Source organism: Ruditapes philippinarum, unplaced genomic scaffold, assembly GCF_026571515.1.
Source record: "Ruditapes philippinarum isolate M1 unplaced genomic scaffold, ASM2657151v2 ctg2994_1_1_1_1, whole genome shotgun sequence".
NCBI classification, from domain to species: domain Eukaryota; kingdom Metazoa; phylum Mollusca; class Bivalvia; order Venerida; family Veneridae; genus Ruditapes; species Ruditapes philippinarum.
This window is the reverse complement of record NW_026853819.1, coordinates 62,270-206,448: the sequence shown is the minus strand read 5'-3', so window position 1 is coordinate 206,448 and position 144,179 is coordinate 62,270. Positions and strand designations below refer to the sequence as shown.

The window sequence follows — 144,179 nt, the reverse complement described above, 5'->3', positions numbered from 1 at the left end:
CACCTTTTATTAAAGTGCTATAGTTACATTGCATAGTGTTTGTGTCATTCTCAAGTTTGAGAATTCTCATGATTTCATGTAATCTCTCGACAAAATGAGAAAATTTAATGTTTATATGTCCATTTCTCTTAAACTAAAGTAATCTCAGACAACATTTAAGCTTGTATCTTTTCTTAATTATTCTTACATGGGTGCAAGTTTTCAGGCATATGCCTGAAGCTCAGGTTTTTTGTGACAAATTTCATCATGTTTCATCATGAAAATGATTATGAATAAAGGTTTTCAGGTTTTTCCAATTTTTCAACTTGCACCCATGCTGTTATATTTGTACCTTATAATTGTCCAGAGTTCATAAATATATCAAATGCCTATCAATACAATCATGTTCTTGCCGTAATTTATTACAGGTGTATTTAGCAAAGGAAATCAGTTCTGGAACAGAGTTTGCAAGTAAGTTTTCCTGTCAGTGAATGACATATTATACATATATAAATGTTTGTTAGTTTTTGCTAGCATTCTAGTGTTCATATGTTAATCAGTAAATTCTGTCTGTATGCAGGAACTAAGATATTTTATTAAATAATTGTAAATGAAATATTGAGAAATTTTGATGAAATAAAATGTGCATTTTCATTTTCCATATTTGCACTGTTAAAATTTATTTTTCAGTGCAGTGAAACATAATTTATGTATTTTCACTGGTGTCTTCCTGGACTTTTTTCTTCTTAATTTAGCCAAAACACAAAATTTTAAGGGAAGTCTTTCAAATTGTAATGATAGAAAACTGTATATAATAAACAGAGGATTCAAGTTTTTTTTCTTTAAATACAGGATTTATTTTTTATCTTATGATATGAAAATTATCATATTTCACTCATGGCTGCGCTGCCACTCATGAAATATTTATTTTCACACCATTCAATGAAAATAAATCGTGTATTTATAGAAAAAACTTGAATATCCTCTATATGCTTAATCCTTTATCTACTGAATTTCTTACTTTGGACAGTCTATTATCAATTTTGTGGATGTCAAGATGAGGATGTCCAGATTTAGACTTCTGACACAGATTTATGTAATTTACTAGCATTGCCATATATTGAGGTTTCAAACTGCATTGCTTCTAAACAATTTCCTATATTACATCACCTCATTTGATAGAACAGTTTATTAAAGGCAAATTTGCACAAGATTTAGCTCGAGAGTAACTTAGTTTTACTTCATGGTAATTAATTTTCATGACCTTTCAAGGTTTTTTGTAATTATTTATTCAATACAATTTTAAATTTTGCATCATTACATTCAATACATACAAGATGTTACATTTATAGTCCTTTCATATAGATTTATATTAAGATAAGTTTTTATGGACATAAACATTAAATGATTTCTGTATTACTCAGGGATAAGTTTGATTTTTATTATGAGTTGTTGTGAAATGACAACAAACAGGATTTGTTTTATCAAATTATATTTGATAGTTGAACAAGGTCGAAGATGGTAAAACTATTATGTCACACACCATTTTTAAATTAACCTTATATTATAGTTGATGACATCATCATAATGTTTTATACATGTATTAGCCCTTTCCCTTCTGGAACCAAATACTACCCTTTGACAACAGTTTAAAAGTCATGCCAGTCTCCATTTACCAATTATCCATGCAGTTTGACCAGGCTCCATATGGTTTGCTTACTAACTTTACCAGGTAGTTTTCATTTGAATATGACCAAAACTGATAAATGACAGTTCTAAAAATAGCAACTGGACACGTCCATTTCAACAGGTTAAGGGTGTCTGGTAAAAATGCATAAAACAAAAATTGTGTTATGGTTAAATATCATTGAAAACAAATGATGTCATGTGATACAATATTTTAACTGAAAGTATACATTAGTATTTGTCTATTATGTTACAGTAAAAGTGTTGGAGAAGAAGCACATTATGAGAGAAAGAAAGACACAATATGTAATGAGAGAAAAGGAAGTTCTCATGAAGATAAGCCATCCATTCTTTATCAGACTCTACTATACATTTCAAGATGCAGACAGACTATGTATCCTTTGGTGTAATACACAAGATGTTCAGACATAAACATGACAAAATGTGTATTTTTAATATCAATCAACCCACATCTGCATTCTGTACAAAGTCCAAAAGCTTGGATCAGAGATGAGCCCTAATCATCTGACCATTTTTATGCTCCCCGAATAATTTTGGGGGAGCATATAGTTGTCGGGTTGTCCGTCCGTCCGTACTTCGCGAATTCGTGTCCGGCCTATAACTTTGTTATTTAAAGTCGGATTTTAAAACTATTTCACAGAAATGATCACCATATTGAGACGACGTGTCGCGAGCAACATTTGGGTCGCTACCTTTGAAGGTCAAGGTCACAGCATGACCTTTCTGTCAGTATGTACGTCCCAATTCGTGTCCGGCCCATAATTTTGTTATTTGAAGTTGGATTTTAAAACTATTTCACAGAAATGATCACCATATTGAGACGATGTGTCGCGCATAACATTTGGGTCGCTACCTTGAAGGTCAAGGTCACAGCATGACCTTGCAGCAAAATCGTGTCTGGTCCATAACCCTATTATTTGAAGTCGTATTTTAAAACTATTTCACAGAAATGATCTCCATATTGAGACGACGTGTCGCGTTTAAAATTTGGGTCGCTACCTTGAAGGTCAAGGTCAAAGCATGACCTTGCAGCAAAATCATTTCCGGCCCATAACTTTGTTATTTGAAGTCAGATTTTAAAACTATTTCACAGAAATTAATCACCATGTGTCTAGTGCAACATTTGGGTTTACCTTGAAGGTCAAGGTCACAGCATGACCTTGCAGCAAAATCGTGTCCAGCCTATTACTTCGTTACTTGAAGTCGGATTTAACAACTATTTCACAGAGATGATCACCATATTGAATCGACTTGTCGCATACAACATTTGGGTCGCTACTTTGAAGGTCAAAGCATGACCTTGCAGCAAATTCGTGTCCGGACCATAACTTTGTTATTTGAAGTTGGATTTTACAACTATTTCACAGAAATGATCACTATATTGAGACAATGTGTGGTGCACAACATTTGGGTTGTTTTTACACTATGAACTTTGTCTGTGACATAATTCTGACACTACAAGAAGTATACCTTCCTGTGTCCAAAACCTGGGGAGCATCACCCGGTTCAACCGACTCTTGTTTTAAAAAATGTTTTAGCATGAGTAAAAATCCAATCCCACATGAGATTCCACCTCACAGTTACTATCTTTCAAATAAATGCAAAGATCTAGCCAAGGCATCAATTCCTTTGTGCAATTTTCAGTGGTTGTATTTATAGTAACTTAATAAATTGTACACTCAGCCATACATTAAAGATTTTAATTGTTATACTGTTGGATTTCAAAATTTATCAGAAATCTTTGAGAGAAACCCTGTAAGTCTCTTAGATTCAAAAGGCAACTTGATGTAAATTCAATTTTTTGGGAAAAAAGCATGATTTTAATGAATTTTTCTTTGGGGAAGCAGCCCTATAACGGCCCCTGCTATAGAAGGAAAAAAGCCCTGCTTAGTATGTGTTATTCCTTAAGCATTTGCATCAGATTTTGTGTTAGGATATGCAAGGAGAGGAGAATTGTTAGACTACCTCCATAAACTGTCATCTTTTGATGAAGATTGTTCCAGGCACTATACAGCAGAAATTGTGAAAGCACTAGAATACTTGCATGGGGTTGGAATTATCCATAGGTAAGTGATATGAAGCATCTTAATGCATTATTAATGCTTGCGTTTCTTTTAATTTGGTCCACTTTGTTCCTTTTGAAATTATTTGAACAAAGCTCTGAAGCTTTTTATTTTATGTTTTATCTATCAACATTGAAAGCTGCATGATTATTGTCTGAAAGATTAAAGTGAATTAATTTTCAATTGTTAATCTTATCTGTACATTTTGATAAACATTAGTATCATTATCATATTGAATGTATATTTTTATAAAAGTAATTATGCCCCCATTTTGAAAAAAAGGGGGTATATTGCTTTGCACTTGTCGGTCCGTCGGTCCGTCGGTCTGTCGGTCCGTCGGTCCGTCGGTCCGTAGACCAAATGGTTTCCGAGTGATAACTAAAGAACCCTTAGGCCTAGGAACTTCAAACTTGGTATGGTGATTGGTCATGACCAGTAGATGACCCCTATTGATTTTGGGGTCAAGGGGTCAAAGGTCAAGGTCACATTGACCTTGTAAGCAAAAACGGTTTCCGATCAATAACTAAAGAACCTTAAGGCCTAGGAACTTCAAACTTGGTATGGTGATTGGTCATGATCAGTAGATGACCCCTATTGATTTTGGGGTCAAGGGGTCAAAGGTCAAGGTCACATTGACCTTGTAAGCAAAATCGGTTTCCGATCAATAACTAAAGAACTTAAAAGCCTAGGAACTTCAAACTTGGTATGGTGATTGGTCATGATCAGTAGATGACCCCTATTGATTTTGGGGTCAAGGGGTCAAAGGTCAAGGTCACATTGACCTTGTAAGCAAAAACGGTTTCCGATCAATAACTAAAGAACCTTAAGGCCTAGGAACTTCAAACTTGGTATGGTGATTGGTCATGATCAGTAGATGACCCCTATTGATTTTGGGGTCAAGGGGTCAAAGGTCAAGGTCACATTGACCTTGTAAGCAAAATCAGTTTCCGATCAATAACTAAAGAACTTAAAAGCCTAGGAACTTCAAACTTGGTATGGTGATTGGTCATGATCAGTAGATGACCCCTATTGATTTTGGGGTCAAGGGGTCAAAGGTCAAGGTCACATTGACCTTGTAAGCAAAAACGGTTTCCGATCAATAACTAAAGAACCTTAAGGCCTAGGAACTTCAAACTTGGTATGGTGATTGGTCATGATCAGTAGATGACCCCTATTGATTTTGGGGTCAAGGGGTCAAAGGTCATGTCACATTGACCTTGTAAGCAAAAACGGTTTCCGATCAATAACTAAAGAACTTAAAGGCCTAGGAACTTCAAACTTGGTATGGTGATTGGTCATGATCAGTAGATGACCCCTATTGATTTTTGGGTCAAGGGGTCAAAGGTCAAGGTCACATTGACCTCTTGGGTAAAAACGGTTTCGGATCAATAACAAAAGAACCCTTAGGTCTAGGAACTTCAAACTTGGTATGGTGATTGGTTATGACCAGGAGATGACCCCTATTGATTTTGGGGTTAAGGGGTCAAAGGTCAAGGTCACATTGACCTTGTAGGAAAAAACGGTTTCTGATCAATAACTAAAGAACCCTTAGGCCTAGGAACTTCAAACTTGGTATGGTGATTGGTCATGACCAGCAGAGGACCTATTGATTTTGGGGTCAAGGGGTCAAAGGTCAAGGTCACATTGACCTTGTATGTAAAAACGATTTCCGATCAATAACAAAAGAACCCTAAGGCCTAGGAACTTCAAACTTGGTATGTTGATTGGTTACATCCAGCAGATGACCTATTGATTTTGGGGTTAAGGGGTCAAAGGTCAAGGTCACATTGACCTTGTAGGTAAAAACGGTTTCTGATCAATAACGAAAGAACCCTTAGGCCTAGGGACTTCAAACTTGATATGGTGATTGGTCATGATCAGTAGATGACCCCTATTGATTTTGGGGTCAAGGGGTCAAAGGTCAAGGTCACATTGACCTCTTAGGTAAAAACGGTTTCCCATCAATAACTAAAGAACCCTTAGGCCTAGGAACTTCAAACTTGGTATGGTGATTGGTCATGACCAGCAGATGACCCCTATTTATATTGGGGTTAAGGGGTCAAAGGGCAAGGTCACATTGACCTTGTAGGTAAAAATGCTTTCCAATCAATAACTTAAGAACCCTTTGGCCTAGGAACTTCAAACTTGGCATGGTAATTGGTCATGACCAGCAGATGACCTATTGATTTTGGGGTCAAGGGGTCAAAGGTCAAGGTCACATTGACCTTGTAGGTAAAAACGGTTTCCGATCAATAAACTAAAAACGCTTAGGCCTAGGAACTTCAAACTTTGTATGATGATTAGTCGTGACCAGCAGATGACCCCTGTTGAGTTTTGGGTCAAGGGGTCAAAGGTCAAGGTCACACTGACCTTGTAAGTAAAAACGGTTTCTGATCAATAACTAAAGAACTTTAAGGCCTAGGAATTTCAAACTTGGTATGGTGATTTGTCATGACCAGCAGATTACCCCTATTGATTTTGGGATCAAGGGGTCAAAGGTCAAGGTCACATTGACATTGTAAGTAAAAACGGTTTCTGATCAATAACTTAAGAACACTTCGGCCTAGGAACTTCAAACTTGGCATGGTGATTGGTCATGACCGGCAGATGACCCTCTATTGATTTTGGGGTCAAAGGTCAAGGTCACATTGACCTTGTATGTTAAAACGGTTTCCGATCAATAACTTAAGAACCCTTAGGCCTAGGAACTTCAAACTTGGTATGGTGATTGGTCATGACCAGCAGATGACCTATTGATTTTGGGGTCAAAGGTCAAGGTCACATTGACCTTGTAGGTAAAAACGGTTTCTGATCAATTAACTTAAAACGCTTAGGCCTAGGAACTTCAAACTTTGTATGATGATTGGTCGTGACCAGCAGATGACCCCTATTGAGTTTTGGGTCAAGGGGTCAAAGGTTAAGGTCATGACCAGTAGATACTTGATAACCCTTATTAATTGTTTGATCACTGGGTCAGAAGTCATGCATAATAACGTTATCACATGACTAATTGGCTGCTGATAGGGGGCATACATGTTTTACAAACATATCTTGTTATTCTAAAGTATTATAAAAGGAATTCCTGCCAAGTCATTTTAGTCCGCTCTTCTTTTTCCCTAAAACACTGCCCTGTTGCACTGCCATGCACCCAGGTGCCCTGTAGTTAATATGTGTACACCATAACCCCATAATGTGTCAGGCAAATATCAGTTAGCATATGTAATAAGGTCTGCATGCTAAAGTACAGGTACATAATGATTGTTATTATCACCTCTGGCACTTAAGTACTGTATTTAAAATAATAAATTTTAGAGATTTGAAACCAGAGAATATTTTGTTGAATGATGAAATGCATATCCAGATCACAGACTTTGGTTCTTCAAAAATATTCAAAAATGAGGAAGGGGATGGATCTGGTGGTGAGATATTTTTAATATCTGTTTATGCAGATGATGCTAGTTATAAATGTTAATGTCAATCATAGAAATACATGTAAGACTGGTTTATTGGTTGTTTGTATAATGCTGTCTGAAATATTTTGATGAAGCTTGCAGTTGCCGATATAAGCTTCCATCGCATTTTATTATTTTTACATGTAGCACATTTCAGATGCAATTGACCAGCAATGTGTGCCAGTAGACCCAAACAAAAAAGCATATACATGTAACACCTTAATTTATTGTCTGATGTCTGGGTAATTTTGTACACATACCTTCTTTGAAACTAATTATTTGGAAGGTTCATAGCAGCATTGTTCTACAAACTAAATTTTAAAATTCATTGACTTGTAACAGTGTTTCAAAATTTCAACATGATTTCTAGATTCTTGATGGTTTTAAATTCAATTACTTCACCAGAATTATCAGGTAGATGAAATTGTTATGGGCTTGTTACTGCATTCTTCTTTTAAATCCATTCATCTGGATAAAGTTATTCTCTTTATTGCTAGTAGATTGAAGCATCTTAAAAAATCGTAACTACATTTCGAGATCATTATTTCAGAGAATAATGAAGGTTCGAGAAGAAATTCATTTGTTGGAACAGCCCAGTATGTATCTCCGGAAGTTCTAACCAGCAAATCTGCAAGTAAAAGGTTTGTTTCTGTTAGTCTTTTCTATTTCTTATATTTTTATGGCAAAAATGCTTCATATCTTTGGCAAATATTACATTCTGTTAGCCTTCTTAAAGGGCCGGTCACTTTAGCCTAAAAGAGAAAACTTAAAGTCTTCGAAGTTCCATTAATGGGATGGGTATCAATACTAGACATGGTGAATGTTTGCCTGGTTGTTAAAGTTTGACCCTTACTGGGGTTATGATCAGGTTATGGCTATGGTTATTGGGCAAGGTATGGCACTGTACAGTAAAATGAGTACCAGAACTGGTTAGTTTTTGAATCATTGCTCACTTGATTAATTAAAAGATAAAATGGCTCAAGAGCCAAGTCATTTTAAGACATACAATTATTACAAGAAGAATTTTGTACGAAAAATTAAATTTTACATCAGATATAAATGTATTTTATTACATGATAAAATTATGTCCAATCTTGTATATTTCAGTTCTGACTTATGGGCCCTAGGATGTATTTTATTTCAATTTTTATCTGGTGAATGCCCCTTTAGAGGCGGGTGAGTAAAAATATTACCTCATTTGTAGTGATTTATAATGTGGTGCAGTGTATAAGGAAAGTTTGAACAATGAATCTACCTTTACATTGACTTATTTCATTTCATGCCAAATTTGAATAGTTCCATAGTGATTTTACAGCATCATTTGTAAATGACAAGTTTAAAATTATTTATGTTGTGAAAACATTTATATACATGTATTGTGAGCTTTAAGAACCAGTATGAATTTATTTTAAAGTTGCTTGAGGATAAATTAATTGGCTATCTTCAATAAAGCTAGTTTTCTGAAACAGAAACTTAAGGAATCAATGCTAGTGAGATTTATGTTTGGAGTGGAAAAGCAATAAAGTGCCGTCTGCTTTGATCACATCTGACAGAGAAATAAATTGCAGTTTTATTTTTGTTTTCTCAGGCATGAATACCAAATATTCCAGAAAATCACAAAACTTGAATATGAATTTCCTGATGGTTTTTGTCCTTTGGCTAGAGATTTGGTTGAAAAATTATTGGTAAGTAAGATTTGTGAAACTTGATAAGTAATAGAGGTTTTGAAGTCTTAATTCATCAAGTTAAAGCATGCTTTGAAATCTGGCCACATGATCACTAATAAAAGCTCTGTATCAAGTGATCCTGATATTATTTTCATTGCTTTATGAAACTAAAATTGATCTTATTTTGCTAGAATTAAAAGGTAATAAAAAAAATTGTAGAACAAAATTGCCGATTTTCAAAGAAACAACCCTATTTTGGGATAGAATTGATGTATAACAAAACAAATACAAAAATAATCAGATCAAAAGAAGAATCGATTTTATGATAAAGATCAATATTTGAATCAACTGTTAAAAGCCCATATCTTGTAAAATAACAACAAATTTATTCTACAATTTCATAAACATGTTATTTCAAGTGAAATTTTATCAAGTTGATATTAAATATTTAATATATGAGGATAAATAATGGAGAATATTCGAGTTTTTAAATTTGATCTAAATCTTGATCCTGATCCTTGAATCTTAGTGAACACAGGGCTTGCTGTTAAGGAATTGAATCATAAGTTTAAAAATATCAAAGCGTCTTAAGCATCTGGAGGACTAACTAATAAAATGAGGTTATTTTTATGCTTATTGCAATCTGTTTGTAAAACATAGACTGTAGGTTTGTCCTCTTTCTATCACAGTTTACACTGACATCTCTAAATTTAGAAAGAATAACAAGTAAATTGGGTTAGGTCTTAGAAGCTCAGGAAAGATTTGCTACTTTCCACTATACTGAGCTTTGTCAGTGACATTTTAAAACATTTATCAATGTTACTAAAATGCTTGTTTCTTTGAATTGAGAGCATTACCATTTAAGAACTCCACTGAGGTTCAAATGCCTAAAAACATAAGATTTCAAATTCTTACATATATCAACAGGGGAATATAGAGCAGGAAGTGTATACAATATAATAAAGAAATAGACAAATGTACTAAAAATTTGTCTGATTTTTAGCCCGGTTTGAGTTTAAAGTGTTTAAACCAATTTCATTTGTGTCAAACACACTTGCGGTGAGCTCGACTTAGTCATCATTTTTGGCTTAAAATTTAGTGTATGTGCGTCCAACCGGATTTTTCCAGTCTATATCATTCTTTTGAAGGATTACTAAATAATTTGGTACAAATGCTCACCATGACAGGGTGTTGTGTAGCACACAAAACCTAGGTCCCCCACTCAAAGGTCAAGGTCACACTTGGGGTTCAGCGCATAACCTGTGTCCAGAAGAGGGATTTTGATATATCTCTTGACATATATTCTCCATTGTGAGGCAGAGTGTCATGCGAAAAATTCAGGTGTCTGGCAAAGGTCAAGGTCACACTTAGAGGTCAAATAACAAAATAAAACATTCATTTGCAAGTATAACTTCTATATACATGGATGGATTTTAATATAACTTAGCACATATATTCTTTGTGGTGAGTTGATTTGTCTCGCACAAAATAAAGGTTAAGGTCACAAGAGGTCAAAGATCAAATAAAAATATCAAAATTTGTTTGTCAGCACTGAATCTTGTATTATGCTTAATGGTCAGAGGATTTTGGGCGAGCTAGCTTAAACTGAGCTCAACATAGTTGTAAAAATAGCTGTTTAGTGTTTGTGTGTGCATGCATGCATCCAAACTTGCCCATGCCATAACTCCCTTATGCATGGAGGAATTTTGAAATAGCATGAATTGAGTTTTTGTGCCCCCACGTTAGTGGCGGGCATTTAGATTTACCCTTGTCCGTCCGTCCGTCCGTCCTTCCGTCCGTCCGTCCGTCCGTTCACTTTTGTGTCGCACGTAACTCAAAAAGTATTTGACCTAGAGTCATGAAACTTTACAGGAATGTTGATCAGCATGTGTAGTTGTGCACCTGGGTATTTTCGTCTGGATATTTTTAGTATTTTCAGAGTTATTGCCCTTGACTTAGTTAAATTTTGCAATTTTCAACTTGTGTCGCATGTAACTCAAAAAGTATTTGACCTAGAGTCATGAAACTTTACAGGAATGTTGATCAGCATGTGTAGTTGTGCACCTGGGTATTTTCGTCTGGATATTTTTAGTATTTTCAGAGTTATTGCCCTTGACTTAGTAAAATTTTGCAATTTTCAACTTGTGTCGCATGTAACTCAATAAATTTTTGACCTAGAGTCATGAAACTTAATAGGAATGTTGATCAGCATGTGTAGTTGTGCACCTGGGTATTTTCGTTTGGATATTTTAAGTATTTTCAGAGTTATTGCCCTTGACTTAGTAAAATTTTGCAATTTTCAACTTGTGTCGCATGTAACTCAAAAAGTATTTGACCTAGAGTCATTAAACTTTACAGGAATGTTGATTAGCATGTGTAGTTGTGCACCTGGGTATTTTTGTTTGGAAATTTTCATTATTTTCAGAGTTATTGCCCTTGACTTAGTAAAATTTTGCAATTTTCAACATGTGTCGCAGGTAACTCAAAAAGTATTTGACCTAGAGTCATGTTACTTTACAGGAATATTGATTAGCATGTGCAGTTGTGCACCAGGTATTTTCGTCTGGATTTATTTAGTATTTTTAGAGTTATTGCCCTTCACTTAGAAAATTTTTGCAATTTTCAACTTGTGTCGCAAGTTTCTCAAAAAGGATTTGACATAGTCATTTAACCTATAGGCAGGTTGCTCAGCATATTTTAGATTTGCACCTGGGGTTTTGCTTGTGGATTTATCCAGTATTTGTAGAGTAATTTCCCTTGACTTAGTAAAAAGATTGACAGAACAGTGGCGCGGTGGGGGCACCCGTGTCCTATGGACACATTTCTAGTTTTAGGCACAAATGTTCATCATGCACATAAACCAGGTCACTGGGTCGAAGTCAAGGTCACCTCAGATGATGCAATGACAAGATTTTGCATTTGGTATAAAGAGGATGTGTTGCGCACATCTCACTTATGTAAACATCTATCTCCTTGATCTGAAGCTTATAGGTTCATGTTTGAATTAAGACAAGCAGGCTCGACATTCTGCCCATGGGCATGTCTTGTTGTGTTTTTATGCCCCCACAGAGTGGGAGCATATAGCGTTGCACTTGTCCATCCAAGTGTCCGTCCGTATGTCTGTCCGTACGTCCCGAAATCTTGTGAACGCAACTCCTCTTAAACCGGATGGCAGATTTTGCTTAAACTTCCAGAGATGAACAACCTTAATGTGTAGATGGTAGTTAAGGAAGGAATTTTTGCTGCGACCAAATTTAACAGAATTATGGCCCTTTGTTGATTTTTTCACTATACTATGTAGAAATTTTGTGAACGCAACTCCTCTTAAACCGGATGGCAGATTTTGCTTAAACTTCCAGGGATGAACAACCTTAATGTGTAGATGGTAATAAAGGAAGGAATTTTTGCTGGGACCAAATTTAACAGAATTATGGCCCTTTGTTGATTTTTTCACTATATACTATGTAGAAATTTTGTGAACGCAACTCGTCTTAAAGGGGATGGCAGATTTTGCTTAAACTTCCAGGGATGAACAACCTTAACGTGTAGATGGTAGTAAAGGAAGGAATTTTTGCTGTGACCAAATTTAACAGAATTATGGCCCTTTGTTGATTTTTAGTTTTCAACTTGTAGTCCAAAAAATATTTGACCTAGAGTCATAAGATTGACAGAACAGTGGCGTGTGGGGGCATCCGTGTCCTATGGACACATTTCTAGTTTTTTCACAATTTAAATGTTATTTATGTACGTGTTGTGGTAGATCTACATACAGTCAAGTATTTGCTGATTACAAATTCCAAAAACAAGTTTTTGTTGTTGTTTTTTGTTTTGTAATACCTTATTTAAAAGTGTTCTGGGAGATTCAGAGATCATCATTGGTTTGACTTTCATTATTTAAACATTTTAAAGCTGCTTGCCTCCAGATGAGCCAAAATAGTTTTAAGAAAGTCAAACTTAAAAAAATTGTATTAAGATTTGATGAAAAGATTCAAGTAATAATTTACATTTTATATGCGATTAATGACTGATTATGCAGTATTTATCACAACATTTTCTACTGCGTGACAGTAAGAGCTATATTTGCATACTTTGACTTCTTTTTGGTGATTTGCGTGAATTGTAAATGCTATTTGCATTGTGTTAATTACTATCTTTGTTCACACACAATATATTTTCAAAATTTTCATGATAATAAGCATGAATTTCGAGGCACGCTGCTGTCATTTATGTTTTATATATTACAGGTTTTAGAGCCAGATAAAAGATTGGGTAGTGATGAAATGGGTGGCTTTGAGAAATTGAAGGGGCATGAGTTTTTCACGGGTATAGATTGGGACCACATAGAAGAAGTACAACCACCAGCATTAGTTCCCTATTTACCTGCCACTACCAGTAATCCAGAACATTGTTGGAGTACGATGAAGGTAACTCTTGTACAGACTGTTCCTGTGTTAAACTCCATTGTAGTGTTTCGTCAGCTGTAGCTTGCTAGCCTAAACAGATTCTACTTTTGTGACTGGTGCCGACCTAGATCAGCCAGCACATCAGTGCTGTCTGCATGCTCTGCATTGTTTCCTGTTCAATCATTAAATATTTTTAAATTTTCATTAACATGACGTATGGTCTTGTCCAGATTGAAAGATAAGCAAGTTCATTTAGGATATTTAGCTTGGTATGAGTTAAATATTTGAGCCGCATCACGACAAAACCAACATAATGGGTTTGCGACCAGCATTGATCCAGACCAGCCTGCGCATTTGCGCAGTCTGATCAAGATCCATGCTGTTCGCTTACCAACCCTTTTACAAGTAGAGAAACTGATAGCGAACAGCATGGATCCTGATCAGACTGCGCGGATGCGCAGGCTGGTCTGGATCCATGCTGGTCACAAACACATTATGTTGGATTTGTCGTGACGAGGCTCATTTAAGTTTGGAAACAAGTATTTATTGTTGTCATGGAAAATAGCTGGAAAACCTTTTAAAAGGAAAGTGACCAATATTTGTCATTTTTTCCTTCAGTGACATCTACTGCATAACTATATAAGCTTGTTTAAATCTCTTACTAGTCATTTGATAAGATTGTAAAATATATATAAGTTTGAAATTGGTTTCTTTACAGCCTGGCCTGACAGACAAAAGGATAGGTGAAATCTTAACATCACATTTGTAAGTTAAAGATAATGTTTTGAAATTATATTAGTATCAATAGTGTGATAACCAAGAATGTTAGAACCAAAAAGAAAAAAGGAGAGAAAAAGTATCAGCTTTAGGTTGATAAGTCTAACACAATTTTCTGATAGATCAGCCTTTTATATTTATACATAAGTAATGACAAAAAGAAACATATTGCATGGTTTCAGCTTGGTCATTGCAGAGAAATCCATTGCTTTAGGTTATAGTAGTGAAAATGTTAATTTACCACCTTGGCTAATTAGCAGTTAGCAGTGTTGAGAGATGGGGAAGTAAGTTAACCTGCTGAGCTCTGTAGGGAAAGCATCATAGTAGTAATCGAGGAGTGGCTGTGTCAATCCTTGGGTGAGGCGTAATGTCTCTGTGACAATTGATCTTGGACATTGGGTCTTGTGGTCATTTGTCACTCCTCCCTGATTCAAAAATCATGTTAGATTAGTAGTTGGTCAATTGCAGCGAAATCAGTATTTACTGGAAAGTTATCTAGGAAAGTCTGTTTGGTGGATCAATTTGCAAGGTATGACCAACAATATGTGTTAAAATTGGTATTTGAATAAAAACAGGAAAAAAGATCAAACCTTAACTTAGTAAATACTGATGTAGTAGTACATACATGTACTTATGCTGTTATATTAAACATTGTAGAATAACAGAACAAGAGAGAAAGGAAAGATTAGAGGAGCAAGCTAAGACAAATGAGTATCATAGGTTCACTGAAGGAAATCTCATTCTAAAACAAGGATTCATAGACAAAAGAAAGGTAGATGTAATAACATTGTAGTAATTATCAATTATGCATTAAATCAAGTTCCTCAAACTTTGTTAAATTTTTGTAATTGGTTATTACTGGTAATAATTGATTGGTTGGATTGGCTGTTGAGTAGACCAAAAATGTGTCTAAATCAACATAATATTAGAAAAACAAACTGCCTTATGAATGTGGATATTGTTTGGTATCATGTTGTAAATCCTACAATAAAAAAAATTAATTTGCACATGTTTTAAACTGTATTTTATTGTTGTTACCCTTTTACAAACTGGGTTTGAGAACTATTGTCTTGACAAGTATAAAAGAAATACACTTAGCCAGTTCCTAAAACGTGTCTTGTATATTTAATTACAGGGATTGTTTGCTAGAAGACGGATGTTCTTATTGACGGAAGGACCTCATCTGTATTATGTTGATCCAGTCAGTAAAGTATATAAAGGGCAAATTCCATGGTAAACTTTCTATAGTATCTTGTCTTCAAATTTTGATTAAATGATTCTATAGGTATATTCAATCAGTTATTGAAGTATTGGCTGGTACGGACAAGTATTTTTATGTTGTTGTTTTTGTGTTGTTGTTGTTTTTTTAATCCAAAGTTCAAAACTAAATCACCAGCTTTTACTAAATCACTGATGAAATATGGGTCAACATGTACTTTAGGTAGCTTTTCATTATTTGAACAATAACAATATGTTATTATGTTGGTCACAAAAGCAAAATGAAGGTGTATTAGTATCAAATTTCAATTTATATAATAATGCTGGCGCCATATTGACGTCAATGTGTGTCAACAAAATGTCATGACTTTTGAGTATCTTCACACGTTCAGAATTAAATGTGTGAATGTACTCCACGGAAATAATAGCAGCCATATTTTATCAAAGGAAGAGTTTAGGTTTGTTTACCATATACTTATGTAAAGGATATCAAACTACCACATTGTTTGAACTTTTATCCATAATATTCATACTGACCTGTGCATTACTATTACAAATGGTGTAAGGTATACTCTTCATTAGTGATATTAAGTGTAATTTTTCCGAAAGTGTAACTAAGGATTATATAAAAGGCGCAAGAATTTTTTATGTCCATTTTTCTCTTCATTTGGTAAAAACATCTTTAGAACAGCATCTGAAATAATGTATGGAGTGGTACCTGAAGTCTTCCTCAACTTATGAAGCTGGAAAGTCGCTGTCTTAGAGAACTGGAGTGACTTTAAAACTGAAATCCCTCATTACCCCCCACCCCCCAACACAAAAAAACAACAACAGCAAAAAAAATAACAATAAACAAACAAACAAAACAGAAAAATCTTCATAACTCCAAAAATATAAGTTGCTTTTAACTTAAGCCGTACATATGCATATTTTATATCAAGTGTGTTGATTTTGAAATTTTCAGGTCAAAAGAACTAAGAACAGAACAAAAGAATTTCAAGATATTTTTTGTCCATACAGTAAGTAATAATGATATTTTCAGTATAATTTACAGATATCATTAGATCATGATAGATTTGATCCTGTTCTTGATATGACATCAATTTAGTTTATGCCCTGTGGTTTGCTGAGACTTCAGTCATAGGAAAACACAATGAATTTTTTTTTTCTTGCACAACAACGTAAACATTATTTATATATTATCAAAAATTATGTCTGCATTGAGGTTTTAAGAAGTAGAGATATATGGTGTACAAGACTAACACAGTAAATAATGCTCAGGTTATTGAATCATTGTCATGCAAGGGCAATTGTTCTAAGACATCTATTTAAAAGTTATGCCCAGTTGAATGAAAAAGCAAAAAAACGAAAAGTATAACCTTCCTTTCACTTTGATACAGTGGGATTGCCAAAATTAAAAGGCCCAAAAAACATTTTTAAACTCACAATATTTAAATTTTTTAATTTCAACCCAACAGAAAAATACTATTTGAAGAACCCAAAGAAAAAAGGGAGAAAATTGGGGGGAAAGAATTGGGAAAAATTTGGAGATTTTATTTTGGATAGATAGACTGTAAAAAGACACAAATCATTTATTAAAAATTTTTTCATGACAAATTCTTGTTTAAATCAAGTAAAAAGTTAATTATTTTGTCTTAAAAGGAATCCATGGGGTCCAAAAGCCTAAAAGCATAAAATTTAAAGACAAATTTTGGAGTCTCTTTTTAATTAGTAAGTTACAAGTATTTGAAAAATTGTGAACAAGGCCCAACTTTAGAAATAAAGTAGATTAAATAAAATCTGTCTATAAGTTTTATTTTCTATTTTAACACTTGTTTAAAATCAAAAGGCAATAAACTGTATAAGGAAAGGAGAGAATTGTATGGCAAGTAAAATGAACTAATTTATTGTATAATTTACAAAATTAAATGCCAACTTTTTGAAATTATTTTTATACTTTATTCAATTTTTTCTTGACATACCAATTAGCAAAAACATAACATTTAAAGGAGTATGAAATGGGTCAAACGCACAGTAAGCCTCATGTCACAAATGTTCATTTTTATTTCTAAGTTATACATTTTTTGTAATTTAAAGCGCCCATTATTGCCCAGAAATGATTTTATTTTTATTTCTTAAAAGCTTCTTATTTTTGGTGTCCTGTTACGGTCACAAAGAAAGTTATGTCTTAACCATTTACCTGAATCTTTTGCTTCTGTTGTTTAAAGTAGCTAAGTATTTTGAATGGAAGTTAAAATACTACTTTTTTCCTTTTTGCTACTTCAATCATTAATAATTTTACATTAAGTAATACTTTTTTCAGGTGATAAGCATTTAACATGCCATAAACCCATTATTAAACCATTATAAAACTCATATTCGACCTATTTTAAGACAGATTTTTTTTTTCATTTCTGAGGCATAATGTGCCTTTAAGGAATAAATATAACTGGATGTACATACTAACAATGCAATATACTTTAAACACATCATAAATTACTTCTTACATAAAATGCTTACATAGTATAATACATGTATACAGATGAGCATGTTGATAAACGTAAAAATTGTTTGTAAAGTTCTATATTTTCTTCAGAAATAGTCAATGTAATATTTTCATAGAGACAGTATTTTATCATGTAGACATTATTGTTTTTGCTATTTAATCTGTTATGACAAAGACAATTGTTAAGCATTTTTAAAATTGTGATAGATTGTTTATGAAAATCTGTTAGAAGAGATAATTTTAGATATATTTATGAAGCACAAATTTGTGAACCAAATTCTTTGCAGTACACATTTATCAGTTTTTTGAGTTGGCTTCCTGTAACTATTGCAGTTCTGGTGTTGGCAGCAGCCAGCTTGTCCATTTTGATTTACCTTGGTTCTTTTTCTACAATTACATTTTGCCCATCCGATGTTATAAATGAATGAACAAAAGAAATGTAAAAAAGAAGTTTACGTTTTGCTATAATTCTTTTTCAATTTTATAATTAAATTCACAAGAATACTAAATAACAACACACACGGCCCAAAGAAATGTTCTATAAATATCCATTGAAATTTTACCTGTAGATGTTCAATCCATAAAAAGAGTAGGGCAATACATTTAATTAATAAAAAGAGTAGGGCAAGTCTCTTTATATTTTTTAGGCAGATTTATAACTTTATCCTTAACATTTTCCAATGTCAACTGTTGGTCAATCACCATAATAATAGTCAATCTTTTGAAATATACAGTCAATTCAGCTCAACTTTACAATGATAAAAAAGAGCATAATGTCACTTAAAGAAAGGCATTATTTTGCAATGACAAGTTTTACACATCAAGCTATGTTATGACATACATAGGGGGAATACTGTAATTAATTTATTATTATTACTGGTAAATATTTTTATGCTGTATAATTGTTTCTGTAACTGAAAACTTCGTTTTGAATTTAATTCTTTAGATTATTTAAAACAGAACTGATTATATTGTTAAATATATAAATAAATTAAGATCTTCATTCATCAGAGTTCCCTTGAAAAAACAAAAAATCCTGTTACAATGAAGAACATTTTTCTTTGTGGCTGAAAATTTTATTTTGAAATAGTATCAGAAATTGGTAAATTCGGTAAAACGTTGCTGCTTTTTAATTGACTCATACATCTGGTGATTTAATGAATGAGCCCGGTCACAATAAAACCAACATAAAAGCGTTGCGACCAGCAATCCGGATCTCCAGACCAGCCTGGTGCATCCTCGGCAGTCTGAATCACAGGATTCCTGCTGTTGGCTATTCAGTTTTTTTAATCTTAATAGATTGGTATTAGCGAACAGTGCTGGATCCTGTTTCAGACTCCGCGGATGGGCAGGCTGGCCTGGATCCATTGCTGGTCGGCAAATGCACTATGGTTGGTTTTTGTCATGACACGGCCAAATAACAACCTTTGTCATATTCATATTTTGGGTTGGCAATGTAAAGGCACTGAATACTGACCTGTAATGGAAATTGGTCCTCATAAATAAATTGCTATACTGTAATAAGTGGATATTTCTGCATGTCGAAAAATTAGCAAATTTAAAATGTTAGACATTTTGTGTAAGAAAATTATTACACCAATTGTGTAAGTGTAGAATTTAATCGAACGGGTTTGCATTGATATTTATGCCTGTAGGAAATTTAAAAACGATTTTGCGAAATTTGCCAAATCCTTTTCCACATTCACTACGTAACCATTTATACAGTAATTGTACAAAATTCTAGTACAGTCGGCCATGGAAAATTAAAGATGGTTATTGCCTGGTTCAAGTTGTTTGTAAGAGGTTTGGTATACAGTTTGATAAAGAATGAAAGACATGTAGGTTTGTTCCAAGAAAAATTATTTGTTACAAAATGAACAAAATGCTTGTAAAATGTGGTATATATTGTGGCAAATGTGAATCATCCCAAGTTTATGATTTATAGTTCTATTCAAATAACCGCTGAAAATAGTGGATAGAGGAGCACCTGAGGTCTATTTTTCTCTACAGTGTTGGTGCAAACATTAAACCAGCAACAAAAAAATTTAAAAATAGCTATCCAGCTACAGAATCAGTGGTTCTACTTGAAGTATCTGTGCTGAATTAATGTGCAGAAGTGGAACAGAGGTCCTCCTCAACCTGTAAAGCTTAAAAGTTGCCCATGTGACCTATACGGGTTGATGTAAACAAACAAAGCAAAAAACATGTAAGGGCCTATGTGTTAAGTGGACATATAAAGGATAACACTATTTTTTAAAATTCTATTTTTGGCACGCCGGTACTATTTTTGTAAATTCAAATGTTTGTGCCATAAATTGTACAAAAGTTATTTTCTGCGTCTATTTTACTAGGGATTATTTAAATCTTGAGAAAGCAAATGCCATGTTAGAACTTGTAGAATTGTTAGATAAAGGTGTGTTTTGTGAATTTGTTAAAGAAAATGTAGATTTTATTTCTTCTTAGAAAAGTGAGGGAGTTTTGATAAATATGTTGCTGTTTTGGGTTTGGACACATCAAGATCAGTTGTTTGTAAGCTTCTGGTAGAGATTTTGGAGTAACAAGAATATTGGGTTGCATTATTTGTTTTATACCTTGGTTTTATATGTGTGTTTTAAGTTTGTACTTTGTAGGTAGATTATAAAGGTTATCATTTAGCAGGCAATTATTATTGTTTAACTGTTTGTCTGATGGCAACAACTAAATCATGCGAGCAGCAAGTGGGAATCTCCCCCCCCCCCAATGCACCAACCTTAGTTCCCTCCAGAACCCCCAAGAAATATCAAAGCAAGCACACCCATGCCATCTAATCATGGTTCTGCACTGTTGCTAAATGCAGTGAATATTTACTTCCTCAAAATTTCCCAACTAATGAATTTGGTTTTGTTCCAAGATTGATGTGCTGTGTTATTCATTGAATCCCCCGGTTTTGCTTATTTGCAGGTCCAGGCAAATTTAAATTTTTGAAATTTCCCTGAAAATGATGAATGGTTTGTCCAGATTGAAAGATTGATATTTAAGCAATGAGAAAATTGAGTCACAGAAATAAATTGCCTGTGTGGTGGCGCACAGATGTTCAAGTTGGGCCAAATCTTTAGTTAGTGGCACAGTTTATTTATCAACTAAACTAGCAGTCCAAGAATGTGGATAAAAAGAGCTTGGTTTATTTAACCCTGACTCGCTAAATATTTTAAACAGACTTGTCCATCTTTCCGTATTTAGACACAACCATTCATCATTTTTTGGGAACGATTTCCTGAATAAATGCTGACTAAATAGCAAACAGTGGAAGATCATGATAAGACATCATGGACGTAATGGCTGATCTTTTGGTCAGCACTAGTTGCATGGGGGGAACCAATTTCTGCAGATTTTTTTAGGGGGGCAATTAATGGGAGACAACTGTTGAAAAATTGGAAAATTTTTGTTTGCCCGTAAGAAGAACCTTTAAAAAATTTTTATTGAAAAAATCTTAAATTTTCCGTCGTTTACAGCAGTTTTCCTCAGTCCCCAAAAAAACCCTACTATTTTTAAGCCCAAAACCTTTTAATTTTATTTTTCCCCCTTTTAAATTTAAAATTTTAAATTTACGAATTGGATAAAATTAAAAGAAAAAAAAGGAAATGACGTTTTATAGGAACATGTACAAACTGCTGGGTTTCGACCTTTTTGAAAATTTTATTTTGTAAAATTTTTTCTAAAATTTAAAATGACTTAAAAAATGAAAAACTAGTTATTTCATTCTAGAAAAGTGGGTCTGTTATAAAGTATCTTTATCAGTTATTTGTTAAATTAAAACTATATATTTTTCTAAACCCCCAGTTTTTAAAAATTTATTTTTTTGTGTTTTCTTTTTTCCCCCCGGGTTTGTTTTTAGGGAAAAAAGATTACTCCCCAATTTAAAGGGTGTTCTTAAAATGGGCAAAGGTGATTGTGAAATTGAAAGTCTGTAACCTGTAATAAAATCATATGTGGTGAAAACAAAATAAAAAATATAGAAAAAAAAGAAATTTGATTTTCAAAATGCTGAATTTGTAAAAATAGAAATTTCCCTTTAAAAATTTTTGGGAATATTTAAAAAAATATTTGTGGAAAGAATCTTGTCTTACAAAAATTTAAAGGTAGATTTAAACGTTTTGGGAAAGTAGATAAAGGGGCCTTTAGGGAAATTTTTTTGAGTGATGTTAAAATGTTTAGTTTTAAAATTTTGCTCTTTTTTAAAGGGTTGTTATATTGATTTTTCCCTGATATAATTTTTTTTTTAGTCAAAAAAGAAAAATTTGTTAAAAAAGATAGCAGCCTCCTTTATAACTCCATTTGAAATATCCCACAATCTCTTTTCAAAATTTGGGTCTTTTGAGTAAAAAGTCAATGTTATAGATTGACTTTTATTGACCAGGATCAGGATGTTTCCCATGTCAGTTGATGTTTTAAATATTATTAGATACTGACTACAGTTAAACAGATATTTGATAAAGTCAGAAAAACCCTCCGCGGTTATATCTTCTATCTTTTGTTTTTTCTTGCTTGTATAAATTGTTAAAATTATTACCTGTTTTTAACAATTTGATGCTTTTTTTTAAGGGAAATTTACAAATATTAAAGTTAACTGGAGCTTTAATGTTGATAACTATTGTTGCTTGCCTATTTATAGATTTGTATTTAGTTGATTTAGTTTAAATTTCTTTACAGGTAGATAAAATGCTATATCGGACAAGATGGATATTATCATGTTGTTTTTTTTTCTAAAATGTGTTAATTTCTGGTATGATTTAACATGCCACATTGTATTATTTGTCTTCTATCATATGCATCCTTGAAAATATAGTTTCTCAAAAAGTCAGTCGAAATTGTTGTTTATTATGGTATGTTTGGTCAGTTGCACCGGGGGGGGGGGATAAGTTTATCACACCACACCAAAGCAGTCTGACAGCTTTATCCTGTATAAACATGAATGTTTAGTTTTTAACCTTTTATTATCCCCTGCCGAAAAGGTGGCGGGGGATATAGTAATAGTCTCCTTCCGTCCTTCCATCCGTCCTTCTGTCCGACATTTTTGTCCGGAGCATATCTCTAAATGTATTTGAGGTATCAACTTGAAACTTCATAGCTGGATGGATCTCATTGAGGAGGAGTGCAGTGCACAAGAATGATAACTCTACCCTGCATAATTTTTATACGCCGTTTGAAAAACGGGACATATTATGGGAACGCCCCTGGCGGGTGGGCAGCGTCCAATTTTGTCCGGAGCATATCTCCTACATGTATGGAGGGATTTTAATGAAACTTCATAGAAATGTTCACCTCTATGAGGAGCAGTGTCGCGCACAGATGAACCAGGTCTCTAGGTCAAAGGTCAAGGTCACACTTAGAGCTCATTGAAAAATGCTTGTCCGGAGCAAAACTTCCACATGTATAGAGGGATTTCAATATTACTTGGCACAAATGTTCACCATTGTGAGGCGGAGTGTCACGGGCAAGATTCAGGTCTTTGCGGCCAAGGTCAAGGTCACACATAGAGGTCAAAGTTCAGATAAAAATATGAAGATGTGTATATGGACCATTTAGTCATCATTTATTGGGGGATTGTAACACAAATGGTCATTATCAAGACTATGGCTGTGATACATATAATTTAGGTCAATATATACAAGGTCAAGGTCACTAAAGATGATGAAATATCCAGATTTTGTCTCGGAGCATATCTCCTACACGCATGGAGGGATTTTAATGAAATTTCATAGAAATGTTCACCATTATGAGAAGCCATGTCACGCACATGAACTAGGTCTCTAGGTCAAAGGTCAAGGTCACACTTAGAGCTCATTGAAAAACGCTTGTCCGGAGCAAAACTTCCACATGCATAGAGGGATTTCAATATAACTTGGCACAAATGTTCACCATTGTGAGGCGGAGTGTTGCGCACAAAATTCAGGTCCCTGCAGCCAAGGTCAAGGTCACACATAGAGGTCAAAGTTTAGATAAAAATATGAAGATGTGTATAGGGACGATTTAATCATCATTTATTGAGGGATTGTAACACAAATGGTCATTATCATGACTACGGATGTGACACATGTACTTTAGGTCAATATATGCAAGGTCAAGGTCACTAAAGATGGTGAAATATCCAGATTTTGTCTGGAGCATATCTCCTACATGTATAGAAGAATTTTTAGAATACTTAATGGAAATGTTCACCACCATGATATGTATTGCTCCATGCATGATCCAGGTCAAAGGTCAAGGTCACACTTAGAGCTCATTGAAAAAACGCTTGTCCGGATGCAAAACTTCTACATTCATAGGGGGATTTCAATATAACTTGGCACAAATGTTCACCATTGTGAGGCTGAGTGTCGCACGCAAAATTCAGATCCCTGCGACCAAAGTCAAGGTTACACAGAGGTCAAAGTTCAGATAAAAATTTGAAGATGTTTATAGGGACCATTTAGTCATCATTTATTGATGGATTGTAGCACAAATGGTAACTATCATGACTACAGGTGTGACACATTTAATTTAGGTTAATATTTGCAAGGTCAAGGTCACTGGAGATGATTAAATATCCAGAAGTTGTCCGGAGCATATTTTCTACATGCATGGAGGAATTTTAATGTTACTTTATAGAATTGTTCACCACCATGAGACGTAGTGCCCTGCACATGAACCAAGTCTCTAGGTCAAAAGTGAAGGTCACAGTTAGAGCTCATAGAAAAACGCTTGTCTGGAGCAAAACTTCTACATGCATAGAGGGATTTCAATATAATTTGGCACAAATGTTCATCATTGTGAGGCTGAGTGCCGTGCATAAAATTCAGGTCCCTGCGACCAAGGTCAAGGTCACACATCCTGTGCATATCTTCCCTACTGATTTGTTTTAAGGTTCATTTAACAACACAGTGCCAAGAATAATAACTTGCTTGCTAGATAACACTTATCCATAATGCCCCCATCTCCATCTAAAGCTTTTGTAAACGGGCGTATTTTGTGACTATGGCACCCTTGTTTAGTTATTGCCCTTTGTTATTTTTCAAAATTAATTTTTGTCCAGAGCATAACTCAAAAAGCCTTTGAGATATCAACATGAAACTTCATAGGTGCATAGATCTCACTCAGGAGGTGTGCAGTGCTCAAGAATGATAACTCTACCTTTCATAATTTTTGAGTTATTGCCCTGTTATTTTTCATACCTAATTTTTCACCCGAGTGGAGCGTAACTCAAAAGTGTTTGAGATGTCAACATGAAATGTCATAGGTGGATAGATATTATAGAGGTGGAATGCTGTGCACAAGAATGATAACTCTTCCCTATACAATTTTTGAGTTATTCCTCTTTGTTCTTTTTCATAATGTTTTGTCCGGAGCTTATCTCAAAAAGTATTTGAGGTATCAACTTGAAACTTCATAGCTGGATGGATCTCATTGAGGAGGAGTGCAGTGCACAAGAACGATAACTCTACCCTGCATAATTTTTAGTTATTGCCCTTTGTTATTTTTTCAAAATTATTTTTTGTCCAGAGCATAACTCAAAAGGCCTTTGAGATATCATTATGAAATTCATAGGTGCATAGATCTAACTCAGGAGGTTTGCAGTGCACAAGAATGATAACTCTACCTTTTATAATTTTTGAGTTATTGCCCTTTGTTATTTTTCATACTTAATTTTCAATTTAATTTTTTTTTCTAAAAGTATTTGAGGTATCAACTTGAAACTTCATAGGTGGATAGACTTTACTGAGGAGGGATGCAGCACACAAGAATGATAACCTACCCTGCATTATTTTTCAGTAATTGCCCTTGTTATTTTCAGCCATCAGTATTCACATAGGTTTCAAATCTGTAATCACTATAGCCATCAGTTTTCATTACCAAAGACCTTAAAATGGAGTTATTCTGCTCTACTACATATACATTCTTCCAATGAGCAAACACATTCGGCGGGGGGGGTGGCATTGTTTGACATGGCTCTTGTTGACCATGACATTGGTGATTAATATGGCGGTTTCACTATGCAAATCTTCAGGCCATTGTATTATAGTGTTAGTTATTTTGTCCAAGTTACTTTAAAATCTTCCTAAATTTAAAAGAAGTATGAACCAGAACATTTGACCTCTGTTTGACATTGACCTCCGTTTGACATTGACCTTGGGAAGTAACATGGATATTGCACTTCACACTGTGCACATTGTGTCATACTACAAGGTGATCATTTGTGCCAAGTAATTTTAAAACTTTCCAAATAGTCAATCAGTTTATGTAGCAGACATCTAACCATTTGTGTTGGTTTCTACATCAAAGAAATCTAACCAGATGAATTGGTTTCTATATCAAAGTAATGGTTTTGCTCATGCTTAATACTAGTATGTCTTTGACAAGGATTTAGGTTTTTATTTTGGCTTCCATTTACATTATGTCAGAACATTGATGTAACTGCCGTATCTGTGAAAATATATCTGATAAAAATTCAATTCTAACCACTGTCTCATATTTCTGGCAATTTTCACCTCTGCAGTTTTGATCTATTCTTTCAATGAAGTTCATAGGAACTTATTCACACTCCTATCGTAAAAAGTGGTGTAACCTTATCAAGAAAATTGACTGATATTCTGATTATTTGATACATGCTTGATCAGAAAGGAAATGGTGTGAAACGTGTTAGAAATTGATAAGTGTTTCTTTTTTTTCTCAGAAATGACGCATTTCCCTGTTAAATCTCATTGGGTCTATTATTTAAACCGAACGTGATCTCAATAGCAACATTTTCTCTTTCATTTCTGCTATGAAAACAAGTCGATATGTCTGCTTCGGTTATTTTCTTTTTTATTTTAGCGGGTGTTACATTTGACTGTGTAACAGGTCGGGTAAGATCTGCGCGTAGAAATATTCAAGGAATTTCGATGAGGGAACTTTCAATTAGTTCTTCTGCTTCCTTCAGATATGCCCATGTACTCGTGCGGAGCCTCGTTGAAAATACCGACACATCGGACCACGAGCTTATGTTTCGAGTGAGAATTCCTTACGAAGCATTCATCACGAATTTTTCGATAATCACTAACGATAACACGTATAACGCTATCATCAAAGACAAGAATGCAGCTTACGAAGAATACCAGAAAGCGAAGGAAGATGGAATCAGTGCAGGTACCATTACTCAACAGACGAGTGTTGCAGACGACAGAGATAGGGATATCTTCAGGGTCAAGGTAAACGTTGCTGCGCAGACGACACTTGAATTTCGGCTTCATTATGAGGAAATGCTCTTGAAGAATGCTGGAAAATATTCTCAGAAGATTTACATTGATGTAAATTCTTTTATAGTACCACAGCTAGAAGTTATATGTGAATTAAAAGAAAAACAAAGTTTAAGGAAGTCACATATCAAACCCCTTTGAGTGTCGAAAGTATATATTCGGATGATGAAAAAGTTACCGAAGATGGATATTATATCAGGAAATTTGAATGGAAAGTTAGTGAGGCAGATCAAATAGCGGCCAACGATGGTTTTATGAAACCTTTCGAAATAGAATACGAACTAGAGCCTTCGGAAAATGGGGGAATGGTATACATTAATGACAATGGTGAATTTGTCCATATGTTTTCAACGCCGTGCGAAGAAGCCAATGTGATGATGAAACAAATTGTTTTCGTTATTGACATCAGCGGTTCAATGGCTGGCAATCCAATAAAGCAGGTTAGGGCAAACAATGTATGAAATATTCAAGCTTCTCCGTTCAAATGATTTTTTAACATTATCATATTCAATAAAGATGCACTCCTCTGGAATCAGCAATTTCAAAAAGCCACTGTTTTGAATATTGAAAGTGCTACATTATTCGTTGAGAAAAAGTGGTGGCGGAAGGGTCTACTAATATTAACGATGCCCTTTTAAAAGCTGTCGCATTGTTTGGTCAAGAACAAGATGGAGATGACCGAGTCGGACAAATAGTTGTTTTCTTAACTGACGGAGAACCAACAGTCGGAGTACAGAACCCCAGATCGAATCAGGAGAAATGTTCGCGACAAAAACTAATTATGGAGGAAAAAGAGTGTTGTAAGTCGAGTATTTTCACTATCGCCTTTGGTTTCGGGTGCTGCAACAGACTTTTTAGATGCTCTTCCAACGAAAATGAAGGTTTCTTGAAAGTAATAAGGGACAAAAATGACGGTGAAGACATTCTTGAACTATATAACGGTGTAGAAAACCCTTACTTAAAAGACATCATTTTTAGTTTCAAAGCGGGGGACGAAGATGTACCGGAAGAAAACACAACTCGTACAGAATACCGACAATACGACTGTGGAAATGAGATAGTTGTTGCGGGTTCGACCTTTCCTGGTGCGGATCTTCGTCCAGTAATTCAGGCATCCAATAACAATGGCACAGTAAGTTATGAGGGTATGCAGATAATACGAACTGCCGCTGTGGATGAAAATCGCCTGTCGCGTCTTCTTGCCTATCAAAGAGTCAAACAACTTCTCAAACAGGCCGAAATAATTTTAGATGGTAACAAGCTTAGCTCAGAATTAATGAAGGAAAATGCTCTAAATATATCGTTGCATTATGGATTTGTAACACCACTGACATCTCTAATAGTAACGGAATATTCGCCTAAAAAGATGGCATCACCACCAGCAAACCGTATGGGAGCACTTGCTAAATCACAGTCCGGTTCGTCGAAATCCGTGCAGTATGATTTATCAAACTTTTTTTACGATGATACGGACTTTGATCAGCAGGATATAAGAAATAAAACAAATTCCGCTAACAACTTTGCTGTCAACAACAGCATGTGCTTTGTCCTCTTTATGGTCATATTGAGTCTTTATTAAAGTCCATTCTAGCTATTGCTCATTTTTATTTTTACACAATTAGAATAACTGATCAAACAAAAAAGGAAATATTAAAAATTAGAGAAGAAACAAATAAAAGAGGACAATGATATAAATTTTCATGCAAAGGACAAGTAACAACACTTAAACACTTAGTCATAGAGTTGTGGATTCTTGGGACACGTAAAATTCTGAGGTCGTGGAAGCTACAACACTGAAGTCAAGCCAAAATTGAATGAATAGTAGAACCCCCCCCCCCCCCCCCCCCCCCCCCCCCCCCCCCCCCCCCCCCCCCCCCCCCCCCCCCCAAAAAAAAAGTGCTTTCAAACCAAGTGAAGTTAAATGAATCAAATTAGCAACATACAAACTTGATTGAGTTTAACTAGTTTGTTACAAGTTATTGTAGGCGTAAATACAAACTATAATGATGTAAATAAACTTGAAACACTCAAAATAATGAAAAATACAAATGAACTATTAACAACAAACAAATGGTTACCCTCATGAAGGAGTATGGAAGAATAATAACGATCACAAAAACGACCAAAGAAGTTTAGCTTAGCATCATTGATGTTGTTTTGTTCCGACCTGAAATACTACATGAACTACATATATGACATAAGATCCGATTAACATAAAAGTGGATAGGCCTGCAATGGGCCCATTTTTCATATGTATTTCAAATATTGATAGATTTAACACTAGAAATGTATTGGTTTTGGATATTCCTATGAAGTAATTTTTTACTTGAAAAAATAATTTTGATAAAGTCCAAAGTGATTTAGTATGAACGTTTATATGATGAAGAATAATATTTTGTTCTAGAACATTTTATTGTCTGATGCATATGTTGTATCGAATCACGTATGGTATCTCACACTTGCAAACAACATCCATATATATATATGAACATATATAATTCTTCGTGGTTTGTTGTCATGTCTAATACTAAAACCTATTATTGCATTTTACTGTATAAAATACTTTACCTTAGAGACCAACTCATTTTAAAGTAAAAACACACCCGAAAATGAATTATTAAACATGGTTACATCTTCATCACATATGTAAGACAATGGACATGGTCATGTACGTAATAAATAAAAATAATTATGTGTGTTTCTTTGATTAATACTTGTACATGTGCGATATTGTAAATACTTGTCAAATAAATAGTGAAGTAGTAGAAGTTCTGTTGCTTTTGTTGTTGTTGTTTTTTTAGTTTGACTTTTTTTCTGACTTTTGCTGTTTTACGTATGTTTTTTATTTGTATGTTGTTTTTAGTTGTTGTTTGCTTGTTTTTTTTTTGTTGTTGTTTTTTTGTTCTTTTTATGTTATGTCGTTTTTTAAACAAACGTCCCTGTGCCTCGCGCAGTATCGATTTATATCTCTCCGTCTGATTACATTTTTCGCAAGGATGTACAGGTGCAAACCCGGGTTTTAGTATGGTGAATGGCGGGCGGTTGTGCGGGGAAAATTTTTGGTAACAGTTTTCTCAGCAACTACTTATCACAGCCACTTGATATTTGGCACACAGCATTAAAGATCCTGTATGTTTTGTGATTGATATTGTTACTGTGTGTATACCACACTTGCAAAAAAAATATATATGTATATGATTATGCAAATAAAACAATTTTCAAACATCGAAGAATATGTAAAATGTGTACTGCAAATATTTGTGCACATTATATGTAATCAATAAACTACATGCATTCATTTTTTATTGGAAAATTTGACTTGGAATTTATAGAAAATAAATCTCTAATTACCTCCCTTTATTTACATGAAATGTTGATTTATAAATAATGCTTATTGGAACTTACAATATTGACAAATCTTAATTTGAGCATCATATTTATGAAATAAAACCATGAAAAAATTGTGTTACAGGATCTTTAACATGCGGTCCCATACAGTGGGATTCAATAAAAGGTCTGTCGCCCATCCACATCCTGTCTGCCGACTTAGTTAAATTTTCGACATTAATGGCCAATGGTAGGAAATTTTTGCAACAGTTTTCTCAGCAACTACTTATCACAGCCACTTGATATTGGTACACAGCATTGACACATGGTCCTATACCGTGGGATTTGATTTCAGGTCTGTCGCTCATCCACTTCCTGTGTACTGACTTAGTTAAATTTTCGACATTAATGGTCAATGGACAGTTTTCACAACCTCTTGAAATTAAATATACAGCATTAACACGTGGTCCCATACCGTGGGATTCGATTTCAGGTCTGTTGCACATCCACTTCCTGTTTGGCGACTTAGTTAAATTTTCGACATTAATTGTCAATTGTAGGAAATTTTCGTAACCATTTTCTCAGCAACTACTTATCACATGGTATACAGCATTAACACGTCGTCCCATACCATGGGATTCACAGGTCTGTTGCTCATCCACTTCCTGTTTACAGACTTAGTTAAATGTTTAACATTAATGGTCAATAGTAGAAAATTTTAGTAACACCAAAGCCTCATGATAATTTGGTATCCAAATGCAATCCGGCTTTTCTGTCTTTGACCCATTTTTCTTAATTTTCGGTCCTCAGAAAGATCTATCTTACTTTCTGTTTTAATGTCATTTTTCAATATAAACACCAAAGCAAAAGTCTTTTCTACTTGCTTTGCGTATTTGACTCTTCATGTAATTAAATCACTTTTTTAAGGAAAATAAAAGATGCTTATGAAGGCCCATTATGCTTTAGAAATGCTTTTTTTATTTCTCAAAAACTTTTTATTTTTCGTGTCCTGTATAGTTTGCAAAAGTTACTCAATTATCTGAACCATCTTTTGCTTCTGTTGCCTATTTGGTAATTGGTTTAAGTATTTTGCACGGAAGTCAAAATACTACTTTGTTTACATTTTGCTACCTTTATGACACATACTTTCACATTGAGAACTTTTTTCTGCAGGTGATGAGCATCTAACATTGTCTAAAACCATTATTACAACATTATAAAACTAATGTTTGCCCATTGCAAAAAAAATATTTTTTTTAAATTCTGAGGCATAATATATGTGGCTTGAACGCACAGATTATTTAACATGAACTATTTATTTATATACGACAATGTATATTTGATCACAAATTAGTTCGAATTCGTACAGTTGTCTGTCCAAGTATAAATGTCCCTTACATCTTCAACAGAGTTCTTGATGTTACAAAACCATACACAAACATGTATTGGGTTAAACATTTATTGGGTTATATCCCTTGAAAAGTCAATGTACACTGCTGCTTTGACGATATTTTTGTTATACAATTATTGACTAGTGAGCCATTGAATATGTTCGAATTACCAACCACCTTCTGGTAGGCAGTTGGGCATTTACACGAATAACCAACTGAGTCCCCTTGTTGACGTAGGGAGACGGAGTGATACCATCTGGTAGAATTCATCTAATAATTATCTTGTCAAATATCTGTTACTTTTTTTTGTGAAAATTATTTTTTGGTTTTAGAGAAATACATGTTATATTTGAATAACCAACTATACCTTCTGATTGGTACTAATAACCAAATGAATCTCCTGGACGTCGATTTTTCGCGAAGGCAGTGTTACCATATTATAAAAAAAACACATCTCTAGTTATATGACCGTAACATTTGTTTCATGAAAAACACTTCCTGTTTTCAGAGGAATATAATTATGTAATATACGAATTACCTTCTAGTATATAGTTTTGTATTCAGGCGAAAAACCAACTAAGTCCCCTAGAGGACTTAGGGAGTCAGGGTGTATCAATGTTAAAGAAGACATCTATCATGTGAATACCCTATATATTTATTCCGGAAAAATACTTTATGTTTTGATAGGAAAACATGCAAAGTTCGAATTACCGACTACCTTCTGTTGTTACTTGGGGATTAGCGTGAATTACCAACAGCGCGCTGGGTGATACCATTTGGTAGAATTCATCTAGCTTGTCATATACTTGTATGTATTACTTTTAGTCGGAAAAAACCAACTTTGGATAAAATTTACTAAGATTGTAATAGAAATAACACCATTTCAAGTGACTAACGAAGCTAGGGCTTTTTTTTTTGCATATTTTGAAATTTATTTGGTAATTTACGTGTTGTTTACTTTCTCTGTTCACTTAAAATATTTTACCTTTAATTTACATTACTGTACATCTGTAAAAAGTTTCAAGAACATTATCATGAGTCTGGAGGTTTGCTTCTTTTGAAGTATCATCTTATTTCCGCCAACAGAAATATTTTTAACCAGTGTAACTAGATTGAATTAACTTTCAGCTTACTCATTGCCAATATCAGAACTGCGATTCTATTTAACGGAACAGCCTGTCAACAATATTACTTATTTTCCTTTTACTACTCGTACGTTTGTGTAACGTCCTTTATCATAACCCCTCGAGCAAGGACACGAATGTCAGCCATTGTAAACCACTTTAGACCTTTCTATTTAGGTGTGAAAATTAATTTGCATATTAACTCAATTTCATGTTTACTAATGTGATAATGTATAAAGGAACTTCCAAAATAGTTATAAATCAGAGCGGGCGCTGTAGTGCAGTGGTAACACTGTCTGACTACAAATCTAGGGGTTGCGAGTTCGATCCCCCGCTACTCCACTACAATACTAACAATCTTTCGTATTTAAAAAGTTAAAATTAATTAATAAAAACTAATTACAAACATGACACTACTCATACACTGACGAAGTGGACACTACTGACACACAGAACACTACTGACACACTGGACACACATAACACTACTCAAACACTGGCACATAGGAAACTACTTACAAACTGACATGACATACCGCACACTACTCACACACTGACACACATGACACTACTCACACACTGACCTGACAGTCTGCACACTACTCACACACCGTACACTACTCACACACTGACATACCGCACACTACTCACACACTGACACACATGACACTACTCACACACTGACACACATGACACTACTCACACACTGACCTGACAGTCTGCACACTACTCACACACTGACACACCGCACACTACTCACACACTGACACACCGCACACTACTCACACACTGACACACCGCACACTACTCACACACTGACACTACTCACACACTACTCACACACCGCACACTGACCTCACACACTGACACACCGCACACTACTCACACCTGACACACCGGACACTACTCACACACTGACCTGACACACCGTACACTACTCACACACTGACACACCGCACACTACTCACACACTGACACACCGCACACTACTCACACCTGACACACCGGACACTACTCACACACTGACCTGACACACCGGACACTACTCACACACTGACCTGACACACCGGACACTACTCACACATCTCACACACCGCACACTACTCACACACTGACCTGACACACCGCACACTTCTCGCATATTGACGAACCGAACACTACTACTCTTATACTGACACACTGGATACTACACAAAATCTGACACACAGGATACAACACTGACCTGACACTACAAACACACGAACTCGTGTGAACTACACGGTTACTGGCTAGTCACTATTCACACACTGACTCGCAGCGAACATGACAACTGACCTGGAACATATGCCACTATTCGCATACATGACACTACTCACAAACTGACACAGGACACTAGTAGCTACTTATACACTGGCCTGATACGGACACCAGGGCTGGGAATCAAAACTGCGTCGTATCCTACAAAATGTAAACAAACGCCGCCATCTTGGAACGAAAAACGTATGTTTTTGTTTATAACCCTTTTTGTTGGAAATAACTGAAAACAAGATATATGTATTAACACGCTACACTATTTTCCGCTTCGTTCGGTATATGTTGCTTGCACAACTATTTTGTAAAACAAAAGTTATAACGAACTTGCAACTCGAAGCGGGGCAGAATTTTTATGAAAATGTGTGGATACGACGCAGTTCATATTGCTTTATCTATCGTTTTTTCCTTCAAATCAATTATATATTTGTTTCAGAGTTCACCATAAACTTCGAAATATAATTTTCCATCATTTACTAAAATTTTATTAAAAAGAGATGTTTATTTTCTAAGAAAATAATGATTTTTACGAAATGATACGACGCAGTTGAAAATAAAATATGATACGACGCAGTTGTATTTTTGGCAGTCTTTTCAACGGGGATAATTTTGGCAATATTTTTCTATTTTATGGAATAATCACTTGCGCTAGATAAAAACCCAGATCATTTGCGGTGTAAAGCAATGTTCTGTTGATTATTTAGAATACAATGTGTCATGTCCAATATAACATTTAATTTGAAAGTTTACATTGCGGAAGCTACTTTTTAGTTAAACATGAACACCTTATTGATCATAATATCTGAAATAATTTCTTATATTTTCCTGTATGTTCAATATTATCCCTAATTTTTTTCGCAAAAAAAATGTAGAAATCTATTAACTTAAATTCATTTTGGCTAGCTACGCTCTAAGTTAACTGTGGTTCTGCTTGTTCTGGGTAATGACTGTTTTTTTTGTGGTTTCTTTTCAAAATTTGCTTTACTAGGGGCGAGGACCTCAGGTACGCCTTTGTGCATTATTTCAGGCAAAATAGAACAGTCGACATTTTGAAACTAGCTTGATAGGTTTTCCACACAAAAGAATAAAAAGTCCCTGGTGGTTTTCGAATTCATAGCAGTTCAGTTCAAGTGATTTGAATTCAGTAAACATAAACAGCTCGGCCTCGGTCGGACACACCTGTCTGATTTGTTTTTTTTTTTCAACAAAATTTGTTAACGTCAGCTGTACAAATAAGCAGCTTTTTTTACTAACTTCTGGCGTGAAGTTTTAAGATTATAAATATTTGAAATAATTATAAAGAGAATAAAATTTAAATTTCTTATTTTCAATGTAAACAGGGGGTAATCCTCTGTGAAGTCATTTTCTGAAAACTTTTGTTTAAGTTTTCATGCAGGCAATTCATTATCAAATAAAAATCACACTTTAGTATGAAGGTATGTTAAGATGTCATGTCTCTAGTCTGTTGAAAATTCGATACGATAATATGACATTTTCTGTTCAATATTGTGAAAACTTAATAATTCTTCAATATTGTTGAAAGATCATGTCTGCCTATATCTGTATCAAATTTATCGGTGCATAGCGTAAAATACCTTTGCAAAACGGACACCTTTTTTACAAAATAATTTGTAGTTGTATCATATGTAACTCGATTTTGAAAAGTTTTTTGATGGAGAAGAATGATACTTAAGTGCAAATATAGAAAAAATACATTCCGTAGACCTTTCCTCATCGGCGATAAAGAAACGCAGGGGTAAAGTTCCGCGGCGCTGAACATAAAATGACTAAACGGAACGCATAACCTACTTGCAAAAATATATTGTAGCTTAACCATTTATAATATAATTTAAAAAAATTTAATGTTCAGTTTCAAATAATAAAGCTCATCCGTCCTCGTCGATTATTAAGAAAATGAATACAATAAAATTGGCACGTAAAAGACATAAGTAATAACGGAATTGACGGAAATTATTGCTCATTACAAGTAACAACGGTAGGCATGCAATTTGCGCATTCCCGATAGCGAGAGACCTTTTCAAAATTTGTAATTTTTTCTCTTTTTTTTAAGAAAAAAGTCATTCCTGATTAATACAGGGTCCAGTGGAGGTTACACTGGAATATTGAATTTTGTATCAAAAATAGTAATCACTCCCATTTCGAACTCATGGGAACAAGTTTATAAGCATGCTAAGGCAACAGTAGAACACGTTGCCATATGGATGTGCGATCACGTGTTTCAATGTATATTGCATTTGATACAGCTTTTCGGAATTTGTAGATGCTTATGATTAGTACTAAAATGCGACCGAAAAATGCAGCCTTAATAGAATTGTATTACATTCCCATGTTTATGAAACCAATGAGTGACCTCTGCTTTTGACTTAAGTTGTAAACAAGAAATGTTGTAGGACGTTATTGGCATACCTAGAACATAATTTAAATAGTTTAACCCATATTCAGCCTGCAATGAAAATACAACTGCGTCGTATCATATTTTATTTTCAACTGCGTCGTATCATTTCGTAAAAATCATTATTTTCTTGGAAAATAAACATCTCTTTTAAATGAAAGTTAAGTAAATGATGCAAAATTATGTTTTGACGTTTATGGTGAACTCTGAAAACGCGTATATAATCGATTTGAAGGCAAAACGATAGATAAAGCAATATGAACTGCGTCGTATCCACACATTTTCATAAAAATTCTGCCCCGCTTCGAGTTGCAAGTTCGCTATAACTTTTGTTTTACAAAATAGTTGTGCAAGCAACATATACCGAACGAAGCGGAAAATAGTGTAGCGTGTTAATACATATATCTTGTTTTCAGTCATTTCCAACAAAAAGGGTTATAAACAAAAACATACATTTTTCGCTCCAAGATGGCGGCGTTTGTTTACATTTTGTAGGATACGACGCAGTTTTGATTCCCAGCCCTGGACACAGAGTGCACAAAGTCATGTCACTACGCACACAACGAACATGAAACGCATGAAACTAAAATAAAGTGAAAAACAGAATCCCTAAAGAAAGCCCAACACGGCAAAACTGTAAAATGTTGCAGGCTCGGTTTGATTGAGCCTGTTCGTGGACGGTAATGGAAATTGCAAGTTACCGTCCACGCCCCCTGGCACCGGCTTAAGCAGAATTCAGCATTTAAACACTAAAATGTGAAATTTAGTCCCCAAGTAAAAGAAAGCAAGTGCCCTAAACGAGAAAACAATGGACGGAACGAAATAAAATGGAATTTTGAAAGGGGATCTGAGGTTATGAAGCCTGCATATCACAGGTAAGACGTCAAAAGACAAATTTAACAAGCAAATTCGTTGAATTTATATCCCCCGCCGAGTACTGGTTATTACTAACACAACAACTGAAGATATAAGGCTTTATTTATATATTTATCATGGCATAAACAGTAATATTCTTAGTACATAATATATATTCAGGGAAATAACATAGCCTTAATTAACTCGGTGTTAAATAGTAATATCTGGACATGACAATGAGATGTAAATTGCCTTTTTGTATTTATGGTTCCCATAAAGTTCTGTTGAAATCAATACAGCAGTTGCAAAGAAATAGCAATATATTGCTCTATATGTATACTACATAACTAATCAAGGGCCATAACTCTGTAATGAAGGGTCTGGTCTGAACAATTAAGGCAACAAAGTATGCACATCTCATCTTGGTATTAATGGTTCCTATAAAGTTTTATTGAATTCCAGCAAGTAGTTGCAAAGTTTAATTGAATTCCAGCAAGTAGTTGCAGAGAAGTAGCTCTATATGCATGGTGCTTAACTAATCAAGGGCCATAACTCCGAGTTAGTGTCTGACCAGAACAAGGTGATGATATGCGCATTTTCTCTTGGTTTTGAAGGTTCCATAAAGTTTGTCCTATATGCATACTGCATAACTAATCAAGGGCCAAAACTCTGAGTTAAACTGTCTGACCGGAACAAGGCGACGATATGCACATCCCCTCTTGGTATTGAAAGTTCCAATAAAGTTTCGTTGATTTCCAGCCAGTAGTTGCAGAGAAGTAGCATGGGAACAATTATTGCTTTATATGCATAATGCATAACTTATCAAGGACCATAACTCTGAGTTAAAGTGTCTGACCGGATCAAGGCAATAATATGCACATCTCCTCTTGGTATTGAAGGTTCCCATAAAATTTCGTTGAATTCCAGCCAGTAGTTGCAGAGAAGTTAGCGCGGAAATGATTATTGTTCTATATGCATACTGTATAACTAATCAAGGACCATAAATCTTAGTTAAAGTGTCTGACCGGAACAAGGCAACAATATGCACATCTCCTCTTGGTATTGAAGGTTCCCATAAAGTTACGGTGAATTCCAGCCAGTAGTTGCAGAGAAGTAGCGCGGAAACAATTTTTGCTCTATATGCATACTACATAACTAATCAAGGGCCATAACTCTGAGTTAAAGTGTCTGACCAAAACAAGCTGACAATATGCGCATCTACTTTTGGTATTGAAGGTTCCCATAACGTTTCGTTGAATTTCAGCCAGTAATTGCAGAGAAGTAGCGCGGAAACAATTTTTGCTCTATATGCATAAGTACTGCGCATAACTAATCAAGAGCAATAACTCTGAGTTAAAGTGTCTGACCGGAACAAGGCGATCCTCTTAGTATTAAATTAAGGTTCCCATAAAGTTTCATTGAATTCCAGCCAGTAGTTGCAGAGAAGTAGCGCGGTCCATATGCATAATACAAAACTAATCAAGGGCTATAACTCTGAGTTAAAAGGTCTGACTGGAACAAGGCAACGATATGCGCATATCCTCTTTATATTGATGATTCCCATAAAGTTTCATTAAATTCCAGCCGGTAGTGGCAGAGAACTAGCGCGGAAACGAAATTCGTACGGACGGATGCACGGACGGACGGAAGGACGGACAACGCCAAAACAGTATCCCCCGATCTATGTCTCTGTTCACATCTATGGATGTATGAATGAAATCGTTTAGTATTTGCCAAATAAATCTACGGCCCAGCTAATTCACTTCTTTGGTCGATTTTAAAAGCACCTTCTTGTTTTCTTTTCTTCTACATCTATTTCACAGTGCCAAGTTTTTGCGACGGACGCGCCCTCAGGCGCGTTCAGAGCTAATTAAGTCATCTACACATGGGATTTCGTCGGCTACAATCGCGCAAAGTGTCCTCAGCCGATTAACAGCCCAAGAAATAGTACATGCATTTGATCCTTCAAAACTCCGATACTTTGTCGGGATATCTTAAAATCTTCCATATTTAGCCTTTTCAATTTCAAATTAAGTTTTCCAAGTTAAAATATGAACGTATATGATTGATAAAAACGTTGTAGTCCCGTAGTATTATTGCGCAATATGCAAATTACTGCCAAAACGATTTACCGCTGTCGAAAAAGTAGGACAGCAAATTATACTATAATAAAGGTGTAAGCTCTGAGTTCCAAGAAAATATTAGTAGGAAATAAATATTTCTACATTATACAAAACAGTATTATTAACAAATCAAAAGTTTTTCGTGACTCTAGGATAACTCGCGCATTAATAAAAGAAGAACAATTTTCGTGACTCATACCGCGGGTTTAGCTGAATATTAAGCAGTTATTAATAAATTAGATACAGTACAATGGTTAGTATAAATATCTATTTTTGAAAATGCATGTAAGAAAAGAGTTTTTCAACACTTTACCACCATGTAGTCTTTCATGGTAAGGAAGTTATAATATCAGTTCTACTTCCGATTCTTGTGGTTTGTTTACATATTTTTCTAGGTCACGATATGAGTTAACCTTCGCTATTCTGCTTCACCTGTGCTGATTTTTGGACAGGGCGATTAGGGAGTACACATTATACATGTAATAAACCAGCGGATTACATGTAATACTTTTAGAAATTCTATACAATTGTAAGAAGCAAACAAGTTGAAAATGGAATTTAGTGTAAAATTGAAAAGGACAACTAAACACTGTAGTGCTTAAGTGACATTTAAATTAAAATAAAAACGATGTGCTCTGGCCTCTACATCTTTACCTTGTAAATAAACAAGAAAAATATTACATACATTCGTATGTAATATAGGTACGATTGCATACTACTTTTTGTGAAGACTTTATGTTTGCTGAATTAAAGGTGTAATGTAAAATGAACAAACATGTCATGAGATATTTTATATCTTTAAACATTTTCATGGAATGTAATTAATGTATCACCATATTAAAGTTGCATGCCTTCAGATGAGAAAAATGATTTCAAGGAAATCAAAATATGAAAAGAAAATTCACGGTCAATTGACTGCTTTGAAGCATAATCACAAAATAAAATTACAGGAAATTAAAAACCTTTTTAAGGTAGAATTTCATTGTAAATCATAGTCAAAGATTTGAGATATGATTATTTATTCATATTAACCTCATTATTGGTTATATGTTGATAAAAAAAACCCCGAAAGACACAGTTTGTAAATATTTATTACAATAAAATATGAAAAAGGTATACGCGCCGAGGTTAGCTATAATTAAAATTCCCGCGCTAAGTCGCGGTGGTGCTTGGGATAATCACTTGATACTGTAAATGGCAGCCATTTTACGATACGAATCCTCGAAAAGTTTATCCTGCCGAAAAGATATGAAAAAATACTTGCAATTCAAAGTTTGCTGGCTACATAAAGATTATCGATTTACTCTTTGCACACTTTTTCTCTGCCTGAGTATAATAATATTGACGTGTTTTCATTGGCTTAAACCATCACGTTACCAATACACATGTAGGTGTGAACTAATTTCGTGTTCATTAAAATTATTCCGTTAATAGACATATAACAATCTTATTTACAAATGAATTGATAAAACAACAATCCCAGAAGCATTTAAGATAATAACAATCATTGGAAAAAAATAAATGCATATAAATTGTAAATTTGTGTATGACAACTCAACCCCGTAAACAAAACATAATAGACTCAACCAAAACAAGCGCCTGCTTCTTCACCTAACTATGTAGTTGCATGACCATGATTAGCAATTTAGCAAACCAAATCTAAGAGATAAACCTATTGTAAAAATAATACTATGACCACAGCAGATTTCGTACAGAAAAATCTAAAAAATACACTATTAATTGCTGATGATTTTAACCAAAATTTTTTTTAATGAGACATATCCAAGAGAAATAAAAATACAAATGACTTATATTTTATTGTCTATATGCCCACTATGATATAACACGAAGCAATTCTAAATAGCATTCTCACGTGTATAATGTATTATGCTCACGGATTTATATTAATATAAATCCGTGTATGCTTGAAGTTTATTTGCATGGTTTTATTTAAGAAATATTTCGTTGACAGTATTTTTTTTCTATTTACATATCATTTCTTGGAATAAATCGATAAGGACACTGATTTACAAGTTTGACCAGAGTTTTTAGGCAGAAATTTCATTCTGTATTTAAGTGCTTGAAAGTAGAAAATCTTAATTATATCAGTTTGGGACACAAAATATATTGCTCTACAAATCTCGAACTTGTATGGAACAAATTTTCTCTGTTATATATTTTTGTGTTTTTTGTTTGCTTTTTTTTTCTAAAAAAAGCCTTAATGTCTCTCCGGTTGCATGTCCGTCGCATTCAGTGCTGCAGCACTTTGATTTCTGATGGGACGGGACAAAAATTTTAATCGATTAATTAAATTAAGAAAAAAAATTCTAATCAAACGTACGGAATAAGTTCATAGAGTAGTGTCCCTTTTTATTATGATTTTGCTGAAGTTGTGATAAAATGAAAACTAGGTAAAAATGTTTTTGTCTTTTATTTTATACGTTTTATTTTGTAGAGATAATGGGGACTTTTGCAAGCAAACGTAAGCAGCTTGACCAGCAGCTTGTTCTTGTAAAGGTGTGACTATCGTCGCTCGTAATTACAAGTAGAATATGCAGGACGAGTGCACATAATTTGCCATTGGATTTAGAATCAAATCAAATCAAAATTTACTTATTGTCTGTATATATATATATATATAACATTTCACAAAACATAAGCTATGTATAGCTTTTGACCTGCAGGACGAGTGACTGGAAATAGTAGTAGCATCCGTGGTTTGTCTTTACATTTTATCCCTATTTGTCTATTAAAAAGTCGAACAGAAAGAAACTTTTTACGACAGAAGTGTGACAGAAAAACTCGAGAGTTTCTACAAGCTATGACATTTTATGCAATTTCTATATTAAATCTCGCCGATTTAAAAGTTACCCGCAACATTTAATAAAATGATGGTAACATTTGTGGCGGCTTTAAAATGGATGCTATCAGCCACCATAGTAAATTAATTTCACATCTCTTTGTGTGTATGTGTGTGTATTTGCGTTTATTTATACTCACCGCCGTTTGCCCATGTGGGTGAGTCCTCCAGAAGAGTATTAGTCATTTTATTTTTTGGAGGATAGTGCAATTACAGATACAGAAATATGCCCCAATTCCAGAAGCTTCTCCTGGTTCTTTAGCGTGCCAAGTGTTTAAGCACCCATACACGGGACATTGATTTAAAGTCTCATCCAAAAGACTGATTAATAATTTTAGTTTGCCAACCCACCGGGGAATCGAACCCACAATGTTGAGATTACAAGTCTCGCACTCTAACCGATTGAGCTATGCGGGCTGGCTTGCACATCTACTTTCCAAACCCTAGGAATATATAGAGTACTTTTCCTGGGACATAATATATAGACAAGTAACTGGATACTAGACTAGTGTTGTGTACTGATCAGGGACCACTAAAACATCAAACCTGGATGGCCCCAAAAATGCCTGATTTAGTTCTTTGTGCAGTGGTTTTTTAACAACAATAAATGTATAATTTTTCTATGATTAAGTTTCTTAAACCTTAATATGTTTATGTCTATTGCAGTAAAGGGTGCAATACCTGACCTCTTACATTAGTTTTAATAATTTGCTAAGTAAACAATAGAAACTAAAGTTCACCATATGCTGCTGGAATATTGTATATAATTTAAAAAAAAAATTGAACATTCAAGCCATCATTTTTATTAAATTAAAGTCATACATATCTGTCCGGACACATGAGGACAATTTTAAAACAATTTCTATATTCCAGGGCTTCCGTTAATGGAAGTTTGGGAGTCATTTACTCCTTGATTTTGGCTTGTTACTTCCAAAATCTAATATTTTTTCTTCTTAACCTATAAAATGTGACTTCCAAAATCAGAGATTTCATTAATATTAATTATATTATCAAGAAGGCTGGTAAACCTGAGTCATTAATACAAAGCCTTTGAACGATATCATAAACTATGCATTATTGTACCTCAGTGCAAGAAAAATTGGTATCTTTATGTAACATGCTAACAGAAATATTATTGACACAATATGTTGAATTTGATTTTACAAAGAAGTAATTTTCTTGATATTATAATTATTTGGTGTATTAACATCAAATCTATGTAATTATCACTAATATGGTGTATAATTGCTCTCTTCCTTATAATGTGCATAACTACAAATGAGCTGTGTCACAACAAAACCAACATAATGGGTTTGCGACCAGCATGCATCCAGACCAGCCTGCGCATCTGCGCAGTCTGATCAGGATCCATGCTGTTCGCTATCAGTTTCTCTACTTGTTATAAAATTGGTAAGCGAACAGCATGGATCCTGATCAGACTGCGCGTATGCGCAGGCTGGTCTGGATCCATGCTGGTCGCAAACGCACTATGTTGGTTTTGTCGTGACACGGCTCAAATGTATTGTGTAGAAATGTTCTTGATTGCTTTAAAAGTCTGTTTAATAAGGAAATAGTGTGAAGCGTGTGTTTGTATTATCATTTGAGATGTTTTTATCAGTCAAATTTTGTTGTATATATAAATTGACTTTTAAAAGTAAAATGCAGGTTATAGCAGAATTTTTTACAGCCTTTTGAGTCAGTGGTGATATATAGGGCTTCCCTTTTTCATCTTTTTGGGGAAAAAAATCCATGCCCTTGTGGGCTCTAATAGGAAACTATATAGAACATTTGAAATTTTAATGATATCACCAATTAAATAATAAATGTCAATGTGTTTTCTAGGAAAAGAGGCAGAAGTCCTGACCCAGAGTGTGACGATTGTTTACCTATATCAAAAAGAATTACACGATTAAACATACAGTAAGTGAATAATTTCTCCATCAAAATTTGTTCGTATTTTTTTTTTTGGTTTTTTAGCAAGAAAAAAAAAGAACAAGTGCATGTTATTAGTAACTCCATCTAGTCATTTTCTTTGTAACTTACATTTACTCTATGTTAAACTTAGTTTTTTTATACAATTGTCACAGTAACCAATCTGTTTCTAGTATAAGCATCTCTGTCACTATATGATTCCGGAAAACTTGTTTTTAACTTATTGAAACATTTGTAAATATTATTCCATGGTATGGCATTTCCATCCATCTTGTTGTTTGTCCTCGCTTCGTCTGTCGGTATACAATTGGTTTCTACATATTTACATGTTACCTTGGATAGTGATTGTGTTTAGCATGTAAAGAAAAATCATAATTTGCCATTTAGGTCCATAAATTTGCTATCAACCTCTGTTTTCTTTATTTAATTCATATTTTTGCCTGTGATACCTTCTTTAAGTTTGCTATCTGGTGTATATCACCCTGTCTGAGAAATCAAAATCTGTTGTTATTTTTTGCATTTACTTGTTTTTATTTCAGAGCAAGCAGAAATTCAATTGAAAGCAAAGAATCATTAGCAGGAGCACCTGTAAGTGTACTTTTAAAATGCTAATTTAACAATTAACCTGCTGGAAGTTTGGAACCAAAAGTGGTTAGCTTCTGCGACAAGTATATAGCCACACCAGTGTGCACATCTGTGCAGGTGCCCGCTTATGTCTGAAATAATGCAAGGAGGAGAACCTGAGGTCTTCCTCCACCAGTAAAGCTGAAAAGTCACCACATAACCTCTACTGTGTCTGTGCTGTGTAGTAAGGTTGGCAGCTTAATTTTGTATGTTGAAGAATGAACTGTTCCATATTTAAAGCTGGACACCATTTACAAAATTTCAGCAGGTGAAGCAAATATATCACAGACACCAATTCCATGTAACTTACTTATGAATGTATGTTATGTAAGTTATTCAATGAGTCCTTGGCCAAGTCGTTGACTTCAAACCGTTTGACCACCACCCATTGCCGTGGGTTCGAATCCTGACAGGGAAATTGAATTCTTTCATGTGAAGAAGCTATACAGCTTGCTTATTGAATGTCTACTAATGTCTGAAACAATGCACTGGTGGGCAAATGAAGTCTACCTCCGCCAGTAAAGCTTGAAAGTCGCCATATGACCTATAATGTGTTGGTGCAATGTAAAACCTAACCAAAAAGATAATATATAATAATATAAGTTATTCATGAAACTTAATTGGCATAAATAAGCTGCATCATATGTGATACCCATAAAGTGTTGAACGTTAAACCCAACCAACATGTATGTTTCCAATGACAAAGTGTCTTATAAGAGTTCTCACACACTTGTAATTAACTACCGGTATATTATGTTCTGTCCACACTTAACAATAAATGCAAGATTTAAATTTGTAAAGTACAATGTAAATTTAAAATTTCCTTTGAAGAATGTTAATGTTAATGACTCTTTCTTCATTATACATGTACATTGTATTCCAATTGAACAAACTTATTTAACATATACATGTATCAAATTAATGTTCTTGCAGCAACCAGGTTGTTCTCATGGCAACGCTTCAGGAAGTGGTGAAGACATGTTGTCATGGCAACATCAGCAGTGTAGTGGAAGAGGTTATCAGCAAGGAAACAACAATAACTTGAATTATCTCCCTTGTGGATCTAGTCAATGTGACAATATACAAGGCATAAACACAACAAAAAACGGCTTGCAAGCATATGCCGTACATCATGGCATCCCCTCTGATGATTTCAACGGCTACAAACCAGAGTTAACGAAGACTGAAAATCCTCACTATTACCAGATCAACAGTGTTTTATATCGGGCACATTTAGAGAAAGCCAGTAGAGTAGGCATGGATCTAAAGCAGTGATGTATTAAAAAGAAATAAATGAACCTCAGCATTTTGTCTTTCAATTGTCATAGTAATATATAGTGTTACATTATGGCATTTTTTGTTTTGTTTATGTGCTTTTAACGATCATGTCCTGTTTTAGTTAAATGTTCAGTGCTTATCGGTAGTGACAGGCTTAAATATTGAAGTTTATTACATAAACCAAGGCGCAGGAGTGTAATAAAGCCAATTAATAAAAACTATATCACACTAGTGTAATAACACTTTGACGTGACGTCATCTGCACTATATATAAACATAGCGTTTAAGTGTGCAAATGTTAGACGCGTCAATGAAAAATTACTTGTTTTAACTGTAATTCATTCTCTTTTTGAATATATGATTAATAGATTATTATATCCTTGTAGATTCAATACAAAATTTATTTAACTTGTGGAATAAAACAATATGATCCTCGCCAGAGGCTCGCATATGATTTTATTCAACCTGTTCAATAAATTTAGAATTAACACCTGTCAATATCTCATGAACCCATTTTCAAAAGGTTTTGTGCCAAGCTAACCTGGTAAAAGCATGACATCGCATGTAGATATTCTGTTACAAGTCATAGAAATGCTTGTCACCTTGATACGCTGTAGAGGTCAACTTGGACTTGATCTTGATCAAGGTTTGTAGGAATATTTGTTTTAATATTTCTTTAACTGTAACCTCTAAATTTTTACTGGGATAAACCTGCTCCAGTCCTATCTAGGTCATGATCAAATTTATCTGGCATTAAAGCAGCATGCTTGCAAATTCATGCTTTTTTTTTGAAAATTTTTTAGTATGTATTTAAAAAGTAAAATATTTTCAAGTGAACAAAGAAAGTAATTTTTAAGTTTTTAACATTTTGCAATCTACGAAAAATACCGAACATAGGTCAGAATATGCAAAAATAGTCCTTACTGCGTTAGAAAAGCAGTAGAAATCTGGTGATAATATAATGCAAAATCTGACGTAATCTGGTGATAATATAATGCAAAATCTGACGTTCATGGCATAAAACATGTTAATTATTTATTTTTTGTGTGAATATTTTTACTTTTCTTAAAATCACATTTTCCCCCTAGGTATAATACATGTATATGAGGGATTAATTTTTTCATTCTTTCAAATGTTTTGTAATCTTATTAAGCACATATAAATAGTGTACAATTGTACTTTTTAGTGGCCAATTTCTTTGTTTTTTTTTCTTTTTTAGTTTTATTGTAAATCTATGGTAAATTATAGCTAATTAAGTAGTTCATATCACATTATTACTTCAATAGAACTAACTGTCAAAATTATTGACCGCAAAACTGTAGTAACTCATATAAAATACAGTAGGACTTACAACTGTATTGCGTTCAACCATCCAAATAACAGGTATTTATGCAAAGTCAACATTTTGCATAAAGAAACATTTCTGACTTATTGTTGAAGTTAAATATTTGTGATTTCTACTTTCATTTCTTTTAAATGCTAATGTAGATACTTGTGGAACATCTTTTCTAAAATTTGCAAAAATTTTCAATTATCTTAATTCAGTCCCTAGCAAAAGTTTTTTTTATTTTACAGTAGATAAACAGTTCAACTTCGGTTTTATGTATTATAATTCTATGTAGCACTCTTCTCTAAATAAAAATTCTTACTAAAGATAATATTTCAAGAAGAAATTCTATCATGTTTAATTATTTACTTGATAAGGTAAATCTGTTATGTTGTTAGTATTAATTTTGATTGTGTGTGAGATGGTAAGAATATTATTATAAAAAAACTTGTTACTGTTCTCCTATTGTAGACACTGTCAACACTGTGTCATATTTTTTTGTTTCATTTATTCACACCCGCTACAATGTAATTAATTATATCTCTCGCAGAATAAAGATGATATTTCATATTATTAATGACCCACAAGTTCATTTTAGGAAATGAGTAAACAAATATGGGTCAAGAACTGTGAACAAGCAAAAACCCTGATGTGTGATATTTGACAGGTCAATGGTCCAAGCTGTTGTAAATGGTTGAAAGCTTATGTATAATTCAAACTGGAGCTGTTTGATGCAGGTTATATAGCAATCAGCAGTTTTTCATGGCCATATAATCTGTCTAAAGTCGGTCATGAAATTCATCATACTACCCAATGGTTGTGTTTGATTAAAACAAAAATTTATTGATAAATTTGCTGCAGCATTATAGAGGATTAATGTACATGTATCTTTCTGTGCATTACCACCTGCAAAACCAAGAGGACGCATTTAAAGCACAAGCCCGCTAGAGATTCAATAAATCTGAGAGCAGCTGCAGATGTATATGCACAATAAAGGTGCATTATTGCTATTCTTGCATACAAGTATACATCCAAGTTGGTTATTCCATGTTTGTCTGCATTTCCTGTAAAGAAACCACTTCTGGTTCGATGCTTTCCATGTGCTATAAAAATATTGAAGGCCTTCATTGCATTAAGCCCAGCTGTTAAGCTCTCATTACAAATATTTAAAATGTGCAACAGCAGGACTTGGTTACAAAAATCTATTTGTTCATGCAGCAGCATGTTTTGTCTTCTGTTAATGTATACCTGATTGCGCAATTATTATGCAAGAATAGATAATACAATTATTGTAATTGTAAAATGAAAACTGATGTTAGAAATATGCAATATTATGAACACATATGGACTATTGTTTAATCTAAGTAGAAAAGGCTTTTGATTTAACACTGCTTACATACAGAGAATTTTGTTTTTTGGAATGAACGATTTATGACACACAATATTATGACTAACTAATTAAATAAATTTACCGTTTTTTTGTGACATCATCATGTTGCTTTTACATTTGTACCTGGTGTAATTTACTCCCTAGTAAAATCAAACAGTTATTTCTGTATGCATAATCAGTCATATGTAATGTGGATAAATATCATCATCAGATTGTTACCAGTAACACTCGTTTATACAGCTGATACATTTTACTCCCTCGTTTTGTCATTAGACTATAATTATAACATGTTGTTGTAGCAGATATTAAATATTAACCTACGCACTGGCAAATTAAGTTATATTTTCATCTTGACTATCATCTATTTATGCAAGCTTATTATTAGAAACATAGTTGGTATGCCATTGTTATCTCAATCACCTGTCATCACAATTAAATAGTGATTTTGACTACATTTGTACTTATAGTATGCTTTTTGGTTTATGTTTTTTTATCCAGCCTGTCCTTTTGTTGAGAGGATTTGGACTATCTTTGCTATTTATATTAAAAGGGGTTTTGACTACATTGTTTATTTTAAATTTTTAAATTTAAAAGTTTTTTTAATATCTGCTAATTTTATTGCAGTTTTTATTTTTTCCCTGTAAATTTTAAAAAAATAGTAAATACAGAAATTTAAAGGGATGATTTGCTTAGATTTGTTATAACATTTTTGGCCAGGGTTTCCCTTACAGTATAAATCTTTTCCTTTTTATTCAATTTTTTAAGAAAAGGGGGATGTTTAATTTCACTTTAAAATGAAACCCATTTTGATGAGAACTTTCCTTTTAAATAGTAGTTAAAACCCATTTAAAGGGAAAACTGAAAACCTGTGATTTATTTGTTAAAAAAAAAATTTTTTTGATATATCATGATTATTTTTACCTTATATTTTTTAATTTTAAAATATTGAGACAGAAATACAAAATTTAATACGAAAAAAATTAATAGGGGAAAGTCTTCATAATTGCTTTCTGTAATAATTTTTTGTTCAGTGTTGTGCAGGTATAGTGCCAACGGTATAGAGTTTGGACAGACAGCTCGTCCTTGGTCTGTCAATTTCTGCAAATCAATTTCCAAACTCTCGTGTTAAGTGTTGAAATACTTATGAAGGTATTGGTAAGAGCTGTCCGATTAGCTCAATAGGTAGAGCATTGGACTGTGAATTGGGCCAGCCAGGTTTGATTCCCGGACGCTTCAGGTTACTTTTATTGTGATTGATCATAAAATCCTTTCTATGGTCATTCCCATTGTACCTCTGCTCTGGCATGTACTGATGTTACCAGTTCCTTGCGAAAGTGAAAGCAACTAGTCATAGTAAACTGCTAGACAGCCTAGTGGCTGAACTGTGCTCAATAGTAAATTCAATGTGGCTTACTGCCGTGATCTTAGTGAAAACTACCAACACCATCACCAAAGAAAAGTACTGGAAATGAGGAATCTATAATTATTATGTCTCAAATTTTTAAAACATCATGAATATTTGTCAAGGAGACATGGCACAAAAAGCGGGAAGAAAGCTAAAAACCAAAATTTCCCTACAATAAAAGCATCAAAAAATGTAAGTTTGCAAGTAAAAACAAATTAAAAAATTTTGAAAATTTGACACTTTTGGTATAAAAAAATTTTTTGGGGGTTTTTCAAAAGAAAAAAGGCACGCACGGACATTATACCCCCAAAAAGTGTTTTTTTTAGTAAGGATGAAGCATTTGTAAGATTTAGGAATTAAATACAGTTTAACCTCCTTCAAAAAGCAATCCTCCTTTATAGCTGAAGAACCATATATATATACAGTTGCTGTTTTCAAAGCACCACCATCAAGTTGTTACCTTGTAAGTAAAAATGCTACGATGGATGGACGGAAAGACGTCGGGGGTATAACATAATATAAGCAAATTTTTTATGGCATATAATTAATGTATTCAATATAAGTGATCATCCTATGAAGTTTGACAGTTGTAAAACTGTTAACAATATTAAGGTCATTTGATATTGACCTTTGATCTTGTGACCCAAATAAAGATATGGATCTTTTATTTTATATAGGCAATCATCCTATGAAGTTTGAACACTGTAAGCCTAATGGAACTTTAGCTGTAGGTTGATTAATACTTTAGATATTGAGCGGAAACTGTTTTCAATTTTTAAGGTAATAGTGACCTTGACCTTGTGACCCCAAAATCAATTGGGGTCTTCTACTTAATATGGACAATCATCCTATGAAGTTTGAATACTGTGGGCCAAATGGAACTTTAGTTATGCTCCAGATACCATTTTCAGTTTTAGGGTAATAGTGACCTTGACCTTTGACCTTGTGACCCCAAAATCAATAGGGGTCTTCTACCTTATATGGACAATCATCCTATGAAGTTTGAATACTGTGGGCCAAATGGAACTCAAGTTATGCTCCGGAAACCAAATTGCTAATGGACGGACGGACAGATGGACGGACGGACAGATGGACGGACGCCAGGGGGTATAACATAATATGCCCGAAAGAATTTCGGGCATATAAAAAGGGTATTGGAAATTTATACTTATATAGTATATATTATGCTCTTTCAAAGAGAGTGACTTTTGTTCTTGACTTGATAATCATTAAAGAGACTTTTTAATGGTTACACAGGCATACCCAGTCTTCTCTATTAAACTTTCAAATGTACAATTACAAAATGTACATGCCATGGCAGCTTATTCTAATTATAGAATGAATCTGTTGTTTACAGTAAAATAGTTGCTTGGACAGACGACCAGTGGTATAACATACTTCCCTTCAGGGATATCAAAAGGCCTTAACCTTTAATTAATACAGACACTATCCAGGAAAACAAGGCCCAGGGACATTACGTAATTTGCATGAAAACATATCTTAAAGGCTGAAACAAAATGCTGATTTTTTACATTGTTTTATATGGAAGCAAGCATTTGACATTTAATGGCATAATACTTTAGCTTAAAATTCAGTATTATATTTTAGGGCTGGGTATTCCAAAGAAAAAATCATATTGCAAAATATAGCAATATTTACAGACATAGTTCAAAATGTATCGCATTATTTTGCTACATCTAAAAGGCTTAAGTTATTTTTTTTACACATTTTATCGTTACACAACACTCAATAACACATTTCTATAAGTTTTTACACATTATTCCTTGATTAATGCCTAGGGATACATGATATAACTAAACATATATATGATTACAAAACACTGTGGTGTGTTTATGACATACTGGTACTAAATATTGTGACAAAAAGTAGATACGCCCATATTGGCAGAAATTTTATTTATAGAATAAATTGAGATAATCAGCATCATAAACTTCAAAATTTCACCTTAAACTTTTTATGAATTGATTCACCTAAACCTATAAAATTAAGATTCTTAAAAATTATGCCAGACAAGCTGTACTCACTTACATTAGTTTATTTTGCCAGGTGTATCTTCAGTTTACATCATGGAAAATAATATCTTAACCACTGAAATGATATTCTCGGTCAATAACTCAGCACAATCATTGTAATGCCACTTAAATGATATCTCGGTCAATAACTCAGCACAATCATTGTAATGCCATTTAAATGATATCTCAGTCAATAACTCAGCACAATCATTGTAATGCCACTTAAATGATATCTCGGTCAATAACTCAGCACAATCATTGTAATGCCACTTAAATGATATCTCGGTCAATAACTCAGCACAATCATTGTAATGCCACTTAAATGATATCTCGGTCAATAACTCAGCACAATCATTGTAATGCCACTTAAATGATATTCTCGGTCAATAACTCAGCACAATCATTGTAATGCCACTTAAATGATATCTCGGTCAATAACTCAGCACAATCATTGTAATGCCACTTAAATGATATCTCAGTCAATAACTATGCACAATCATTGTAATGCCACTTAAATGATATCTCGGTCAATAACTCAGCACAATCATTGTAATGCCACTTAAATGATATCTCGGTCAATAACTCAGCACAATCATTGTAATGCCACTTAAATGATATCTCGGTCAATAACTCAGCACAATCAGTGTAATGCTACTAAAATGATATAGAGTAGAACCACCGACGTTCCGTAAGCTAGCTGGATAGCTTCCTCACATGAAAGAATCTAAAGTCTCTGTCGGGATTCAAACCAACAGCCATGAGGGGCAAGTGGTTTGAGGTCAACGACCTTAAATGTATTATAGCAAATACTGTAGGGGAATACTATCATAATGCCATTTAAACCATTTTAGTTAATATTGGGAAACAATCATTATTTAACATTAAACAAATTAATGACATTTTACTAACAGTGTATAGAGAAAAAAGACATACGAGTCTTGTCACAAGTAATATGGTTGATGATAAGGAACAAATATTAAAAGTTTATCCCTTATGAAATGAAGAAGTTGGAGTAAGAAAGAAAAATCATTTTTAAGTAAAATTCAAAGTTCAAGTGGAAGATAATTCCGAAAATTTATAAACCTTGTCACACATGATTTGGTTGATGAAAAGGAACATATATCTGAAATTGAATATGATACCTTAAGAAATAAAATGTTATAGTGAAAAATATTTTACTGCACAAAAACTTTAATTAGGGATCTAGACAGGGTGACCGTGAGTAGGACAGCTTTCTATATTACTGCAAATAGTTGAGCTAAAAACCATCATTATTACAATGCAGATGTTACAATATCTTAGTTAATAAGAGGAAACATAACTTTAATGCCATTGATAATATCTTAGCAAATAAGAGTGAAGAATTCATAACTTCAATGCCATTTCGAATATCTTAGCAAATAAGAGTGAAGAATCATAACTTCAATGCCATTGATAATATCTTAGCAAATTAGAGTGAAGAATCATAACTTCAATGCCATTGATAATATCTTAGCAAATAAGAGTGAAAATCATAACTTCAATGCCATTGATAATTATTTTGCAAACAAGAGTGAAGAATCATAACTTTAATGCCATTAAGAATATTTTAGCAAAAAATTACGTTTTCAGTGTCATTAATAATCTCTTGGAACAAGATGGGAAACAATCATTACCACAATGTAACTTTAAAGGAATAGGAATGGATGGATTGATGTCTGTCTAATATAAATATTCATCATTTAAAAAGAGGAACCATTACAGTTTTCCTATTGACATCAACCCTATAAGAGAGAAATTCGTGTTTTAAGACACTATTTTTTACTTGAGAAATAAGTTCATGGGCGCCGCCATTTTGGCGTTCTGTCATTCTCGCGAGACAGACGAGACCGAGATTGTGACGTGTAATACCCACTTCCGGTATAGGTGTACACGCTGGTACAACTGAAATATATCTTGATGAAGAACTTATTCATTTTATTGCGTACATTATATATTATTTATGAAAACATCATATAGAACTGAATTGCTTTAATTAATTAATTGAAGACGCCGCGACATTAATTATCATTTGTCCGATATTCAAGCTTGCTGATGATCCCACCACATGATTTAAGCAATGACTGCTTAATTTTCAAAGATAAACCATAAATTTAATTTGGGTACTATGAGAAACTTCTTCAAATTGACGATATATCCTTTTATTTTGTACTTAATTTTCGCTAGACAAGCTGTCCAAATAGGGTACATCGCCGGTCATGTATCTTTTTTTTTCAGGTAAAATATCAACTAAATCCAATATGCTGAGGACGCGATTTTCAGCTTGACGCTAAAATGAGAAAGGCGCAGGAAAATCGGCAGCCACACTAATATCGTATGAAAACAAAACTTTCCGTTAGGTTATTTAGGCACCCAGTCAAAACTGGTACCAACAGCAACAGGTTGCCCATTCCCCTATAATTACGCATATTCTCGGGTTTATCCAGTTCCCTAAAGCTTTTTAACACGTTATCTACTTACCAAATTCCTTTCCCCGACAGATACGCATTTCTACTACCGTAAATTTAATCAAATAAAACAAAAAATCATAAATCTACTTAATATTTAAAATGATTATTGGTAACTGAAAAAAATGTGTTGCTATTTTATGACGTGCTGTATTTAACTACAATATAATTTGACAGGTGTGGAACCTAATTCCCCCTAAGGTCATTCAGTTCATTGATGAAGCGTAAAAGAATAGATGTCTATTTCGTCATTAGAATATTTGACAAGGGTGATTAACCAATCAGGGAAACATTGTGCATGATCAAAAGGTCTGTCGGCACAGAGGCATACAAGGAGCAATAAAAATCGTCAGTACACAGTGTGACAGGAGCATTTGGTGCAAATTAGGAACAATTAAAATGGACAATGCGCAGTATTAGACATAAGTAAAGAACCAGCAATTGTGTGAATAAATTATGCAAATTAGATTTTTGAGCAGCCAATAAAAATGATTTGCCTGCAGTTATTATAAGGCTACGATTACGATGCGCAGCATCATACGTTGACAGACATGTTAACAATTTACTTTTCAAAAGAGTTGCTTATATTTTTGAAATGTGTACATCAATTATAACATATGTTCACACCTTTAAATTTGAAAGTCTGAATCAAACTGCAAAAATTTAATTATATGTACTATTAAGAACACGTAGGGTTAGTAGGGTTTTTATAATGGAAGTGGCTAGCGTACGGGCCCGTACGGCTAGCCAAAAGTTTTAGCCGTACGTGAGTCACGTACGACTAGCAAGGACTCGCTGTATTGGCTAGCCGTGCGGCACTTTTAAAAAATTTATGGAAGTCGAAAATGCATAATTATGTTATTTTATGACTTTAAGCGAGGATTTTAACCAAGAAACAGCATTAATTGTCTTTGGATGTTAACTTTTTAGAGATTAATCGCCTTGATCGCTATATATATCAATTTTTGTCATCGCAAGATGTCGAGAAAAAATAGCCTTTGCTTGCATTTACACCAATTGAAATAGTTTACAAAATTTTGATAATAATCCTTTTTTGTTTCATTAAGTTTAATTTTCGACACCTTTTATATGAAAAAAAACAACAAACACTGAAAATGATTGCTGTTAGGCTCTTGATAATTGCGACAATTACCGACGGTACTATATAGAAGTTTGTCCATCAAGGAAAGTTTGCATGTTCCGTGAAAGGCATTCTAAAATTCTATTGTCAGTCCCTGGATAGGTTTTAATTAAGGCTAATTAATTGATTGCGATATTTATCTACTGTTTTGAAAATTATATAATTATTTTTGCATTTCACCGTTTTTTTTCATTCAATGTTCTTTTTATTTATTTATTCCACTCCAATCATTTTTTATTCGATCCAAGTGCTTAAAATTAACAAAAATGATTTAATAATTCATACAAGTAAAACAACAAATGATAAGCATGAAAATCAACAATTTTATAACGTTCGACTTCCATATAATTTTGAAATGTGCCGTACGGCTAGACAATACAGTGCGTCCTGGTTAGTCGTTCGTGACTCACGTACGGCTAGAACTTTTGGCTAGCCGTACGTTTCTTTATTTTTTATTAATTTTTTTTTGATATTGTTACGTATTTTGAACCATAAAAACATATCCTCTACACCTCCTGTGAAAATTAAATTGTCTGGTCAATACTTTATTATATTAATATTTCCTTACGATTCAACTAGATTTATCATGAATGATAGAATCTAAAGATGTGGGGAAATGACATCACGCGCACCTGTTTTTATACGGCCAATACACAAACATGGCCGCGCTTACTGATTTGTAGAAATCGGTGATTTAAGGATTTAAATTTTGTTATCATTCGTTTAATATTATTATTTGGCGGCAGAAAATTTGCAGACTTATTATTTATAGTATTCTTTTTCTGAAATCAAGTTTTTATTCTATCCTTGTCTTTCCCTTTAATATAGTGACAAAATAATTAGGATAATTATCTGTGATATTGCACTGGGAAAAATGTGTTCAGTTTATAAACTGTGACTATTTTATGTAACATATGTGTAATGTACACTGAAAAGTTCACAAGAAAGGGTGACAAATGGTAAGACCGAACCTAGTATTTAAGTGTCAAATTTTGTTTGAAAGTTGGTTACTATCACAACTTCTCCATATCACGGTTACATGATGTATATACTATCATCATAATTGCATGTATATACTATCAAATAAATTCACACAAATACTGTATTTAGTGTACATTTTGTGTTTTTAAGTCACACCAACAATGTTGAGGTAAATATGGCAAATTTTCATTGTAATTGGCTCTCTTTCCTGATGCCAAGAACTGGCAAATGATAGAGTCCTATCTACATGTACCTTAATGTTAGTAAACTTAATAAATTCCTTACATTTAATAATTCTGAATCAATGCGCGGGGTATGTGTTTGAGTGGGGGGATCTTAAGTTCTGAACCTTTATCAATGAGGAACTAAGTAAACCACACTACACCTTTAATTATTTGAATAAATAATAAACTATCGAACTGCAAATTTTTAATGAAATATATTATTATATCTATAGATTCAAACACAGATTTCTTCCAAAAGTCATGTAGTTAAAGTGTTCGTAAAATAAATGCCATTCAAAACCAAGCAGCTCAGAGACCGAATTTTCCAGTAACGCCTCACTTTTACAGTTGTTCGTTAACCATTGCCTAAAGTCATCATCCCAATCTTCTTGTATTTCCCAATCAAATTCATATGACACCTCTACGGCTGGAATAATCAGTTCACGCAATTTTCTCGCCTTTGCAATCAACAGTACACTGGTGCTAGAAAGTGGAAATCCATATTTCAATGTGTGAAGGTGCTTACACTTCTTTACCATGGTAACAAGAGCAGCTGGTAACCGACTGTCGCCACTCTCGAAATTTTCTAAATATAGATTTGTGTAGGTGAAGCTTTCTAGAGATTCGCTGTAATGTGTAACCAAATGATCGATGACACCTTTCGTCACTATATTTACTAAATCATCGAGGACTAGGGAGCGGAGTGGCATGTTGGTAATGAACGAGTCTTTAATGACTAGAATGTACTGCAAGATGAGATCAACTTTGAAATTTGAATTTATCTTTAGAACATCATTCCAAAATTTTTCTCCGAGCTGTTGTGCATCCACTAGAGGCAGTTCCTCGTCTTGATACAGAGTGATTTCTTGAAGGCCATTCTTGACTAGACCTAGCAGAATTTCATTATTAACTTTTTCTCTACGCACCATTAACTTTTTAACACCAGTAAATTCCCGTAGTAGCTTTAAGTATCCTTCGTGATCAAGCAGCGACCCAGAAAATAGTTCAAGTTCTGTGATTTTGTGCGCAACATTTGCACAGCATAGTCCTAGTAATAAATTAGTTTCCGCTGCATGTGACCAAGATATTATTGGGGAAATAATACCGACTTCGTTCAGATGTTTACAATTACTTAATATAGAACATGTCGCTAGAACATGTGACTTTGTAAGAGTAGTTTCTGGTAGAGTGTGAGGTACTGGACTTTCATGTGGTGCGAAACGAAAACTGAGTAGATTTGGACAAAAGTTAGCAATAGCGTTTAATATCTGTAAACCTGATCTACCAGTATTATACCCAAATGCTAAGTCTATATGTCTTATATATTTGCCATAGATTTTTAGACATATTAATAGATGAGCTCTCTTTTCTTTGACAAAGTAAACATTTTCTTCACCCTCGCTTCCATGCTGTACTAGAGGCCAAGCAGCTGAAGTATGTAGATGAGATTTCCAAGATGGAAGTGCTTGGGTTGCATTTAATTTCTCATTCCAAGACAGGTAGCTGAGTATTTTGGTTACAACAATAGCAGGGGCTTCTTCAACACAGTTTGCCATTCTACTGCATGTGCCAACAACTTCTGTTCATTTGGCATATTATATCCTTACACTGTTCATATCTGAAATTAGATAATAAAGATTGTTTAGATTTAATAGTGTAAATACTAAATACAAGTCCCTAAATTTTAGATTTAATACTTAATATACAAGTTTTTAAACACTAGTAAATTTAATGCCCTCAGATTATCTATGACTTAGTATGAGATTGCACAGAAATAATAATATTCAAAGCTAAAGAAAATAGTTCATTCATTTTAACCATTCATTTTTTACAGTGCCTAAAGTATTGGATTCCATAAGCACTCCTCTAAAAAGGCCTGAAGTTGGAAGAAAATGTGTGTAGCATTTTATGAAATTATAGAAATATTTAAAAGTTTAAAAAAAACACCTCACACACAGCTTTAAAAAAAGTTTTGTTCATGAATGTGCACTGTGCATGATAATATATATTACATGAAACAAGTCAAAGCAGTTAATTTTCTTCAGCAAATGGGACAGTTTGATTTTTGGGCAGCTGTTGGGAATATTCTATTTTTTTGTAAATTGGGGAAAAAAGTGTTTGTTTTTTTTATTTGGAGGGGGCCTTTAACTTGACCAGTGGAAAGTAGTTAAATTATTTTCATGTGCCATTGCTAGATTCTGAGACATTTTTGTTCTGGGTCAGAATATTGCTTCTAGAGGCACAATACCTCAACAGCTCAATGTGTAGGCCTAGTACAAATTAATACTACTATTAGTTGCACCAACTGGAAAGATCATGGGGAGAAAATGCCCTTATATAGTAGGCTCATACAGTACTTATAGTATAACTGTATGAAATATAGATATGGGCAGTGATTTTCCTGCTTATATAACAGACTCTGATTAAAAGCCTCTTCCCAATTGAAATTTTCTGTAAAATCATGCAGATTTCCCAAAAATCAAAAGTTAAACCTGTTTTCTTACTTCCCAAATTATCAATTTTAACAATAATTTCCCAAAAATCAAGAGGCTAGCGCCTTTTCCCAATTAAGTGAGAAAAGGCAGAGATGGGGACCACCCCAGAGACTGTCAAAGTTAATGCAGGCATTACTTGAATCTCGATAAGTAATTAAGATAGATCTATACTATCACATTTATTGACATTATGTATGAAAATAATTCAGTTCCAATAAAAATCCATTTAAGAAATCAGAATACTGAATTTCTATTGACAGTTTTTGGACATCAAATAGATATTTACTTTTTTTTTCAAAGTTGGCATCTATGTATAGATGTATGTATCTACTAAACTTATCAAAGTTCCTTTTAAAAATAACAGATGCTTCTTTTTGAGGCAATACCATTTCCTTATAAATCTAATAACATATGTTCAATTTGATTTTTCCCTTGAAAGTTACTGATTTAAAACTTACATGTTAAATGCAGATCTATTCGCTATTGTTTTATAATGTGGGGTGAATTATCCATGGGGCGAATCGTTCTAAACAAAAATTATCTTTTATCACACTGTATTACACATACCTATTCATAAATTATTAGTAATCTGTAATGGGATACTGATAACTACCTGATATTAAATTATAGTGATTTTACAGGGTAATTGGCTATGATACCAAATTTTGTCAGATTGATGCATTTTTAATACATTTTGTTCTTCGAGGTATCCTTCCGTGAGTCATAACGTTGTACAGAATATATTCCATTGAAAAACAAAGCATTTAGTAGTGTTTAACCTTAAGATTGTTACAAGTCCTAATATTTTTTATTCTTTATTATAGCATCATTGATGCTATTACAAGTCGCTTGTAATTATTTCGAGAATGGCTATATACAATTTCAATGTTTTATATGTATATAGTCCTATGTTGGTTACAGTACCATTGGTAGGTTTACTTATCATTAAAATACCAATGCCGGGTCTTTCAAATGGAAAATACTCTGACCAATCGTACATTCAAATGTTTACGGACAAGTCCTTTGGAAGTGTTGGTTAATATCTGGAAAAATGTGATCCTTTGGAAGCATTAAAAACAGCAAAATTGCATGAATTAAAATTGCAGACACTGTTTGATTGAGTCTGTACATGATGGATAATGAAAAAGTGCAACATCCCTCACGCCCCCTATCACCGGCTTGAGTGGTACTCATTTCTCAATACTTAAAATGTGCTGGATGATCCCAAAGAACCAGAAAAATATAACAACACTGAAGTGAAGAACGGGGCAACTTATAACTTCTGCCACACAGCACTTGACACATGCTATTGTAATGTATAAATATCTGGAAAAAATGATATCCTGAGAGCGGCGGCACGAAATACCCAAATATACCCAAATACACCCAAATTTACCCAAATATAGCAATATTTGTATTTGTTTGTATAAAATATAGATTATGATGAGAAATAAATAAATATTTATTAAATAATATTACTTAGCCTGCTATCGATCACTTTCATTCATTCCGTTGAAATAGGCAGTTAAGATGCGCCGTTAAGATGTTGTAAGAAATTTAATAAGGACCCCTACGTAAGGTCTGATGAATATTCAGAGGTACAGCATATAAATAAATGTTTTAAATACACCTAAGACTGAGGTAAATGGTATAACTCTGTAGCAAATACTTAATAAAAAAATTCAACTTGCTTGGAAAACAATTTATCACTTTTTTAAAGAAGTGGCTATTTTGATATAATTAAAGTCGGACAATTTACATTGTTTCATTTAAAACAAACAGTTTCTTATTGTTTTTCTGATTACATCCGACAATCAAGTATGGCATTTCTGCAGGAGTTGAAATTATACAAATTTATTGGGATAAAAAGGAAATTACAGTAAAACTGAACCAATTAAACGAGAGATAAAATTTATGATCAAGATCATCCGGGTAGTCCTTCACCTGTGTACTATTGGTTCACCTTTGGTACCATTGTTGATTATATTGCCAATGGCACAAAATTAAGAAATAATATATCCCAAACAGTGATTTTATCGCTCAATTACATCACTGTTTGGAGTTCGGATGCGAGGAATTATATCACGAGGGCGTAGCCCGGGTGATATAATGATGTGCATCCGAACGACAAACAGTGATGTTATCAAGCGATAAAATCACTGATTTGGATATATTATTTCGATTCTAACACGACATCAACAAATAAATGTTGCCGTACTTGATAGTTAAGCAAAATTGCGCCTGATTTGTCTCCGTACTTATTTTCAGCGCGTCGGATTTTTAGTGGTTACGTCACGTGTATAATGATTACGTCACATGTCTAAATATAGAACGTCAAACTGTGCATCTGTTGCATAATAACACACACTTTCTGTTCTTCTGTGTTCAATAGGGAAAATTGCGGGTCGTGTTAGGATGTATGATAAAATCCGTTCAGATTAAATTGTCACTATTTCAATATATCGAGTAAAAGCCCGCCTTTATAGATATAAATATAAACAGTTTATTATCTATATACTTATTATTATGGTTATAACAAAATGTCTACTGATTGACTATATTCAGATTTCTACATCAGTGGGCATTTTTATTGATTATGATTGTGAGACGTATTTCCAATCAAATCCTACCGAAATAGACTTTATTTTCCTGTGGGTGTCCAAAAATACATTCGTAACACATTATCAAAGATTATACCAGTTAAAAGAATTTTAAAAAGACCCCCCAAAAAGCAAAATAAAAAAAACAAACAAACAAAAAAAAAACAGAGTGCGATAAAAGAAATGTTGTAGTTAATCGATGCCAACATGATGGAGAAGATATTAGGCCGGGAGTCCCAGCTAGATTAAATATGACCTGAGAGGCTATTCCAGTAGCAGGAGATATGGTATTAGGTATGAGACTAGGGTACATGTATGAGAAAATTTAAGTTCCTAGAGAAAACCAATTGATTAATTATGGTCCACAAAGACTAGCTGATGTTGAATTTTGTATAAAAACTATACTGTAAGTCAATTAGGAACTTTTGTTTTATATACAGTTTTCGACTGTACGCCTACATGTAACATAATGGTGATGCCACTGGTAAAATTATAGTTATTACACAGATATCTGACACAGCTCCCTGCACTTTCCACTAAACAGGCAAGGTGATAATTGAATAATTGATAAGCGTTCATTGAACGCCGCCTTTCCTTGTTGATCATGTATTATCTACTTGTGTTATTATGCAACCTCTTTAACCTTTTTATTTAATGTTTTTATGTTTCTTTAAAAAAAGGCTTCGGATGTTACATTATCTATATGCTGGCCATTGCTGGGTGTAATTTAAATCTTTTGAAATGGTGACACCAAGGTATTTTGAAATATATGATGTTTTTGATTGTACATTATGTAAGGGATGGGGGAACATTTCAGGATTATTTATCACATTTATCGATGTTAAATTCCATGGTCCAACCCTGTCCAAACTTGGGCCCATTTTGTAAAATGTAGAATCTGACTGAGAAGTATCTGTATCTGTACGTAGAAAGACCACTTCTAGTATATTTTTACGGGGAGGAGGCTCAGAAGTGATCTGGGGGGAGGGACTGATATTTGGAATACTGTCTGGTCCACTGGCCTTAGATATATTGATGTTCGATAACTATTTCATGACGCCGTTCGAGTTAATGTTGAGATGTGGAACGACAGGATAAGGTTGTGTATCTTAAAGTTTATGAAACGATGTATCATTATTCTTTAGTAAATACTGATTTAAATTGATTTAATAAGACTTCTGTCTCTTCTTTCGCGTCCGATAGTAGATTACTTTTCTTTTTTTACAGGTGCTACTCCACTGTTATCTTATTTTTTCGATATAATTCCAGAATGGTTTAGAGTTATGTTTTTTCAATGCCTTCCAGAATTAGAGTTATGTTTTTCCATGCCGTCCTGAACGACTTTGTTTACATGATCCGATTTGGCTCTACGTATTTCTCTTTTACTTTCTTTTTGGTTTTGTTAAAAACGACTCCATATGAACTCGTTTTCTTTGCTTGTTTGTAAAGACGTTTTTTTCCAAAGATTTCTTAATATTTCTGTTCACCCATGGTAAATTCTTTTTATATTTGTAAATCTTATATTGAACGTGTTTTTCAACACTTTTTAATACCTTTTTTGAGGTTGACCATAGTTCTTCGATGTTGGTGTTACCATTTACTTTATTATCTATACTGTTAGAAATACATTTACAATTTTCATTGATGGTGTCCCAGTTTGCTTTATTAAATTTATAAACTTTCATAGGTTTGGTTTTTATAATATGCGGTTTGATGTCTGAGTCAATCAACCATATCATGGTCTGAGATACCCGGTACATTAGTTGAAGATTTTATTAAAGACGGATTAGTTGTAAAAGCTAGATCAAGTAAATTTCCTTGACGCGTTGGTTCTGGATGTACTACTGTCAAGTTATGTTCACTCATAATATCAATAAAATTTTGTTGATAGTTCTGTCATGAATGTCCCCGTTAAAGTACGTGGAGTTCCTTTCATCAATATGTGATTTACATTTTAGCGGCGTTCAACCTTATTGCGACGCCTTCATTTTGCTCGATTGTAGAATCCTTTCGGTAAGGTCATGAATCAAGTAATACAGGTTTACTTCCGGATTTTGACAGTTGGCTCATTCTCATTTTAGGAAATATTTAGGTAAATATTCTCGCGTGTGTGCTCATGAATTATATTTGTAGCTATCAATTTCATTATATAATTTAGGTTTCCACAATTTGAATGTGATTTTGTTTGTCAAATTTCTCCCATCTTACTTAATGTCATTTTTTTTTCTCTAAATTTATCTGTTTATTATTTAATATGAAAAAGGCAAAGCCTCAAAGCGAGCTCGATGTACTTTTTACGTGAAATAGTATGAAATAATCGCTCATTTTTATTTCAAATGCAGTAACGAGTGCGTGTGACGTCACACGTACTGTGTTAAATAGGGTATAGATGGAAATTTATTTGCTGTAAAATCATTCAATGAATGCATAAATATATAAGTTATATAATTATTTCAACAGATAAATGCACTATTTCAAAAATAAATCTCATTTTCGTAGCCGCGATCTTATTTTCGCGAAAATAGCTTATTTTTGGTATCCATCTATACCGTGTTAAATATGGCCCCGCCCCTGTCGTGAAATGAATAACGAGTTTTGAAAACGTTTATAAAACTATGTTTATTTTATTTCACTCTATAATTTTTCAAGCGAAATAAAGATTATTTAAAGTGAAATAAATGTAAAACTTAAAACGTTTGCGACATTAAAATAGCGTACTTGATTTGTTTGTTTTGCACGCGTTGTTTGGCGCTACATTGTGACGTCACGTAAACAATACTTTAAACGTCTGTACAGCGTTAACGACTGAATAAAAGATATTGGTGTTCGGATTCATTTTCTTAGTTAGACCATTTTCTTTCATTCTAGATAGTTTTCACAACAAAATTCGACAAACAAATTGTTTTTGTTTATCAGATTTCAAACAAAATGGCGCCTTCGATTTTCATTTTTTATACACAGCTTCCGTTATTCTGGTTCCCTGTCCAATTATAATTCCCATAGACGTGCGCGGGTGACCAGTCTACATGCACATCCGTTTTCAGTCAGAATTCCTCAGTTTTTATCGTTATCTTTAAATTCGAAAGGTTGCGATGTGTCCAATTCGGTACTTTGGACGAAAGTTTTCAAAACCATCACTTAGCAGGTACTCGCGTTACCGTAAAGCTCGCTTTGCGAGCAGGCCCTTTGGGCCAGCTCGTCGAGCTCGCTATAAAGATACAATTTAAGGAAAGCACAATAGTCCATACCTTTCAAGTCTCACGTAACAGGAATCACACTCTCATGCTCTTGTAAAAATATCTCAGTTGTGGTTACCACGGTTTGCAGTGTCGTACCCGATAACGATTAGTTACATTCATACCATTAGTCCAATACATTAGACGTTACAGGCTTGTTATAGTTTTTGTCGGTCAAGCCTGACGTCTAATAGCTATTGCTCAAAAACGCATAGCATCATAAAAAAAACAAAAAATGTCTATTGTCTTGCCTTTCAAGCTTTATTCAAAAGCTTATCATATTTTCTTTCAATTTCATGCTCAATCATACACAAAAACTTTCAAACGATGTACTTATCAATATAAAATAAAATATAAACATCAATCTATTTTTGTCTATCAGCCATACTGGTTAAGCAAGGTGCTTTACAGATTATTTCCAAATTTTTGAACGGAAAAATATATTCGAACACACTGACGGTGCATGGGCAATTATTTCGTTAAAAAAATATTCCGTTAGATTGTTCTGACTCAGTTAAACGCTTGCATTTGAATTAGCCAATCAGATTTCGCGCACTTTACGGCCGCCATTTGTTTATCGGCTGTAAAAGGAATTGAAATACAGGAGAGGATTTAATCATGATTTTTCGGATGTGACAGTTTAATTACTTTGACGAAAGGTATTTATTTTTTAGTTTTGTTCATAAATAGGTCAAAAATTATGTAAACACACGCTGTCTTTATTGTTTTTCGTTCCGCCCGATTTTCTGGCGGAACATGCTATGGGTTTTTGAGCAATTTCGATATGACGTTGCTTTGCCCAGAAGCAAAAATATCTCAAAGCGACGTCATATTTATAGGACTATCATACCATATGAATAAAAAAATAATTTTAGAAATGTTACAAAAATCGTAATAAAATTATTCCTATTCTTACATAAATAGACAGTAGCGTAGATGTTGTCTAGACTGACAAATTTTTAGACGATGTTTACTTAAGCAGAGTGATGCAGACGTGTCTAAAATTTATTTTTGTTTAAGTAAAATTTGAGTTTACACTTTGTCAAAAACTGACAAATTAACGGCGGATTTTGCACAGCCAAAATATGACCGCGTCTTATATGAGGGTCTTCATAAAAATCCTAAAATCATGAGCCTGAAGTAAGGGGAGCCTTACAAGTGCGTATGTACGGTAATGGTTATTGGGGAAATCATCAGTGGGGGGCATTGTTAAATTACCTGGTACTTGACTGTTGCCACAATCTTTACTTTTTAATTAAATTATAAATGATAATTTGGGCAACAAATTCAGGTCTGTTGCTGTGAAATCAGATAAATCTATATACCCATGACCATTGGAATATCTTCGTGAAGGTGAAACCAGAAAAATTCTCCAAAATTTGAAGTGCAGGAATGTTGTACAAATAGTCCTCCTTGAGAAGTGTCCATGGGCCTTGTCAGATGTTGACATTGAAACCTCTGATACTGTCCACTGATGTCAAAAAAACATCATTTCTAATGCTTAAAAAGACAATTCTGAACTCCTGTAGTGTGATGGCTATCACATGCCATTACAGTATTTGTAAACAGTTTTAGACTGCAACATAACCCCCCCCCCCCCTCCCTTTCCCTTGCTATTTTGAAATTTGTCTTCATATTTCTCAGGGTTACTGAGGAATGTGAATTTAACTCTGACCTGTATGCAGTCATTGTCCCACTTTGGGCACCAGATGTCACAGTCTGAGTGTGAAAAACTTGCGCAGCCTGAGCTAGACTTAAATCTTAGACCCTCAGAATATCATTCCATGACTTTACTGACTGAGCATTCCGGCTGCTTATACATTTTCTTCCCAAATATTAGTGAACAGTTCTTAACAGTGACATAAGAAAAAAAAGGAAACAACAATAAAAAGAATTATGTTCGTGGGATTCTTCCTATGAGATGTTCCTTGCATGTTGTAAGAAATGCTTCAGTAAAATGAAAATGATCAAAATTAATTCTAATTTTATTAAGTAACATTACCCAAATCCATCAGTAGCTTTTGGAAAATACAGAATTTTGTTTAACTCTGGATTTTTTTATAATTATTTTTTTTGTTAATTTGCTATTTACATTATTGACTTTGGGAAATGAGAGTGAAACAGTCACAAAGGAAATAAAAAGTAAGATAAATTACATTAAAATTTATCTGAAATTATTTTATTTTACTTCATGTGATCTTACATTCCTGCTTTATGTTTCATGTTTTATTTGTATTGTGGTCACAGTGGAAGAATAAAGGAAAGAAAAGTATCCAAGCAAATTTTTATTTTCAACCAATTAAGTAATAGTATTACCTAAGCCATGTATATATTTTTAGGATTAAATGGAATTTAAAGCAGTATTTTCTCTATAATAGCTGTATTGTTTGTTTGTTTGTTTGTTTCATTTTTCGCCTTTTCTCAACAGTATTTCAGTCATATAGGCGGGTAGTTTCCTAACCATCGTTCCTGGAGAGTTACACCAGTACTAGACTACCTTCCTCCGCGCTAAACTACCAAAGCATCTCCCGGGGATCGAACCCACGCCAGAGAGGTAACTGGATTAGAAGTTATCGACTCTAACCCCTCGACCACGGAGGCGGTTTAATAGCTGTATTAACTGATGGGCACTAATACAAATGTATATCCATATTTCTGCATGTACTGTTATTAAATATGTCAGCTATTATTTTGCCATATTTCTTGGCAATGAAAGTTATGCCAATAACTATCATTTTTTTCCAAGTTTTCATAATTATATGTGTGCAATTTTGCTTCAGGTCTAAAGCTTATTTTATAGCTTGATTTACTAAATACATTTTTTATAAATTATATGAGGGAAAATACGATACTATTTTAGCTTTCATATAGAAGAAACGCCACTTTTATACTAGTCTTATATGATGTTGTTTTGTGACACAGGGTTCTCAGTTATGATTTTTTTGGTGTCGCTTAAATTGCTTTATGCAGGGTTTGTGATATTTTCAACTTTTGTGGCAAAGCAAATTTATGTGTAGTATCAGGTTGATTTTCTGTAGCACAATCCACAAGGATTTCATTGTGAAAGTTGAACAATTAATAACTTGAGGATGTTTATAATGTATCTGTTTATTTTGAGTTATTCATGAAACAAAGTTTAAGTAAACTTCCTTATAACAAATTTATAATTTAATTGTCACATCTGATGTATACATTTAAAAAAATAATATTTTGTTAGAGCAGATTTTTTTATGGCATGTTGTGCATTTTATTAAATATTTTTTTCTTTTCTGAAAAATAATTAAAATACATTTACTTTTTTAGCTCACCTGACCACGAAGTGGTCATGGTGAGGTATAGTGATGGGGCTATGTCCGGCGTCTGTCGTCGTGCGTTGTGCGTCGTGCGTCGTTCGTCATCAACAATTGGGTTGTTAACAGTCTAGCAGTCACAGTTTTGATTGGATCATCATCAAACTTTGTCAGAATGTTTGTCTCAATGAAATACAGATCGAGTTCAAAGATGGGTTATCTCGGGTCAAAAACTAGGTCACAGGAGCTAAAAATAGAAAAAGCTTGTTAACACTCTAGAGGCTGCAGTTTTCATCCAAATATTCTGGAAATTTGTCAGGAAAGTTGTTTTGATGATATCTAGGTCAAGTTCAAAGATGGGTCATCTCCGGTCAAAAACTAGGTCACAGGAGCTAAAAATAGAAAAAGCTTGTTAACACTCTAACAATTGGGTTGTTAACAGTCTAGCAGTCACAGTTTTGATTGGATCATCATCAAATTTTGTCAGAATGTTTGTCTCAATGAAATACAGATCGAGTTCGAAGATGGGTTATCTCGGGTCAAAAACTAGGTCACAGGAGCTAAAAATAGAAAAAGCTTGTTAACACTCTAGAGGCTGCAGTTTTCATCCAAATATTCTGGAAATTTGTCAGGAAGGTTGTTTTTAATAATATCTAGGTCAAGTTTGAAGATGAGTCATCTCTGGTCAAAAACTAGGTCACAGGAGCTAAAAATAGAAAAAGCTTGTTAACACTCTAGTGGCTGCAGTTTTTATCCAAATATTCTGGAAATTTGTCAGGGAGGTTGTTTTGATGATATCTAGGTATAGTTCGAAGATGGGTCATCTCCGGTCAAAAACTAGGTCACAGGAGCTAAAAATAGAAAAAGCTTGTTAACACTCTGGTGGCTGCAGTTTTCATCCAAATATTCTGGAAATTTGTCAGGAAAGTTGCTTTGATGATTTCTAGGTCAAGTTTGAAGATGGGTCATCTTCGGTCAAAAACTAGGTCACAGGAGCTAAAAATAGAAAAAGCTTGTTAACACTCTAGTGGCTGCAGTTTTCATCCAAATATTCTGGAAATTTGTCAGGAAGGTTGTTTTGATGATATCTAGGTCAAGTTCGAAGATGGGTCATCTCCGGTCAAAAACTAGGTCACAGGAGCTAAAAATAGAAAAAGCTTGTTAACACTCTAGTGGCTAAATATTCTGGAAATTTGACAGGAAAATTGTTTTGATGATTTCTAGGTCAAGTTTGAAGATGGGTCATCTCCGGTTAAAAACTAGGTCACAGGAGCTAAAAATAGAAAAAGCTTGTTAACACTCTAGTGGCTGCAGTTTTCATCCAAACATTCTGGAAATTTGTCAGAAAGGTTGTTTTGATGATTTCTAGGTCAAGTTTGAAGATGGGTCATCTCAGGTCAAAAACTAGGTCACGGGAGCTAAAAATAGAAAAACTTGTTAACACTCTAGTGGCTGCAGTTTTCATCTAAATATTCTGGAAATTTGTCAAGAAGGTTGTTTTGATGATTTCTAGGTCAAGTACAAAGATGGGTTATTTCCGGTCAAAAACTAGGTCACAGGAGTTAAAAATAGAAAAAGCTTGTTAACACTCTAGTGGCTGCAGTATTGAGTCAAATATTCTGGAAATTTGTCAGGAAGGTTGTTTTGATGATTTCTGGGTCAAGTTCGAAGATGGGTCATGTTAGGTCAAAAACTAGGTCACAGGAGCTAAAAATAGAAAAAGCTTGTTTACACTCTAGTGGCTGCAGTTTTGATTCAAATTTCCTGGAAATTGGTCAGGAAGGTTGTTTTGATGATTTCTAGGTCAAGTGTGAATATGGGTCATGTCCGGTCAAAAATTAGGTCACATTGCCCAAATATGGAAAAATCTTTATAACACACTAGAGGTCACATGTTTGACTCAGTTGTCATCAAACTTGGCCATGATGCTTGTTTAAGACATTGCTTGGATGCGGTTGTGTCAGGTGAGCGATCCAGGGCCATCATGGCCCTCTTGTTTTTGATATACCAGTACATGATTGTATACTCTTTTATCCGCTTCTATCATTTATTAGAATGTCTGCAAATAGGTTCTCTTTCTTTGTATACTTTATACAGCGTAAGACAGTCCTGTGTCAATTTTCTTACAGTTCTAAGAACAATTTTGGAAAGACAGTGGTAGCGATACCATGTCCCTCTTGTTTAACATTGTTGCAACACTGGATTTTGTGTTTATGTTACTAATTGTTTTATTTGTTTTTGTTTATTTCAGATTAGATGACAGTTACTATGGATTAATGAACAGACACGGGTAAGTTTTTCTTAATTATTAAAAATTAATTATCTTGCTGCAATATTATAAAAATAGTCATGGGAACATGTAATGCTGTCAGTATACTGTTAGATCTCTGCTCATTTTTTAGCTTTTTTAATTTGAAGATAGATAGATATTTCATTTCTAATATACAAATGTACCATTATGTTTGTGTTGTTTGTAGGTTTTATGCACAACTTCACATCTCATTTACAGTTACATTTACTAATGAAGCTACTGTATTCTCTTGAAAATGTCAGTGTTAACTGGATTACAGGTCACTGTCCAAGACACATAACTCTAGCTTGGGTTTTTACTGAATAATTCTCTTTAATGAACTTAAAATTCCTACATATAATCATTTGTAATTAGTGGTAGACATGCAAGGAAGATATTTATTTGAATTTTCAGACTTCACAACTCGGGGTCTTATTCATTGACAAGAACTATAAGTCCATTGGATTATTTCCATTACTGAACTGAAAATACTCCTGTATGACCCTTGTTTTATTATAACTTAAGACACTGATAAAATATTTTGACATTGAAATACCTTTTTTCATTTCTTATGGACAGTTTGAATAGTTGAAAATTCAAAGGATGGAGGCATTAAAAATTTCTGCCTTGTTAAAAATTGAAGATCTTCCTGAAATTTGAACTTCAGTGTAAGGTAGCCTGACATTCAGGTTATTTGAAGAATGTTTGAAATTTTCAAAATGTTTATCCACATTAGAAATGTCACATTTTACCTAATATAATCCACTCACTGTTAAATATCTGATATGTTTTAAATGATCCCTCTATATTAATAGGGATATTGTTTAATTAATCAATGACTTTATTGATGTACGTGCTCAGTTAAAGTTGTAAGATTATAATTATCTGATCATATTTCCCTCCATTATTCTGCATGAGCCGATGATTCACGTAAAAAAGTTGACAATTATTTATAAGAACACTGGCCGGTAGAGATATTTAAATCAATCACATATTTAATGTCCTGGAAATATAATGCATGCATTGTTAATTGTTTGATATTGACCAAAAACATTGACATTTTTATGTAGAATGATTCTAAACATTAGATAGTGCAGAAACATTGTCTCATATGGCCAACTTATGTTTAAGTTAATGTCATGAGATAGGTAGCTTAGTGTATAAAATGGCTTTCAACCCAGCGGTGGTGGGTTCGAACCTACTAAAAAGGGTCATGATTCCTCAATAATAATGACACTTCTAGGAAACAGACTTGTCAGGGGTTCTAACAAACTTTTAAGTGCTTGAACTAAAGAATTAGTGTTAAATTTTTAACTTACTTATAATCTAGTTTCTTGTAACCTTAAGGTAGTCTTACTGTAATGCTTTCCCGCCAAAAAAATTTAACATCAGCTAATATCATAGCAAATTGGTTATTTCTGGAACGTTAATTTTTCAAAATCTTGGGTATTAGATTATTTACAATCACTCATCCATTATTGCTTTGTACTAAATTATAATTTCTAAACGGATAAAAATTATTGAATACCGAAGACTGTGAAAAATAATGTCCCAGAAATGGCCGATTTTTTACAATATTGACCGATGTTAGAAATTTGTTGGCGGGAAAGCATAACAGTAAGACTACCTTTAACTTTTATAGTGTTGGTGAACCCTACCTACGGGGATGGTGACCTGTTTGCTTTCAGGCGGGTATCATTGGGTTCGAGGCCTATTCCAGGTCACAATTAACTTTATGTTGGGTTCATATGACTAAGAAGTACTGGTAATTGCAGAAAGAACGAAAGTGATTAATATCGGACGTGCCAGAACTTGTCACATCAAACCTTAAATAAATGTGTTTTAACTAATATCACTGCTGGTAAAAATCAGTTTGACTTGAGTGTAACATTTCAGTGCCTGCTTTAAAAATTACTGCAGCACATTATATGACAACATTTTGCATTTTGTAAGGAATAGTTATACATTAAAACAGGACAACTTCATTACATCAATTCAGTAGGTAACCTTTAATTTTTACACAGGTTACAATACTGACTTTTAATTTCAGGTTAGAATTTTGTAAGTTGGATAATACTTGTACTCTTGGGATGAAAAATATCAATATTTTAAAGTGAATTGGTCTATAATGAAAAGTACATGCATGTAATATTGTAAATAAATTGTAATTATGGTGATAGTATTGACTCATACATGACAACAAACCAGGAAAATGATTGTTCATGAATATTGTTGGTAAGTGTGAGGTATATGATCTGATATTAATATATACAATGCACTAGCAGATAATGAATTGTTCTAGAACAAAATATATATTTTTTTAATCAAATAAACATTCATACTACATCACTTAGAACTCTATGGAGATCTTTTTTCAAGAAATATTTTATATTACTATTCATTATGATACATTTCTGTTGTTCTTATTAATATTTGAAACAGTTTCGGAAAATGTGCTCTTTGTAGACCAATCCACTTTAAAATGAGGAGATCATGGTTCAGCATTATATTGCATGCCTTGTTTGAAAGATGTCAATATAAGATTATGCACCATAAGATACATAGTCAATATACTGACTTTAACTTGTGCAGATGTTAACTTATGAAAATACAGGGTTTATCGGAGGAAAATACAAGTTTATATCATTAATGAGTACAGATTGATTGATATCTCAGATTTTCTCCATGGTATAGATTTTCATGTTGTAGTCAGGTGAAGGGAGTTACTGTTTGGATAACCTCTAACCAAGGTATATACAAACTCTTCTTTGTTTATGGTTTTATCAATCTTATTTTAAATATTGTTTAAGTCTCGGGATTTTTTTTTTTACTTCTACATAAAGATGTTGTTTTATGCTTTATCATAATATTAACACAGTGATAAGGGGTATTTATTTTTCTTTGTGGATGTGAGTTTTGTTGATAGAGTAACAGTTTTGTTGAAAGGGAGATGATTATCTTTGTGAAAGGTAGAGCTACAAACATGTATGCATCATGTAGCTGCAGAAGTATGGGGAGTTGAATCATTTGGATATGTGGAGGAAAAGTATTTGGTTAGTAGTATGACTAAAAATTATATTGATGTCTTTGGTTTTAGGGGTTTTTTTGTGTGATATAATTGTATCCATACAATGTTGACTACTGTATAATGGATTTGTCATTCTTTGAAATTTGGAACAGTTTGGCTTTTAGTAGAAGGACTTTCTTTACTGAATTAATGAAATTCAGCAAGTAAAATTAATTGTTAGAGAACCTGGTCAGACTTCACAGATGTGCAAGCTCAGGCCAGTGACAACACTTTCGGCAGTGACAAAAACATAACAATTTGCCACAAGCATTTTAAGGGTAAGCTTATACATGTATTTCTAGAAGTTGATCTGCAATGTTTTTCTTGAAAGTAATGTATCATATCTAATTGTGTCATTTCATAACAACTAGTAGCTTCTTTAAACATTTTTCATATATTGGTAGCATGGTGATGGTTCAAGTGTCAAAATTGATTGTACATTGTAAAAGTGTTTAGTTAAAAGGTGGGCGATGTTTATTTTGTATTGATGATATCAGTAATGTAAGCCTGTAACACTGTACTGTCTCTGTGTGTATGAGAAAATTACTGTATCTCATATTACTTAATCAGTCTTCATACATTGTTATATATTTATACTATAATATTATATTTTTCATCAGGCCATGAGGTTAGTACACATTTTTGTGAACTCTGTCAAATCTCTGGAGTTTCATTGGTCAGTGTATATCATGTGCTGGTTTCTGGCCAATCAGAAACCTTTGAACTAAGTTTCAGATTAACAATTTCCTTTATAACCTGGGAGACTGGTATCAAATTGATAGGTTATCAATGTTCAAGCTAAAATATTTTTTTCAAGGGCTGTAACTCTTCTTGGTTATAAAAGAGTACATTATACACAACTGTTAATAGGATTTTTAAGCAGGAGTGTAGAACTTCTAAATTGAGAATTTTGAAACCAATATGAAGTATTATGCCCTTGAGATTGGAATATACCACAATGCAGAATAAAATCAGGAAATGTAACAAAATGTTGTTTTAACAGATGTTAAAATAAAAACTTTGTATTCTTTCAAGTTTGTTTTAACTATAAATTTTCACCTGAAGTAGTTTATCCCCTTAAAAAAAATCTTTGTGTATAATTAAGATATACAGTTCATGTACATTGTACTTGTAAAATTCATGTCAACATATGATGTTACCATGTTAAATTACTTTATACCATAGTCACGAACAAATGCATGATGTCACATATATAGAACATATTTATTTCTAACCATATTGATATGGTTTAAGCAATATGATTATGTAATCTAAGAAATTGTATGTTATAAAACAGTTGGTTGTTAGCTTTGCATGTTTGTTTATCGTTATTGACCTCTCTGACTCATATGTTGTTGATTTGACATTTGTTTGTATGGTTAATGAAGTTATTTTTTTTTTTGTGTATCAAGAAGGTCATGCAATTATACTAGCATACCTATATATAAATTTTCTTCTTCTTTTTTTACTGAAAATTTCTAATTCAGGAGAGCAAGAAGATCAAAAAGTATTTTTGTTTTATTTAATTTGATTTAATTTGTGATTTTATTTTGAATTATTTCAGATGATTTTAGAGGAATAGTGCAGAAACAATGGGTGCTTGCTACTCAAAGTCTGGTCATGATGTTAACCCAGATGAAGAAAGAAGACCACAGGAAAGGAAGAAGGGTTCTCAGAAAAATGGCCATTCCGGATCATTTAAAAATAGTAGACTGGTTATAGACATTCCAATACAAAAAGATCTCAGTGACACAGTCTATACAGAGGATAGTCATGTGATTGTGAATGACTCAGCAAATTGTATAAATAAAAGTCAGCAGACCAGTCTGGATCATTTGACTAGAGATGCAAATAAAAATATAGAAAACCTGACTGGTTGTGACATTATAAAACAGAATGATCTGATTGTGATAGATGATCAACACGCCCAAGTAGAAAACGGTCCAATTATTATAGAAAATGCTCAAAAATCTTGTGGCGAAATTTTGAAACATTTAGATTCCAGAGGTGGGAAAGTCTCAACATCGGACAGCGGGATTGTTGTAGAAACTTGTAAAGGTTGTGAAAACACTGAACATGATAAAGATGCAAAAGATGAATATTCAGAAAGTTTCGAAAATCATTTGAATTCCTTAGACAATGAAACTGACACTGTTGAATGCAGTGGTACTCACACTGAACAAGAAGTAATTGTAAATAAAACATCTTGTAAATGTTCTAATTCCAAATCATATTCAGATTCTCATGGACACAGAAATTTAACAGACCATTCCAACACCTGTAGTGGCCATGGTGAGTGTCAAGGTCATTTATTTTCAGAAAGTTCAAGGCCTTTCCATGTTAACAAAAGTTCAGAAAGCTTAATTTTAAAATCTAGTTTGAAAAAAAATAACTGTAAGTCGAGACAGAAAAAGGGTTTATCCTGGAAATCGGCAGACAGCTTAGATGGGTTAGAAACCATCTCTATCAATTTGGGTAGAACGAAAAGTGTGTGCTCTTCTATTTTAGGTGATGATATAAGCTTATTAAATGCGCCTTTAGCTGCTTTTGATTCAATTGATTTTGCTTTAGGGAGTAGTTATGATTTTTCAAAACGCCTTGGTGAAAGTATGAAAAACCGCATAGATTTCTGTTCTGATACATTTCAATTTCAATTTGATTTTTCTGGATTAGAAGGAGAAAATAGAGAGTCAATAGCATCTATAGACAAGCTTAGTGAGTCGAACAAAACAAACGATTCGACGACGGATTTGGATAAAATCCGTCAAGCAATATCTCATAATTCATTTGGATTGGCAACTGAACAAAGGTAAGATGTATGCCTAGGTAAGAGTTTTGTTGTTCCCTGCTATATATAACTTTTAACATTGTAATTGCATTTTCCGTCTTTTTTTTTATTATTCTTTTGCAAGAGTTTTTAACATTTTAATAGCTTTTTCCGTCTTTTGTTTTTTGTATCATTTTGAAAGTGTTTTAACTTTGTTATGCATTTTTTCCTCTTTTGCTTTGTTATTTGATTTTGCAAGAGTTTTGTAACAGATTGTTTGTTTTCACTGTTTGGATGCTAATCTCCAATGGATATTTTCAGCCATTATTTGGGCCATTCTCTTCTCTAGAATGCATGTTGTTCTTTCCTCTACCCTTTACAACCTTCCAATTTATTTCTGCTAAAGTAGAACTTACCTATTCAGTATTTAATGATACAGTCTCAAAATAATGTTGCCTTGTACATACATGTATATTGAATGTTCATAGAAATATACATTTAATTATCAAAGTTATTACTTTTATTTATTCCCATATGGTTGAAATTCCAATCTGATTTTCCCTGCCTAATATGACACCAGTGATATGACACCAGATATATGACACCAAAAGTTCCCAGAGGCTGAAAATAATCATTGATTTCTGTAAATTTTGTTTACTTTGCATATGATTCAGTTTATAATTTTGATTGAATTCTATAATAATATATTACAATAAATTCTGAATTTTTGTAAATAAAATAGTGAAACATAAATTACAACTACTGTATTCTTTTAAAATTTGTTTTATTATTTATATTAATTTTGTTTCCCATAAATTGTTTTATTTTGTTTATTTAATAGTTATTTCTTATTATATTAGTGCTAGAGATTTTATTATTTAAATCAACCACTTTATGTGCAGGATTTGCATTTTACTAACATTTCTGAGCACTAAGTGTTCTTTAAGCGATACTACAAAAATTAACTAACTTTATAAGATGTTTTCGGAAGTTTTCATAATTATAGACATGAAGGCAAAATTAAATCTGTTCAACAGAATTTCTTTAAACTTGGCATTTGGTTAGAACATGATAACAGAAACATTTTAAGCAAAAATAATTTTGAGTGTCTCCATTTTTGTTTTTGAGTTATGTGCCCCTGAATTGGACTTTTTTGCTTAATTCAAGGGCAGATAATTCAAAATGAAATTAAACAATCTTTTTTCTCTCTTATTTTCATGTAGCTAAAAATACTTTTGTCTTGAGTCAATGTGAAAATTTTAACAACAAATTAAAGTGGATTGGCTTTTTCCTCTTCTAAACCTTTGCCTTTTTTCTTAAAAAATAGCATATTTTTAAGTCCCTTTATTCAAACTGAAGAATTGCATGGTGATCAACAATAAAAAGAAAAACATAACCCAGAAGTAAAAAACAAGATTTTTTTAGACATATATATAAGTTATATGCCCTTGAATGACCTCAAATAAGGTAATTATTCTGATTCAAGGGCAGATAACTGACAAGTGAGATTGGAGGCACATAACTGTTTTGACTTAAAATACATCTGTCATTATATTCTTTGTGTCAGAATGCTTAACTTTGATCAAGTGCAGTCCTGCTAGTGACTTGTCCACCATGTACATGTAGATAGATTATCAAGATACAAAAATAATGATTTAAAAGATTGCTTAATTTAAATGAAACTTAGACAGAATGCCGGGTTCAGTTAATCACATGTAAAATTTTGTTTGCTTAAGATAAAAATGCACATGAAACTTTTGTGGTTTGCATGAAAATTACTGCTTGTTTGCACTGTGGGATGCATGAGTTAGTGCTCTTTTACATTGCTTTAATACAGTCTTCACAGGTATTGCTTTCCTCAATGTTTTTTTCTGTCATTTTTAAGTTCAATTTTGCTGCATTTGATATACTTTTTAATTTTTCTGGTTTTATTATGGATTTAAAAATACACACTTAAATATTCATTTTTCAAACACATATTATATTAAGTTCGCAACACTTTGTATGAATAATTGAGAAATTGATTTACAAATTGACCTATTGTTTGGAAACAATTATTCTTTATTTATTTAACCATATCACTATAAAAGTTAGAAGCTGAAAAACATGAACAACCAACAAACTAAATTTTATGCAATTAATTTAAAGCACCTTTCATAATTGGTTAAGTTTGAAAATAAATCCAAAATTCTGTCACTGTTTAAATTAGTGCCAATCATTGATCAGTTTAAATTCTATTTTTAAACCCATAGCCTGCTGAATTTGTGTTAGAGACGTCCATGACCCAGTGGTTATGATTGTTGACTACTTGCCTGTCACCTCTGTTAGTTTGAATCAGAGACTTTGTATTCTTTTTTGAGGTAAGCTATCCTGCTAGCTTACAGCTTATAGTGGTTCTACTCAGGTGCCTGGACCCCCCTCCCCCCTAATAAAAAAAAATAAAAAATTGAAGAATTTGTGTAATTTTTTTTTCCTGTTTTGAATTTGGAACAGTCCATAATATGAAAGTTAAGGGATTTTGATATATAAGTTATGGGCATGGGTGGCCATGTGGATTCAAGGTTGTTGACTTCAAACCACTTGCCTCTCACTGCTGAAGGTTAGAGCCATGCAAGCGTCTTTGAATCCTTTAAGGGAGAAAGCATTATAAGTTACAGCTTTCTTATATAAATGGAAACAGTGGTGGTTCTACTCAGACTGCTTGATACTTGTGGAAAAGGATAATCACTTTTGGCACATCCAGGACATTGAAGGTTAAGAAACAATCAGTTATTGGTAAATTTTTAAATCTGTTTGTACATTATATTGAGTTTAGAAGGGGATTAAAGAGTTTCTACTGTATATGAAAAAATGAATTTTCTGTTGCTTAAACTCTCTGCTTCTTTTCATCTCATATACTAGGAGTTACAAACTTTCTTTTGCTTTTCCTCAGTGTATTTATTTGGAAGTATATAATTATATAAAAATTATATAGATAATGAAAAGAAGTAATGTAAAAAATATTCATCATACCTTTATGAATTAGATTAAAAATTAAATTGTAATAAATAGAATAAAAGAAATATTAAAAAAAAAATTAAATTTAAATAAATTCCTGTAATTGTAACTGATTGATATGATCAATTTGTATATTTCTATGATTAATCATTAACTGAGAAATAATTTTATAATTAATTTATGTGCTAGATTTCTTGTATTTGCTTGCATTAGAACTGTTTTTCTTGAAGCCTTTAAATGCTTGAAAGCCACACTGCAATGCCTTTACCACCAGTTTACAGTCAAGCCAGTCAGCACATAGGGACCAAATTACAACATTTCTTTCCCCTTGTGGCTGAGGGGTAACACCTTTAAGGGTTGTGGCATCAGAATTGCAGCCACTGTTTATCCCAGCGTGATCGCAAGAGGTGACTAAATGGGTTTTGAATTCCAGGCCCCGAGGTTATAAACATTTGAGATCGGTCTCCCAGCTCAGAAACGAGCTCCGTGCTCACCTTTGAGATCAAACTCAGGAAAGTTGAGATTATAAAAAAAATGAGTTTGAGTTCAGTCTCAAGTTGAGCTCAGAGTGTGAGATTAATAAAACCCTTCCTCAGAGTCTGAGCTCAGATTGAGATCAAAACAAATATGGCGGCCCATCTCCGCGTCCGTAGACTGAATATGCTTAGCAATCATTCTAATCGTGTTGTTCCAAGGGTATTTAAAGATCGTTCTAATCCCTTGGAAGATCTTTCTGAAGACGAGGTGTTTCGTAGATATCGTTTTCACCCCGATACGATTGTTTACATTCTTGTCATTGTTGCCGTCGTTATGCAGAAGAACCAAACGGAATTTTCCTGTGCCACCGTTGCTCCAGTTGCTGGTAACACTACGTTATTTAGCAACTGGGAGCATGCACTTGCTTATAGGTGATTCTGTTGGATTGTCAAGGTCGACAGTCGGGCGCATAGTGAGGCAAACGACTCGTCTTTTGTGTGCTTTAGCAGATAGCTTTCATTAAAGTTTCCGACTGGTCCAGATGCTCTCCTAGTGAAAAATTGGTTTCGCTGATGTTGCAGGTAATTATTGGTTTTTCCAACGTCGCCAAAAATAGACAAGCTTTTTTATTGGACATGTTCTGAAAATGACATCACAATGACATCACACCAAAAAATTGGGGCACATTATGGGAGAAAATATTCAACCGCCTACCTATACCTAAATTAATCAAATGAGTGTTTTTATTTCAATTATTAACAATAAACTGGATAATAAACAGACATAGTTAACACATGAAATTAAATTAAACGTGAATAAAATCGTAAAAATTTATACTAGATTTGTCATATTTTTTACATTGATAAAATATTACTTAAGATTTTGTAGCTCTTTCAAGTCTTTGGTTTAAATTGACCAATATATTGTAAACCTCATTTGGTTAGTTTTTCAGCCTAAAACTACTTGATTATTTACAAGTAGGCACACACAATATTATAACAACCAGGCTGATCTTTAAAAGGGACATATGTATATAAATTAATGCACCTGTAATCCACAAGGTGTACTTGCGCTCCATTTATAGTAACAATGTTATGTATTTATTGACATAAATAATTTGGCAGTTTCCTTGAATTATTTTATTTGATCCTAGCCATAACATGCAAACATAAAATTTGTGTTATTGTGATGTAGTTGCTAAAAGTTATTTCAATATGAATGCACTTTAAGTTGCAGCCTCCAGATGAGCCAAAATATTTAAAGAAATTCAATCTTTAGAAAATGTATCAAAATTACAGGGAAAGTAAAAAAAATCAATATTTAATCAATTATTTACATTTGATGGGCGGTTAATGACTGATTTTGCAGTATCAATCACTATAATTCTACTGCATTACTAACACAGTAAAAGGTATTTATATATAGGCTAATTTGACCTCTTTTTGGTACTTTACTTGGATAATATATGTGTAAATTACCTTCTTTGTTCACCTCACAATATTTTACTTTACATTTTCGAAAATTTCTTTCAGGTTTTCCAAATGTTCTGGGATGTATTGATGGAACATTCATAAGAATAAGGCGGCCAATTGAGAACGAGGCAGATTTTGTGAACCGGAAAGGTTACTTTAAATAAATACTATAAATGATAACACAGTGGATGAAAAAATTTCTTCTAAATTTTTCATCCACTGTGTTATCATTTATAGTATTTAATTAATTTATTTGGTAATACAAATAAGGCTAAAAAAATTTACTGAAATATATAAAAATAAAAACTGTCAATACTTACTCCTCTGCTTTTATGTTGGAAAATTTCTTTTTGATGCCAGCAACATCTTTTTTAGAATTTATGAAATTGACTGTAATAAAATGAAAAAATATATAAAAATATACTGCAGCATATAGCTTTTATCAACACTATTTTTAATCTGCATTCTTAGTAACTTGATAATTAATTAAATAATAATTTTTTAATGGAATTGTTCATTGTTTGAACATAATCACTTTTACATGCTAAATACTTGTAATAGAATAATTTAAGAGCACTGAGCATTATGCAGCAATGGAGTCTCTAAATCATATAAACAAAAAGGCTTCAGGAGTTTGCATGACTTTTTAATAGTAAGTGATCAATTAACATATTTATGCACCATGAAGTTAAATGACATTCCATCAGCCTGCTCTCCCTCCCTCCATAATCTCCATCTTGGATGAGCAAAACCCACCTTTTGAAAAACTATTCCTTACCACTTTAGATAAAGGACTTAATCTCAAATCCCTTCCAAGTACTTTCGAAATCTTACTGTTTAGTTAGCCAATGAAGTGGTTGTCACATGACATAATCACATGGTATAGGAGCACCTTACAGATAAATGCTCTCAATTACAAATCTCAAATACTCTGTTTATAATATTCATTATCACATAAGTTAATGGTGTATCTATTGGACTTGTTTTACAAGAGTAATGAAAATTTATATAAAATTACACAAAGTAACAAAATATCTATCATAAATATTATATCTGTTCCTATATATGTATACATGTAGAAGTAAATTTTGCAGTTTTCACAAGAAACTGTGATCTAATGGTTGTTATGTTTCACTTGATACAGATATTAACTACCTTTTTATCACACCCGTGAAAATGTTTAGAGTATGACAGCTTGATGTTTGTAGAACTTACTACGTAAGTGTCAGTTTTAAACAGGATAACCAATACATTTTCTTCTCTTTTTTAGTCTCTTTAAGTACATATAATTTTCTATGATACTTTGTGCAGCAATCAACTGCAAGATAAAATAAAATAATTACCAAGAACCCAATTATATTACGCCCCCCCAACCAACCAATCTACTTGTAAACAGTTCAAGGGTGTGTATATAATTCAAGTCACAATTTACAAAAAAAATAATTGCAATGATTTGAAATTACAGCATCATAGAAATTACAAATACTTTTCTTGTATTTTTCTTCGCACAAGAAATGTATAATCATCAAGTTCCATATATATTAATGTTAATGTACACGCCTGTGGTGAAATTTCATCTTTTTATGAAATTTCATTTCAAAAAAGCCCAAACTACAATAAGTGGGACTGGGATAATAGCTTTAGATTACGTACTTGACACACAAATTATCTGATATAAACATTTGGCCATTCTCTTAATTTTACTTCAATTTAACCTGACCTCAACACTGGTTCGAGTAACATCACACATGTATAAAACACAATTAAAACTTCCAGGTTGTGTTTTTTTTAAGAGATATACATTTAATTTATCCAGCATACAGTAGGGTCCCTGATGTGTAGCAACACCCTTAAGGTCTGACCCCCAATAATCATAAGGCTATCTGGAGAGGACTGACAATATTATTATTATTGAAGAATAAGAATAAGATTTTTCATAATTGACAAAATTTATAAAGTCTAAAATGCTATTTGTACTACTGTTAGTGTAACAACGAATCAACAATATCTTGTTACTTGATTATTCCATTCTGACACATCTTTGAATTAGGAAAATATTTACCATGCGGAAACTTTTAAATGTGATTTGTTCAGCAGGACACTGTTGAAGACAACACAATCTTGTGAGGGTCGACCATCACCACCTGACACCCCACTAGAACCTGAACTACCTAATACCATATTCAAGGACACAGTATCACTCCTGTTCAATTTTTCCCCATTGGAATGCCCTATCCATTGCCCTTAGGCCTTACACAGTTACAAGCAAGTCCCAGTTTAGACCTCTGTACTGGGCAGCTGCATCCTTTTTACCAGTTCTTAGCCAACTTTGATTTTAACTTTTATCTCAGTCTTGTATTTCTTTTTAACTTGCTTTCACATTGTGTCTATAAATTTGCACTGCTTACGATTTTGAAGCATCGTGATGACTAACACGAGGGAGGTCAAGGTTGCAAAGGGGAATAACTACCACTGCTTCTATTCAAGGGAAATAAGAAAATTTACAATGACATTTGTAGGGGCTCTTTAGGGGATTTTTTCCGATATAGAATCTATAAGCATTTGTAAATTACGATCTCTGCGGGAACGTTTATAATTATTTTACATTATTATTTACTACACATGAATAAACCAATTTTAATTACATTTTATAATTAATTAAACAAATGTGCATTTGTTTTACCTGTTCAGTTGCTGGCAAATGTCATCCCAGCATTTCTGCCGGGATCTCCGGATACTCTCCTTGTTTGGGCCCGCAAGGGCACCAAACAATAAATTCTCGTTCCCAAGGACGAGATCTATCAAGGTGGACTCCTCTGCCACTGTCCACCTTGATTTATCCGCCTTGGGAACACATTCAACTTCTGTCTCCATATTTACAGCAGACGAAGTGTAAACTTCCAGTACTCCGGGCCGCTTATGTAAATAACGAAATCGACTCATTTTCGTGCTCAACTGAGATCGGTCTCAGAAGTTTTTATAATCTCACTTTGAGCTCAAATCTCAACTGAGTTCAAACTCGGAGTTTTGAGCTGAGTTCTGAGTTGAGATTTTTAAAATGTTTATAACCTCGGGGCCTGGAGTCTATGTATCTCTTAGCTCCAGCAGGTGAGGTGGTGTTGACCAACTGGTATTGCTTACAGTTTGTTACACCTGAGGTTAGTCAAAATCCTCTATGCTGTTGTGGCGTAAATATTGTTGGTGCACCATAAAACCAACTAAACAAACAAGCAAACAAATTTTCTTTATAATATCCTTTAAATTGATAAGGGACTGTTATCTGATGGAAGTTTTACTAGTCAGTTTTGGAAATTAATTTGGTAAAGAATTTAGTTACCAGAAAAAAAACATAATTGTTTTTGTAGGTGGTTATACTGTTTCTTTTGTTCTTCACTTATTTCAAACTTATTGTATACACAAAGTGGAGGTGTTCGTTTCCCAGTGATTGAGGTCCTTGTTTTAAAACAACTTGTCCCATACTGCTGTGGGTTCAGAACATTGGTGGTTCTACTCAGGTGCCTGTTCATGCCTGAAATAATGCACGGAATGGGGGAAGGGCACATATGGTCTTCCACAACCAGTAAAGCTAGAAAGTTTCCATATGACATATACTGTGTTGGTGCGACATAACACCAGGAAACTCCCCTCCCCTACACACACCTGGAAAAAGAAATAAATAATAAAATGATAAAAAAAAAAATAAATAGAAATAAAATAGAAATAAAAACACAAAGTACAAAACAGGATATGTCTAAAGTCAACAACATAAATTTAGCAGGACATTGGGTTATGGACCTTAGTATAATGCAAACATTTATAAAAAGAAAACAGGTCATGTTTGAATATTGTTCATATAGATGTAAAATGTTGAAGGATTGTATTACAAGAAAACAATATTATCTCTTTATGAAACTTGACCAAAGACATTGTTTGGACTTCTGAAACCAATTGTACCTTTCAGATACATGTATAACACATGTACATGTACCTAGGACAATATTTTGGTTTTCTTTTTCCATGGCATCCCTTACTTTCCTCATAAAAAATGGTGTGGGTGTAGGTGTTTCAGTTTACAGATTGAGAAATACATGTAGGACTTATTATTGTTTATATGAATCAAATTTAAACCTACAATCATAGTCTCCCATAGAGACATACTTTTGCATTACAGACAACCTGATTTGTTACAGTTTTCATTTTAAAATGTTCATTAATTTTATATTATGAGGGCTGTCCAGAAAGTTTGTAGACAAAGCTATAAAATTATTATGAGCAGTCATATCAACATTATGATTGAATATTTTGCTAAAGTATTTATCTGCTATATATTTCTAAATTAAAAAACATGATAAAAAAATAAGGGCAAATCGCCAATCACCATGGCAACATGATCAACGAATCACTTTGATTACATGACGATAGCATGTTATTAATTTGACGCTGTTGACGTTGTCAAAGTGCTCCATGACAATGTATATATGTTGTATGTAAATACTGTAAAAATACAAATGTAAGTGGCAGTTCGGTTATTTATGAAAAATGTGTTTGCTAGGTATGTATATTTTTGCTGACAAAATTTGTACAACGTATGTATTGTTATACAATAAAAAATGAAGAAGTATATGAACTTTCCAGACATCCCTCGTAGTCCACTTTGCAAGGACAAATTATTTTTTATTATCCCATATCATCAACTTAGTGCAGTAATGGGTAATTACTCCAATTAGATTTAATTGTAGTTATTTGTAATTTTAAGTAAGTTGTATTTACAGTCGGGGATTTAAATTTAGGGGTTTTTGTGACAATTTTTGCATTCTTTAAACAAAAATCGTTTTTTCTTTTGGAAAAAAAATTTTATTTTTGTTTGTTTTATTTTGTCAAAGGGAAACAAAATTTTCCCTTTTTGGGCAGTCTGTTTTTTTTGTGGCCTTTCCCTTAAGGTTTGACAGTACAAATTTTACAAAAAAATAAAAGGATTTAGGCTCCATCCTTATTTTGGTTTAAATCTTCCCCATTTCCCCAAAGGGACTAACATGTACCCCTTTTCCCCTGGTACAGGTTCATTCCCTTTGGAGAAAAAATGGTTTTTTCCCAATTTTTGGGAAAACTACCAGATTAGTTAAGGGTTGTTCCCTGGTTTTTTACTCAGAAGTCGAATTTTGTCCCGGGGGCAAATTATGACACGGGGGGCTCCCCCCTCCCCTTTGCAGTTTTTTCTGCTCCCATGAATTAAGGGTTTTTTAATCCCCCTATTTAGTTTTACAAATAGTTCATTTTTCCCTGAATTATGTGATGTACAATTTTTTGGACAAAAAAGTATTTTAATAATGTATTTTGTACAAAGAAATATAATGTAATGTTATTCATTGACCCGGAATTTCTATGATTTAGATTGTCTCTGAATGGGTCGGAAGAAAGTTACGACTTATCATCGGCTGTCAGTCAACCGGAAGTGACGACCATGACGATAAATGGCAGAGATGTGGTTGTCATAGACGCAGAATTATTTTCACAAATTATTGACGAGCTGCAAACTTTAAAGATGAAACTTAGTCAGTTGAATGAAGTGATTCAGGTATGACAAACTGTGGTTTTTGTGACGCCTCTACGGAGTAGTGGCGACATATAGGGATCACTTCTCCGTCCGTCACAAAACTTGTCCGGACTACTCCTCATAAACTACTGGTGCAATTTCATCCAAACTTTACAGGAATGATCAGTATCAAGTCTAGTTGTGCATATTGTCAGCATTTTCTGGTTCAATGATTTTTGTCAGAGTTATGGCCCTTTAATAATTTTTATTTTTAAAGTTTGTCCGGACTACTTCTCTTATACCACTAATGCAAATTCAATGAAACTTTACAGGATTGATCTGTAGCTCAAGTCCTTGCGCATATTGCACGGGTTTTCCGGTTGAATGATTTTTGGCCGAGTTATGGCCCTTTGATAAAAAGGTGTTTTTTTCTGTGTATTGCCAGATACACAAAAGCTTGTCCGGACTACTCCTCATAAACTACTGGTGCAATTTTATCCAAACTTTACAGGAATGATCAGTACCAAGTCTAGTTGTGCACTGTCTGTCCGTCTGTCACAAAACTTGTCCCAACATGAAATTGGCCATCATGAGGCGACACATGTGATCACTGATCGCACTTGTAGTATAATTGAAATTAAAATTGCTTCCAGAACTTTCTTTTTATACTTTTTAAGACAGGTTTGTTAAGAATAAGTTATATCTGGAAAATGTCATAATAGTTTGGGGTTTTTTTTGTAGATGTACATATATGTACATTAGCTTGTTCTTGTATTAGTACATATGTTTGCTCTGGTACATGTATTGTGGTATTAGGACAGGTTAGTTTTGGTAAATGTTAAATAGTTAAAAAAATATAAAAAAACCCCAGAAACATCTAGTAGATAAGTAGCTGATAATATATGACTGGTATGGTAAAAAAATTTATTAACCCTTAACCTGCTGAATGGACTTGCCTAACTTTGAATGTAGAACAGTCCATTCAAAGCTTAAGGTATTTTCAAAAGGCAAAATTGAGCTACCAACAGTATACAGCCTGGTCAGGCTGCATGGATGAGCAGGCTGGCCTGGTTCTATACTGGTAGCAAAGGCTGATCAATTTTAGTTCTAGCAAGTTAAGTGTTAAGTCACTGTTAACGAGTAACAAATAAAGATGAAATCGGCTTATTGTAACTTTGTGTTTGAACTGGAGAAAATGTTTTTTGTCTGTTATATAAGTGTCTTTTAAACCCACTCCTGAAACTTTATATGTCAACATTTTTTCATAACAGGGTGCAAAAAACGCTTTTTTCATGCCCCATTTGTGTCTCCTTTGGGTTTTGGATAAATAAATTTAAGGCAAAGGCTTTTTAAACCATTAAAACCAATATAGCAATTTTGGGGAAATTTTTTCATGGGAAATTTGGGTTTTGGTTGGTGTAAACCACTTTTTAAATTTTTACATAAAAAACAAAAGTGGGGGAATCTGCCCCAAATTTTTTCCTATCCTTGCAAAATTAATTTTAAACCAGAAAATGAGCGTAATTTTTGTTAGCTTGTCAAGCATCCCCAGTAAAATTTCCTCTTTTCTGCGGTGAACTAGGACATTTAGTTTTTGGGGGAACTAATGCCCAAACTTTGTTATGTGATTTTAAAAACTGATTCATTCCCGTAACTTGAGTTTAAGAAATTAAATCATTTAAAGAATAGTTGTGTTGTACTTATAGATAAAACCTTGAAAAGTAAAGGCAGTCTTCCCTCTGGTGGGCAATAAAAAGGCCCACTGGCTTTAATATTTAACACTTCTTGATTTAAAGCAACAATTGAAACTAGTAAATATAAAATGTAAATAAGTCAATATTTAAATGAGCCGTGTCACGACAAAACCAACATAATGGGTTTGCGACCAGCATGGATCCAGACCAGCCTGCGCATCCGCGCAGTCTGATCAGGATCCATGCTGTTCGCTTACAAACCCTATAACAAGTAGAGAAACTGATAGCGAACAGCACGGATCCTGATCAGGCTGGTCTGGATCCATGCTGATCGCAAACCCATTATGTTGGTTTTGTCATGACGCGGCTCAAATGAGCTATTTCTATTAGAAGATCTTTTATCGTTGTTTCAGGATGCTGAAAATCTAGACGAGGACTTAAGCTCAGCTGCAATATCATTACTGTCTTCATCTGCATAGTGCAGTCATTCAAGGTAAGTTCTTTAAAAAAAAACGTTAGTGATTTAAATATGGAGTTACTATTTCATATGAAATACATTTCATTACTATGAATAATAAATTTAGTTAATTTAAAGTTTCACTTTTTATGCCTTTTCAAGTGTATTGAAAAGTTATTTTTAGAAACTACATCAGTTAACATGTACTATTATAAAATTTTAATCATTTTTGACTATAAATGAAGTTTGTGCAGTCTATAATTAGTATTTTGATGTAGAAATCCCTATAATTAACAATGAACTGTTCCAAATTCAAGACTGGTCAAGTCCATTTTAGGGGTGTCACTGTAAGAAAAATGCTTATTGTTTAAACAGCAAATTAATAAACGTGTTCAACGTTAAACGTACTGTTCTAATAAAATCCTTTGATTTTCAACATTAACTTTGTTTCATTTTGAAAAGATATGTCAGTTTGTTCATATTTTGTTGTACATGTACTCAAAATGGTTACAATACATGGTTAAATATGTTTTTTCCGTTATGGTCATACCATACTCAATCAGATATGAAAAATAAATTGTTGAGTACAACTGAAATACAAACAAGTGTTTTATCTTGTTATAAATAACTTGGGTGATATTTAGAATCAATTTCAAACTTTTTTGCCTCTTTGTCAAATACTTATTTCGGTTACCAGTTACTGAATTTTCTAACCATTTTTTTTGTGTGCTAAAACCGACTGTACCTGCTAAACCTGACACCCCTAGTCCATTTCATTAATTCAGATGTGTAAGAGTGAAATACCTGTAAAAGTAAATCATAAATGAGTTATATTTTCTCTTTTCAGTGCAATTAATTTCGTCTGCCAGTGACTTGTAGGCATTTAATTAAAAAATGTGAGGGTAATAGAGAATTGATTGGAGGGTAAGGAGATAGGATTTGACAGAAGATGAGGAAGGTTTTGAATCATCAAGTGCTATATGGTTTATATATTGAAACAACAGTGGCTAGTTGTCATAAAGTGCTATAGTGGAAAAACCGTTAAAATGTAGCCAGGGTAGAGTGGTATAACATCACTCAATACACAAGTGGACCACAGTACACAAACATTGGACAACTTGAAGAAAGTTCATAGTACGAGAATGTTTTACTTAGGGTACTTCTACATAATTTATTACATCAGATTTCTCATTTCTTATATCGAACGATATGCTATGTATTGCTGGCATTGATCTTATTTCAGTATTAACCCTAAGTCTACTGAATATATCCACCTGACCAGTGCAGGCCAAGATCAGACATAGTCCACTAACAGCACATTGGTATCATCTGATCATGGTCTGCACTGTTTGTTATTCAGTTAAAACATATTTTGAAATTTTTCCCTAAAAATGATGAATGGTTTTGTCCAGATTGAGAAATGGACAAGTCCATTGTAAGATATTTAGGGTGGAAAGGGTTAAAGAAATGTTTATTGGTACATTCCATTGATCTGCTTATTTGTCTGTCATTGATTTGAATTCTCTTGAGATTTTCAATTGATGTTTGCTACCAACAATTAGTCCATACTTATTGTAATATCATACAATATATTTCATTTCTATGCATATATTCATATGTGAACCAATTATTCTCAGGCATTTAATTTCTATACACAACTTAATGCAAGGATTTCCTAAAGTGAAAAAAAAATTCTTTGTAGCATAGTAGTTCTTTTTTTCCCCCAGATCTTCTTTTTGACCTAGTATCACATTGACTTACCTTTTCCCAGTGCACCATCAATTATTGATCAGTTTTCTTAGATAATTAGTTTGTAGTTACTATGCACAAGACATGTATACTTGGTAAGGTTTGAAGTTTTACACTTGGTAAGGTTTGAAGTTGACAAGGATAAAGGTCAAGATGCCATAGGTTAGAAATTGATTTTTCCACTTTTCTACATAGTTTGACAGTTTGTTTCAATGTCTTTTATGTGTTACAGAGTGTCCATTGGTATCAACGGTATTCTTGTAAAGGAGGAAGTCAATTGCCTATGCATAGAACTGGTTTGATCCTGACTTTGAATGATGCACTTATAGTCATATGTCCCTCTTTGTAATTATTAATTAACTACAAGAATTGCTAGCTTATACTGTGCAGAATTTGATTTTTTCATGCAGTTTAATTTATTCGGGAAGTAGTGTCTCAATTAATTAAGGCTTTATTGAAGATGTTTGATGGCAATATGCAAGTGTTGCATATTTTTCACTTCACTATAATACTTTTTTTATGTAGCATTCTAAAAGCTTATCTAGTCATTTTCATCATTAGTGTGCTATATAAGAGATAATGACTTGCCTCTAGCATCAGTATAGAGTCAGACCAGCCTGAAAATATGAGCCTTCTGACCAGGCTCTATACTGTTGACTGCTCGATTTATGATTTGATATGAGCCGTTTCATGACAAAACCAACATAATGCGTTTGCGACCAGCATGGATCCAGACCAGCCTGCGCAGTCTGATCAGGATCCATGCTGTTCGCTTACCAACTCTATTACATGGCTACTATTATAGCATGGGTCCTGATCAGACTGCGCTGATGCACAGGCTGGTCTGGATCCATGCTGGTCGCAAACCCATTATGTTGGTTTTTTCGTGACACGGCTCATATATGAAAGGAGATCTGAATTTTAAGATGGACAAGTTCATTATACAAATTTAGCAGGGTAAGGTTCGGTAATTATAATATATTATAATACATCAATGAGATGTATTAGAAATAAATAATGGGTATTGTTTTGATACAGCTTTATTTCGCTGTTGTAAATAGAGGGGGCTTAAATACACATTATATTATATAGGTCACACTGTAAAAATTGACCAAAAACAAGGTTGTTTATTCACGCATTAATGTATTAATATCAGATAATTAAGCAAAAATTCCTTTTCTATTTATAGTATTATTATAACAAAATTAGGTAAATGCCTATGACATTTATTTATTTTGTTTTACAATATTAAGAAGATAGTAAAATTAAGCTTTTGAAATTTTCTAAAACAGATGTCAATGTTATCAGGGTCAGTAAGGTCATGAAAAAGTTCTTGAATTCATCATCAGGAAATGTTTTTGAAAATTTAAGTATTTTTGCTTTGTTCCAAACCGGACAAATTGGAAAGTTTATTTGCTTGGGCATTAATTTATCTGCTTTTAAACAATGGTTAATTGACATATTTAAAATTAAGAAGTATGTAATGACCAGCATGTTTTGTACATCAAACAATAATATGATTTATCTCTGAAAATCCACACTAGTACTTTAATTCTTCATTGATTTATCCATTTAAACCTTAGTATTCTTTTATATTGAATAGTGATATTTGCTGTACTACGCATTTTTTATATTGTTTACAATAGATGTGAGTATGTTACTTTTTTTACTGACTCATTTATGTTTTTTTTATCTCACCTGAGCACAATGAATGTGAAGGGTGAGCTTTTTTGACCACACATTGCACTCAATGAAGGGAACATAATTGTTATCTTATTGCATTTGAAAAATATTATGCTAAAATCTTCAACTCTGTAATTGTTCACCTTGTTTTGAAATAAGTTTCGTGAAAAATGTGTATGAGTGTCCCTAAGATACACACAGTGAAAAGTATAAATTTTGTTTTTCAATATTCATACAACATTATTATTTAACATATCATAAAGATATGTAATAAATATACAAAATTAATGGATAATATTATCATGAAAAATATAAGATTCACTTGTCAGTTGTCATTGTTACTTATGATTTTGAAACTGTTTGCAATGAAAGTTATATTTATTATATTTATTATGATATGATTGAGACTAGCTATTATATGAGTACAAATATCTTGATCTAGGTCTTGTACATTGTATTTGGCTTGAGTGGATTTTGCTCGGCTAGGATCACACTAAGTGTAAAGTGCTGAGTGTGATCCGGCCTAGTGAATTCCATGAGAGCTAAATGCTAGTGTATTGTAAGATTCTCATATAATGAATCTTTTATTATTTACCACCTGGCACTTTTATCTTAATTTACTTATTCAGTGGTTATGTAAGTTGTCATTACGTCAACAAATGTCGTACAATATCGCACTTGTATACAAGATGGATTTTCTTTCAGTTACATCTTATTTATCCATGTAACAGTTTATTTATTAGAATATTAACTGGTATGTAATGAACTACCCTTTTGATTATTTGATTTGGGTTATTTTATAGTCATGCCATATATGTAATATGGTACCTAAGGTTGTATTGTACCTTTCTCTCTCAAGTTGCTTAATGTTTTGATATTTAGGTAATTCCAATGAACTTTTTTGCTTACAAAATTATAAATGAACTGTTTTGCTTACAAATTTCAAATTGAACTGTTTTGCATGATTTTTTTTTTTTTGCTGATAAATTAATAGTCATTCTGCCGAACAGTTAGCACTTAACAGATGTATACATATAAATATACATATTGGCAGGTTTACTTAAATGACCAGTAGTTGCTTTGTCACAATACAGTAGTTTACTTACTTGATATACATGTATTTACATTGAATTTCTATGCATATTCATAGCTTGATTGACTGTAAAGTTTATAAATTGACAATAAGAACATAAATTATACATACATGTATGTTAATATATGGTTGCAAGTTGGTTGTGAAATCCCAGTGTTGTATTTAATTTTCTCTATAAATAATGTGAAACAGAGATGTTTATAGTTGATTTAAATATTGACTGTCTCTCTTTTTTTTTTTTTTTTTTGGTGTGCCTTGCATGTTTTGTGAATAAAGATAAAGCAAACTGAGTAAATTTATGTTTAATTTATAAAAAAGAGTAGATTCAGGAACTCCACTCAGGTCAAAAACCATAAAAACATAAAATTTGTACTTTTTACATAGATCAATTTGGGCACTTAATACAAAAAGATATGCAAAAGATAATTAAGAAATGTACTCAGAAATAAATTAAAAATCGTATTTTGTGCTATTCTTAGCTCAATTTGCAATGGTTTTCAAAATTTGGCCACTTTACACAATTAAGTTAATTATTCTGTACAAATGGTGAGAGCTAATGATCTGCAATTTGCACAAAAGTTATTAGTCTAGAACTTAAACAAATGGAACATTAATCTCAAGAAGTTATTTCTAGCCCCAACTTGTCATATAACCTCAGTGGAGTCCCTTTAAAGGTGCAGAGAGTCTGTATAGAAATTTAAGAATAATCAAGACTTGATGAAATTCTACTGATAAACATGAATGAAGGAAAATAGATACATTTGAGCCGCCTCATGACAAAACCAACATAATGCGTTTGCGACCAGCATGGATCCAGACCAGCCTGCACATCTGCGCAGTCTGATCAGGATCCATGCTGTTCGCTATCAATTTCTCTACTTGTATTAGGGTTGGTAAGCGAACAGCATGGATCCTGATCAGACTGCGCGGATGCGCAGGCTGGTCTGGATCCATGCTGGTCGCAAACCCATTATGTTGGTTTTGTTGTGACACGGCTCATTTATATTGTCTTGATATTTTTTTAGGTAGATTTGTATATTATTTATAATTGTTGGAGATCTTAGTCAGTGTTGATAGTAAGGGTAGGAAGAAAGGGATACCAGCTTAAATTATTAGTGAATTGAATTCTAAATCAGCCGTTTATTTCAATCAAAATGTATCATTGAAGAAAATCAAAAATTTCTGTAGAGAAAGAAAAATTGTTTTTTTAAAAGGAGAATAAACAGCTCACTAATTATACAACAAATGCATTTTATTTACAAAGTTATGTACAATGTAATGTTTTGAATTATAATTCTTGGTTATTTAAAAGAGTTTTTTCCCACAATTCTGCTGAATTCTGTTTTTCTATATTACACAATAGATGCAAGAAACCTTATTGTTGTCTTTTTTGTCAGCTTCAAACAGACTTGTATTCATTTTCTTGTTCTCTTCCGCACTTCGTATATCTTGCAGAAAATAAAATTTCTACGAAGCAGCTTATATTTGAGCGTTTAGAAATATTAAAAAAGAAATTTTGTTACTTCTCTTTGCGTATCATTAACTTTGGCCTTCAGCTTTTATTTTTTGTTGTTTCAAGTTAAGTATTTCAGTAATTTTATCTTGGAAAAGTGCATCATGTCACTGTTAGGCCATCTTCAAAACGGTGTCCTGAGAGCTAATTATAATGCATCGGTGACATTTGTTTCTAAAAATAGAAGATAGGGAAACCAGTTGTTCATTTTTACTAATTTACATATAAGAGACCGTACCTGTAGATTAGGGGTACCAAGGGGGTTCCTTATTGTTTATATATTTTATCAACAGCAAATTTCATTTTCCTCTAGAATAGCTGAAGGGTACTTCAAAAAGTCTCTCTTTCTTTAATGGCATTCATATCCCTTATTTATTTTACAATTCTGTCATGCTCAACTCTTTCAGTGCTCCATTGACAAACATTTGCCACATGAACAATCTATGTATCATGTGTATAGACATTTAAAACATTGCTTTAATTTTATATATTCTACTTTGTTTGTGAACAGATTCACATTTTTTCTGCAAAGTTTTATGAACAAATTCTATTTTTATTTCTGCAAAGAATACAACCTACTACATACATTTCTTATTCCAGATATTTGATTTTAATAAAGATCTTGTGTACGGTGGCATTTAACTTGGCTTTAGTGACCGTTGTTCTTATAAATTATTTGTTGTTTTTTTTGCCATATCTTTCATAAGTTATTAGCATATCTATTTACTTGTGTTTTTAGAACACGTTCATGTGAATCTTTATATAATTAAGTTAAACATTGCTGCAACTGTTGATAATGTAAATGTGCAATTTGCCTTAAGAAAAAGATGCATATCTTTCACTTTTCAGTATTTTTAAAACTTTATGCAAACTTGTGTTAAAAGCGTTGTTCATTTTTCAAGCTTATTCTATAGTTTGAGCTGATAGAATTCGTGTTCACAGTAAACATCATTTGAACATATAGTTCAAGCTCATTAATAGTTCGTATTCATTATGTAGTTCTCGCTCATTTCATAGTTAAAGCTCATTACACAATTCAAGGTCATTACATAGTTCAAGGTCATTACATACCTCAGACTCATTTTCTTATTTAAGCTCATGTGCAGACTCATATCCTAATTCAAGCTCATTTTATAGTCTAGACACTATAATTCAGGCTCATTTCACAGCTAAATCTCATAACATGATACAGTCTCATCTTATAGTTTGGACTCAAAATTCATGCTCATTACATGATTTAAAGCTCATTTTTTAGGTCAAGCTCATTTCATAGATCAAACTTATTTCATAATTCAAGCTTATTTCATAGTTCAAACTCATTTCATAATTCAAGCTCATTACATATTTAAAGCTCATTTTTAGGTCAAGCTCATTTCATAGATCAAACTTATTTCATAATTCAAGCTCATTTCATATTTCATTCTCATCAGGTAGTTCATGCATTTTTCGTACATCAAGCTCATTACATATTTGGAGCACATTTCAAAGTTCATAGCATGATTGAATCTCATTTCATAGTTCAGAATCATTGCGCAATATCATTACACAGTTCATGATCATAGCTTACTGAAGTTCAAGGTTACTGAAGTTCATGATTACTGAACATCAAGGTGATAAACACATTACAAAGTTCAAGGTCATTTTATAGTGGAAAAACCATGCTTGTTTTCTATTGTTTTGTGAACAGTGAATCATGATGTATTTATACTGTGTCTATTTTGTAGTAATGTCAGATTGAAAATAAACAGAGGTAATTATATGTGTTGAGTCTATTTATATTTTTATAATCCACGAATATCTGACGTTTTGTTATGCAGAAATGTGCAAAGTTCATGTTAATTATTTAAACAGTCCAGGGTAGCTTACACCAGAAGGGGTTTTAATACAGCAGGAGCTTGCTTGCAAATATTTTTTTCTCATTCAGAAACAAGAGTGCTATGATGGTCTTACATTACTCTCCTGAGACGCATTGTCAGAAAATGCCATAATGCTCCAATATAGGACATTCAGGGGCATTTCCATTTGGCCATAGAGACACGATTTCATATCATTTAGAAGGAATTCAAGTGAATGCATTACTGTTTGGACGTTTTAAGAATGGACCTTTCCAGAGTTTACAGTTTTATGTAAATTGGCTAACTTGTTATCCAATTGCAACACGGATATAATACAAAGTCAGTGGTTGTCTGGTTGACTTGGTTTGCACAAAAGAACACATGGTTGTGTTTGTGATACTGTTTGTGAGCAGTTGACCTAGCAATGAATGGAAAAGGTGTGGCTAAATGTTCCGCTACCAAAAACCGGAAAGGTCCATTACTTGATGATTTATATTCATGTTTTACATTCCGGTAACATACATATACCTATAAATAAAACACCAACGAAAACAAAAGTCACGACATTTGTAAAACGATTAACTTTATATTTATCAAAAATAAATCATATACTTAAAACACAAAAAAGATTTACTTCTTTAACAATTTCGGAATGGATCATTTCATTTTCTGTCATTTTTAATTCCAAAACAAGCGAGAATAGAGCGAAATGCGTTGGTGAAAAATCCTTTCTTTATTTTCTTCTTCTTCGCCAACTCATTTCTGATAGCATCTTGTAGTAACTTCTCACTGATTTGCCAAATGCTAGTAGATTGTGACTTTGGGCAGATATCTGTAATGTTCTTGTGTAAGTTGGCATGTTGAATATATTTCACAGTTTGGTCACCTGACGTCTGCTGCTTTGTGAGTTGGCACTGGATGTCGTCTGCTTCTCGATTGTCCCTGTTTAACATTAAAAATATATAACGACTTTTATAAAAATGCAATATAACTGTTTAGAAAATTTGCATAATAAATTATGAGATGCTAAATATTTAAGAATAAAAGAAATCATTGGTAAATCATTCTTCTTAATCTTAAGCAGAAAAGTGTTCATTTCATATATACACATGAAAAAATGATGGTCATTATTTAACACTATGAGGCAGACAAAGAAAAAGGTACATCTATGCAAGCATTACTTACCTTTTTAACTTCGGTTGGCAGTTTGATGAAACATCTTCTGACACTTTTGTACCATTCCATGGAGAAGCGGGTACTTTGGAAGTTTTTCTGTCATTTCTGTTTGTATGTTGATTGTAGTCATAATTATCGTCAAGATACATCTTCAACTCTGGAAAATAAGAGACGATTTAAAGCATAATGCAACGTTAGATTTAAAAATTACTCCGCACTTGATTATACTAATGATGTGAAAATGCATTGGTCGCAAAGAAGTACCAGTTACACAATAAACATATAATCTATCTTGTAACATTTTTATTTTGTAAAATCTTTGAAATCGAGTTCGATAATAAAATATCATTACAATGCCATACTTTTACACAGTTTGATATAAGTCACTACAGCAATTGTGAAGTGTCTTAATATTTTTGTAACTTCCCGAAAACCTGTACGTAGTACGTTATCAAAATTAGTTATTAAACAATTTATTTCAAATTAATTTACCATAAGCAGACTGGTTTCTTATTTCAGCTCTAGAGTTATTATGTCCGGTTGTGCGTCTTTTGCGCTGTGCAGCTTGACCATGTTTTTGTGGCATCGACCTCCTCTGACCTTGTGGTGGTAAAACGCTCTTACTTCGCCTTTTCTTCTGTGAGGTCTTATCATCTGCTGCTAATGTAACGAAAAACAGAATGTAAAAATCTAGTGAACAACTTTATGATGATGCAATGTTCTATTTGATGTACCTCGTTGATGGGAGGGAACCGAACATTTGCTATTGCCTTGTAAGGCAAATTATTACTAAAATGTTATCAAGTTTTATAATATCTGCAGAAATTGTCCAATAAAATTCTTTTAATTAAGCATTTGATACACAATCTAGACCGGACCAGTTATGAGAATTTCTTAATCTTACCTTTTCTTCGATTTGTCAATTTTCTTTGGGAATCCTGTCTTCTATTTGTGCCACATAAAGACTTTGCCCTTTTTGATGAACAAACTTTGTCCATTCTTGAGTGAGCTTTGTAGTCGTTTCTAGATAATCTGTTCATTATTCACTGTAACAAGATTTTTATATTAAATAAGTGTGCTCGCAACAAATCAGTTTGTTCAACATATTTGATTTATTTGAAAAAAAATGTTGTCAAAATTAGAACAGAAATCATAGTTTCACTTTTTCAAAACTACACATTGATAGTGGCAGAATATTTTGTAGTTAAGGTGTCTTTTTCTAAACCTTTGAAGAGATGGTGATGAAGTCATAAACCATGTGAGGAAGCGGACTTTGGGAATGGATCGAATTAATATTTTATCACAAACGAGCTTAAATAAATAAGATAATTATAACTTAATTAGTTGTGTAACATTTCGAAACACTTTACTGACCATTACATTCGGTAAAACCTATCAATAAAGAAATTAAAAATAATGATATTAAAAACCGCATCTACATACCGTTACGTGTTGATATCTTATGTTGCGGAACGTCGTTTCTATGACACGTTACGTCAGAAAATTAATGATTACGTCATTACAACGTTACTGACGTGATGAAAGTAATACAGAATGGGTCTGACATGAGGTATCTATTAATCAATTTTCTTAATCGTTGATTTAATTTCACTTTACATTATGGCGTTACCGACATTAATCTGAATCATTAATTTTCCTTGCATAGGTTCAAAGAAATTTGTATAAAATAAACAATTTCTAATTCGTAATATGTAAATTACAATGTGTGTATTTAACGTTAAAAAACTCGGAAAATTCATAACCGCGAAAGCACTGAATGGCAAATTTGAATACAAAAGCGAAAGTGGTTAATAGAGCTGCCATTCTGTAGAAAAATATTCGTCCTGAAGAAAAATGACCTGCGTAAGGTATAGAATACTAACATCAATTAATCTGCTCTATTTCAAATGACCTGTTAACTATCGGAAGCTTCTGTTGTTGTCGCAATATTAATACAACATTCTCTTTGACAATTATCTGACCATGACCTTTCTGTTAATATACTTCGTTCAGTCATAGAAATTCTATTTATTCCTGAACAATTGCTGACTTAATTTGTTTTTAGCTCACCTGTCACAAAGTGACAGGGTGAGCTTTTGTGATCGCTTTTCGTCCGGCGTCCGTCCGACCGTCCGTCGTCCGTCCGTAAACTTTTGCTTCAAATGACATCTCATCATAAACCACTAAGCCAATTTCATTCAAACTTCACAGGAATGTTCCTTTGGTGGTCACCTTTAAAAATTGTTCAAAGAATTTAATTCAATGCAGAACTCTGGTTGCCATGGCAACCGAAAGAAAAAACTTTAAATATCTTCTTTTAAAAAACTCAAAGAGCTAGAGCTTAGATATTTGGCATGAAACATCTTCTAGTAAGTGTCTACCAAGTTTGTTCAAATAAAAGCCCTGGGGTCAAAATTGGCCCCGCCCCAGGGGGTCATTGATTTTCCCTATATACATATAGTAAAAACTTAAAAATTCTACTTTTAAAGAACCCATGGAGCTAGAGCTAAGATATTTAGCATGAAACATCATCTAGTAAGTGTCTACCAAGTTTGTTCAAATAAAAGCCCCGGGGTCAAAAATGGCCCCGCCCCAGGGGGTCATTGATTTTCCCTATATGCATATAGTAAAAACTTAAAAAATCTTCTTTTAAAGAACCCATAGAGCTAGAGCTAAGATATTTAGCATGAAACATCTTCTAATAAGTGTCTACCAAGTTTGTTCAAATAAAAGCCCTGGGGTCAAAATTGGCCCCGCCCCAGGGGGTCATTGATTTTCCCTATATGCATATAGTAAAAACTTAAAACATCTTCTTTTAAAGAACCCATAGAGCTAGAGCTAAGATATTTAGCATGAAGCATCTTCTAATAAGTGTCTACCAAATTTGTTCAAATAAAAGCCCTGGGGTCAAAATTGGCCCCGCCCCAGGGGGTCATTGATTTTCCCTATATGCATATAGTAAAAACTTAAAACATCTTCTTTTAAAGAACCCATAGAGCTAGAGCTAAGATATTTCGCATAAAACATCTTCTAATAAGTGTCTACCAAGTTTGTTCAAATAAAAGCCCTGGGGTCAAAATTGGCCCCGCCCCAGGGGGTCATTGGTTTTCCCTATATGCATATAGTAAAAACTTAAAAAATCTTCTTTTAAAGAACCCATATAGCTAGAGCTAAGATATTTAGCATGAAGCATCTTCTAATAAGTGTCTACCAAGTTTGTTCAAATAAAAGCCCTGGGGTCAAAATTGGCCCCGCCCCAGGGGGTCATTGATTTTCCCTATATGCATATAGTAAAAACTTAAAACATCTTCTTTTAAAGAACCCAAAGAGCTAGAGCTAAGATATTTAGCATTAAACATGTGCTAATGGGTGTCTACAAAGTTTGTTCAAGTAAAAGCCCTGGGGTTAAAATTGGTCCGGCCCCGGGGGTCATTGATTTTCCTTATATGTGTATAGCAAGAACTTAAAAATCTTCTTTGAAAAACCCAAATAGCTAGAGTTTAGATATTAAGCATGAAACATCTTCTAGTGAGTGTCTACAAAGTTTGTTCAAAAAAAAGCCCTGGGGTCAAAATTGGCCCGGCCCCGGGGGTCATTGATTTTCCTTATTTGTGTATAGCAAAAACTTAAAAAATCTTCTTTGAAAAAACCCAAATAGCTAGAGTTTAGATATTAAGCATGAAACATCTTCTAGTGAGTGTCTACAAAGTTTGTTCAAATAAAAGCCCTGGGGTCAAAATTGGCCCCGCCCTGGGGGTCATTGATTTTCCTTATATGTGTATGGCAAAAACTTAAAAATCTTCTTTGAAAAACCCCAAATAGCTAGAGTTTAGATATTAAGCATGAAACATCTTCTAGTAAGTGTCTGCAAAGTTTGTTCAAATAACAGCCCTGGGGCTAAAACTGGCCCCGCCCCAGAGGTGTCATTGTTTTTAACTATATGTGTATAGTAAAAACTTTAAAAATCTTCTTTTAAAAATCCCCATGAGCTAGAGGTTAGATTGCAGGAAACATCTTTTTGTGGGTGTATACCAAGTTTGTTCAAATAAAAGCCCTTGGGTTAAAATTTTGGCCCTGCCAAAGGGGGGGGGTCATTGTTTTTCATTATATTTGTGTAGTAAAAACTTAACATCATGAAACATCTTCTAATGAGTGTCTTCCAAGTTTGTTCAAATAAAAGCCCTGGGGTTTAAACTAGCCCCGCTCCGGGGGCCTAAATACAGGTGAGCGACTTCAGGGCCATCATGGCCCTCTTGTGTCATTGTTTCGTATGTTTTTATGATAAAATAAATTGTCGTTTGATTATAAAAAGAAAAAAAATCCTGAAAGCTATTTAAAGTGCTGTCTTAACTTGCAGACAAAATGCACTACATGAACAAGACACATTAACACACTATTTATGCAGGGAATACAACTCACTACACGGACAAGACACACTGGACACTATTCATTCAGTGAAGATAACTCACTACACAGACAAGACACACTAGTCACTATTCATTCAGTGAAGATAACTCACTACACGGACAAGACGCACTGGACACTATTCATTCAGTGAAGAAAACTCACTACATGAAAAAGACACACTGGACACTATTCATTCAGTGAACATAACTCACTACACGGACAAGACACACTGGACACTATTCATTCAGTGGACATAACTCACTACACGGACAAGACACACTGAACACTATTCATTCAGTGAACATAACTCACTACACGGACAAGACACACTGAACACTATTCATTCAGTGAACATAACTCACTACACGGACAAGACACACTGAACACTATTCATTCAGTGAACATAACTCACTACACGGACAAGACACACTGAACACTATTCATTCAGTGAAGATAACTCACTACACGGACAAGACACACTGAACACTATTCATTCAGTGAAGATAACTCACTACACGGACAAGACACCCCTGACACTATATATTCAGTGAAGATAACTCACTACACGGACAAGACACACTGGACACTATTTATGCAGCGAATACAACTCACTACACGGACAAGACAAACTGGACACTATTTATTCAGTGAAGATAACTCACTACACGAACAAGACACACTGGACACTATTCATTCAGTAAAGATAACTCACTACACGGACAAGACACACTGGACACTATTCATTCAGTGAATATAACTCACTACACGGACAAGACAAACTGGACACTATTCATTCAGTAAAGATAACTCACTACACGGACAAGACACACTGGACACTATTCATTCAGTGAAGATAACTCACTACACGGACAAGACACACTGGACACTATTCATTCAGTGGAGATAACTCACTACACGGACAATACACACTGGACACTATTCATTCTGTGAAGATATCTCACTACACGGACAAGACGCACTGGACACAATTCATTCAGTGAATATAACTCACTACACGAACAAGATACATTGGACAATATTCATTCAGTGAACACCACTCACTACATGGACAAGACACACTGGACACTACTCATTCAGTGAAGATAACTCATTACACGGACAAGACACACTGGACACTATTCATTCAGTGAATATAACTCACTACACGGACAAGACACACTGGACACTATTCATTTAGTGAACATAACTCACTACAAGGACAAGACACACTGGACACTATTCATTTAGTGAACATAACTAACTACAAGGACAAGACACACTGGACACTATTTATTTAGTGAACATAACTTACTACAAGGACAAGACACACTGGACACTATTTACTCACTTAACATAAATCACTACACGGACAGGACACACTGGACACTATTCATTTAATGAATAGAACTCACTACAAGGTCAAGACACACTGGACACTATTCATTTAGTGAACATAACTACTTAAAGGACAAGACACACTGGACACTATTTAATCACTTAACATAACTCACTAAACGGACAAGACACACTGAACACTATTCATTCAGTGAAGATTACTCACTATACGGACAAGACACACTGAACACTATTAATTCAGTGAAGATAATTCACCACACGGACAAGACACCCCTGACCTATATATTCAGTGAAGATAACTCACTACACGGACAAGACACACTGGACACATTTCATTCAGTAAAGATAACTCACTACACGGACAAGACACTTTGGACACTATTTATTAGTGAAGATAACTCAATATAAGGAAAATGACTCACTGGACATGATAATTTTTTTACAAATAACTCACTACACGGACAAAACACACTGGACACTATTCGTTCAGAGAACTTAACTCACTACAAGGACAAGACTCACTGGACACTATTCATTCAGTTAACATAAATTCCCCCCCCCCGGGGCAAAGAAATAACACTTTCATTCTTCTTCTGTGAGGATATCTCATTACCTGAAAGACGGACGGAAAATTTTTTTCATGAATTTTAATCCTACCACGGACAAGACACACTGGACACTGTTCATTCAGTGAACATAACTCACTACACGGACAAGACAAACTGGACACTATTTATTTAGTAAACATAATTCACTATACAGACAAGGGACACTGAGTACTATTCATTCAGTGAAGATAACTCATTACACAGACAGGGACACACTGGACACCATTTAATTCAGTGAACATAGCTCAGTACACGGACAAAACATGCCGGACACTATTCCTTCAGTGAAAATAACTTACCATACGGACAAGACACACTGAACACTATTCATTCAGTGAATATAACTCACTATACGAACAAGATTCATTGGACACTGTTCATTTCTACACGGACAAAACACACAAAACACTTTTCAATTTTCAAATACAACTGACTTCACGGACAATATACACTGGAAACTATTCATTCAGTGAACATAACTCACTACAAGGACAAGACATACTTGTCACTATTCATCCATTGAACATAACTCACTACATGGACAATACACACTGGACACTATTCATTCAGTGAACATAACTCACTACATGGACAAGACACACTTGACACTATTCATTTAAAAGACATGACTCACTACATGGACAATACACTTTGGACACTATTCATTTAATGAAAATAACTCACTACCTGAACAATACACACTGGACACTATTCATTCAGTGAACATAATTCACTACATGGACAAGACACACTGGACACTATTCATTTTATGAACATAACTCACTACATGGACAAGACACACTGGACACTATTCATTTAATGAACATAACTCACTACATGGACAATACACCTTGGACACTTTTCATTCAGTGAACATAACTCACTACTCAGACAAGACACACTGGACACTTTTCATTCATTGAACATAAGTCACTACACAGACAAGACACTCTTGACAATATTCATTCAGTGAACATAACTCACTACACAGACAAGATCCCTGGACAATATCATTCAGTGAACAACATAACTCACTACATGGACAAGACACTCTGGACACTATTCATTCAGTAAACATAACTCACTACATGGACAAGACACACTGAACACTATTCATTCAGCAAATATAAATCACTTCACGGACAATGCACAACATTCAGTGAATATAATTCACTACAAGAACAATACACACTGAATACTATTCATCTAGTGAACATAAGTCATTACATTGACAGGTCACACTGAAAACTATTCATTCAGTGAACATAACTCACTTAATTGACAGGTCACACTGAAACTATTCATTCAGTGAACATAACTAATTACATTGACATGTTACACTGAAAACTATTCATTCAGTGAACATAACTCACTTCATTGACAGGTCACACTGAAAACTATTTATTCAGTGAACATAACTCACTTCATTGACAGGTCACACTGAAAACTATTCATTCAGTGAACATAACTCATTACATTGACAGGTCACACTGAAAACTATTCATTCAGTGAACATAACTCACTACATTGACAGGGCACACTGGACAAATATGCAAAGGACATGTTAATTATTTAAAGTCCGTCGTAGCTTACGTCAGAAGGGGCTTAAATACAGCAGGAACTTGTGTGCAAACATTTTTTTCTTATTCAGAAACAAGAGTGCTATGATGGTTCTACACTATTCACTCGGGATATATTGCCAGAAAAGGCCATCGTGCTCCAAAAGAGGATCATGTCATTTGGTAACATTCAGGGGCATTCCATTGGACCATATAGACATGATTCATATCATTTAGAGGAATATTTATGCCAGTAATTCAAACCAGTTTTCAATGAATTCATTACTGTTTGGACGTTTTAAGAATTACTTGATGATTTATATATTCATGTACTGGTAACATACATACCTTTATATAAATTAAACACCAAAGAAAACAAAAACCACATTTGTAAAGCGATTAACTTATATTTAACAAAATAAATCATATACTTAACACACAAAAAAGATTTATTTCTTTAAGAGTTTTCGATGCTAGCTCATTTCATTTTCTATCATTTTTAATTCCAAAACAAGCGAGAATAGAGCGAAATGCTCTGGTGAAAAATCCTTTCTTTATTTTCTTCTTGTTTGCCAACTCATTTCTTATATCATCTTGTAGTAACTTCTCACTGATTTGCCGGGTGTTAGTAGATTGTGATTTTGGGCAGATATCTGTAATGCTCATGTCTAGGTTACCATGTTGAGTAGATTTCACAGTTTGGTCACCTGACGTCTGCTGCTTTGCGGGTTGGCAATGTGTGTCGTCTGCTTCTCGATTGTCCCTGTTAAAAATTGAAAATATAAAACGACATTTATAATAATGCAATATAACTGTTTGAAAAATGTGTATCGTAAATTACGACATGCTGAATATTCCAGATATAAAAAAATCATTGGTAAAACAGTTTTCTTACTCTTAATCAGAAAAATATTCATTTAAAATATACACTTGAAAAAGTGATGGTCATTGTTTGACACTATGCGGTAGACAAAGAAAAATGTATATCTTTGCAAGAATTCGATACCTTTTTAACTTGGGTTGGCAGTTTGATGAAACATCTTCTGACACTTTTGTATCGTTCCATTGAGAAGCGGGTACTTTGGAAGTTTTTCTGTCATTTCTGTTTGTATGTTGACTGTAGTCATAAATATCGTCAAGATACATCTTCAACTCTGGAAAATAAGAGACGATTTAAAGCATAATGCAACGTAAGATTTAAAATTTACTCTGCACTTGATTATACTAAATGTGAAAATGCATTGGTCGCAAAGAAGAACCAATTACACAAATAACATATGAATCTATCTTGTAACATTTTCCTTTTGTACAAACTTTGAAATCCGGTCCGATAATGAAATATCATTACAATACCATACCTTGCAAAACACTTTTACAAGTTTGATATAAGTCACAGTATCTTAGTATCTTAATATTTTTGTAACTTCCCGAAAACCTGTACGTAGTACGTTATCAAAATTTGTTATTAAACAATTTGTTTTAAATTAATTTACCATATGCAGACTGGTTTCTTATTTCCGCTCTAGAACTATTATGTCCAGTTGTGCGTCTTTTGCGCTGTGCAGCTTGACCATGTTTTTGTGGCACCCACCTCCTCTGACCTTGTGTTGGTAAATCGCTCTTACTTCGCCTTTTCTTCTGTGAGGTCTTATCATCTGTTGCTAATGTAACGAAAAAACAGAATGTAAAAATCTAGTGAACAACTTTATGATGATGCAATGTTCTATTTGATGTACCTCGTTGATGGGAGGGAACCGAAAATTTGTTATTGCCTTGTAAGGCAAATTATTACTAAAATGTTATCAAGTTTTATAACATCAGCTGAAGTTTCCTTTTTAAAATGTACAATAAAATTCTCTTAATTAAGCATTTGATACACAATCTAGACCGGACCAGTTATGAGAATTTTTTAATCTTACCTTTTATTCGATTTGTCAATTTTCTTTGGGAATCGTGTCTTCTTTTTGTGCCACATAAAGACTTTGCCCTTTTTGATGAACAATTTTTGTTCATTCTTGAGTGAGCTTTGTAGTCGTTTCTTGATAATCTGTTCATAATTCACTGTAACAAAATTTTTATACTCAGTTATTGTGCTCACAACAAATTAATTTATTCAACATATTTGATTTATTTGAAATATTGTTGTCTGAATAAGAACAGAAAACATAGTTTCATTTTTTCAAAACTACAAATTGAGAGTGGCAGGGGAAATTGTTGTTGCGGTGAACCTTTGAAGAGATGGTAGGACCAAGTCATACTGGAGTCAGACTTTGAGAATGGATCAATTAATATTTTATCACAAACGAGCTAAAATAAATATGATAATTGAAACTTAATTAGTTGTGTAACATTTTGAAACACTTTACTGACCATAAAATTCGGTTAAACGAATTAATAAAGCAACTCAAAATAATGATAATAAAAAATGCATCCACATACCGTTATGTGTTGATATCTTATGTTGCGTAACGTCGTTTCTATGACAAGTTACGTCAGCAAAATTTGATTATGATTACGTCATGATTACGTTACTGACGTGATGGAAGTAAAGCATAATGGGTCATCTATTTATCAATTTTCTTAATCGTTAATTTTAATTTCATTTAGCATTATGGCGTTACCGACATTAATCTGAATCATTCATTTTTCTTGCATAGGTTCAAAGAAATTTGTATGAATGTAAACATTTGTAATTCGTACACATAATTATGTAAATTTCAATGTATGTATTTAACGTTAAAAAACTCGGAAAATTTATAATCGCGATAGTACTGAATGGCAAATTTGAATACAAAAGCGAATGGCATGGTTAAAGTTTGTCACCAATAGAGCTGCACTTCAATAGAAAACTTACTCCTCCTGAAGAAATTGACCCGCGTAAAGTCATATGGAATACTGACACCAATCTGCTCTATTTCAAATGGTCTGTTAACGATTGGCAGATTCTGTTGCCTATTGGCAAGACACACTGACACTGTTCATGCAGTGAACATAACTAACTACCGGTACTTGGACAAGACACACTGGACACAATTCATTCAGTGATCATAACTCTCACATGGACAAAAGAAACTGAACAGTATCATGCTGTGAACATAACTCAATTCATGGAAATGACACATTGGACACAATTCCTTCAGTGAACGTAGCTCACTCATGAACACAACATACTGAACACTATTCATGCAGTGAGCATAACTCACTACACGGACAAGCCTTCAAGGCACACTGGACATTATTCATACAGTTAACATAACTCACTACATGGAGCCGACACACTGGACATTATTAATACAGTGAACATAACTCCCTACATGCACAATACACACTGAACACTATTCATTCAGTGAACGTTACTCACTACACGGACAAGACACACTGAACACTATTCATGCAGTTAACTTAACTCACGTCATGGACAAGACACACTGAACACTATTCATGCAGTGAACATAACTTACGTCACAGACAAGACACACTGAACACAATTCATGCAGTGAACATAACTCACTACATGGACAAGACACACTGAACACTATTCATACAGTGAACGTAACTCACTACATGGACAAGACACACTGAACACTATTCATACAGTGAACGTAACTCACTACACAGACAAGACACACTGAACACTGAACACAATTCATGCAGTGAACATAACTAATTACATGGACAAGACACACTGAACACTATTCATACAGTGAACATAACTTACTATACAGACAAGACACATTGAAAACAATTCATGCAGTGAACATAACTCACTACACAGACAAGACACACTGAACACTATTCATACATTGAACATAACTCGCTACGTGGATAAGACACACTGAACACAATTCATGCCGTAAACATAACTCATTACATGGACAAGGCACACTGAACACTATTCATACAGTGAACGTAACACACTACATGGACAAGACGCACTGAACACTTTCATACAGTGAACGTAAACTTACTACACAGACAAGACACACTGAACACAATTCATGCAGTGAACATAACTCACTTCACAGACAAGACATACTGAACACTATTTATATAGTGAACATAACTCACTACATGGACACGACACACTGAACACTTTCATGCAGTGAATATAATTCATTACATGGACAAGACACACTGAACACTATTCATACAGTGAACGTAACTCACTACATGGACAAGACGCACTGAACACTTTCATGCAGTGAACGTAACTCACTACACAGACAAGACACACTGGACATTATCCATACAGTGAACATAACTCACTACACAGACAAGACATACTGAACACTATTTATACAGTGAACATAACTCACTACATGGACAAGTCACACTGAACATTATCTAACATTAGCGCGCTTTAACGCTATGTTTGTACATAACGCAAAAGACGTCGCGTCAAAGTGTTATTACACTATATATTTTATTAAATATAGGATATTGAATAAGTGTAGATTTAATACTAAATTTATTGAACGAGTTGAAGAAAATCATATTATGCGAGCCCAGGCTTTGGCTTGCCCGGCTATAGACTACACGTGAAAATCAAATAAAAAACAATTAAAAAATATATAGAATTCAATACCTATCGATGAAATTTTAAGTGTCAGTTCTAGCTAGGCGCCACCATTTACAATGTAACTCAACAGCTCTGACTTTCCGCGTATGAATATTTTTTATTTTCTACTTTTACGTTGTTTTTTTTCTCAATATTGTTGTTTTAGTCTGATGCTGATTTTAAAAAAAATAAGTCAGTGTTCATGTAATTTACTTTTTTTGTTCGCATTTGTTACAATGTTACGAATGTGTTTCCTATTCTAATTAAAATCTGGGACCAAAAATATATTATTGTTCCAGTTAAAATAGACAAACCAGGGTATGAATTTTTTACAACTAACGCAGAAATATAGATAAATCTACATCTCTGATAAACGTTATTGCTATGACGAAACTGGTAATATCTTTTTCGAGATTTATATACTATTTGATGCACTCTGGACCATAGGCCTAACTTGTTTGCAAGATTTCAGATTATTCGCTCACTCCATTTTTCCAGTATAAGTGCAAAATGACCCAAAAATGAAAAGTGGTTAAACGCTTTTAACCCAAATCGGACAAGAATGACACAAAATCGCGGATTTATATATTACATTGTAATCAAGATCCGTGACAAAATAGAATTTATATCTAAATCAAATCTGAGTATATATTTTCATTATATAACTATAAATGAAATATTGAGAAATGTAAATGAAATTAAATGCTTATTTTTATTTTCGTATTTTCACTGTAAAAAGTATTTTAGTGAAACATATTTTCCGTGTTTTCACTGGTATCTTGCCGGACTACTTTCTTTTAAATCCTGCCAGTACACAAAATTTAAGACATAGTCTTCCAAATTGTAATTTAGAAATAGAGACAAATTACATAATAAACAGAAAAATTCAAGTTTTTTTCTATAAATACATGATTTTTTTTCATCTTGTGGCATGAAAATTAATCGCATTTCACTCGTGGCTACCGCCACTCATGAAATATTTATTTTCATACCACTTGATGAAAATAAATCCTGTATTTACAGAAAAAAACTTGAATATCCTCTATATATTTTTAACATTTTTTGGCATATTTGTCCGTTTTAAATGTCCATGCAGTTAACCTATGTTAGAATGTATTTTTTATGTGTTTAGGTTTTAGGACCTCAGTGGAGCTCCTTTAATTTTAATACCTTAACAAACTTATATATTATAAACCGTTTTTAACTTTTAGGCCCCATCTTCTTTCAATATTTCATTTTGATACCACTTCCAATTGTTCTTGCGCCTTAATGCTCGAATGACGAATAAAAACTGTTTCGCGCATGTCACGTGATGGTGTGCCAACCATGTTAACTTTTTGGTCCTTCCGAATAATCCAGGCGGGGAACAATAGTTTTTATTTTATATAAATACATAGCAAATTGAATCGTGTGACTAAAAAGAGATCGGAAAATGTTTTGCTGGCGTCTTTAACGGATTTGTGTAGTAAAGTTTTTTTTGGTGAGAATCAATCAGTGGTTAAACATACAAGATTGTCCCCGAGCGCTCAAGATTCATGGTCGAGTGATTTTCCATACACTTTACTGTTAGCTACATTTGCGCGAAGTTTGTGAGACGTATGTGACGGAAAAGAAAGTATGGGAGGTTTGGAATTGTTTCTTTTATTTTAGGACGTCGAAGAACTAAGTATCAATCAAAAATGTAAGTTATTTTAAATTTTATTAAAACTAAATAGCCGAAACGTAATATTATTACACATGAAAATCGGGAAATCGTTACTTTTTTTTAAGGAAAAAATGTAAATATTTCACAGAAAATCCGGGAAATGTTATTGTATCACATAAAATTTGTAAATTATCAAATAGTTTTCGTAGGTACAATTTGTTTGACTCAAATTAAATATTCCATGAATAAGGACTTTAATTATAACTTAGCGTGTATCATAAGAATTATACATGTTAAACTTTTAATTTTTCATGTGACGTTTCGATCATACTTTGACGTTTCGATCATAGTTAACGGTATTTTTGACCATTATGATCATTATTCATATTTACTTACCATTGTAGCCATCTATACTAAGTTAAAGTGGTAGCAAAGGGCAGATTACTGGTTTCAGCAATGTAGGAGTTATATATAAATCGTAATGCATAATTAAAACAGTGTTACAATATGTTGTGTGTGTTTTTTAACCGTGGCACTATATTATTTATTACTGTAAATAATTAGTTTTTAAAGGATGGTAATAACAATAATTTTATTTATTTCTTTCTACACTCAAAAGTCAAATGTTGAAAAACCAGATAATACAATAGCTAACATATGATTTTTTAACAAAACATTGTCATAGACAACTGGCTTATGATATAAAACAAAATACATATATGAATGCATATGAGGTCTAACAATGTATTGACACGGATGATTGACGTGTGATATGTAAAAATGATGGCCATGTTGATGACAATGTTGTTGTTTATGGTAATGTTAATGAAGATATCCATGGGTGAAACAATGATGATGAAACAATGATGATGAAATGACGTTGTTCAAGGTAGTGAGGAATCATCAGGTAAATCTAGTTATTTATAGAAACTAAATTTTTTAGAAACTAGTTATTTTTAGACAAATGAGTTTTAACTTTTCTTCGTAAGTTTTATCAGTTTCAGAAGATGAAATTTCAAAAGGAACCAATGAACTTGCAAGTAATCATACTATATCGGGCCATGCTTGTGGAACAAGGACAGCACACATTATTAAACGTAATTCAATTTACATTTGGAAAATTTGACATTATAAGAAATTTGATATACATATATACATGAAAATGGTATTATGTCAGTAACTGAAAATGCGTAGAATTACAAAAAAAAAATTTCTGTAAAATTGAAAACTATGTTTTATGTTTATGTATATTGAGGATATTTTGTGTGCATTGTTTATATCGATTTTGTTTGTTTTGGTTTTCTCAAATTTTTGGAGTTGGTGTGTGATTGGGATTATTCGATTTGGGTTCGGTGTTTTAGTTTGTCTCTTTGTGGGAGTTGTTTATGTGTGTTATGGTAGTTTTTCTTTGTCTTTGTTGGAGTTGTTAATGTCATTTGTGTGTTATGGTAGTTTTTCTTTGTCGAAAATTCAGGCCTTATTTCTGAAGTGGTCGATAAGACAGTTGGATTCTTTGCTGGATACATTGTGATCGATTTGAAAAATTTGGATTTTGTTATACTAGTCGAATTATTATTATTCATCATTTCAAGTAGTTATATCAATTTCATTAGAAATGGGAGACACATTTATAGTTATATTGAATTATCAGCTGAACAATTCTCTCCCAGTTTTGTATAATTATATTGATTTTTATAATAATGAGTAATGTGATAATTTTGATAATTATATTAATATATAGGTGGAAAATGCGACAATATTAAAAATAACATTGATTCTTTTAGATTTAGAACGTGCGAGACATTTCTAATAATGATATCTGGGTGTTGAATGCGACATTTTTAATAATTGAGCCGTGTCACGACAAAACCAACATAATGGGTTTCCGACCAGCATGGATCCAGACCAGCCTGCGCATCCGCGCAGTCTGATCAGGATCCATGCTGTTCGCTATCAGTTTCTCTACTTGTAATAGAGTTGGTAAGCGAACAGCATGGATCCTGATCAGACTGCGCGGATACGCAGGCTGGTCTGGGTCCATGCTGGTCGCAAGCCCATTATGTTGGTTTTGTCATGACGCGGCTCAATTATATATTCTGATTATTTTAGATGCAGAATGCGACATTTAAGGGTTTTTCGTTTGTTTTCAGATGGGTTAGAAATAATTTCGCTGGACTGGGAGTTACTTTTTGAAAGAGGGGAAAGAGAGGGTGAAGTGAATGAAGGGGGGTTTAGGTGATTTTCGGGGAGGAATGTTGTTGTGGGTGGGTCCTCATGTACTTTAGATTTCAAACTGAATTTGGGTTCGCATTTATGTTGTGGAAAACAAATGTTTATGTGTTATTGGATTTGAGGGAGTCGCGAGAAGTTGGGGGAGGAAAATTTTTGGGGGGGAAAGGGGAATTTCCAGCAACCCCACCCGGGGGTTGTTCCGCAGATGCCCTTCCATAGACCATATTAAAATTGGGGCCCTGATTTTAAATAAACGGGGGTGCCTTTGGGTCTTTTTCAAACAGGTTTGGGGGGTTTTTAAAAAGGGGAAAACAATCATAAACTTTGGGGAAAGGGTTGGGGGCTTTTTTTTTTACTTTTTTTGAAAATTGGAATTTTTGGGGGTCAATGTAATTTTTTATTTTTGAATTTTTTCATTTTTTTTGGTTCTAGGGAATTGGGTTTCCATAAATTGAACCCTTTTTTTGCCCAAATGTTTTTAAAAAAAGAGTAAGGGTATTTTAAATCATTGGCGTTTTGTTCTTGGGGGAAAACACTTGTTTTTATAATTTTTGTTTTGTGTGTAACTTCCTACCTCGGAATTCATTATGATTGTGTAACGGGGAAAATAATCTAAACACCTTTAACTTGAAACTAGATTTTTATTTATATAATTACATGTATGCCACTTAGTAACTTGATTTAAAACAGTCATGTTTAAAATGATAATTTAAGTTTACAATATATTCTTATCAAATGAGCATAATAATGCTGAGTTATTGGTCATTAAGACCATTTCAGTCATTTAAACAAATAACTTATAATCTTAGTTACAATTATTTTTAAAGTGCTTTAACATGTAACATTTTTTCGACCATGTTTCCAATAGTTTATCCACAGGTAGCTGACGACAATAAATTTTAAAGTGGAAATTTGCGACTTCCGTGTGTCTGCTACTCGATGTTGTTATCTCAGTTACTTCCCCTGACGTTCAGTAGATGAAATGAGGGTCAATGTAAGATATTTTCAAATTTTAGCTAAACATAGAACAATACATTTTACAGGTAAGGGTTTGTGAGTCGCTGATTACACCTTTAACTCTGCAAAATATTTTTTAATGGACTTGCCCATCTTCAAATCTAAACAAAACCATTACTCATTTTAAATGAAAATTTCAAAATATGTACTGACTTAATATTGAATAGTGCAGATCATGAGCAGATGTCAAGGATATGCCGACTGATTTTGGTCTGCACTGGTCGCACGGGTACATGTAAATTATGTTGGCACTAGAAGGCTGAGAGTTTATCAACATATTATACTACACAAAATAATCAGAAAGTACTGTTTACAGTTCATTAATAATGACAACTTTTAATTTGGTACAATGTTTGTATTTTGAAAGCATGTTAATTTCAGATGGAACATGACTTTTTGTAGTTATTGATGCTTTTCTTGAAAAATATGAACTGAACATAATATAAAGAACTATTCTTTCCGAGATCACCCGCTTCCTTAAAGTATTACAATCTAAATACAAAAATATACATTCAATAACTTAATTCACAAATAGGTAAAAAATATCGGCACTACATTAGTGATTGTGCCGATGGAAGGGAGATAATTATGAATGTATTACAAATAAGGGAGATAAAAATATATATCTTATTATAATTATACTATAAAATATCATAATTATTTCTAATGCATAATGTGTATTTTGTAATGAACTGATGACTTTGTTTGCATCTTAATTTTCAATCTATAAATATATATTTTTTTAAACTATATTTCAGTTTCAGGATTTGAAATTAGGAAAGAACGAAAGATATGAAATGAGCACCGGCAAACTGATCTTGGCATGTTACATCCTTATCACAGAACTGGAACCTACTGATCAAGATGAGATAATAGTAGGTTTTATGAATATATGTATAGATTTGTTTCTTAGCCTGCTGAAAGCGAAAGTCATTAGTCTTTGCCTCCAGAATAGAGTCAGGCCAGCCTGCACTTTTTTGCAGTTTGACCAGCCTCTTTACCGTTTGCTAACTTCAAATTTTCATTTTCATGTGATAATTAGTTATAATGATTTATAATGGACTGTTCCTTTAATAAAATGTGGAAAACTCCATTTAATAATTTCCGCAGGTTAGAAGGCCAAAATATACAATAATAGCCATTACTGCGTTAGTCACGCAGTCGAAATATGGTAATAAATACTGCGACTTCGGTCGTAAAAGACATTTAGTACATACATTATTACTTGAATCTTAAATCTTTTTACTTCCCTTAAAATCTGAGTACATTTTTCTTAAGTTTGTTTTTCTTGAAATATTTTTGGTTCATTTGGAGGCGTGCAGCTTGAAGGCTTGTTTATAGCTGTATTCATTTGGTCCTGAAACAGTACCGTATTGTGAAAATTGTTTCATGTTCGGGTGTGATAAATAGAGGATATTGAATGAGTGTAGTTTAATACTAAATTTATTAAACGAGTTGAATAAAATCATATTATGCGAGACTCTGCCGAGCATAATCTTGTTTTACTCAAAGACTTTAATAAATTTAGTATTGAATCTGCACGAATATAATATTCTATTTATCACATATATATATAAAATGAGAACAGCAAACTGTTAAAATGAGTAATTTTTCAATGACGGGCCTCTAGTTAGCGCTTTAACGCTTTGTTTATATTATATATAGCACAAATGATGTCACGTCAAAGTGTTATTACACTAGTGTAATATCTTTTTTATTAAATGGCTTTATTACACTCCTGCGCCGCGGTTTATGTGATAAAATATTTTTTCTTTGCTTAACACAGAAGCAGTTACCTAAATGTTGTTGTTATTCAGTCATGAATTGCTTTGGCATAGTAAATACATGTACACATACACTGGTATCGAACATTTTTCTTTATTATTCAAATTTGATTAAACTTTTGTAAGTTTAAGTTATAATAAAGGGCGTCTGTTACCGAGTGTTTGAATGAATTCATTGACTTCAAATCATTTTCACCCCCCTTTCTTTCACTATTATGGGCAGCGACTTTGAATTCATGAATAGTTTCATGTGCAGAGATGATCCACAGAGGTGATCCACAGCTAGCTTAATTGGCAGAGAAAATTGGTGGTTCTACTCGAGTGCCTCACCTTGTCTAAAATAATATATAGAGGGCTATTTTGGACCTTCTTCCACCAGTAAAGCTGAAAAATTATATCACCTAAATTAGTGTAATGGATCTGCCCTGCATTGAATTTGGAACAGTCCATTTGAAGTTTATGGAATTTCAATCACAAAATACAAATTTGAGCAGACGATAATATATAGCCTGCGCACGGAGTGCACGGACCAATAGGTAAAGGGTTAAACCCAGCCAGAATAATTGAACCATTGCAGTTAAGAATATACTAGAAATAAAATGAGAATCGTTTAATGACATCAAGTCAATAAAAGCTTTATGACCACTATTTGAGTAAGACCTAATTATTTGTTTGTTGTATTCCTGAATTCTATTATGTGCATTTTTGAATGAGAATAATGATAACATTGTTGTTTTTTTTAATTTGGTGTTTCAAGCCGTGTGTCTGCTGTGTCTTTTGCAATTGAAACGCAAAGCGTTACAAGTGATGTGAATATTTTATACATTATACAAGTTAAATGTTGATGCTGCACATCAAAGACGCCGCCAAATGACGTGAACAGTCAATCAGCATTTAAAGTCGTTCTCTATTACAGTTGAATATCCGAAGCACAAATCAATTTTTTAGCTCGACTATACTAAGTATATGGAGAGCTGTCCTACTTGCCCCGGCGTCGGCGTCCAGATTTCAGATTAAAGTTTTGGTGCAGTTAAATATTTTTCACTATAACTTTTTCATTTCTTCAGGTATCAACTTCAAACTTCAAATATATTTTCCTTATAATCAACCACATCTTATGTGACAAGGTTCAAAACTCTAGAACCAATATTTTCAGATTTATCTCCCTTGAACTTAGAATTTTCCTTAAAAATACTATTTTTACTGTTTCTTCTTTATTTCTTCATAAATCAACTTCATACTTCAAACATATGTTACTTATCATCAACCACATCTTATGTAACAAGGTTCATAACACTAGCACCAATATTTTCAGATTTATCTCCCTTGAACTTAGAATTTTCCTTAAAAATACTATTTTTACTGTTTCTTCTTTATTTCTTCATAAATCAACTTCATACTTCAAACATATGTTACTTATCATCAACCACATCTTATGTAACAAGGTTCATAACACTAGCACCAATATTTTCAGATTTATCTCCCTTGAACTTAGAATTTTCCTTAAAAATACTATTTTTACTGTTTCTTCTTTATTTCTTCATAAATCAACTTCATACTTCAAACATATGTTACTTATCATCAACCACATCTTATGTAACAAGGTTCATAACACTAGCACCAATATTTTCAGATTTATCTCCCCTTGAACTTAGAATTTTTCTTAAAAAATACTATTTTTACTGTTACTTCTTTATTTTTGAAGGGATCAACTTTATACTTCAAATATATGTTCCTTATCATCAACCACCTCTTATGCGACAAGGTTCATAACTCTGGCACCAACATTTTTAAATTAATCTCCCCTTGAACTTAGAATTTTTCTTAAAAAATACTATTTTTACTGTTACTTCTTTATTTCTTAAGGAATCAACTTCATACTTCAAATATATGTTCCTTGTCATCAACCACCTCTTATGCGACAAGGTTCATAACTCTGGCACCAATATTTTTAGATTAATCTCCCCTTGAACTTAGATTTTTTCTTAAAAAATACTATTTTTACTGTTACTTCTTTATTTCTTAAGGAATCAACTTCATACTTCAAATATATGTTCCTTATCATTAACCACATGTTATGTGACAAGGTTCATAACTCTAGCACCAATATTGCAAGAATAATCTCCCCATAAACTTAGACTTTTTACTTGAAAAATGTTATTTTTACTATAACTTCTTTAGTTTTAAAGCTATCTACCTCAAACTTCAAATACTTATTCCTTATTATTAATTACATATTATGTGACAAGATTCATAACTCTTGAAGCAATATTTTCAGATTTATTTCTCTTTGAACTTATGTTTTTCTTTTCTTTGAATTTAGGATTTTCTTTAAGAAATATTATAACTTCTTTACTTTTTAGCTCGACTATTCGATAAGAATAAGTAGAGCTATTGTAGTCACCCGAGCGTCGGCGTCCGCGTCGGCGTCGGCGTCGGCGTAACCACTTATGTTAAAGTTTTTGTAATAGTTTAAATATTTTCAAAGTCCATTGACATATGGCTTTGAAACTTTGCACACTTGTTCACCATCATTACCCCAACCTGTAAACAGGAGGAGGTAACTGTATCAAGCATTTTGACAGAATTATGCCCCTTTTTCGACTTAGAATTTACGTTAAAGTTTTTGTAATAGTTCAAATATTTTCAAAGTCCATTGACATATGGCTTTGAAACTTTGCACACTTGTTCACCATCGTTACCCCAACCTGTAAACAGGAGGAGGTAACTGTATCAAGCATTTTGACATAATTATGCCCCTTTTTCGACTTAGAATTTACGTTAAAGTTTTTGTAATAGTTCAAATATTTTCAAAGTCAATTGACCTATGGCTTTTAAACTTTGCACACTTGTTTCACCATCATTACCCCAACCCGTAAACAGGAGGAGGTAACTGTATCAAGCATTTTGACAGAATTATGCCCTTTTTGGACTTAGAATTTACGTTAAAGTTTTTGTAATACCTCAAATATTTTCAAAGTCCATTGACATATGGCTTTGAAACTTTGCACACTTGTTCACCATCATTACCCCAACCTGTAAACAGGAGGAGGTAACTGTATCAAGCATTTTTTTTTACAATCAAGCACTAAGAATAGTCGAGCTTTGCTGTCCTACCGACAGCTCTTGTTAAGGTACCTACTTCAAATTTCAAATATATATTTCTTACCATTACACACATGTTGTGTGACAGGGTTCATAACTCTAGTGTGACTATTTCCAGAATTATTCCCCCTTGAACTTGGAACTTATGTTAACAAATGTTATTTTTTTACTATAACTTAATACATAATTATACATAATTTATTTTTCTTTCGTAGTTTTGCTTCCTTACTGCGTCCAGTATTTTATTAGTCGAGCTTCGCTGTCTCCTGTGACAGCTCTTGTTCTCCATGTTCTTGGTATGTGCTCGTTGTTTAATAATTAAGTTGCTAGTTTTTGTGAAAAAGTAGAGCCTAATGCATCAATTCACAAGGTAATGCCATGTCTGAAATGTTTGTCTGTTGCGACAAAGATTGAAACAAAGATTGAAACGTCTGGTAAATTGGATAACAAGTAAAATTGAAATGATTGGTATACTTAAAATAGATTCAAAACAATATGTGCCGAATGATGCGCTCGGCGTCTAATAAACTCTTTGTTCATTTTTTTCTGAAGAGTTATTTCTTAAACGGTTCGTTTGCTGGTATTAAGGTGTGCAGCTTTAAAGGCCCATTATGTCCCAAAAACAGTTTTTATTTTTATATCTGAAAAGCTTTTTATTTTTGGTGTCCTATTATAGTTTCAAAACAGATATTCATTTGTCATTTATCTGAATAATCTTTTGCGTTTTGAAAACAGCTTTAGTGATACTGCAGTATTTACATTTTGTGACCTTTAAAACAAATATTTTCACATTCAGCCATACTTTATTTTGCTATTTAGCATCTAACATGCTTTAAAGCATTATTTAAAATGACATTTTGAACGTTATAATACTCATGTTTGTACTGCCTAATGTAGGAAAAAATTATTAATGTCTGAGGCATAATGTACCTTTAAGGAAAAACAGTTGGTTTAAACATATTTATTTAAGCTCGATTGCGAAACAAGTTCTTGCAACTTATATTAATCACTTTCGAGTCCGCTTCCTGGAACCAACCAGTACTGGTGTCATATGAAGAAACATGGTCGTGACCCGAGTAGGGCTCGAACCCATGATCTCTGGGTTGAGAGGCAGACACCTTAACCACTAGGCCACCTCTCCCCAGGAAAAACAGTTGATTCTAAGTTGAATATAATTTTTACAATGCAGGTGTATCAGTGATTTTTACATTTCAGAAATACGGAACATGGTAAAGGAATGAAGAAAACACCACCCTCTTTACAGTCAGCAAAATAACTATGCTTGGAACTACTGCATGCCGTTACAACATATGTGACAAAGAGATTTTAATCCACCTGATACGATTTGGTATCTTTCTAAAAATGTCATGTTCAACTTCTGAATGGAGTTTTTTTTCTGCCGAGTTTGAAAAATATATTACCATGTAACTGTCTAATATTTATGGCAATTATGAAGTAATGAGTTTTTGGCGTAGTAATAAAAACCATAAAAGGTGTTAGCTCGATTGGATTGTCTACATGAGCTTGAAAAAATAACACCTTCATAAATGCCGTGATGTGAACAGAATAGAAGGGATATTTTATTTGCTTTTTACATTGTATATCTTCTATTTACCAACACACTGTACCGTCTTGTGATGGCAATATTTAATGAGTAAAATTGCAATAATGAATAATGCACTTTTTTGCAATGTATATTTCAAGTGGTGTTATAAGTAAAATTTGATCAGGAATGTACATTTATTTAGACTTAATATATATATGCAAACATACTGTACCGTTAACATAATGGCAAAAGTAAAATTGCAGAAATGAATGATGCGCATTTTTACAATGTATATTTCAAGAAGTGTAATAAGTAACATTTGATAAAGACATACTAGGCCGTACAATTAGAAATAATGATAATTTAACAACGTCATGATAGAAACATCCATTTGAAATTTCTTAAGATTTAGATAATAATAACACCACCAAGAATATCACCACTACCACCAAAAACAACATTAATGAAACATAATGAAAACTCCAACGATGAAATATTTCATCATTCAAAAACATGCAATGATGAAAAAATGAAATAAAATATAAAAATAATTGTAATAACGACCAGAAGAACAAAAATGAAATAAAAGAATGAAATAACAACATGAATGAAATAAAATAAAAACAACAAAATGAAATGAAATAAACAATAATGAAATAAAATGAAAACAAAAATAATGAATGAAATAAGATAAAATAAAAAAATAATAAAAACAAAACAAATTGAAATAAGGTAACAAGAAATGGAATGAAAGAATAATATTGTCACAAGTGACCATTTAGTTGTTTACCTATAACATGCTTGACCTTAAAGTGACCAGCCTTTGCCACCAGTATGCTGCCAGGCCAACCTGCACGTCCGTTCAGATTGACCAGGCTCTAAACCGTTGGCTGACCAATTTCAAATTTGATTTTATTCAAGTTATATTCCCTAAATTGAGAATGAACGTATTCAGAAACAGAAGCTGGACAAGTCCGCTTCCGATAATATTATCAACCATATACATGATATAATGTGTTCCTTTATATTTTGAAGTATCATTTGTTTCATTTTTCTTTTCTTTTAAATGCTTTAAATACGGAGTCACAAAGTCACAGAGTTACTTTATCATTTTCATTTCCAAGCATATCCTCGTGCGTTTCATCGCCGGATAGCCACTGATACCCACTGCCTAACCATTAATATTTATCTTGATTACATGTTTATCAACCGTGGGTATCCGACGATGCATGCGTTTATGCTTGTTTTTTTTTATTGTTGTTGTTTTCAATTTTTATATGATCTGACAAAAAGCTAAAAAGGGGGTGGGGGCTAGCATCATTTAGTTTTTTTGTTCGCTTTTGATACATTATTCTATCACATTTTTTTAAATTTACTTGCCTGTTTTAATCTTTTAAAGTTTTTTATTTATTTATTCATTCATTTATTTATTCATTTATTTATTGTTTTGCAAATAACAAATTCAGAAGAGAACAATTAAATTCAAATGATAAAAACGGACCAAAGGAGACTTTTCTTTATTAAAACAAGTATAAAATGATAAGTCATTTTTCCGTCAGTTTACACTCATTTACCACTTGTTATTTTTTTCTAACTGATAACTCTCACACATCTTCGGTACTAACATTAACTTTTGGGGAAAATGACTTTCATAATGCTACTGTTAAACTTACAACAAACATCAATCAAAAGTAATAAATTTATGCCGGCAAAAAAGCATAACGTTATTAATAATTATCAGGTAAGAGGGGATAAGAGGTAGAAGTAACACGCGCACCTTTGGGGTCTTGGATTCAAATGTTCAATGTTTCAGTGAGGGAGGTACAACTCGTTGGAACTGATCAAATGTGATTACACAGATGGGCTAAGTTCCCGCACAGGTGCAGAAGTGATCTCCCCGGTAATGCATCTGTCTGGCACTAGAATTACAATTCTGGCCAAGGGAGGTAATCACTGAGTGAGGAGTTGATATTATTAAAAGGCAGAGTGGTCTCCCTTTATCGGATACATGACCTTGCTTTTCACAAAATTCGTGATTCGTACATAACTACTGGTCAGATATTATGCATTACCATCAAAACAATTTAAAGGAACACACTATAGTCAAAATTGGATACTTCTTTTTTTACAAGTATACAGAACTTGAAATATTTCAACCAATTTTAGGGTAGATTTAATGATTAATGCTTTGAATCTTTTCACTTAGTACATATAAAAATATGAAAATACTATAGACCTAGTATCTTTACTTATAGAATCACGATTTTTTAAGTATTATTTAAAATAGTTGGCTATAATTTGTGTCACGGTAAACCATTAAAAGTTTGTATACTAGTTTATATATATCTGGAATATTTTAAAGAACAAGATTTGACATTTTAAATCTATCTTGTATCTTGGAAACTTTTTTGCGTTTGTAAATATTTCTTTAAACAGATTTTAAAAATCGATTTCAGTTCTGGACAATATTTTAAAAAAATATCTCAACATCCTTAAAATTCTAAATAATTCTAACGATGTCCTTTCATAGTTTGAAACATTAACATATTTGTTAATATTTGGGAAAAAATTGAAATTAATTTGTGTCGTGGGAACTGCTTTACTATCTAAACGTCCATAAATGAAAAAAAGCTTAGTTTTAATGAAGACAACTACTTGAAATAATAAAACTTGTGTCTGGAAAATCACTTGAAATATCTTAACTTAGTTTGAGCCTTGAACAAAACTTAAAATATCTTAACATAAGTTTAGTTATGAAGAATAATTGAAATATCTTAATTTAGTTTGAGTCTGGAACAATATATGAAATATCTTAACTTAGTTTGAGTCTGGAACAATACATGAAATAACTTAACTTAGTTTGAGTCTTGAACAATACTTGAAATATCTTGACTTAGTTTGAGTCTTGAAGAATACTTGAAACATCTTAACTGAGTTTGAGTCTGGGACAACACTTGAAATTTCTTAACTAAGCTTGTGTCTGGAACAATACTTGAAATATCTTAACTTAGTTTGAGTCTGGAACAATACATGAAATATCTTAACTTAGTTTAAGTCTGGAACAATACTTGAAATATCTTAACTTGAGTCTTGAACAATACTTGAAATGTGTAATCTAAGTTTGAGTCTTGAAGAATACTTGAAACATCTTAACTGGGTTTGAGTCTGGGACAACACTTGAAATTTCTTAACTTAGCTTGTGTCTGGAACAATACTTGAAACATCTTAACTGAGTTTGAGTTTGGAACAATACTTGAAACATTTTAACTGAGTTTGAGTCTGGGACAACACTTGAAATATCTTAACTTAGCTTGAGTCTGGAACAAAACTTGAAGTATTTAAACTTAGTTTGAGTCTGGAACAACATTTGAACTTTCTGAACTTAGCTTGTGTCTGGAACAACCCTTGAAATATATTTACCTTATTTGAGTCTTAACTTAGTTTAAGTCTGAAATAATAATTGAAATATCTAAACTTAGTTTGAGTCTGGAACAACACTTGAAATAGCTTGACTAAGTTTGAGTCTTGAAAAATACTTGAAACATTTTAACTGAGTTTGAGTCTGGGACAACACTTGAAATATCTTAACTTAGCTTGTGTCTGGAACAACACTTGAAATATCTTTACTTAATTCGAGTCTTAACTAAGTTTGAGTCTGGAATAATAATTGAAATATCTAAACTAAGTTTGAGTCTGAAACAACACTAGAAATATCTTAACTTAGTTTGAGTCTTGAAGAATACTTGAAATATCATAACTTTACTAAGTTTGATTTTAGAACAATAATTTAAAATCTTAGGTTGAGTCTGGAACCATACTTGAAATATCTTAACTTAGTTTGGGTCTTGAAGAATACGTGAAATATCTTTACTTAATTCGAGTCTTAACTAAGTTTGAGCTTGGATTTATAATTGAAATATCTAAACTTAGTTTGAGTCTGGAACAACACTAGAAATATCTTGACTAAGTCTGAGTCTTGACGAATACTTGAAATATCTTAACTTAGTTTGAGTCTTGAAGAATACTTGAAATATCACAATTTTACTAAGTTTGAGTTTGGAACAATACTTTAAATATCTTAGTTTGAGTCTGGAACCATTCTTGAAGTATCTTAACTTAGTTTGGGTCTTGAAGAATACTTGAAAAATCTTAACTGAGTTTGAGTCTGGAACAATAATTCAAATATCTTAATTAAAGTCTGGGACAATACTTGAAACAGCTTAACTTGGTTTGAGTCAGGATCAGCACTTGGAATATCTTACCCTAGTTTTAGTCTGGAACAACACTTGAAATTTCTTAACTTAGTTTGAGTCTGGACAAACACTTGAAATATCTTAGCTTAGTTTGAGTCTGGAACCACACTTGAAATATCTTAACTTGTTTTGAGTCTTGAAGAATACTTGAAACATCTTAACTTATTTTGAGTCTTAGGGAATACTTGAAATATCATAACTTTACTTAGTTTGATTTTGGAACAATAATTTAAATAACTTAGTTTGAGTCTGGAAACGGCTTTATTCATATATTTGGAAAGTTTAGAGATAAATATTTTTGTTAACAGTCTAATTTGAATTATATTGAGTTATATATTAGATATCAAAGCATTCGACGAAAAATATTTTTTTACATATTTTGGTTTCTTTGATTACTTGAGATGTATTTTATCAATAGTTTAAGAGCTTTCCGCGCCATAGGTAGCACCTAACTTCATATTAAATATTGTATCATGCAACAGTTTTGTCTTTTATGAAGTTGATTGATATCATTGATTTTGTAATCAAAAACAATAACAAGTATTTTTGTATGCAAATTATTTTGAAAAACGATGAATAGTACTGGAATTAAAAAGGCTTTTTCTGAACGTGTTAAGTTATCTTTCCCCAATTTTAATAAGATACTTTTCTTATATTTGTCAGATAGAGTAACCTCCCCCGAAAAATAAGAATTGTATTAGGGGCCGGAAAACACACTTATCCTTAATTATGAAGTGTATCTGATAGTGTAACCTCCCCTGAAGAAAACAAAAGGAAATCACTCTAACCTTTCATTATAAAGCCAGATACAGTAACCTCCCCTGAAGGAAAGAAAGGGAAATCACTCTAACCTTTCATTATTAATGCAGATAGAGTAACCTCTACAGAAGGAAACAAATGGAAATAACTCCAACTTTAAATTATTAAGCCAGAAAGAGTAACCTCCCCTGAAGAAAAGAAAGGGAAATCACTCTTATCTTTCATTAATAAGCCAGATGGAGTAACCTCCCGTGAGGAAAACCAAGGGAAATCACTCTAATATTCATTATTAAGTCAGATTAGAGTAACCTCCCTTTAGGAAAACAAAAGGGAATTCACTCTAATCTTTCAATTATTTAAGTCAGGTAGAGTAACCTCCCCTGAAGGAAAGCAAAGGGAAATCAACTCTAAACCTTATATTATTAATTTAAATAGAGTAACCTCCCTGAAGAAAACAAAGGGAAATCACACTCTAACCTAAAATTATTAATCCAGATAGAGTAACCTCCCCTAAAGAAAAAAAGGGAAATCACTCTAATCTTTCATTAATAAGCCAGATAGAGTAACCTCCCTGAAGAAAGCAAAGGAAAATCACTCTTACCTTTCATTAATAAGCCAGATAGAGTAACCTCCCTTAATTAAACAAAGGGAAATCACTCTAACCTAACCTCCCCTTCAAGGTTAATAAGCCAATTAGGAAATAACCTTAATAATAAGCCATTTCCCCTGAAGGAAAAGAGTAACCATATAGAGTAACCTCCCCTGGAAGAAAACAAAGGGAAATCACTCTTATATTATTAATTTAATAGAGTAACCTCCCCCTGAAGAAACAAAGGGAAATCACTCCTGAAGATAGAGTAACCTCCCCTGAAGGAAAGCAAAGGGAAACCTCCCTGAAGAGAAAGCAAAGGGAAATCACTCTAACCTTATATTATTAATCCCATATAGAGTAACCTCCCCTGAAAAAAACAAAGGGAAATCACTCTAACCTTATATTATTAATCCAGATAGAGTAACCTACCCTGAAAAAAAACAAAGGGAAATCACTCATCTTTTTATTAATAAGCCAGATAGAGTAACCTCCCCTGAAGGAAAGCAAAGGGAAATCACTCTAATCTTTCATTATTAAGTCAGGTAGAGTAACCTCCCCTGAAGGAAAGCAAAGGGAAATCACTCTAACCTTATATTATTAATCCATATAGAGTAACCTCCCTGAAAAAAACAAAGGGAAATCACTCTAACCTTATATTATTAATCCAGATAGAGTAACCTACCCTGAAAAAAAACAAAGGGAAATCACTCATCTTTTTATTAATAAGCCAGATAGAGTAACCTCCCCTGAAGGAAAGCAAAGGGAAATCACTCTAATCTTTCATTATTAAGTCAGGTAGAGTAACCTCCCCTGAAGGAAAGCAAAGGGAAATCACTCTAACCTTAAATTATTAATCCAGATAGAGTAACCTCCCCTAAAGAAAAACAAAGGGAAATCACTCTTACCTTTCATTAATAAGCCAGAAAGAGTAACCTCCCCTTAATTAAACAAAGGGAAATCACTCTAACCTTTCATTAATAAGCCTGATAGAGTAACCTCCCCTGAAGGAAAGCAAAGGGAAATCACTCTTATCTTTCATTAATAAGCCAGATAGAGTAACCTCCCCTGAAGGAAAGCAAAGGGAAATCACTCTTATCTTTCATTAATAAGCCAGATGGAGTAACCTCCCCTGAGGAAAACCAAGGGAAATCACTCTTATCTTTCATTATTAAGTCAGATAGAGTAACCTCCCTTTAGGAAACAAAGGGAAATCACTCTAATCTTTCATTATTAAGTCAGGTAGAGTAACCTCCCCTGAAGGAAAGCAAAGGGAAATCACTCTTACCTTATATTATTAATCCATATAGAGTAACCTCCCCTGAAGAAAACAAAGGGAAATCACTCTAACCTTATATTATTAATCCATAAAGAGTAACCTCCCCTGAAGTAAAGCAAAGGGAAATCACTCTAACCTTATATTATTAATCCATATAGAGTAACCTCCCCTGAAAAAAACAAAGGGAAATCACTCTTATCTTTTCATTAATAAGCCAGATAGAGTAACCTCCCCTGAAGGAAAGCAAAGGGAAATCACTCTAACCTTATATTATTAATCCATATAGAGTAACCTCCCCTGAAGAAAACAAAGGGAAATCACTCTAACCTTATATTATTAATCCATATAGAGTAACCTCCCCTGAAAAAACAAAGGGAAATCACTCTTATCTTTTCATTAATAAGCCAGATATAGTAACCTCCCCTGAAGGAAAGCAAAGGGAAATCACTCTAATCTTTCATTATTAAGTCAGATAGAGTAACCTCCCTTTAGGAAAACAAAGGGAAATCACTAATCTTTCATTATTAAGTCAGGTAGAGTAACCTCCCCTGAAGGAAAGCAAAGGGAAATCACTCTTATATTTCATTATTAATCCATATAGAGTAACCTCCCCTGAAGGAAACAAAGGGAAATCACTCTAACCTTAAATTATTAATCCAGATAGAGTAACATCCCCTAAAGAAAACAAAGGAAAATCACTCTAACCTTTCATTAATTAGCCTGATAGATTAACTTCCCCTGAAGGAAAGCAAAGGGAAATTACTGTAACCTTATATTCTTAATCCATAAAGAGTAACCTCCCCTGAAGAAAAGCAAAGGGAAATCACTTTAACCTTTCAATATTACGTCAGACAGAGTAACCCTCCTTTAGGAAAACAAAGGGAAATCACTCTTATCTTTCATTATTAAGTCAGGTAGAGTAACCTCACCTGATAAAAGGCAAAGAGAAATCACTCTAATCTTTCATTATTAAGTCAGACAGAGTAACCCTCCTTTATGAAAACAAAGGGAAATCACTCTTATCTTTCATTATTAAGTCAGGTATAGTAACCTCCCCTGAAGAAAAGCAAAGGGAAATCACTCTAACCTTAAATTATTAATCCAGGTAGAGTTACCTCCCCTGAAGGAAAGCAAAGGGAAATCACTCTAACCTTATATTATTAATCCATATAGAGCAACCTCCCCTGAAGAAAACAAAGGGAAATCACTCTTATCTTTCATTAATAAGCCAGATAGAGTAACCTCCCCTGAAGAAATAAAGGGAAATCACTCTAACCTTATATTATTAATCCATATAGAGTAACCTCCCCTGAAGAAAACAAAGGGAAATCACTCTTATCTTTCATTAATGAGCCAGATAGAGTAACCTCCCCTAAAGAAACAAAGGGAATCACGCTGGCCTTTCATTAATAAGCCTTATAGAATAACTTCCCCTGAAGGAAAGCAAAGGGAAATCACTCTAACCTTATATCATTAATCCATAAAGAGTAACCTCCCCTGAAGAAAACAAAGGGAAATAACACTTGCCTTTCATTAATAAGCCAGATAGAGTAACCTCCCCTGAAGATGACAAAGGGAAATCACTCTTATCTTTCATTAATAAGCCAGATAGAGCAACCTCCCCTGAAGAAAACAAAGGCAAATCACTCTAACCTTTCATAACTAAGTCAGATAAAGTAACCTCCCCTGAAGAAAACAAAGGGAAATCACCTTAAATAATTAAGCCAGATAGAGTAACCTCACCTGAAGAAAACAAAGGGAAATCAATCTAAACTTTCATTATTAAGCCATATAGAGTAACCTCCCTTAAAGAAAACAAAGGTAAATAACTGCAACCTTTCATTATTAAGTCAGAGTAACATGCCCTGAAGAAAACAAAGGGAAATCACTATAACCTTTCATTATTAAGCCAGATAGAGTAACCTCCCCTGAAGGAAAGAAAGGGAAATCACTTTACTAATTAAGTCAAATAGAGTAACTTCCCCTGAAGGAAAGAAAGGGAAATCACTTTACTCTTTCATAATTAAGTAAGATATAGTAACCTCCCCTGAAGAAAACAAAGGGAAATCACTCTAACCTTAAATTATTAATCCAGATAGAGTAACCTCAATGAATCTTTCCGGCGTTTACAGTTTAATGTAAATTGGCTAACTTGTTATCCAATCGCTACACTGAGATGATTGGCTGTTTTTATGGGGATGAGAAGGCGAATTTTTGGTGCCTGTCAGATCCTAATGCATAGCATTAATTAGGTGTTGGATTTTAATCAGATTGGTTCTTTGATACATACAGTATCAGAAATTAAACTTTTTTCCATAGCAATATCTCTACACATATCACTTTAACTAAGTCGGTAGGTATAGCCAGCAAATAGATTTACGCATTTCATCTATACAAATTACTATTGAGAATCAATCTTGCAACCAATGGTACACATAAAAATAAATGACATTCCGTATTATTATATATGCAGGTAAATAGCCTAAGTTACTAAGAATGTTGAAAATGTGTTGTAAGAAGATAGGAGCCTGGCATAATAAAACATAGCTATTCATATCATCTTTACAAAATAATTTCAAGAAACAAATAAAAACTGATTTTAAACTTTTATTCTTTTCTTAACCATAACAAACAATCAATTGTGCAATAAATGATTACGTTGCTTATTTCTTTTTCTATTCTGTCTCCTTTTTCTATTCTTCTGATTCTTCCACCACTCATTGTTATGTACCTGGTGATCTACATCAACTTCTTCTTCATTTGGCACATCAAACTGACCGCTTGATTGTAATTTAGCTATCTTCTGCATGGAGAATAAATCATCTGATCTTAGTCTATCATTCCTTACACTGGAAAACCTTTTTTCTGTTTCCTCCCACTTCTTTTCTTTACATGTTCTCCCATCTTTATCCTTGTCAATAGTCAAATCTATAAACTCTGTCCCTATCTGAAAACTAGGTTTCCTTTTCTTCCCTAAGGTACCAGAATTTCTATGTTTGGTTTCGCCCTTTGTGCTTAAATCAGTCTCGGCATCTGGAATAGAAAAGGGTGAGTTATTCAATCTGTTTCGATTTACCTCATTTTTGGAATGAGAATAATTGTTTGAAGAGTCCAATGTAACTTCTATAAAACACTGATCATTCTTCAACTGTTTTCCATCTGTTTCAAAATCATTAACGCTTCTTAAATTCCGTTTTATCTGAGACAAGTTTCTGTTATTTGAAAAACTCTTTGCCATACCTTTCTCACAAGACACCGTTTTCATTTTATCGCTTTTCCCAGAACTCTTACCACTTTTGAACATCTCATTATCACAAGTGTCCTTACTTTTTTCTAATCCTGTTATGGCTTTACCTTTATCCTGTGTTTTCTTTATTTTATCTTCCATTTTTCCCTTGCCACCCTTGTTCTTTTTCTTCTTCTTATTTGACTTTGGATTCTCGCTATTCCTCGTTGTCACCCCAGTCCTTTCATTACCGTCTCCCTTCCTTACATTCAACAATGTAAACTGCATCTTATCAAAGTTATTTCTCCCTGTATTAAGTCCAGGCTTCTTTTTGACAATATGTGCAAACTTGGATGGTTTTTTCTTGTCTTTGCCTCTAATAAAGTCATCTCTGTTGCTAGGACCGTCATCCATGTTATCTTTCCTTTCTTCATCACTGTTACCAAATATATGGTGGTTATTTGGCTTTAAATGGACTTTTCTGTTGACCAACCAACTATCACTTCTTGATTTTTTTAGTGGTCTTTCCTCAGCTTCATCTGTTAGTCTCACTATTCAAATTTAAAAAAAATTCTTCAATTATTACATAGTTATTCAATTAAATTAAAGGGACCCTACTGAGATTTTTCAACATCTGGAAGTATTTTTTCAAGATTTGTGTACCATTTGTATAGGTCTGTACCAAAAACTTGTGTATAGAATTTCAGATCATTGCTGTCCCTAGAATATTAATTCTTATCGTGCACAAATACCAAACATTTAAGTGTTAAAATGTGGTAGTGGTGTTTGTAGTTTTAAGCGTCCAGTTGATCTACATAAGAATTTTTGGTTTTTACGCTTTTGCACCAGAGTGGAGCTTGTTTAAAAACCAAAACAAGGGCAGGGCATGATAATGACAAAGTTCATGACAGTTTATGAACTTTTATCAGCAGGTTTAATTTCAGTGCAGAAGTTCGTAACTCTGTCATGCCGTGCCCTTGTTTTGGTTTTTAAACGAGCTGCATGGAAATGATTCCCAGTTTCAATGTAGTAACTCAAATGTATACCTTAATAACCAAGATGTCAGTTAGTAAATAAAAGTCCAATGACATAAAGTAGAACTAGATCTCTTTGATTGAAGTGATCTCAAACTTGATTCAAGTAAACTCAAAACCCTATCCAAGGGTGAAGGTCTTTGCAAGATACATTCCAACCAAATGTCAACATGTTGGTAAATAGTCAGTTTTTGATAAGAACATTTAAACTCAATCTTCTATCTAAATTTCTCTATTCTTTTAATAGACAAAATAAAATTCATTTTCTACTTGATATATGTGTAGATATCAATTAAATTGAAAGTATATAGAAAAGTAAATAATACAAATAAAGAAGATATATGGTTGAGCTTTATGGCAACATGTATTCTAGCTTCTATGAATGTATTCAGTAGATTCATTCCATTTAAGGCTATGGTTTTCTATTATAGTATAAAGCAATGTAACCTACTCTTGTAACTGAATTCCTTCATGGTCTGATATCTGCAGATAAAAGGTGTGTAGATAGTCAGGAACTTATTCATCCTGTCTTCTTCACATTCCTACAATATACAGCTGAATTTATTATAAGATTCCTATTATAAAGTAATATGGTAACATTCAAGTTTAACCCTAATTAGTCTTCTAGAGGCAAATCATTCTACCTATGTCACTATGTGACCAGTGCAGACAAAGATTAATGTTCACATTGACTGGCAACCCCTTAAGAAACAAGAATGTCGAAGGACACATATAGACCCTTTCATTTAAGACCGTATTTAAGTTGTCGCCCTTGGATGACGTCATTGGGGGATACGGTGGACAATGCCGATACGATTAAGTGCAGTAATAGAGGGATATAAAGATCTTAATCCTTTTTCTTTTAAGATTGGCAGATTGAAATTGCCAAAATTTTGTGTAATAGTATAAGATATTACATAAAAAGGATGGTGAAATGTATAAATATGTTTACTATATAATATGGTTAACGATTTGTTTTAATAGTAGACCATATTCCTGGGAAACTGATCATGATTACCATTTTCGTTTGATTCTTAATAATGAAAATTTTACCAGGCAGTTAAATCGTACTAACTTGCTAATACCAAAGATATAGATAATGTATCTATGTCTCTGCTAATATACTATACCCAAAAGATATTTTGAGTTTCAAAAATGTAAGGATTCTGTAGTTTCGAAAAACGGCTGCGTAATAATTAATTGCAAGATTTTGGTCTATTAAAATCATGAAAAAAAATTGATTTAAGACTAAGACTAAGAAAAGCAAACAATATAAATTCATGTAATTTCAAAAAAAAAATGTAAAGGCATAAAAAGTAAAAATTCTCTGAATGTACACGACTGTATACTATTTGTGTCGGCAAAAAAATGCACTCTCAAAAAATCGTACATCACACCAATATATTTAAGCTGGTAAAGTAATATTTTCAACTTGATACTTTTTAATTCATACTCTGCTTATCAAATATTTAAAAAAAATCACAAAAACAAAACAACAAAAAACAAGTTGTGAAACACGTTCACAGAAATTCGTTATTAAAAAAAATAACTGAATTATAATTTAACGTATTTTTGACTTGCCAGTTGGTAGGTAAGGCATGACCAGTCAAGTCCCTAGGATGATCCATAACAAAATTCGGACCATAAATATTTTGGCAACTAACAAAAGTGACGTAATCTGATGTAATGTTATAAGGCACCCTGGTGATTTATGATATAACAGCCAAGTGCCGCTTGTATATACAACATATGTGCCCTGTTAATTAATATGTTACGGCCCAGTGGCGCTTATATATACACATCTATTTATCTATAAAAATAAATAACTGGGAAAAGGTTTTTAAAGAATAGATTTTTAATATAAAAATTATCTTATTATCGTCTGTTGCGAATCTAAATTATAAAAGTCAATGCCACATGGTTTTCGTTCTTTCCGGAATATTTGTAAAATTATATCCTTCACTGGTTCTTTGAAATATTTTTTATACAGCATAATGAAAAAGAATCAGTAAGTATTGACATAAAACATTCTGTTATTGTCCTATTAAAGCTTGAAAAACAATCATTAAAATACATTGGCAATCTTTTTTTTCAGGTTTTGTAACAAATACGCCGGAATTTTCTAAATGACAGAAAATAACGCAGAAAACTAGAAAATGGCCATTTAAATTTATAATAAGCAATTTCAGTGTGTATGGGTGTTTATAAAATATTAAAATTTGATTTAGTTACTAGCTTTTTATCATGGCATTTGAGAAAATCTAGATCTAATAAATATATTCACTGTGAAATTTCGCTGTTTCACTCCGTAGCGACACGGATTTACGTGGTATTTTTTCTATTTTCTTGATATTGAATTTATGTATGCATTCGTAAATTTTTTCATGTTATAATCATAATTGAACGTTCAGTTTTTTCGCATTTAACTTTTCAATAAGCTAACTTTCTATGCGGCATGCATAGTTTTATCCCCCATTTATGTCACATCCGGTAAGGGAAGTAACTCTTCACTGACTGTTATCGCTTAAATGAAAGGGTCTATACCCCCCTTTCTAGCCATTGACTCACATAATTGGTAATTTTATTACAGAAACTTGCCAAAAATGGGTACATGGAAGTGTTCAATTATGGAAAAATCAACAGAAACCATTTTGACATTTAAGGCCCATGTGACATTGACCTTTGACCTAATGACCCCTAAATCAATAGGAGTCATCTACTACTTATGACCAATAACTAAGTGAAATATGAAGACTTTGTGATGAATACTTTTCAAGATAATCAGCGGAAACCCTTTTGACATTTAAGGCCCCTGTGACCTTGACCTTTGACCTAGTGACCCCAAAATCAAAAGGGTCATCTACTAGTTATGGCAAATCACTATGTGAAATATGAAGACTTTGTGATGAATACTTTTCAAGATAATCAGCGGAAACCATTTTGACATTCAAGGCCCCTATGACCTTGACCTTTGACCTAGTGACCCCAAAATCAAAAGGGGTCATCTACTAGTGATGACCAATCACTATGCGAAATATCAAGACTTTGTGATACATACTTTTCAAGATAATCAGCGGAAACCATTTTGACATTTTAAGGTCCCTGTGACATTGACCTTTGACCTAGTGACCCCAAAATCAATAGGGGACATCTACTAGTGATGACCAATCAATGTGTGAAATATGGAGACTTTGTGATAAATACTTTTCAAGATAATCAGTGGAAACCATTTTGACATTTTAAGGTCCCTGTGATCTTGACCTTTGACCTAGTGACCCCAAAATCAATAGGGGTCATCTACTAGTGATGATCAATCACTATGTGAAATATAAAGACTTTGAGATACATACTTTTCAAGATAATCAGCGGAAACCATTTTGACATTTAAGGCCCCTGTGACCTTGACCTTTGACCTAGTGACCCCAAAATCAATAGGGGTCATCTACTAGTGATGACCAATCACTATGTGAAATATTAAGACTTTGTGATACATACTTTTCAAGATAATCAGCGGAAACCATTTTGACATTTAAGGCCCCTGTGACCTTGACCTTTGACCTAGTGTCCCCAAAATCAATAGGGGTCATCTACTAGTGATGACCAATCACTATGTGAAATATGAAGACTTTGTGATACATACTTTTCAAGATAATCAGCGGAAACCATTTTGACATTTTAAGGTCCCTGTGACATTGACCTTTAACCTAGTGACCCCAAAATCAATAGGGGACATCTACTAGTGATGACCAATCAATGTGTGAAATATGGAGACTTTGTGATAAGTACTTTTCAAGATAATCAGTGGAAACCATTTTGACATTTTAAGGTCCCTGTGATCTTGACCTTTGACCTAGTGACCCCAAAATCAATAGGGGTCATCTACTAGTGATGATCAATCACTATGTAAAATATAAAGACTTTGAGATACATACTTTTCAAGATAATCAGCGGAAACCATTTTTGACATTTAAGGCCCCTGTGACCTTGACCTTTGACCTAGTGACCCCAAAATCAATAGGGGGTCATCTACTAGTGATGACCAATCACTATGTGAAATATTAAGACTTTGTGATACATACTTTTCAAGATAATCAGCGGAAACCATTTTGACATTTAAGGCCCCTGTGACCTTGACCTTTGACCTAGTGTCCCCAAAATCAATAGGGGTCATCTACTAGTGATGACCAATCACTATGTGAAATATGAAGACTTTGTGATACATACTTTTCAAGATAATCAGCGGAAACTATTTTGACATTTAAGGCCCCTGTGACCTTGACCTTTGACCTAGTGACCCCAAAATCAATAGGGGTCATCTACTAGTTATGACCAATCACTGTGTGAAATATGAAGACTTTTTGATACATACTTTTCAAGATAATCAGCGGAAACCATTTTGATATTTAAGGTCCCTGTGACCTTGACCTTTGACCTAGTGACCCCAAAATCAATAGGGGTCATCTACTAGTTATGACCAATCACTATGTGAAATATGAAGACTTTGTGAAAAATACTTTTCAAGATAATCAGCGGAAACCATGTGGTCTACTGACGGACAGACCGACAGACAGACAGACCGACATTAGCAAAACAATATACCCCCTCTTCTTCGAAGGGGGGCATAATAATAAGAAGTGTACCATATAAGCATGAAGAAAAAATCTTTGCAAAAAAATTTCAAGTTAAAAAGCAGGAATAATTCCTAAGGTATACCAGGTATGTATCAAATAATATACCTTGAACGATAAACAGGAACACTTATTGGAACACTTGTTTAATGTTTCCAGTTATAGAAACTAAAGCTGTCAGTAGGACAGTTTGCTTGACTATGCTCAGTTGCTTGATGATAGTAAAACAAGAGCCTGGATAATGTAGAATTTTCTAAGTTTAAAAAGGGCCATAATTCTGTAAAACAAGAGGGCCATGATGGCCCTAGATTGCTCACCTGACCCATCAAACTCATCCAAACAATTACCTAGACAAGCATTCTGACCAAGTCTCATGACTGGTGAGTCAAAAATGATTATCCATATTTGAGCAGTGTGACCTAGTTTTTTACCCAGGTGACACCTATTCAAACTTGACCTAGAAATCATCAAAACAAACTTTCAGACCAATTTCCAGGATACTTGGATCAAAACAGTAGCAACTAGAGTGTTAACAAGATTTTTCTATTTTTAGCTCCGGTGACCTAGTTTCACATGCGATTTCGAACTCATCCGAGCAATAACATAGACAAGCATCCTGACCAAGTTTGATGATAACTGAGTCGACAATGTGACCATTAGAATGTTAACAAGGTTTTTCCATTTTTTGGGCGGTGTGACCTAGTTTTTCATCCAAGATGACCCATGTTCGAACTTGACTTAGAAATCATCAAAACAAACTTTCAGACCAATTAACAGAATATTTGGATCACAACAGTAGCCACTAGAGTGTTAACAAGATTTTTCTATTTTTAGCTCCTGTGACCTAGTTTTTCATCCAAGATGTTCCATGTTCGATTTAATCCCAGCAATGACCTAGACAAGTTTCCTGACCAAGTTTGATGACAATTGAGTCAAAATTGTGACCACTAGAGTGTTAACAAAGTTTCTCTATTTTTAGCTCCTGTGACCTAGTTTTTCATCCGAGATGACCCATATTCAAACTCATCCGAGCAAGTACCTAGACAAGCATCCTGATCAAGTTTGATGACACTTGTGTCAAAAATGTGACCGCTAGAGTGTTAACAAGGTTTTTCTATTTTTAGCTCTTGTGACCTACTTTTTCATCCGAGATGACCCATGTTCAAACTCATCCGAGCTTTCACCTAGACAAGCATCCTGACCAAGTCTGATGATGATTGAGGCAAAGATGTGACCGCTGGAGTGTTAACAAGGTTTTTCTATTTTTAGCTCCGGTGACCTAGTTTTTCATCCAGGATGACCCATGTTCAAACTCATTCAAGCTATTACCTAGACAAGCATCCTGACCAAGTTTGATGATGATTGATGCAAAAATGTGACCGCTAGAGTGTTAACAAGATTTTTCTATTTTTAGCTCCGGTGACCTACTTTTTGATCCGAGATGACCAATGTTCGAACTCATTTGAGCTATCAACTAGATAAGCATCCTGACCAAGTTTGATGATCATTGAGGCAAAAATGTGACCGCTGGAGTGTTAACAAGGTTTTTCTATTTTTAGCTCCGGTGACCTAGTTTTTCATCCGAGATGACCCATGTTTGAACTCATCCAAGCTATCACCTAGACAAGCATCTTGACCAAGTTTGATGATGATTGATGCAAAAATGTGACCGCTGGAGTGTTAACTAGGTTTTTCTATTTTTAGCTCCGGTGACCTACTTTTTCATCTGAGATGACCCATGTTGGAACTCATCCAAGCTATCACCTAGACAAACATCCTGACCAAGTTTGGTGATGATTGAGGCAAAATTGTGACCTCTAGAGTGTTAACAAGGTTTTTCTATTTTTAGCTCTTGTGACCTAGTTTCTCATCCGAGATGACCCATGTTCGAACTCATCCGAGCTATCAACTAGATAAGCATCCTGACCAAGTTTGATGATCATTGAGGCAAAAATGTGACCGCTGGAGTGTTAACAAGGTTTTTCTATTTTTAGCCCTGGTGACCTAGTTTTTCATCCGAGATGACCCATGTTGGAACTCATCTGAGCTATCACCTAGACAAGCATCCTGACCAAGTTTGATGATGATTGATGCAAAAATGTGACCGCTAGAGTGTTAACAAGGTTTTTCTATTTTTAGCTCCGGTGACCTACTTTTTCATCCGAGATGACCCATGTTCGAACTCATCCGAGCTATCACCTAGACAAACATCCTATTCAAGTTTGATGATGATTGAGGCAAAAATGTGACCTCTAGAGTGTTAACAAGGTTTTTCTATTTTTAGCTCTTGTGACCTAGTTTCTCATCAGAGATGACCCATGTTCGAACTCATCCGAGCTATCAACTAGATAAGCATCCTGACCAAGTTTGATGATGATTGAGGCAAAAATGCGACCGCTAGAGTGTTAACAACAAAATGTGAACGAACGACGGACAATCATCGATCCTAAAAGCTCACCCTGAGCATGCTCAGGTGAGCTAAAAACATGTTACAGTTACAGGCCTTAGAAAGTGACCTCCTAGTGTGCTTCCAAATACAATGTAAGTGTGTGAATATACAACCCATTCCCTTTAGTTGTTAAGGAGAAACCAACTTATATGTAAAAACTTAACCAAAGTGTGACGCCAATGCCAGGTGAGTACACTAGCTCTCCCTATTCTTCCAATAGTCAGGCTGAAATGGCACAATTATTAAAAGTTTACAGTTAAAGAAAAGACAGAGTAGAAATACTAGTGTTTTATTCTATGTTAATAAGGAGTAGAGTTCTTTCAATTGGGGTTCTAAAGTATGATGCTGCTTATGATCAAGAGGCAATTAATAAAGATAGAACTAGAAATGTGTCCATAGGACACGGATGCCCCCACACGCCACTGTTCTGTCAATCTTATGACTCTAGGTCAAATATTTTTTGGACTACATGTGCCACAAGTTGAAAACTAAAAATCAACAAAGGGCCATAATTCTGTTAAATTTGGTCGCAGCAAAAATTCCTTTCTTTACTACCATCTACACATTAAGATTGTTCATCCCTAGAAGTTTAAGCAAAATCTGCCATCCGGTTTAAGAGGAGTTGCATTCACAAAATTTCTACATAGTATCTAGTGAAAAAATCAACAAAGGGCCATAATTCTGTAAAATTTGGTCGCAGCAAAAATTCCTTCCTTTACTACCATCTAAACCTGAAAGTTGTTCATCCCTGTAAGTTTAAGCAAAATCTGCCATCCGGTTTAAGAGGAGTTGCGTTCACAAAATTTCTACATAGTATATAGTGTAAAAATCAACAAAGGGCTATAATTCTGTTAAATTTGGTTGCTGCAAAAATTCCTTCCTTTACTACCATCTACACATGAAGGTTGTTCATCCCTGTAAGTTTAAGCAAAATCTGCCATCCGGTTTAAGAGGAGATGCGTTCACAAAATTTCTACATAGTATATAGTGAAAAAATCAACAAAGGGCCATAATTCTGTTAAATTTGGTCGCAGCAAAATTTCCTTCCTTTACTGCCATCTACACATTAAGGTTGTTCATCCCTGTAAGTTTAAGCAAAATCTGCCATCCGGTTTAAGAGGAGTTGCGTTCACAAAATTTCTACATAGCACCTAGTGAAAAAATCAACAAAGGGCCATAATTCTGTTAAATTTGGTCGCAGCAAAAATTCCTTCCTTTACTACCATCTACACATTAAGGTTGTTCATCCCTGTAAGTTTAAGCAAAATCTGCCATCCGGTTTAAGAGGAGTTGCGTTCACAAGATTTTGGGACGTACGGACTGACTGACGGACGGACGGACTGACGGATGGACGGACGGACAAGTGCAACGCTATATGCTCCCACATTGTGGGGGCATAAAAAGTAAAAACATACATGTCCTAAATGTCCCTCTTCTCCACAGTTAAAACAAGATGGTGTTTTCCTTAAAGTTTGTACTGCCGGCTGTTGAATTTTATCTGGATTTACCTAAAAAAAACACAAACAATTGCATCAATTCCACAGTATATAAACGATTTGAACCCCAACCAGATCTTGTGAGAAGATCTCAGCATCTAAACGTACACTCAGGCGAGATGACACATAAAACTATCAAAAATCGGCTTGAATTTAATATGTTACGGTATGTTAACATTTGAATCATATAAAGAAATAATTTATCTTTGCTTAAATATACATCCATAACCTTCTTCGTAAAATATATGCGCATAAAACGCTGAGCTCTTCGCCTCATGTTTTTTTTATGCCAACACACGCCGATTACACATGCAAATGTATGCCTAAAATTGTTTTATTTCACTATAACTCATATCTGAATCTTAACTTTATTGTCTTAACCTCATGTTACCGGACAGACACTTGTGAAAATATCTTTGAATATTGATAAAACATAGTAAATAATAGAGGCGACATTTCTGATAACTGTACCCGTCTTGCTAAAACAATTTTAATGATCTGTACCCTACTTGTGTTTTCACTGAACCATTACTTGCGAGTCACTTTTGATGATTTTTATTGTGTTTTTGTCGTATGTTCCAAATTTTAATGTGCAGAATATGAAGTATATTGTGTCACAAGAGAAGAGTACATGTTTTAGTTCTATGTAAGTAACTAAAACTGCATATGACTGGGGGAGCTTCGTCATGTTTTCACTGTCTACGAAAATACTGGCATGAAGTGGCTGTTTATACGAATCAGAAAGTCAATTATTTCTTGATAGGAATAATTAACTTTCAAACCTCATCTTCACTTACCATTCATTTTTCTTTGGAAAGATATAAAGCTAAAATATTACATATGTACTATAATTTTTTTATATTTAGTTCAACGGCATTGTTGTTAGTTTTGACGTGACCGTTACATAACGTCACGTATCAATAAACCCCGAAATATCATTACACGATTTTTTTGCAGATTACTTATTTCAACATGTTGAAAGCTTAACACCTACCGTTGATTTCATACACTGTTTTATATTCTCAGAAATTCATTGACTTTCTTTTTCTGACATGTACGACTTTTATTCTTGTATATCTTTCAAAGACGTCGACAATTTTGGCATCTTTTTAAACGGAGAATATTCGGGAAATTTTGAAATTTTAATTGTCAGTGTTTCAGCTATTGGTGTTATAAACTTCTTTTTTTTCGTTTACGTTATTGGTTGTGACGCTGAAATTTTTTAAGTAGGAAATTTTATTCTGATCATTATTTAATATTTATTCTTATTTTCAAGTTGCAGTCTGGATGGCGAATAATTATGTGGCTAATGATGGCATTGAAATTCGTAGTCTTTACTCAACAGTATATGCAGTTGTATTCTTTCATGGAGATCCGAAATAAAAATATACATAACATTATATATTTACACAAATGATTAACAATAGTATCAGTAAAACCAATTCTCGGTAAATACCTTAGATCCCACCTTATATACTAAAATTCGATTACAATCATTTATATTTTCTTGCAATAATTGATACAAAATCGCAATAAACGAAAACGTTTTTTCCAACAAATCTTTTAAAAAAACTCACAAGTCAGGGTACAGATAAAATTCGTAAACTCACAAGTAGGGTTCATAATCACCAGCAAATAACGTTCAGTTTACGGAAATGACCTTCCTGGTAAAACTCTTAAATTTATGTTCAAGGTACAGCAATATGTTATGCATATGACTAAATTATCGTTTGTTATTGATTACTTTAGTAGTTCGATATCACAATTCAATGTTTAACTAAATCAACATTGGAATAAGACGGATTTTTGTTCGTGTTCAGTGTTAATCACCTGAAAGCTGTTTGTGAGTTTCGGTTATTTTATAGCCTTCGTGCTAACGTTTATGTTTTGCATAACTTAGACGTTTAATAAAGTTTCTCTCTTATAATATAAATATAGATTTACTAACCTAACGTCCATCAGTATCAATATAAATACCAATATCGTAAACAAGTGAAGT

General features: G+C 33.4%; 8 protein-coding genes and 1 long non-coding RNA gene across 19 annotated transcripts in view; 6 read left to right on the top strand and 3 right to left on the bottom strand.

The window, feature by feature from the left end:
- LOC132738034 (3-phosphoinositide-dependent protein kinase 1-like) overlaps positions 1–16,330 on the top strand; it is a 20,452-nt gene extending 4,122 nt beyond the window's left edge. Inside the window, exons 3-14 of the mRNA XM_060725457.1 lie at positions 408–450; positions 1,922–2,059; positions 3,608–3,752; positions 7,062–7,168; positions 7,752–7,842; positions 8,309–8,377; positions 8,790–8,886; positions 13,113–13,292; positions 13,990–14,036; positions 14,706–14,820; positions 15,184–15,281; positions 16,231–16,330. Coding sequence (XP_060581440.1) covers positions 408–450; positions 1,922–2,059; positions 3,608–3,752; positions 7,062–7,168; positions 7,752–7,842; positions 8,309–8,377; positions 8,790–8,886; positions 13,113–13,292; positions 13,990–14,036; positions 14,706–14,820; positions 15,184–15,281; positions 16,231–16,330 — 1,230 coding nt within the window. The remainder of the gene's footprint in view (positions 1–407; positions 451–1,921; positions 2,060–3,607; positions 3,753–7,061; positions 7,169–7,751; positions 7,843–8,308; positions 8,378–8,789; positions 8,887–13,112; positions 13,293–13,989; positions 14,037–14,705; positions 14,821–15,183; positions 15,282–16,230) is intronic.
- A 10,227-nt stretch (positions 16,331–26,557) lies between these two features.
- LOC132738033 (inter-alpha-trypsin inhibitor heavy chain H3-like) lies at positions 26,558–27,164 on the top strand. The gene has a single exon (XM_060725456.1). The coding sequence runs from the start codon at positions 26,568–26,570 to the stop codon at positions 27,162–27,164; it is 597 nt and encodes a 198-aa protein (XP_060581439.1). The 5' UTR covers positions 26,558–26,567.
- A 448-nt stretch (positions 27,165–27,612) lies between these two features.
- LOC132738032 (inter-alpha-trypsin inhibitor heavy chain H4-like) lies at positions 27,613–28,821 on the top strand (the record flags this gene model as incomplete). The annotated part of the gene is made up of 1 exon (XM_060725454.1): positions 27,613–28,821. A coding segment is annotated over one exon (990 nt), but the record flags the coding sequence as incomplete, so codon positions are not given.
- A 13,032-nt stretch (positions 28,822–41,853) lies between these two features.
- LOC132738030 (uncharacterized) lies at positions 41,854–46,311 on the top strand. The gene is made up of 4 exons (XM_060725452.1): positions 41,854–41,956; positions 44,248–44,325; positions 44,877–44,925; positions 45,895–46,311. The coding sequence occupies exons 1-4, from the start codon at positions 41,946–41,948 to the stop codon at positions 46,234–46,236; spliced, it is 480 nt and encodes a 159-aa protein (XP_060581435.1). The 5' UTR covers positions 41,854–41,945; the 3' UTR covers positions 46,237–46,311.
- Positions 46,312–57,416: 11,105 nt separating this feature from the next.
- Positions 57,417–60,482, bottom strand: LOC132738028 (uncharacterized). 4 transcript variants are annotated; one of them, XM_060725450.1, is made up of 2 exons: positions 60,413–60,482; positions 57,417–58,844 (listed from the first exon to the last, which is right to left on the bottom strand). In XM_060725450.1, the coding sequence occupies exon 2, from the start codon at positions 58,780–58,782 to the stop codon at positions 57,454–57,456; it is 1,329 nt and encodes a 442-aa protein (XP_060581433.1). In that variant the 5' UTR covers positions 58,783–58,844; positions 60,413–60,482; the 3' UTR covers positions 57,417–57,453. The 4 variants fall into 4 exon arrangements, with proteins under 4 accessions (XP_060581433.1, XP_060581431.1, XP_060581432.1 ...); XM_060725448.1 differs by having other exon boundaries at positions 60,335–60,472; XM_060725449.1 differs by having other exon boundaries at positions 60,289–60,441.
- A 3,825-nt stretch (positions 60,483–64,307) lies between these two features.
- On the top strand, positions 64,308–90,896 carry LOC132738027 (uncharacterized). 3 transcript variants are annotated; one of them, XM_060725445.1, is made up of 7 exons: positions 64,308–64,413; positions 71,099–71,137; positions 75,769–76,496; positions 76,878–77,013; positions 87,309–87,492; positions 89,558–89,637; positions 90,449–90,896. In XM_060725445.1, the coding sequence occupies exons 3-6, from the start codon at positions 75,797–75,799 to the stop codon at positions 89,621–89,623; spliced, it is 1,086 nt and encodes a 361-aa protein (XP_060581428.1). In that variant the 5' UTR covers positions 64,308–64,413; positions 71,099–71,137; positions 75,769–75,796; the 3' UTR covers positions 89,624–89,637; positions 90,449–90,896. The 3 variants fall into 3 exon arrangements, with proteins under 3 accessions (XP_060581428.1, XP_060581429.1, XP_060581430.1); XM_060725446.1 differs by lacking the exons at positions 64,308–64,413; positions 71,099–71,137 and adding an exon at positions 73,743–73,887; XM_060725447.1 differs by lacking the exons at positions 64,308–64,413; positions 71,099–71,137 and adding an exon at positions 74,305–74,482.
- A 1,295-nt stretch (positions 90,897–92,191) lies between these two features.
- On the top strand, positions 92,192–97,398 carry LOC132738026 (uncharacterized). Its single transcript, XR_009626810.1, has 2 exons — positions 92,192–96,894; positions 97,002–97,398. It is a non-coding gene; the product is annotated as an uncharacterized LOC132738026 (long non-coding RNA).
- A 726-nt stretch (positions 97,399–98,124) lies between these two features.
- LOC132738023 (uncharacterized) lies at positions 98,125–108,743 on the bottom strand. Of its 4 annotated transcripts, none has more exons than XM_060725438.1 (4): positions 108,500–108,743; positions 99,143–99,310; positions 98,660–98,807; positions 98,125–98,416 (listed from the first exon to the last, which is right to left on the bottom strand). In XM_060725438.1, the coding sequence occupies exons 1-4, from the start codon at positions 108,633–108,635 to the stop codon at positions 98,137–98,139; spliced, it is 732 nt and encodes a 243-aa protein (XP_060581421.1). In that variant the 5' UTR covers positions 108,636–108,743; the 3' UTR covers positions 98,125–98,136. The 4 variants fall into 4 exon arrangements, with proteins under 4 accessions (XP_060581421.1, XP_060581423.1, XP_060581420.1 ...); XM_060725440.1 differs by having other exon boundaries at positions 99,143–99,307; XM_060725437.1 differs by lacking the exon at positions 108,500–108,743 and adding an exon at positions 99,555–99,692.
- A 23,197-nt stretch (positions 108,744–131,940) lies between these two features.
- Positions 131,941–144,179, bottom strand: part of LOC132738025 (zinc finger CCHC domain-containing protein 7-like) — a 17,577-nt gene continuing 5,338 nt past the window's right edge. The window contains exons 5-8 of one of the 3 annotated variants that reach the window (XM_060725442.1): positions 142,100–142,192; positions 134,059–134,149; positions 132,588–133,124; positions 131,941–132,380 (exon numbers count right to left, since the gene is read on the bottom strand). In XM_060725442.1, coding sequence (XP_060581425.1) covers positions 131,983–132,380; positions 132,588–133,124; positions 134,059–134,149; positions 142,100–142,192 — 1,119 coding nt within the window. In that variant the 3' untranslated portion in view covers positions 131,941–131,982. The remainder of the gene's footprint in view (positions 132,381–132,587; positions 133,125–134,058; positions 134,150–142,099; positions 142,193–144,179) is intronic. The other 2 variants (XM_060725443.1, XM_060725444.1) reach the window with 2 other exon arrangements.

What these genes read in the sequence shown, in the direction of transcription:
- LOC132738033 (XM_060725456.1), top strand. Translation starts at nt 26,568, where the DNA reads ATGTCTGCTTCGGTTATTTTCTTTTTTATTTTAGCGGGTGTTACATTT.
- LOC132738030 (XM_060725452.1), top strand. An exon ending in ATTACACGATTAAACATACA is followed by an intron (nt 44,326 to 44,876) that starts GTAAGTGAATAA and finishes TTTTTATTTCAG; the next exon opens with AGCAAGCAGAAATTCAATTG. An exon ending in AATCATTAGCAGGAGCACCT is followed by an intron (nt 44,926 to 45,894) that starts GTAAGTGTACTT and finishes ATGTTCTTGCAG; the next exon opens with CAACCAGGTTGTTCTCATGG.
- LOC132738028 (XM_060725450.1), bottom strand. Translation starts at nt 58,782, where the DNA reads ATGGCAAACTGTGTTGAAGAAGCCCCTGCTATTGTTGTAACCAAAATA.
- LOC132738027 (XM_060725445.1), top strand. Translation starts at nt 75,797, where the DNA reads ATGGGTGCTTGCTACTCAAAGTCTGGTCATGATGTTAACCCAGATGAA. An exon ending in CAACACCTGTAGTGGCCATG is followed by an intron (nt 76,497 to 76,877) that starts GTGAGTGTCAAG and finishes TTTCTGGATTAG; the next exon opens with AAGGAGAAAATAGAGAGTCA. An exon ending in GGATTGGCAACTGAACAAAG is followed by an intron (nt 77,014 to 87,308) that starts GTAAGATGTATG and finishes TCTATGATTTAG; the next exon opens with ATTGTCTCTGAATGGGTCGG.
- LOC132738023 (XM_060725438.1), bottom strand. Translation starts at nt 108,635, where the DNA reads ATGAACAGATTATCAAGAAACGACTACAAAGCTCACTCAAGAATGAAC. An exon ending in AAGAAACCAGTCTGCTTATG is followed by an intron (nt 98,808 to 99,142) that starts GTAAATTAATTT and finishes CTTATTTTCCAG; the next exon opens with AGTTGAAGATGTATCTTGAC. An exon ending in TGCCAACCGAAGTTAAAAAG is followed by an intron (nt 98,417 to 98,659) that starts GTAAGTAATGCT and finishes AATGTTAAACAG; the next exon opens with GGACAATCGAGAAGCAGACG.